General features: G+C 51.8%; 4 protein-coding genes and 1 long non-coding RNA gene across 10 annotated transcripts; 3 read left to right on the forward strand and 2 right to left on the reverse strand.

Moving 5' to 3' along the window:
* Positions 1 to 32,003: 32,003 nt before the first annotated feature.
* MAP2K3 (mitogen-activated protein kinase kinase 3) lies at positions 32,004 to 62,164 on the reverse strand. 4 transcript variants are annotated; one of them, XM_062631049.1, is made up of 13 exons: positions 62,051 to 62,164; positions 44,273 to 44,302; positions 44,042 to 44,111; positions 42,390 to 42,438; positions 39,723 to 39,836; positions 39,165 to 39,284; positions 38,540 to 38,656; positions 38,350 to 38,401; positions 37,411 to 37,538; positions 36,726 to 36,803; positions 34,553 to 34,692; positions 33,852 to 33,897; positions 32,004 to 33,430 (listed from the first exon to the last, which is right to left on the reverse strand). In XM_062631049.1, the coding sequence occupies exons 1-13, from the start codon at positions 62,064 to 62,066 to the stop codon at positions 33,347 to 33,349; spliced, it is 1,044 nt and encodes a 347-aa protein (XP_062487033.1). In that variant the 5' UTR covers positions 62,067 to 62,164; the 3' UTR covers positions 32,004 to 33,346. The 4 variants fall into 4 exon arrangements, with proteins under 4 accessions (XP_062487033.1, XP_062487034.1, XP_062487032.1 ...); XM_062631050.1 differs by lacking the exon at positions 62,051 to 62,164 and adding an exon at positions 60,920 to 61,344; XM_062631048.1 differs by lacking the exon at positions 62,051 to 62,164 and adding an exon at positions 48,769 to 49,154.
* Positions 62,165 to 66,962: 4,798 nt separating this feature from the next.
* On the forward strand, positions 66,963 to 77,114 carry NATD1 (N-acetyltransferase domain containing 1). The gene is made up of 3 exons (XM_062631052.1): positions 66,963 to 67,133; positions 74,400 to 74,518; positions 75,307 to 77,114. Exons 1-3 carry the CDS (start codon positions 67,037 to 67,039, stop codon positions 75,421 to 75,423), a joined length of 333 nt encoding a protein of 110 aa, XP_062487036.1. The 5' UTR covers positions 66,963 to 67,036; the 3' UTR covers positions 75,424 to 77,114.
* A 2,089-nt stretch (positions 77,115 to 79,203) lies between these two features.
* Positions 79,204 to 89,208, forward strand: TMEM11 (transmembrane protein 11). The gene is made up of 4 exons (XM_062631058.1): positions 79,204 to 79,224; positions 80,482 to 80,715; positions 84,192 to 84,316; positions 88,283 to 89,208. Exons 1-4 carry the CDS (start codon positions 79,204 to 79,206, stop codon positions 88,797 to 88,799), a joined length of 897 nt encoding a protein of 298 aa, XP_062487042.1. The 3' UTR covers positions 88,800 to 89,208.
* A 3,659-nt stretch (positions 89,209 to 92,867) lies between these two features.
* DHRS7B (dehydrogenase/reductase 7B) lies at positions 92,868 to 108,048 on the reverse strand. 3 transcript variants are annotated; one of them, XM_062631056.1, is made up of 7 exons: positions 107,914 to 108,048; positions 99,084 to 99,259; positions 97,110 to 97,225; positions 96,258 to 96,468; positions 95,525 to 95,617; positions 93,745 to 93,897; positions 92,868 to 93,433 (listed from the first exon to the last, which is right to left on the reverse strand). In XM_062631056.1, exons 2-7 carry the CDS (start codon positions 99,232 to 99,234, stop codon positions 93,228 to 93,230), a joined length of 930 nt encoding a protein of 309 aa, XP_062487040.1. In that variant the 5' UTR covers positions 99,235 to 99,259; positions 107,914 to 108,048; the 3' UTR covers positions 92,868 to 93,227. The 3 variants fall into 3 exon arrangements, with proteins under 3 accessions (XP_062487040.1, XP_062487037.1, XP_062487038.1); XM_062631053.1 differs by lacking the exon at positions 107,914 to 108,048 and adding an exon at positions 104,271 to 104,359; XM_062631054.1 differs by lacking the exon at positions 107,914 to 108,048 and adding an exon at positions 102,371 to 102,460.
* Positions 108,049 to 108,588: 540 nt separating this feature from the next.
* LOC134170016 (uncharacterized) lies at positions 108,589 to 117,023 on the forward strand. Its single transcript, XR_009967095.1, has 3 exons — positions 108,589 to 110,336; positions 110,957 to 111,618; positions 114,899 to 117,023. It is a non-coding gene; the product is annotated as an uncharacterized LOC134170016 (long non-coding RNA).
* The last annotated feature ends 2,193 nt before the right edge of the window (positions 117,024 to 119,216 follow it).

Raw genomic sequence — 119,216 nt, forward strand, 5'->3', positions numbered from 1 at the left:
GTCCCCATCTCCGTGTGCAGAAGGAGACCTGTGCTGTGCTGTGCTGCATAAGCTGAGTCAGGAAATAAGCTCTCATCATCTATCAAAGTTAAAAATAGCCCTTATCTTTGCCATGACCACACCTCGCCCCTATGCCACTGTCTGCCTGCACACTGAGGCCACTGTGATCCCAGCCCAAAAGTCAGCCATGGGGAAGGGACCATTCGGCTGCTGCCATCTGCTCCAGGCGATGGCACCAGCATGGGATGCTGGCTTTGCCAGGCCAGGTTGTTGGCTGGTGCAGCAGTGCATAGGGCCAAGTCCTGGTGGGTTTTGGGAAGACAATGGACCAGGGGATGTGGCGAATGGATGGCGTGGGTTTGTGGGCATCGCTCTCACTCCCGGAGAGCTCATGGAGCCCAGCAAGAGAGAAAACAGGGGTGCAGAAGATAAGATACTTGTACAATAGGGATAACAGGTTACAGGGGGGAGGGTGACTGAGAACATCAAGGAGCAGTTGGATGATGGAGAAATGGATGGTCAGACCAGGTCTCCATGTCTGGAGCATCTCGAGGGCTATGCCAGCAGCCAGTTAGCAGGGAGTAGGACAGAAATAGCTCAGAGAAGCTGAAGTCAGAACACAAGGAGCTATGAACTGTGGTGCTGCCATGGATTAATCTGAAAACGGGAGCGTGCACATCCCTGTGCACCTTTGGCTGCTGGCTGTGTTTCAGTGCGGACAGGAGAGAGGAAAGGAGGTGGACTGTGGCAGGAGGAGCACTGTCAGTGCTTGCAGTGCTCTTATGAAGCCACACGTGAGGTCCTGGGGACCACAAAGCACTGATGGAGGCAAGAATCACCCCCTTCCATGCGGGGATATAGAGCAGCTCTCTGCAGGCTGGGTGCAAGTGGCACCCTACCCAGCAGTTCTGGCTCTCCAGGCTCAGCACCTTTGCATCCACTTGCCCAGGAAGCAAAAGCAAAGGCAGGATTGGGCCTGAGGAGCCACCAGCCAGAAGCAACAATCCATCCCATGGAATGCCATGGAGCAGGTGAGCCATTTCTCCCCCCCCCAAGAATGGCTAGCACGGGGATAAGGAACGCCATTTGTGTTTCTGCCAGGCGACAAAATGAGACACTGCTCGTAGCCAGTGAAACTCTGCAGATTTTGCTAATAAAGGATTGCTCCGTCCAGCTTCCAGCTGGATTCCAGCCCCAGCCACAACGCGGACCCTGGCAGCATCAGCCGTCGCATCCCAGCGCTGGCATTCCCAAGCGGACCGGCCCCGTGCCACGCCGCGGGTTCAGGCTCGCTGCAGCCTCGAGCGCTGCCCCAAAGCAGGGATGCAGCTCCCACCCTTTCCATCCCTGTGTTAGCGGTGGGGACCTTGCTGCTGGGATCACACTGCGTCCCTTGGGAAACTCGAACACATCTTGGGAAATCTTCCCTTTACTATTCAGCTTAATTGCACCCATTAGAACTTGTTTTAGCAGGGCTCCCAGGGGATATTGCTCCCCAGCATCCTCCTCCTATTCTTCCTCTGCTTCTCTGCTCCTTCATGCGCACACTGCTCACCTCAGGGAGGCTGATCCTTGCTCCATTATGAGCAACACTGGTCCAAGCAGCCTTGTCCTCCATAGAACATGGACCTACATCACACCGATTGATAGCATAAACGTTTTCATAGGGTCACAATACTCTTTTTAGGACCTCAGAGGCGCTGACTCTGCTTCGATGCATGCAGAGAGGCCCAGGCCATGTCTATGGGACAAACACTTGAGGAGTTCTTGGCCGGTGATGGGACCTTGCTCCTTATCTACAGTTGAAGGGCAGAAAAAAGAGGCAGTTTGGGAAAACCGTGTGTCCTCAGCAAGCTGCCATGCTGGGATCCTGTCTGGAAAATACAGGATGAGCAGGAAGCAAGAAGTTTATCTGCCACTGTAGTGACCTGCAGTGCTTCAGGGCAGCAGATGGGATTTCCTAGACCTTGTGCATAAGCCCGGTGCTAGATCTATGTCTCGGGCCAGCTGGGATGAGCACAGCTTTGGCTTCTTACCATGGGATGCTCCAAAAGGAATGGTGAAGAGCAGCTCCTCTGGGATGCCCACAGTGCTTGTAACACCCAAGAGAAACCATCAGTCCCCTTTCTGCTCTCCTCATGCCATCACCAGTGCTCAATCCCCCTGTCCCTTACCCACAGGGTTGGTTATTTTAGGCCATGAAGGAGGAAAGAGCAGCAGGAACCAGCCAATGGATGGCTGCTGATGGCAGAGCTGGACCTCTCAGGGGTCACCCAGGCACCTCATATAACCCAAAAGCTTTCCCAAAGGGCTCTCTGCAGCTAAAGAGCCCAACTGGCTTCTTATATAAACAACCTCAGGGCAGTGCCTCCGGGACCACCAGAGCAAGCAGCAGATGCTCAGAGGCAAAATCCACCCCGTCCTGAGCAGACGTCACCTAATCAGCACGTTGGCTCCTTCCCAAGGCGGTCTTGGGGCACACAGTAAATATCTTACATAAGCATCGGGTCGGATCCAGCTCAGCCCTGTCATACAGCAACGTCCTCCTGGATAGAGGGACAAGAGGTGCAGAAGGGGCATTTCCCTGTTATGTGGTTGTAGAACCCCTTGATGACCCATCGCCTCGGTTTTGCCATGAGAATACCTTGGAGCATGGAGAAGAGCATCTCATCCCCAAGGGCAAAAAAGGACAGAAGAAGGGGTGAAAATGCCTGCCCCTAAACTATTTGTCCTCCAGGACTTGGGTGTGCAGCTAGAGAGACCTTGGATAGCCCTAAGTCTGCCACAGCATGGTGAGTTCTGAGTTCTTCCAACCCAGATACAGCGCTCTGGCTGGATGCTGAGTACCTTCTGTGGTGGAGGCACCAAACCAAGCCAGCACTGGGCCCCCACAGCTTGGGAAGTTTCAGATCCCAGTCTCCTCTGTTGTAGGTTAGCCCCCAAATCCCTCAGCGTGGCCAGGGACACAACAGACATCTTTCCCCTTTCTCCCAAGCAGTGTCCTACGGACCACTGGAGTTGGGATGCTGGAGGGAGCCTATGGACAGGCACAGCCAGACATAAAAGCAGCTGGGCTAGGGCATTAGCAGGCTGCAAGGGGTAACCTATGAGCATCCACAGCACTTAAACTGTCAGTCCTGGCTTTCCCTCCAGGCTGCTCAGTGAGGTGGGGGCTGAACCAGCAGACTGATGCTGATTCCATCCTCCCTCTCCTCCCTTCAGACTCACACCTCCAGGTGATATACCCACATGGCTGCACGGGGTTCAGGTCAAAAGAAACCCCACCAAATAGGCGGGCTCAACCCTCACTATTGCCTTTACCTGACAGCACCAGCCTTGGAGGACTTGCCCATCCACAGGACATCACCTTTGTGCCAAACCAGCTCACACACAAGCACGGTGGGTTCAGACGTCAGCAGGAGGATGCTCAGAGGTGCAGGCAGCAAGCAGCTAAAGGCAGCAGAGAGGACACAACCTGCCTCTCTGCCTGCCCCAGCCTCCCTGCTCCTCTTTAACGGGTCACTTAAACACTGCACCAACAACAACCCATCCTCATCTTTCACAAGAGGCATTTCGCACCAGCCCTCGCTGCTAAATAAAGCAGCCCAAGAATTACTTGCACCGACTGGCCTCCACCGGACGAGGAGCAAGGTTAAACTCATCCGTGCACGGCCAGCAGCTTCTCCATCAGGACAAGCCCTGGGATTGAGCGTAAAATAGAGATGAATGGAGAATTTGGGCCTCTGCTGCTGAAGCTGGCACGTATTTGTGCTCTCCTGCTATTGCAAGGCATCTTTGTCCCATTGATGCCCGCTCACAGGGTTTGGGAAAGGGCAAAGGGGTCTGCCTGGGTCCAGGGCACAGCAGTAAATGTAAAGCCCTAACGAATTGCTCAAGCCCTGTCCCCAAGAGCACAACATTAGGTGACACTGGGTAGCTCCAGGCTACAGAGGTGAGTGCTCAAGCTTGGTAGAGTTGAAGAAAGAGTCAAAACCAGCCCAAACCCCTCAGTTTTCATCCTCTGCTTGAAGCCACGGACAAAACCCACACCAGAAACCTGGGCTGTGTCAGGGGAGCCAGGCCAGCAAGGAGGGCAGTCTGAAAGAGAGAGCTGTATATTTAAGAAGATAACAGGGATCAGTGCTGGGTGGGGGCTCGGAAAACAGGAGCTCGGTAGTGCTCAGAGCCAGGCAGATGAAGGGTTGAGCTATTCTTGGGCTTGTTGAGCAAAAGAAAACCGTACATTCAGATGGAAACCAATTATTTTTAAGTGAAAGACAAAATTACACAGGTTTTTTTCCCTCCCCACAGAAGGCTCAAAACAGTTTGCATTGAGCAAAACGAAGCAGCTCCTCAGCAGGCTATTGCACCCGTTTGCAGAAAATCACAGTTTTCCTCTCGATGAAAGGCGTTTTCCAAGCCAGAAAAGGCAAACCCCCGTTAATTCCCACTCTGCCGAAGCAATCCCTGCACAATTCCAAGGCAGGGGTGAAGCTCCGTGCTCTCCCAGACGTTGCCCTCCCCCATTTTGTGCAATCACACGTATTTCCCAAAGGCTGCGTTGAGTTTGGGATCAGCGCCAGGCTCTGCAGCGCCGGTGCTGAGCACACACAGCTGCCGGCACACGCGGATCCCAGCCGCAGGGACACGGCACCCAGCAGAGCCGAGCTCCTGAAGGGGTGGGAAAAGCCTTTCCCCCCTTTTCCTGGGGTATTCATCCCTCTGGGATGAATCAAGGAATCCCATTCAGGATGTGGGGTTTGTCTGGCAGATCGCACTGGTTAATAGTGAATGAATTCTTTACTATGAGGGTGCTGAGGCGCTGGCACAGGGTGCCCAGAGAAGCTGTGGCTGCCCCATCCCTGGCAGTGTTCAAGGCCAGGTTGGATACAGGGGCTTGGAGCAAGCTGCTCCAGTGGAAAGGGTTGGAGATGGATGAGGTTTAAGGTCCCTTGCAACCCAAACCACTCTGGGGTTCTATGATACCTGCTGCTCCTGGATGCTTCAATGAAATGACTTGCATCTCCACGAGGGATGATTTGCACATGGAAATGTCGTGGAGCTTCCTTTTCAGAGGGGACCTCACCCTCCTGCCACACACACCTCACATGGGGACAACAAGCATACGAAGCCAGAAGCATCACATAGATGAGGTGCAGTACCCAGAGAAGGTGTGATCCAGAAAGGGAAGGTCCTCCCTCTGCTACAGCAGCCTGTGCTTTAGATTCAGCCCCACTGGGCTGGTAATTTGGCTATATATATGCACAAGTATATATGCTCTTCCCTGTGCCAGGCACTCTGCACGTCTCAAAGATGCTTCTTTAGCACTTCCTGATTTCTTTTGCCCCCTCCCTCTTTCCCTCCAGTCTGGATGCTGGATAACAAAAGACAAACCAGCAAAAGGCTTCCCAGAGCTCCATCACCCCCCCCCCCCAAAGTCCTCTCAACCCCTTTAAGTGTAACTCTTTGGGTTGGTTTATCAGGGATCAAACTGTGCCTCTCCCCAGGGGCTCTTCCACCTCTGGTCCATTAAAGAGAAAGAAGAAAACCTTAAAGCCCCCAGTGTTTAACAAGGCAGCCGCAGGGAGGCTACTTGACTGATTGAGTTTTTACGTGGCCCTTAGAGGCAAGCTAAAGTACTTAACATAGAAATGAGGTTTAGTCACAGCAAGGCGTTTGGGATTAGAGTTGGCTGCAGAACCTCAGATGGAGCCACGCTCCTCCGGAATATGCACTGCTGTCAAAACTGAAATGCTTTGTGAGACTGAATAGGTTCAGGCAGAAGTTCATTTTCGAAAGGAAAAACCAGGGAGAGGGTGCAGAGAGAGAGAGACATTGAATGGGAAAATGAGCTTTTCCTTTAGAGCCACACTGGCGCGTGTGGCGTTGGGAAGGGTTTGCTTTTAAGTCATGCATTACTCACCTGAAGAACTGTTTGCTCTCTAATGACAGGTTTACCCCAATTCAGCAATTCCCCGCTCCCTGCTGGCTCCCAGGCTGGTAGCCCTGAAGGCATTTATGGCTCTGCAAGAGATGTTTGCCATTGGACTCAGTAAGAACAAGCTATCAAAACCCACCTACAGTGAGCCTGGGGAGGCAAGGAAAGCCCAGCAGGACCTGAGCAGGCAGTGTGATCGCAAACAGAGCACTGATGACCTGCACTAAAGTGAAGCCATAGCAGTGAGTGGGAATGTCTCACCCCAATCACACATCTTCTGGGGAGCTTCATCCGCCTGGGAAGCAGCAGAAGGGATGGGGGAGCTGCTCAGCATGAAGATGGGTGAGTGACTTGACTTCCATCCAAGATAGCAGAGCCTGGGGGGTTCTGCAAGCCTGTTGCTTTCTATTTCCAAATGGTTCCTCTACCAAAATCCAGCATTGTCACTGTTGGGTAAACCTGCTATTTGAGCCTCAGCAAATGCTGATGGGTTGAACAGGTAGAAAAGGGGCAGTCTTTATCAGGAAGTGAGGATCTCCACTTGGGTCAGGCTTTCACTGCATTCTTGGCCTCCAGTGTGAGCATCACTGTGGAACAACGATGGCCTGGGCTCCTCCTCCATGGCAGCATCCTCGAACACTGGGATTTGGGGATGCTGGAGCCAACAGCAAGCCCTAGAATAATCACATGCATTGTGCGCAGCCCTTCCTCAGGATCACAGTCCATAAAGAGCTTCAATCACCTCCATGCTTAGTTAGCAGATGCCAACAGCCTCCCTTGCTCAGCTCCAGGAGACAGAGACCCCAAACCCCCTGCGATCATGCAGGTACTTCAGCATCCCTGCCCAGGGCAGCTTAGCTCAGAGGAGACACTGTCCAACAACAGGAGCCACAGGCAGAGCTGCTGGACCCAGCCACAGCTACACATCCCACCAACAGGTCAAACAATAGCCCACATAACACCAAAACCCCTTCCCCACGAGGGCCTGCAATCTACACAAGCACTTTTGGGGAGCCACCAACAAACAGCCTGTGGTCCAAGGGAGCAAATCCAGTTATCCTCCAGCACTGCGAGCCATTCATTGCCATTCAAAACCAAGCAGGGTTTGTGGCACATCTCCATGAACCCTCTGACTACCATCCCTGTAGCCCCAGCTGCATGCCTGAGCATCCAGATCAAGCGGTGTTGAAGGGTTTTGTTTCTGTTCCCCCTCCCTCCCCTTGCTTTGGGATGAGAGGACCTTTATAAATGACTTCCTCCTGATCTCATTGCCAAGCAAACATCGCTGCTTTCTACCGTCACATCATGCTCTGAAGACAAGAGTTTTCTGCCTGGGCTTAAAATGAGCATTGTTTGCCCAACAGAGCGAGCAACACGTGAAAAGGAGAAGGGGAAACAACAGGAAAGAGATCTGTGATGTTTGCTGGAAGAAAAACCCTCTCGTTTGTTTGGACGAGGATTCTCAGCACGTACAAACACAGAACAAAAGGAGTCGCTTGTTCTCTGCTGTGTTTGTGGGAAGAGTCCTCTAAATAAGCAAAGATCACCCAACTGCCTGCAGAAATCACTCCCGGCACCCCAAAAATCACTGCTCAGGGGTCCAGCCATCACACAGCCCCACGGGTCCATCGAAGCCCATGGGGTGAGGATACCGATCCCTTCCCTGTATATTCAGTGCAACGCCAGGCTGTTCAAATAAAATAAAGGCTACTCAAATTCCACACTAATAAAACCCCTTTGGGCTGAAGTTTTGGGAAGAAGCACAGCTCCACCTGACCTTGCCGGTACTCAACGAGATGTAGGTTAAATACTTTAATTGCCAAGTCACTAATCCCCCCATGCACTTGTATTGCTGTGGACTTAGTGCCTTCTGAAGCTGCGGGGGGAAAGAAAGGGCTGCCTGGATCAATGGGGTAGTAATCCCTGCTGAAGTATAGTGCTGGATACAACTGCTCAGGATGAATGGTTGTGACTGCAGGGAGAAGTGAGTGGAACAAGGGGGAGATCCATTTCTGGTTGGATTCAGAGCTTTTTGCCACCTTCCCGAAGCAACCGCTCCATCCTCCTGCATCTGACGCCACGATCCCAACCTCCACAGACAGCACCAGCAGCCCAAGTACACCCTCAAAACCTCCCCTTTCCCTTCGCCATCCAGAAACTCAGAGCAAAACAGCAGTTTTACACTTACAAGCCATCAGACAGCAAACCAGCCCCACCAGCGTGAGCTCCTGCAATCATCTCACCGGGGCTTCTCACGCCTGCAATGCAGCCACCTCCAGGCTGCAGCACTCCTTGCGAACCAAGACTCCTTCGGCAGGCAGAGGATTAGCAAATTGCATGGATGCTCCCTGAGGAATTTGAAGAGATGAAGTGTAATTACCCGTGATGGAATTTGACTCACATGGAAACATATGACAGCAGGAGTCACAGCTCCCAGGTCACGCAGGGACAAGCAGGAGGACCCTGAATCATCAACTCCAGCCCCTGCCACCACCAGCAACTCCGTTGCATAATCCAATTTGGAAATCTGTCATGGAAATCTTAGAATTAGCTCCATTTTCTACCCCCCACTGCTGCTGGCATCCTGCTCGGTGACTGCCTCCTTCCAACAGCACCGAGGATGCTCTATTACGGGTATGCTCACCTCGGTGTGGGCTTCCCCACATGGTTGGGCACACGGAGGTCAGCATTAGCTCAGTGACAGCGTTCCTAGAGAGGAATTACAAGAGGGGAAGGTGGGAAGTGTAACACAGAACACGTTTCCAGTCCAGAATTAAAAGGTCAATTACTTTATAATCTCACAGGTACAGGAATGGTCTTGCTCATTCAAACGAGACTTAACAAGACACGGTCCCGGCCCACAATAGGGACATTGCTGCAGACCTGGGAGTGAATAATAAATACTGATGAGACAGAGGTTGTGTCATTAAAATGGAGCAGGCTGGATTCTGCCCTTGTATCTACCCCTGTAAATCCTGGATACGGGATTTGCTAGATGACGTATGCACATTCCATCCCTTGCTGCTTCATTAAATAATGCACGGTGCCCGTTTCATAGCATACGCTGGAGCACTCGCCCCACGCCTGCAACAAGCAGGCAGGCAGTGCTTTGGACCTCAGGGCTACCCAGGGGTGAAGATACACTGGGGAAGGAAGAAGAGTGTGGGTTTTTTTCCTCCTCTTTCCCAATTGGCAGGCAGGATGCACCTTTGCTTTGGTGTGGTGGATGGAAAGCTCAGGTTGTGGCACCAGCTTAGCGCATGGTAAGAGTAGGTGGGCAATTTGCCTTGGCTATTGCAGAGACCTGGGATGTGATGCTGTGTGCTGAGGCATCGCGTGGAGATGCTTCATTTTTAGTCTTGCTTTTGCAAATAAGAAGAAAACTGTTTCTTCCTGTTAGGCCCATTCACACAAAGATGTTGCTTGGGCACCTGACAGCAAGGGATGCCCCAGCTTTGGGATGCAGGAGGATGGAAGAGGCTGTGCCTGCTGCAGTCCAAGGCTTGTACCTGTGCTTAGCTCCATGTCCCTCACATCTGGCCACTGTGTAAGTGCCCAAAGCCCACCCCATGGAGAGCACAGAACAGGTTACAACAGAGGAGGTTGCCCTCTGAACCAGGCTGGTCCTTCGGTGCACAAAATCTCCCTGGTGTCCCACAGGGACAATTATCAAATGGGAGAGTTACTCATCCTGACCCAAAGCCATTAGTTACAAAACAGGGAAGAGGGCTTAAAGCTCTTATGCTCGAACTTGTTAGCTCAGCCCTTTAGGGAACTCCTGATGTGCCAGAGCATCTAATCTCTCCAAATCGCTTTTATTCTGCCTTGCTTTGGGTTTTCGTTTTTTAATCAACTTAATCTTTATTCATGAGGTGTGTTGTTGCATGACAGAACCGCCCAGATCCCGAGCATCAGGCTCAGGGAACGGAAACTGGGGAAGCTTGGTGTTTGTTCCAGCCAGGGCTTAAGGTCTGGAGCAATCCATCTGGACTCATGGCAGGCCCCAGCACTCCTCCATGTCCCGGCAGGGAGGAGAAGGAGGAGGAGGAGGAGGAGGAGGAGGTGGGAAATGGCCCAGGCACGCAGAGGACAAGCGCTACAGCCCGAGGCTGCGATGCTTTGATCAGCACGTCCTATTGCTATATTTAATCAGCGAGGTCCACGCTCACCTTGCCTTGCTGATGGAGCCTTCTTTTAAATAATATAGGGGAAAAAAGTTTCTTTGAAATAAAAATAATAAATTAATAGGATCAAAGAAACAAGAGACCAGTGAGCAACACAGAGCAAAGAATAAAGGAAGCGCTAATGGGATTTCAAGGGGAGAAGTGGGGCAGCAGGGAGGCTTCCCTCCCCGAACTGGGATGCCAGGACACCACGACCTGTTCCACATGGGCTCAGCCTGTCACAGTGATCTATCCCCACCTAAGGCAGAGTTTCACAAGCTGTACCCAAAAAGGGATTGCACAGGACAGAGCAAAGCTTGACACCCAGCACAAACTCCCAAAGAGGGCTAGGAAGCACTGGTGTTAACACTTCTGCTTTAGGAAGATAAGAGCAATTCCCATACACGCTTCCCTGGAAGTGTGTATCATCATTTGGGGTTCTTGAGAGGGGCTGACTGAGCACAACTCCCTCCCTTCAGATCAGCCCCAAAGCATCCTCAGTTTCTCCAATGCAAACAGCGATGCTCAGCAGCCTGCGGTGCCCTCACTCGCATCCTCCAAGGATCAGCTCCCCCCCAGCCATGATCCGAAGGTACTTAGGGGTTTGTAATTCCACTAATGAGCTCTAATTAATTAATTGCCCTGTTAGCACAAGAGTTCTACAGTTTTTGGCAAACACGGAGCCGTTCTGTAGCTGGAGGGATGCTCTTCCCCAGCACCACCAGTCTGATCGTGGCTGCAGGCAAGCCCCATCTCAGCACAGAGCACGCTTGCTTTTCACCCAGGGAACTCATTCCTGTTTGTAGCACAGGGAAAGGACCCTGGAAACAGCCACGCAGCCCACGGGGCCCCCCAGATGACAGACAACCAAGTCACAGGCATTAATTCCGAGGGTTCACAGACATCAGCCCCTTCAGAACATCAATTCCCTCTGGCTAACTTAAAAATAACACACCAGAGACAGACAGTAAGAGATAGCAGGACCCTCTGTGGTCCCTACAGAGCAAGAATGGGCTGAGGGGGATGCCTAAAAGCAGTGAGGATGGAACCAAAGCAGGCTGGGGACCAGCAGCCCTGGGATGCGCAGAGCCGCGCTGCAGCCTCCTGCATGCTGGGGATACAGGAGTGCACCAGTGCATGGCAGCCACCTCTCCTTGCTCCGCTTCTCCATTACCTCCATGCTTAATAATTAAAGCATCAGTGTAAAGGCATTAAAATTTCAGGGAGTGACACGTTCAGAGCAAAAGAGAGCAGGGAGCAGGCAAGGGCTGCTGCTACTTAACCCTGCACAGTGCAGGCAGCCAGGGGCAGGACCCTGCCTGGCTGCCCCTATGGAGAAGCCCTTTCCTCCCCACAGATCCTGCCTTTGCAGCCCTGCTTTCCACGATCATCCACCCCAGACAAGGTGTCTCTAAGCGATCCCAATGGAGTTGGGGGGGGATTCTTCCTAGGGAGCATGGCTGTTTATAGACCACACGGCTTCGCTTGGAGCCAGCAAGGGTTACGAGTTACCTTTGGCTGGCTGCGGAGGATGAACAGGAGGGCAGGAGCAGATGGAGCCGCCGTGCCTGGGAGCCAGCCCAGCCCTGTTGCGGTGACAGACTGTCCCACGCTGCCTCCCCCGACAGCGCTGCGCCGAGACCCCCGTGCGGGAGGCACCCGAGAGGCTGAGCACGGACACAACTCATCCCACCGGGAAGCAGGCAGCTCACCCTGCGCGCCTCCTCCTAGGTATAACCCAGCAGGCTGGAGAGGAGGATGCCTCTTCCCCTCTCGTTAGCCCCAGCTGGGCAGAGTACACCATCTTCCCTCAGATGCTCACAGCAATTAAGCTAATTGCATCCCCCCCTGGGTAGCTGCTGCTGGTGCCCTGATCACGCAGCCCAGGGCACAGGGTTTGGGTCCTTGTGCACTTTGGGGGATACAAGCCCCTTGTGTATAGGATGCAATCTCCCAGATAAAAAGCTTTACACACGCTATTTGCTCTTAGAGCTTCATTAATGCAACCACAGCCCACAGCAGCCTGAATAGGTGCAGGAGCAGAGCCCATCCCTCCATGGAGCAGCAGAGATTTGGGTCTGGGGAAGCTCTGCCCTTGGGGTAGTGGGGCCAGGAGAGGTTTGGGGCTGGGAATGGAGACCACGAGTGCTCAGGCAGCCCCTTCCCTTTGCTTGCTGCACCTCCTCCAAACTGATGTGCTCATTGCATTAGGAAGCACAGAGGAGTGGAGCCATCAGAGCCGGAGTCAGGATTTGGTGTGCCAGGACCAGTGATTAATCCTTCCCCACGACACCGCCTGGGCCCGGGCGCAAGTGAGCATTACCTTGATTAAAAGGGATGGGTTGATGCAGCGCTTGGTCCCAGCAGCCTCCCAGCACTGTCCCTCGTCATCGAGTGCAGCTCCCCACATTGCAGGTCCCCAGGACACCGCTCAGCCACCCGCTGCCTGACGCTCCCAGGGACCGTCCCTCCTTGCCAGGCAGCCAGAGGTTGTTTCCCTCATTAATCCAGCATTTGCTCCTCTGAGGATGCTCCTGCCCTTTCAAGGCATCTCCTGCTTTGTCACCTGCCTTTTCAGGCACTGCAGATACAAAAACACCCTGCTCTCTGTGCAATGCCACCAGCCGGGTGTGCAGCACCCCTGGGTGTAACCCTGGAGCTAAGCTAATGATGCCGCCGGTCACCCTCTTCTTCAACCCCCAGGTCGTTGTCCCAGTTTCCAGCCTTGTTTCACCCCTTTGGTCTTTCAAAGAGAAGTTTCTTTCCTAGAAGTATTATAAGTGTGATGTCTTGTGGGCTTTGAAGGCCCCTTTCTCAGAGCTGGGCAGGTACAGCACTGTCCTGCTGCAGGAGCAGCCCTTAGGCTAGCCCCATTTGGGCTCATCCCTCTCCTTCCATCTCTGGAAGCTGCAACCACCTTCCACAGGGACCCAGCTCCCTTTTCCCCCTTGTGCTGTTCTTGCACCTACTTTACTGTGCTTAATACCAAATATCTCATTACCTCTCTGGAAAGATGCCCTAGAATAGGAAACATTCAGAGCTCTGAGCTGCTCCAGGGGATGCATCAAGCCCAGGGATGGATGCAGCCACGCTCACCCTGCACAGACGAGCTGGGCAGAGCCCAGCCCCAGCCTTGCCCTGGCACCACCGAGGCATTAGGTGTGCTTCGAGTGTGCTTCTTTTATCATCATCCCTTTTAATCTGGGCCTCTGACCAAGCCATGAACTTTACTGGTGGCTGCCAAGATCTCGGTGATCACCCTCCCCATCACCTCCGTCTCTTTGGCAAGGCGATGCTCATCCCTGAGCATGCTGTGGGGCAGCAGGACCCGCCAGAGGACATCCATCATCATGGATGCTTGGAGGGTGGAGAAGAAGAGCTCTCATCAGCAGTAGCTCAGCCCCATGGGCTCCCCACACTGCTCCCGTTCCCCGCACCGGGTGTCAGGATGATAAAGCTGACCTGATCCCGCTGGAGCCAGGCACAGCACCCGGCAGCTCCCACAATTAATGGCACCTCCAGCACTTCCCCGCCGGGCCATGAATAAAACATCCTTTCTGAGGACCCAAAACGTTGAAAAATCTCTTCTTTTCCTGTTAATTATATTTGGTGGGACACTGTGCTGCTCTTCTTCCCTCCTCCTGCTCAATCAGGATGGGGAGAAAGGCGGTTTGGGGCCCCTTCCGTCAGGCTGGTACCCCATTTCCTAGAGGGATGGTGTAACTGCCATGGAGATTTCAGACCCCACATTCCCCTTTGGAAAAGCAGCCACCCCTGCAGCTCCGAACCTGCTGGATCTCAGGATCAGTTACAGCCATTGGAGGTTTTGTCATTTCTGGGTCCTTCAGCATCCAAGAGCCTCTCCTGGAAACCAGCCTCCCCAGACCCTTTGCCACCTTGCAAATGCCTTTGCCACATAACCAGGTTATGAGCATGAAGCTGTTCGGTTCCATTCTGGAGATGGGGCTGCACATTGTCCCTAACCCCTGGAGAAGGAGGGAGAAGAGAGAGGGTGATGGAAGCCAAAGGGCTCCAAGCACTTCAGATGAACTCCTGGCATGAGTTTCAGCACACCCTCCCCATGCCTCAGTTTCCCCATTTCTCTATAGAATCCATTCAATGCAGTGGAGGTTTTTCCCTGCCTGCCTGGTTCCCTACCTTTGGCTGATGCAGTAGATGCTCAGAGAGGGGGAGAGCGGATGGATGCAGGCTGCTCACAGCTTCAGGTCTCACACAAGACCCTTTACATCTGCCCACCCACCCTGCCATGGCTTATCCCTGTATTTCCTCAATCCCAACCAACAATCCATCGTATTCATCCACGGCACGGACACGAGGGTTTGCATTCCCAAGTGCTTTCTGGGAGGCTGAGTCCTGTGTTTGTTCCACAAGCCAGTCCCACCCAGCAGCTTCTGAGTAGCTCCCATTGCCTCTTGGCTTAGGGAATCAGAGCCATGTCCGAGCAGAAGAGAGCTGCTTCCTGCACACATCCAAGTCTCTGAGCATCTCCCCCTGTGGAGAAAGGTGAAATTCCACCCCCAGCTTCCCTGGCTCCAACCCAAGCGCTGCATTAACAGAGCTTTGCCAGGTCAGGATCAGACCCATAGCCAGGTCCTACCATTGCAGAAGCATCTCAGCCACCCCAAGCGCCAGCAAGGGAAGATGCTGCCCTTTGCCTAGAGCCCAGCAGGCATTGAGCTCAGAGCTGTGCCATGCTGGGATGCTCCAGCGTGGTCCCATGACAACAGCCAGGACTTGCATTTCCACACTGGGTTCGAGCTGTGGCTCTGCTGGGCAGCACTGGAGCTGGGTAATGCAGCCCTGCCCATCCTTGGCTAAAGGGAGACCTTTAGCAGAGGCACTAAGCAACAAGCACTTTACTTCTCACCGCATCCTTTGCCAGCCAATTCTCAATCCTTGGGCTGCTTCCAGCTCAGTGGTGCAGCCCCCAGCACAGCACAGGGATCAACACATCCAAGCTGCTCGGGATGGGGGCTAACACCGGCTCAACCCATCCTACAAGGTGCTTTCTCCTCTTCTTTCCTGCCCCGGGGGGGTTGATGGCATCCTCTGTGCGTCCTCCTTTACTTCTGTCTTGCTGAAGGGCTTGGAAAGGTTCATCTCTCAGCAAGATCCGTGCCATAGCTCTCAAAAACTGGAGTGTAAGTGTTTGAAGTGCTCTCAAAGGGAAGAACTGGCACCTTTAACACTAGGAAATACAGTGACATCCACTCACGCAAGCTGAGGATGCTTCAGTTGTGTTTTAAGAGGGAGGCCTGCAGAGGAAAGAGATCTTCTAGCGGCTTTGTCACCACAGTGAGAGTCTGGAGCTAATAAAAGAAATTGACTCTGCCAAGGTGGAGAGGAACAGGAGTGGGTAATCTAACCAGGACCACTAAAAATCTCCCGGTGCTCTTCAATAAAGCACAGATTAGCAGGAGGGGGCTCACATCTGCCACGGAGGTTTTGCACGGGCTTGGGTGAAGCTCTTCATCTCGCCCTGTCCTCCTGTTCCTCCACCTGGGAAGCAGAGATAGATTTCATTCCCCAGTAAAAGCTTCATTGAGTGATGGCTTTGAAGCCCTTTGAGATCTCCCAGGGGGGACAGGAGCCATAGGGACGCAGAGCACGGCACGTCGGGGTGGTGTGGAACAGAGAGCGGGATCTGTCCTCCTTTCTGCAAGTGAACTCTTCCCTCCGATGCCTTCATCAGCCTCAGCTAATTGCCCATTTGATGTCACCAGGGTCCTGGTGCTGCAGATCAGCCCCAGCTCTGGGCTAGCATGGGTACCACAGGGCAGCAAGCTTCCCTCCTTAATACAGATAACACAGGGGGGGGTTTAGCCAACAGAAGATGGAACCAAGGCGATCCCAGCAGGAGCGTATCTTTATAGGCTGGAGCTCTAAGGGAAAGGGCAGGGAACCTGACACAGCACAAATCACTCTCCTGTCACTTGCTGTAATCTAGAAACGCTCTATTAGAAACAAGAGCAGCCCCAGCTGCCGGCAGCGAAGCAGAATCGAGGCCAGGGATGAGGGCAGCTCAGGTTCGGGTCTGGCTGCCAGGTAGATGGGAGTCTCTGAGGCTGGTAAGCGCTGCACTGCTCTGCTGTGATTTATGAATACATAGAGCTGCCCTGCTCAGTGACATCCATCACCCGCAGCCAGCAGATGTAGCCGAGGGGGGGGAATGTCTCCCTCCATCCCAGCTGGCCAGGCTCAGCTCTCTGCTCCGTAAGGACAGAGCCACGTGTTCCCAGTTTGTCCCCAGAAATGCCTTCCCTGGATGAGGAAGGGGCAGGAAACGTGCAGGGCTCATTGAGCAGAGGGCTCCAGCCATAGAGGGCTCAGCACCACTGGGCAGCCCAGCTCAGTGGTCTGGATGGTGCAAAGCATCCATTACGCAAGGATAGCGCATGTTGTCCTCCTCTGGGTGCTTGCTCTTAATGAATTGGACCTGGTGCCAATGAGGTTGGGAAGTTGCCTCCTGCTCCCTCAGCCGTGAGAGCTCTGAGCTCCCATGTCCCACCACTGAAAGCAGAGCCCCAAAAGCCATCAGCTGACAGTGATTTACCTGGAAAAGGAGGTTCTGGGGAAACTGGGGCTCTTTGCCAATGCAGTACCAAGTGGGGCAATACTTGAAGGAGGGCAAAGAAATTCCAGGGTGTCAAAGCACTTCAGGGCTTCCAAAGGAGCAGGTGGATTTGTCTTGTGAAATGCAGATTCCCATTTGCTTTGAGGTTTTCCAGGTGAGACCTTTGGCAGCACTTTAACATCTCCTATTTTCAAACCCGTTTGCTCTGATCACAGAGGACAGGGCAGCTCAACAGGAGGCAAGAAGCATCCCAGAGTGGAGCGGGAGCCTCCTTCTTCCCTCTTTCCCTGGTTCCATCAGGGTTTCCACCACCGCAAGACCTTCTCTAGCTCTCCTATATGGCAGAACCAAGCTCTCTTGACCATCCAAGCTCCAAGCACTTGGATGTGGGGATCCCAAGCATCTCCTGGCCATGGCAAAAGCCCATCTGTATGGATTATTTAGAGGAGAACGTTTGCTCTACTGTAGAAGGTAATTTGATGATGAAAGTTTAAAGGGAGAACCGAGCAGGGTGACCTAGAAATGGATTCAGCCCCATGAGTCCTTCGTGGGGTGACATCCCCTTGACCCTGAACACCACGAGCACATTGGCAGTGACACAGAGGCTGGGATCCGCAGAGAACCACCAGCCCTTGGACAACCTGCCCTGCAGGTTGTAGGAGATATGGAATGACTTGTCCATACATGGAGTAAAAACCCTCTTGGTGACCAGAAGACCATCAGGGGTGTGAACAGCACCCAGGAATAGGCATGGAGAAGCCCCTGGTGAGCTGGGGAAGGGCAGAGCAAGGGGAGCCCTTCACAGAAACAAGGGAAAGCCCCAAAAGCAAACATCTGCTCTCACCTCCTTGCCCAGCTGGGAAGGAATAGCCCTGCTCAGGGGCTGGAGCACATTGCTGCACCCCAAGGTAGACCAGGAAACCACCTTGGGTCCCTACGAGCATCGAGATAATCCCCAGGCCACCACATGCGTTCTTCCTTTCGCCATTGGGGGCAGATGGGGAGCCTGAAGAAAAGCACCTAGATTTCCTCCAGGCCATTCCAGGTCCCATGGGATATGGTTGGTTTGCATCTAGGACACATCCAGCAGGTTCAAAGGGGTGATCCTCCAAATGCCCTTTCCTGGCAGTGAAGGAGCCATGGCAGGAGGTGAAGCGCAACCAAAGCAGCCACACGCCCTCACCCATCCCATCCCATCCCATCCCAAGTCACCCAACACGGACTCACACTCACTCAGCTCCCTCTTTTTCAACACCCTGAAGGTGGCTCCTGGAGCTCTCCTCTTGCTCTGACCTCCAAAACACTGGTGGAGAAAGATCTCACCTCTTCAGAGCCAAGCTTCTCCACCTTCTGCTGCTGCTGGAGCCCAGAGCCGATCACCATGTGTCCACGTCTCCTGTGGGTAAGGCTGAGGAGCATCAGGAGCTCGGAGAAGCTTGCCTATGGATGGATCCAGAGGAGGGAAAGGGCTGGGGAAGTTGCGTTCAAGCCAGCAATGCTTGCTCAACCGCTGGTTAGTGGTTCCACAGGAAACACCTTCCCATGCTCACCTGGAATGACATGTTCCGAGTGTAGTAAGGGAGCAGGGAGTGGACAGGGTGCTTTAGGAGGTACACCCCTTGGCAGATGCAACTTCCTCTTCACCACAGCTGGCAAAGAAGAGGCTTCAGCACTCAGGGTGCTTTTGCTCCCTGCTTTGCAGCACTGGGGTCTGATATGGCTGTTTCTAGAGGTAAAAGAGGTTTCTTATCCAGGCCTAATCCAACCTGGGCTTGCTCCTTGGTAGCTCCGGTATGGCACATAGCTCTGGTATGTGCCATTATAACATTGCAAAGAACAACCCGAACCTGCCTGTTGCAGTCATGGCAGAGCTGATGGTGACAAGGAATAGGTCTGTCCCACCATGGAGCAGCTCCATGGCCACCCTCCCACTGTGAGCTCTTATGGATGGGTACCAGACGTGACTGGGTACACCCCCCATAGCCCCATTGACTTCCCTGGGAGCACAGGATGCAGCAGAAGGCTCCGTTCTCTGTCTGGAGAAGGTTACTCAGGTTAAAAGCATGTGCTCGTGTGTCATGAAACCAAACAGTGCTTCCTCCTCCCATCGCCCTCATCGCGGAGCTGGGCGGTATCTCCAGTGCTCACCGCAGCGCTCCAGCCTCCTCACCTTTCCTGTCACACCCCTCCGAGGTGTGACACCACCCCATCCACTCACAGCACGGGCACGGGCTGGAGGAGACCTGCACGGACATGACAGCAGCAACCACATCCCAAGGGGTCACTGAGCTGGTACCCAGCCTTACCTTGTGACGTGGCACATGTCGTCCTTTCCACTCCTATGCCATGATGGTGCCAGATGCTCACGGCAAAGCAGCATTGCTCCACAACTCACAGCCATCTCCCAAAGGCTGCTCTCACTCCTCCTAGGTATCAGGTACTTGTTGTGCTCAGACCCTTCTTCAGATGCTGCTTCAAACAGCTTCTGGAGGGCTGAATAAGGCCCATATCAGCTGATAAAGAGGCCACACGCCTGTTCTAGTGCAGAGCTGCTCCAGGCTCAGGAAGGCTGGGACATTAAGTGGGAAAACACTGATTTTACAAGGGGTTCTATCAGCACAGGGGAAGCAAAGCCCTACTTGGGATTGCTGCACATCAAACCAAGCCAGGAAGCATTTCTTGCCAGTCACGAGCAAAGGAGCGAGAGGAGGAGAACCAGGTGAAGCTAGGGACAAAACACCATCTGCCATATGTCTTTGCAGGATGCCAGCCAGGTTTTACAGTCCTGGAATGGAGATCTCTTGTTCACAAATACACAATGGTGTCTGGTGCAATCACAGGGCTTGAGGGGTCAGGAAGAAACCCTCCTCCATAGTCATGAGTCAGCCTGTAGCGCTGCTGTAGACAGGAAGCCATGCGAGTCATGGGCTGTAGCTGGGATGGAGATGACCACTAAGAGCATCGCTGTTGTTCATGGCCAAGATCCTGATATGGGCAAAAAGACCCCGAGAGCTGCTCCGTTATCAGCACATCATGTCCTGGAGACCTGCTGCTCCCATCTCCGAGTCTCCATCCTGGGTTCCCAACCTGGAATTGGGTTCCTGCTATGCTGGATGTGCCCCCTTCACCCTCCATCCAACAGCCAGTCTCTATGCTAAAACCAATGTCACTGGTTGTTAAACAGCATTTCCCAAGGCTTTTCCCACATGGATACCACTGTCGGAAAGAAACATGAAAGAACAAACACAGATTTTGCAGAGGGATTTCATACATTATTAATCTCTATTTCATACATTACAATAATCTATTTCATACATTATTAATCTATAACTCAAAAGGTGCCAAGGAGATACAGGAACTCTTCCATGAAGCCTTTCTTCCACCTCAAAGGTTTTACTTCTCCATCTTTGCCGATCTCAGGTGGCTCAGGACTTTCCTCCTCATCTCCCACTCATCCTCAGCCCTCTCTGTACCCTCATTTCGAGGCATTTGGGTTGTTCCTCACCCATGGTGAAGGAGCAGCTGTGAGCACAGCATGCGGAGCAGCGAGGCCAGGATAAATGCTTGCCAAGAGACTTGAAGAAGGGCTGGTTATGAGAAGCTGCCCTTTGCTAGCTGGTTTGCTTCATGCCTCCCTTCAGACTGCGTGCTGCACTCAGCCAAATATCATTAAAGGTTTCTCCACACGCTCATCACCTTATTTGCCTTCAAAACTGGAGCGAGATCTCGCTCTTCAGGGAGAGGTGGTAGCGATTGCACCACGGTCATAGCCAACAAAGGCTGTGCAGACCGGCTCCGAGCTCGCCCGGCTGCGGGAATTGGTCGGGATGCTTCCCAGGGAAGTGGTTAACGCCTTCAAAGTGAATATGGGTTGGTAAGTGGGGAGTGGAAAGAGACATTTAGCCCCTAATGGGTAATTATCACCTGTGAGGAGCTTGCTGACGGGAGGGGAATTATAACCTAGCATAAAACCAATCTCTCCCCAAAATCCAGTCTCTTCAGCGCTCAGGAGTGTTTGGTGTCGTTCCAAGGCTCAGTTTGTGGAGTTTGGAAAGGTCCCTCAACAGACCTCCAGCATCACTGCAAAGCAGAGGCTGCATCCCTCTTGTTCAGAGGTGCCTAGGAGCGGGGTGATGCCTCGGGGCAAGAGGCTGAGGGAGAACAAAGAACCCGTTGTGGTGAGATGAGAAGTGACTTAATTGCAGTAAGTCCCTTTACGGCACATCTGCCAGGTGCTAGAAGACTGTTTAATTTAGCAGGGAAAGGCAGATCAACGCCAAGCATCTGGAAGCTGAACCCAGAGGAAATCCAATTAGAAATCAGGCAATGCTGCGAGTGGAGCAAGCGATGAAGTGATGGATTATTCATCCCGGCATGCCTTGAATGCAAGGGAGGGGGAATCTAATGGATCCTTCTAGCACTGTGTCTGTGGATGACGAGCACTCCTACCCGACTTCTATGAGCATGCTCGCTCCACTGCAAAAGCAAGGCTGGGAGTTAGGCTAAATGCAAAGTTCCCATGCACGTGACGGAGGACGACCCACAAGTCCTACTAGATAAGTTGCTCTGTTTCATGCTTGGAGGCATTAATAACCCAGAACTAGCAGCCAACTCCATGGAAACCAACTGGTAGTCAGTGACAAGTTCTCCTGTTGCTATAGGAACAGGGCCCAAACAAATAAAAATTACCTATAATTTTTCCTCCCCAAAGTTCCCCCACATCACATTTCCATAGCAACCAATTAGCCCATTAGTGATCTGAACCAAACCAGGGGACGGGTGCAAGTGCCCGGCTGCCTTGTCCTGCTCTGTCCTCTCTTGCAGTTAGTTAAGAAGAGCCATGGCGACAGTTTATGCCAGGTTAAGTGCAAAGGCTTGAGCACGAGGAGTTGGGTATCTCAGGGCTGAATTCCTTCGTGCCTTCCTCATGATAGCTCTGCTACAAATATCACTTGGTCCCTTCTATTTCTAGCTGTCACCTTACGCTTCAGTTCCTTGACCTTGATGTTTTCTTTCCAGACTTCTCATGTCTCCTCCAGGATCAGCATAGGTCTGGTTGACAGCTTCATGGCTTGGCAATGTTTTCTCATCCTTCTGGCCATGATATTCAGGTCTCTTGGCTTGTTGCTGCCTTCTGCACCAAGCTAACACACTTCATCTGCAAGGTCCTTTGCAGGAGTCTCTTCTCATTTACACTCCACAAATACATCCCTCCATCCTCCTATGGCAATTTACTATCATGGGTCTCTTCCATCTCTAAGCCATGCTGGAGCATTGTTCAGCCTTTTCCACCTATGTCCCAACAGTCTGAAGCCACTGCTCAACTCTACTGGTCCGAAGAGACCCATCACTGCCTTGTTTAGCAATGGATGCCATTGTCACCTTCATGGCCAAGGGAAGACATAGCTCTGCAGATGTAGAGCTAAAAGGGTGCATTGGATCGTCTTCTCTTGATTTCAAGACATCCTGGATACATCACAATCCTTCCCTGAGGCTGATGGACACATTTGCACCCCATGTGCTGCCTGTTGGGCTGAGTTCTGGCTGAGCAGCCAGGCTGCCTGGCATCAGTGTAGGGTCCTGTGCATCCCACCCGAGCTCAGCAGTCACATTCCAGGAGGTGAGTGGCCACAGAGCAATTGGGTGTAAAAACTCAACTGAGAAACAAGAAAAGATGCTAAAACCCAAGAAGGAATTGCTGTTGACAAGTGGTGGTGTAATTAACACCAACAAGTGCCTCCAAGATTAGATGCATTAAACCACAGTTGCATGCCCACGGAGAGGAGATGCTACCTTCAATTAGAGCCAGAAAACAGGGTTTGGAAAACAGAGCTCAGGTCTGATTTCCTTCGCTGTAGGAGAAATCCACTGAAAATCCCTGGAAATCCCCTGCCTCGCAGCCGCAGGGAAACAGAGCCCAGGTTGTCCTGGGTTTCTTCCCTAGGATTTGATTATTTTGGCACTTCTCCAGGGTTATGTTATGAAAACAAGGTAGAAAGGTGGGGAAAACCAATCAGCAATGTCAAGACAAACAGCTGTGAGTCTTTGAAACCTGCAATCTTGAGTCTCTGGTTCAGGGCCTTAAATACAAAGTGAGAACAAAGACCCCCACAGAAAGCAGCTGAACTCAAGGGACAACAGCTTTTCCTGCCTGGATTTGCCCAGCTTCCCTTTTTTTACCCAGCCTTTTGGATGGACAGACCTAATCCTGACCACCACAGGTCTGTGGTGAGATAGAGGAAGGGAGGAAGTGCCTCAGGGACTCAACTGCAGAAATGCAGTTTCCTTCTCCCATTCCCTTTGGTTTCACCGTTCCGGCGTTCCTGGGATGCTGGAACAGAAGAGCATTCCTGGCTCCTGAGAGCCGTGTCTCCAGCCTTCCCTGGGAATCATGCAACGCTGCTGTGCCTTCACCTTTCCTTCCAGCACGATGATTAGCAAGCTGCTCCCAAGAATAACCTACGTAGGTGTCCTCTGGGACAACCTGAATGCTCAGAACCTGGGGGCTTCAGTTAAGATCCTTTACTGGGACTTGTGCACTGAGTGTTTCTCCTGAGCCCCTCATAGGAATTGTTGATAAGGATGAGTCAGAGTTCTCATTGTTGGTTTCATCAAAGGCAAGAAAGATCACCCTGATTCCTGTGGATTGGATATCACCAGATGGGAGAGAATCTGCTGCAGAGACCACTGATACTCCCTGGAATCCTGCCCACCCTCTGCATCTTCAGCTTTCAACACTTGCTGCTACCACTTCTGCTCCACAGGCTCCTAAATACAGGAAACCCTTTTCCAGAGCATCCTCATTACCAGGCTGCAGGAGGGCATCTCCCATCACAGCACTGGGATGAGCAGCCCTTCCCTCCCACCTCCAACCACTGGCCAGGGCAGGGGTTGCAGCAGGAGCCTGGAGGGGTCATATCCCTATCTCCCAGCACTTACATCCCCTGTTACATGTGTGGTCAGCACCTGGAGCCCTCAGTGGGAGGATATAGGATGCTCATCTTGATGGTTTCTTCTTCCTCACTTTAGGATCCGCTTGGGGTCATTTTTAGGTACTCATTTTTACACCTTGTGTTTTGTGCACTGCTCTGCAGCTCCACATCAAAGCTGAATTTACCATATGCTGTGCCACTTTTGTATGTTAGGTATTATGTCTTTATTCTCCTTATTACCCCTAAAATCAGTTCTGCATGTCCTTCACCGAGTACTGCTAAGTTGTTTATAGCCATGGGGTCTCCATCCCTAGGTCTCATCATCCCATGTCTGTGCTCCTCTACACCACATCCCACATCTCCACTTCTCACATCTCTGCTTTCACACCAGGCCTGTATTTCTCTATCATCTCACATCATGATATTAGAGTGAAAAAAACCCTCATTCCACAAAGAGTAACCGCTTGCTGGTGTCACCCATAGACAGCTAAGGCTGCAGCATACAAACAGAAGTAACATAAATTAATCATAGCTCCTTGCTCAACTAGAAAGTCAGCTGTTACATCTAAACCAAGTAAAACAAAGCTGTGGAAGGGCAAGGAGAGTTCAGACAGAGCAAGTCCACCAAGCTCAGTCCTGAGGCCTTGCACACTCAGCACAAGGCTTGTGGGAATGGCAGCATCACATCAGGGGCTGCATTGTGCAGCCCCATCTTCTCACCTCCATATGCCCTAGGGTAAGCAGCACTGGCACCCTGGGCTGGGGACTGATGTATCCCTCCCATGGCTCATTGAAGATGCTGAGGGCAGGGTGGAGGATTCTTGTTCCAAGCCGAACCCCGGGGGCAAAATGCTCCATGTCTCAGGCAAGGGATGCAGCCCCACTCAGGATCTCCGATGCCTTCACTGCTGTGGCCAAGCCAGTGCTGAGGACCAGGGATGGAGGCCAGGCTGCCGACCCGCTCCTCCCCGCCTGCTTCATTACCTCCACAATTACACACATCATAAATGCCCAATTAAACACTTGCTGACAAAAAGGCATCTGAAGCAGAGGGCAGCGCGGCTCCAGGAGGAATATTCCCCCAATCCCAGGGGCTGTGCTTCCAGTTGAGTTCATGTAAGTCACACATGAATTCCCATCATTAATCACTGCCATCTCTGGCTGCACAAGTGCGAGCAATAGCAGATGGGGGATGGAGAGCTGAGCCCACATCCATGCAGAGATGCAAGACAGGTCAGGGTGAGGCCAGGTTGGGTACCACGTCTGCTGGAGCAGCAGCACTGGGGATGCTGTATGTGCTGCAGTGAGATGGAGCCACCTGAGGGCTTTGCCAAGCAAATTGGCTTTATATTTAACCAGAAACACCACAACCTGTCTGGTCAAGTCCCCACTAGGACATAGAGTAAGTTCACCTCGCCCCAAAACGTGATCTGACCCCAGGGTGGATGAAGCCTGGCTGCCATGTAGCTTCTCGGTGGTCTCATAAGGACCAAGTGGCATCAGCACGAGCACAAAAGCCCCACTCTCACCTCCCTCCTCCTCCACCAGCCCCATCTCCATGTCACCCATGGGAATCTCATTATCATCAAGATCTCTGCCACTGTCAGATGTGATCAAAACCACACTTCAATTAAATCTGATTGGATTAAAAGATGAGGGTTTCGAGGATACAGGCACATACATCCAGGGCAGGATGCCATTCCCGAAGGAATCGGGCTGAGATCCGCAGGACAGTCACCTCTAGGTGAAGGAAAACCCAGGGCACGGCTCTGGCCCCGGGATGAACTCCATCCCTTGAGACCAGTTCACACATCACCCTTCTGGAGCATCCCAGATAGAGTAAGGTGAGCCGAGCCTCCCGAAGATGCTTTTAATTCTTCCTCCTCTTTTGAAACCAAATAACATTCCAAAGGAGAAACTTTGTCATCTGCGGGAATGGGGAGGAGGGAAGGGGGAAAACATGCTTGGAGATGAAAGGGAATTGGAGATGGGTATTTCATCTCTCGCTCTTGGAACGAACGTGAAAGCAACCAAAAGACAGAAACAAACAAAGAATCCCAGACGTGGCTAATGAGCTTTGCATTTAAATGTGGCACCAATGTCACCGCATAGGCTGCTCCTTCAAGGTCCCTCCAACCGCGATGGGTGCGGGATGGCCCCCATAGAGCAAACGTCGCCGGGGATGAGATTCCCCTCGTGTTTACTCCATAAAAGATGCATTTCCAGGGAGCAAGGAAAAGTTTGTTAAATATTTAAGTACATCTGGTCCCCACCCCTCTACAGACTTACAAAATGCTTTGCATATTTATTTTAGCATGCACTAGATTGATGCAAAAATAGCATCACCAGCACTGGAAACAGCCCACTTGCTTTTCATCTCGATCTTTGCATTGAATCAATGAATCCAAAATTAAACAAGGTTGGCTGAACTAAATCTATACAAGGGCCTCTTTGCTGATCGATACAGAATGTGGATGGCTGGGATCTCTGTCCTGGGTGAAATACGAGAGAGAAATTGCTTTTGTTATTGTATTAAAAGAAATCAGATTTAATCTCCCCACATTAAAGATTATTTATCGGAGAGATGCTTTGCCCTAAATAATTCATGCCGGTTGTATAGTACCCAGAAGAGAGAAGACTCCCGACTTCCATTCCTAATGAGAAGGAAAAGGACCTCAAATATATTGGATTCAGCTTCATCGGCACAAGGAGATGGAACTGTTTGGCTTCTAGAGCGTGTCCTCCTCCACCACCATGGGAGAGCAGACACCCCCAAGGCACAGACAGAACCACAACACGCTGCATATGGAGGGAGAGGATCTTCAGACACCTCCAGAGGCCAATCTCAGATCACCATCGGAGGCACATGGCTTTGGCATTGAGGTTCAAGGGGTGATGGTGGTGACCAAGCAGCCAGACCCCATCTGACAAAGGGAAGAAGCCACCTCAATATGGCCTTAATATGAAGCCAGCCTCCGCTGTCTGTGGCTGGAGGTGCTGCTCCAAGACAGGGTGATGGTGAAGCCATCCCAAACTGCACCGAGCATTGCCTAACCCAGCAAAGCAGGGCTGGAAGACCACCGAAAGTCAACCCAGGCCACCCCATATGAAGTACATTGGAGACGTGAGCCACAAAGGTCAGTGGAAACCTCTCCTGGCCCAAACCTGGAACAGGATCAGGGCTGAAGAGCATGGATACAAGGGAACAAAAGAGATGATGGGCCTTTCAGCCCATTGTGGGCACAAATCTGGGGCTGGATCCATGTGCTACCAATGCTCAGCCAGGTCCCTTTCTCCTAAGCGTTCAGCAGGGATTGATCCATTGAGGACTGTACTTGCTCCGCTCCAAATAAATCTGCCGATGGGCTGCTTCCATGAATGAAGAATGCATGTGCCAGTAAAACTGGAGGTGAAAGAATCCATCTGGTGTCAGCACTCCTTTTTCTTCCCCTCTTCTATGAGTTTCATTAACAGCCATATCACTTCTGATAAAGTTAACACCACCAGTTCTCTAATTGCTCCTGACACTTCCCTGTTGCTTTGATGATGGATAGCTGCAGAAACATCAGCCCCAGGCGGGCAGGGAGGGATAAAGTCACCTCTTCAGGCTATTTCTGGAATAAGACATAACAAAGCTACAAAGCCCATGCCCGGGAATGGCCCCAAGCTATGGGGAAGCTGGGGACAGGGGTGTCCCATGAGCCCTGTGAGGTATCAGAGCTGGATGCAGATGCTGCAGTGCTGCAGCCAGCTCCCAGTGTGCTTCCTCTGAACGAGCCAGCGCAGGGATGAAAGGAGGGATGAGGAATAGGTGACCCTGGTCAGACAATCCCAGTCCCAGCTTTCCCCATCATCCAACTGCATCTTTCAGCCCTTCTCCAGACCAGGAGCTGGGGAAACCCGTAATGACAGGGTTTGGGGTCCAGAGCCCTCTCCCTGGCGTGCTGGTACTCAGCCCATTTGCATCCCCACAGGAAGGGACTCCATGGTCCAAAGGATGCAGAGGGACCTGATGCTCAATTCCCACTCACACCTCAGATGATTTCAGCCCCCCCATGGGCAAGGCAAGGGTGGTTCCAGCAGCCAGATCTACTCAGCATCACCTTGGCATGCCTAGAGGAAGCCAGGTGGGGTAGTGACAATGCCAGTGCCCTCCACCTCTGCATGAGCCCCATCCATCCCCATGCTGTCCCCAATGTCCCTTCATGGCCAGCAGTCAGATGCACGGCTTGCAACACACCCAAGCACGCAGCAAAGAGGCAACAGCTGCTTCCCACTGGCTCAGATCAAGGATTTTAATTAAGGAGAAGATTTAGGAGAATAAAGGGCAAGCTCCTTCCAAAAGCTGTAATTAAGGAAAAGAAGGGTGAGGCGGGATGACGAGGAAGGACACATCCTTGCAACCAATGGGGCTCAGCTCAGGAAGGCAGTGCAAGGGGAACAGAGAGCATCACCGTGTCCCCATGGCGGTGGCAGAGCCCTGGGAGCCACCAGCACCTCCTGGCTTATCCCTGGCTCCCTGTATTGCATCCAACAACGCTGCCCGTCGCTCCAGCTGAGTCCATGTCCCTGTGCAGCACCAGCCAGTATCGATCCAGGTGAGGCAGCGCTGGGTTCGCATGGCAGCTGCTGTGTATTTACACAGCAATTATGAGCCCTGCAAGGGGGAGGAGGCAAAAAGCATCCCTGCGGATCCCATTCCTAGGGCTGGGAGCAGCTACACATGAGCTAAACCCCTGCTGCCACCAGTATGGGCTCACCAGGCCTGGTTTCCATTGCACAGTCGGATGATGGGGAACCCTCAAGCTCATTCAACAGCTCCTTCATTGCCAACACTGAGCAGGACCTGTTGCAGGCAGTGATATTCTGCAGGGCCCCTGCAGCGGGTCGAGATGACCTGGGAAGTAATGGATTGCCTTGCTAAGCGGGAGCAGGGATGTCTGGAGGAGCCACGCGCACAACGCACACTCCACGCTTCAGACCCAAACCGGAGGTTTTTGTCTGGAACCTTGGGGTTTGTTCATCAGATTTCAGCTTCCATAAGAAGCAAAGGAGCCTATGGCTCCAGAGCAGACATCAGCAGCCCTAAGCGGGGAATGACGCCAAGGAAAACACAACTGATATCAAGGTAACTGCTTAGGCTCATCAAGGTTCCCTTCTCCTCCACTCCAAGCTGCTCCGAGATGTAAATCGAGTGCAAAAGCCACCGTGGCTCACCAGGCTGCTCCGCATCCCTGTGCCCACGTGCCTGCAGCTCTCTCCGGAGCTGGGAAATAAACAGCTTGTTCCAGCACCACTTGGTATTTCAGGAAAGGTTAACGCAGCGTGTGAGGGGCCGAAGCACCGCTCATGCGGATGGGGAGCCTCCGGGACCAGGGCTCTCTCTATAAGAGGTGACCTCCTCAGCCCCAACCAACCCCCCCCCCAAAAAAGAACCTTTGCTTCAAGCTTTGGTATTTTCAGGCTTTGCATTGCTAAAGCTTCCTTCTGCCACCCCCAGGGTTCCCCAGCAGCATTCCCACCAACAGGAATGTCAAGCTGAGAGGGAAGCCAGGAGGGCTGTGTGCACTGGGTAAAGCCAGGAGGTTCCTCCCTGCTTTGGGGCTCCTGTTGAAGGCAGCAGGAAATCACCCCAGTTTGCCAGCACCCCATCCGTGGGGAGTTGTGGGTGCAAATCCTAAGGGAATGCAGCAGCAAAGCAGCTGCACGTGGACCGGTCCCATCCTTGCTCCATAAATACGCACACACTGGGGATGGCTTCGCAAACCAGGCTGCTGGGAGAGACAGGAAAGATGCTTTATCCATGTCAGTGGTGAAAACTCACATCCAGGGATGAGCAATGAAAAGGGGAGGGCACCAAAGCACCTGGATACCCATGGATAAACCAGAGCTTGAGCTCTCCTCACCCCAGACCAAGCTACTTACCTTTCTGTGTGAAGACATCCCACCTGTGGAGATGCAGCTCACCATAGGCAGCACTCCTCCACCCAAGCGCATCTCACTTAACCCCATCCCCTTCGGATGGGGCTGCCCTAGGTACCATCTGAAATGATTTGTAACGCCTCTGCCTGGGTCTGGAGAGGCTGACTCCGTGTTCCTGAGGTCTCATTGGTATTCTGCAGCTTCAGCTCGTTAGCACTTAGGCGCTACAAGAGCGAGCCCGGTGGAAGTTTCTGGTCCAGACAGCTATTAGGGGAAGGATTGAGCACATCACATCTCCTACGAGCCAATGCCCTGCCTGAACTCGCTGATTTACGCTATCGATCTCACAAGTGCCCTGAACCAGACAAACCAACCCCAAACCCGCCCCAGAGGCGGCCCCCTTCGGAGGAAGGAGAGAAATGAAAGAGGAACCAAACAACCCGCAGCCCCAGAAAGCCGCTTGCATCATCACACCCCCTGCTAACGCTATTAACCAGCCCTCCTCCACAAAGAGCTCTTCAGGAACGGCGGGAGCTCCGGCTCGGCAGCTCCCGCAGAGACACAGCAAAGGGCAGGTAGGACCAGGACGTGCACCCACAGTGTACTGGGGGAGTGCATGGGGCTGGTCCCATTGCGTAGGGAAAGGGGTTTTACATGCAGCCCCGCTGTCCTTTCACACACACTGGATGCTCCGAGTTTCCCCTTCTCTGCAGCGAGAGCCGCGTCCTCTTCATCCAAACCTATGGACACCTCGAGATGGGAAGTAACTGGGAGCAAACCCCCTCTTTTTGCCCGTTTTTGAGACAAATGGAAAGAAAAAAAAACCCCACCGTTTCTCCTAATACGGGAGCTCAAAGTGATGGATTTTGTGCTTCTTCCCCCGGGGGCACTGATGCATCTTTAATGGGGCTCCATGGAGCTGTTAAGCCGCTAATTGAAACACAGACCAACCCCGGCCCGCTCCCAGCGCATCCCCGCACCACACACGGGGAGGGGGGCACGGGAGGTGAGGGGGGGGTCTCCTCGGCACAAACACCGAGCCCCGCTGCTTTGGGGGACCGCTATCCCCGGCGGATGGGGAGCGCTTGGGGCGCTGCTTCCCCCTCGCGGCCGCGCACGGCCCCTGCGGCCCCCGAAGGTGGGGGGGTCCCGCTACCACCGGCCCCGGCAGCGCTGCTCTGGGTTCCCCCAGTTGAGGACCAGTGTTAACCCATGGTACAAGGAGCAAGCAGGGCATCCCCCCAAAGTGGGGTGCTCAAAGCAGCCCCCTGATGCTCAAACAGCAACAAGAGGAGCCAAGAAGTGGGTTTGAGGGTGAATTTTATTGGAAACAGTGTGTGGGGGGGGTGGTTCCAGGGGTACAGATTGCTCTTAGAAATACAAGGGTAGAGGGGCTGCTGAGGGGAGCTGAAATCATTGTCCACCTTAAAGATAAGCTGGGGGCGACCAGGGCTGTTGAGCCTGGGACATGAAAATAGAGACAGAAAAGCCCCATGTAGAGTGAAGCAACACAGGGATTGCCTCTTCAGCAAAGCCTTGCTTCAGCCACAGGGGCCCAAAGCCCACCCCAGAGGCATGGAAAGGGCAGATGCTCCCTTTTCCCATAATACAGGAATGGGGATTTTTCTCCAGCGGGAAAAACACCATGCAAAACCAAATCACCCTTCCCCACAGCACCAAAAAGAGGCAGATAAAGGAAAGGGGATGAAACAAGGAGAGAAAGAAGGGGGAATGCTAAACATCAAAACAAGAAACAATCCGAAGTAACCAACTATGGAATAAAAATACAATTGTCCATCAAAGCTGTCAAACCGAGCGGGTAAGGGTGGTCGCAGAGAGCAAGGGGTGGTTTGCAGAGCAAGACTGAGGAGGGGGACACAGAGAACATCAATCACCTTATTTTACATAGACTGGTGGTGCTGGAGGTCAGGGTCGCACCAAAGCTGAACTGGGTTTGTCCCCCTGAGCCCAGGCTGGGTCTCTCAGGGTTTATATTGACACAGGAAAGGGGATCATACTGATGGAGAGGACAAGCACAAGCACTGGGACATGAAGATCTGAAAACCATGGGTCCTGAAGCATCATCCCCAGGATGAGATGGTTCCAAGCAGCCCCGATCCCAGGCAGAGCATCCCCAGTGCTGCTTCAAGCCCTGTTTGGAGTGGGGAGCAATGAAGCTAACGGGATATCATTCATCCCTTGGCAGGGGGGGACCCTGAATGCTGGAAATGCACCCTGAAATCCACACCTCCAGGGTAGGAATTTCAGGACAAAAGAAGTTAGATTCAGTTAAAAAATAAATGCATTTCTTTGCTATAAAAAGGAGAGAAAAAAAGAAATCTTAGGCCAGGGTGTTCTTTAATGCCCCCTTCCCCACCACCCCAAACGTAGGCAGAAAAACGCTAGCCCTTTCACCAAATCTGCTGGCCACAGAGACAGTCACACATTCATCATCGATTTAAAAATATATAATATTATATATATTGCACACACACAAATATATATTAGAAAAGAGGAGAAAAATCCCTCTGAAAACTCAAATCGCTTAAAAAAAAAAAAGAAGACCCCAACAAACTCCACAGCCGGTGCGTTTGTCCCATGATCCGTGTACAGTAGAAGCCAGACATCCCTTTGGCTCCCGTAGCTCCTCGCAGAGCGTGCTCAGGCTGGGAACGTGGGGAAACACATCAGGTTTTCACAGTGGATTTGTTAGCGGAGAAGGAACTGCTCCTCCCTTCTCCCACGCAGAAGGGCTTTAATTTATAGCAAGTTAGATTAAAACTAGGAAGCACGTTACAAAGTCCATTATATATAGACATCAAATGTACAACCGGCGGCAGCCCCCATGTGAGTCACTGGGCTTTCAGGCTTGGCTGACACCTTGGCGGGCAGCTGGAGGGTTCAAAGGCAGTTTGGGACATGAGGGGTGGAAGGAGAGCCTCCAAACCAAGCTGGTGTCACAGTGCGAGGTCTTACGTGAGCTCCAGGTTGGACAGGAGATGGAGCGAGGTCTTCTCCAGGAGCCAGGGAGGGCAGAAGGTGTTGGATGCCCGCAGTGGGGATGCATCCTCTCAGCCCAGGGCTGGAGGGGAGAGAGGCAGCACCCAGGGACCTGCTTGTCTCCATCTCCTCGTGCCTGTGCAGGGAAGGGAGCGCTGGGTGAAGTCCTGTGGGGAGAGCTTGCAGCGAGGCGGGCTCAAGGAAGGATGCATTATGGTTTTGTCACCCCAAGGGAGCAGGGTATTGATTGATGGAGGGGGATGCCCAGTCTGGTGCTACCTTGAAGGGTTGTGAGGGCGTCAAGCCAGGCATTACAACAGCCTCTGGTGTGAAAGGCATGGCCGAGGAGCCCCCTTTGAGCTGTGTAGGCTCCTGGGGGCAGAGAGCCGGGCATAAAGGGAAGGCGAGCAAGACCAGACTGCAGGGAAGGGGCTCTGGGGAGAAGAGTGGGGCAAGCACAGCAGTGTTTTCTCTCTCTGCCTTCCCCAGGCAGAGAAACATAAAGAAACATAAACCCCCTGTGCTGGGAGGGGAGATGCCCAGGAGGGATACGCTGGTGTCAGCAGGGAACTCCCGAGCCTTCGGTCTCCGTGGCTTAGCTGGCTTCAAAAGGCTCATCCCAGGGGATTTCGTTTACAGGGCAAAGAGAAAAGAGACTGCAAGGCCAGATGGGGCCAGAGATGCCCACGGGCTGGGGAAGTGCGATGTGTGCAAACCACCATTAACTGGAGTCCTCATTTGCTCTTCTACAGGGAAGCCAGGATGGAGGGGACTGCACGAAGCCGTGAGGTTGGAGTTAGGAGTCCTCCCCGAGAATCTCTGTCACGAAGGAGGCCATGTCAGTCTCTTTGGTGTCGTGCAAGGTAAAGAAAGGGTGCTCCTGCCAACGAGACCAAAGACAACATCAGCTGATGCCCAAGGAGAGTCCCTGGGGGATGTCACACAGACGGGAGGTGCTGGGAGAAGCAGGCACCAACTTCCTCCGCAAGCTCCCATAGACACCATCCTTTAGCTTAAAGATGAACTCAAGCATTTCTAGGTTCAACCCCAGCAGCATCCCCTCCACCTTTGCAGCTGTACAACCATCACCTGAGGTCTTAACTCACCAAGAGCAGACAGATCAGAGGAAGAAAACACCTAGAAACCCTAACCTTACCCATGCATTCAACACACCCATCCCGCTCCATGCCTGAAAAATGCCACACCTCCCATGGTCCCAATTCCCCAGGACCTGCTGGACCATTCATTTCATTTTGGAAATGTGTAGGGATAAAGACCAAGAGAAATGGCTCCGCACTTACCATGAGTTCTAAATAGTTCATTCGCTCAGCAGGGTTCTTCCTTAAGCTGAAAGGAAAAGAATGGGAGAGAAAGGCTGTAGGAGCTCTCTTTTGGCTGGATGTGCTCTGTCACAGGGCATCTCCCCTTCCCAACCAGCACGACATTCTTCTCACGGGCAGCACCCGTTCCTCTCCCTCCTTGGCCAACCAGGTTTGTAGCACCAGCAAAGCAGGCAAGCAGGTAATTGGGAAAGGACAACTCACAGTGCTCTGCCACAAATGGGGCGGAGAGGAGATGGGTTCTCACCACCCATAGGGTGAGCCTTGCCTTGGTGGGCTCGCCTCTGCCTGGCAGCAGCGGAACACCCCGAGGGGAGCAGCTACCCACAAAACCACAAATCAGCTTCCCCCAGAGGCACCCAGACCCTGCCAGGGCTTCGTTCTCATTTCATCGCTGCTTTGCCAGAAACCACCAATGCTTCAGCAGCAGCAAAAGGGGAAGAGAAACCTTTGCACCTTCCAACCAGCCCTGGTGAGTCAGGCGAGAGCAAAACCAGTTTGAGCAGCGCTTCCTGCCATGGCCAAAAGCACCAGCCCCAATAGGACAAGGTGATGCTCTGAAAGGACAAACCCAGCCCCAGCGCTTCCGTCCAACCCCTCACGGCTCAGGGCTCCTCTTCAGCCAGGCTGGGAGAAGCCACCAGTCCCTGCCAGAGACTCACCACTGCGCTGTGAAGTCCACAAACTCCTTGGAGAAGCGATCAGCAGGGAGCTGGGGCGAGGGCTCCTCCACCACTTGCTTGAGCTGTTGGAAGGGGGTCCCCCAGGACTCGTATGGGAAGCGAAGAATGGCCAGCTCGATCTGAGGGTGGAGACAGGCTCATGTGAGACACTGGGACCACCCTGCCAACACACACCCCTACCTCCGCCAGCTTAAGTCTGAAACGAAAACCTCCTTTCCTTACAAGCCCTTTTCAATGTGGGTCATGCCATTCTTGCCTTTATTTAAACAAAAAGACCTACAGGCCAAAAATACTTCCTTTTGGGGCCGGCTCAGAATATTGATGCATTTACAGGAAGCCACCAAAGAGATGTAAAATGGGATTATTTCAAAAGGTAACAGTTACAGCACACCATTTCTGCACCGGCTTCCAAAGGGCTTTTGCTCACCGTAAGGCAGCCTCTGGGCTTCAAGCTAGCATTGAATGAGCTAGACACAAAAAACCCCAAGAAAAACCAAGTGCTAGAATATCACTTATAAAGATCTTTGCCAAAATGACCTCCATTACTGGGTCCCTCCTACAAGTCACCTCTGCTCCATCACTCATTCAAGCAGGAAAAAGCCTGTCATGGCTCTTGGGCAGTGTCCTCATGGCAAAGGTCAGCTCCCATCTTGAAATGGGCAACAGAACCTCTAGCCCTGCCTGGCAGGGTGGGACAGGATGGGAGGAAGAAGGAACCTAAAAGGACATGGGGCAGAGCCAGATGTCCCCGCCTGACTCTGGCTTAGGTCAGGGGAGCTCAGCTCCTGCTGTTTGGAAAAGTGAATGAAGCCACCAGCCCAGAAGGGCCTGGATTAGCCCTGCAGCTCAATGGCCTTAAAACCAGCTGGGCTGAAATCAATCAAACCCCTTCAGAAACAAGAAGGAAACAGGAAGGCAGCCCAGGAGGAAAGCATTAGAGGGAGTCAGACAGGTTGGGGCTCCATTCAGCCGCAGGCTGGCTGCCTTTCAGCAAGGTCCCCTCTCCCATCCAGCTTTGGAAAGGTTCAGAGATTTCATCATCCATGCAGCGTCCCATCCCACAGCTTCCTGCATCTCAGGAGGAAAGCTGGAGCTGATGACATTTCCAGTCAGGCAGCCCAGCTCTGCTCTGGCACAGGGACACCAAGGAGAGGAGCCGGGGTTTGGCACCACGGACACGACTGGCTGGGGAGAAGGGAATTTAGCCCAGGCAAACACAGGGATGCAGCACCCAAAACAAAGGCTGCAGCAAACAGGGAGCAGGAAGAGAGGCAGTCTCCTGGAAAGAGAGGCGTGTTCCCGGCGGCATTCCCTCCAGCCAGCAGCTGGGATTTCCTTTGTCCTCTGGCGCCAGAGGATTTCAGCTGCTTTCTGTGAGATCCGTTTCTTGCAGGAGGTAGATAAAACCATCCCGAGCAGCTGCGATCTTGGAACCGAAAGCATTTCCCCTTCCTGTTGGCTGCTCTGAGCTACCCCTGCAGGCAGGACTGGCAGCGAACCATGCACAGCACCCCTCGCTGCAGCAGGACAGGCTACCTCGCCCCAAGGCTTTGCTAACTGAGGGGTATGCATGCAGGAAGGCTGTGACCCAGCTGCAGCAAACCCTGCTCCACTCAATACTCCCTCCAGCCAGCACATGGGGAAGTGCAGGGCAATTAAAAGCCACACTCTTGGATGGCCAAGCTAAGCCCGTTGTCATCCAGATATTGCTCCCTGGGAGTCTGCCATCCACAACATAGTTCAGAGCTAAATGGAGCTATCAGTAGAGCTCTGTGACACCGAGGGGTACAAAGGAACCACATGGGAATAACAGGCCTTTATATATCCCCCTGGATCCAGCAGGAACATACAAGAAGAGAGGAGGAAAGAGAAGGGGCAGAAGATGGATTATCTCCCTGCAAGCTTGCCAGCCACAGCAGTGGTGGCAACACTGGCTGCACACCCCAGCTCCCAGCTACCTGCCCTGTGTGCACAAGGCAGCACCTCCACCACGTACCCTGGGTAATGCATCTCATAACTGAGCAATTGCACTCAGGATTTGATGGGCATCCACCCAGCTGCCATTGCTCAGAGTACAGGCAGAGCCCAGCCAGCACAGACCCCAGCCCAAAACCATGCCTGCAGGGTGCTGGTCCCAGCATAGCCCAGTTACCATTGTGATGCCCAGACTCCAGACATCCGACTTCACGTTGTAGCCCTTCTGGTTCAGCTCAGGGTTTATTCTTTCTGGCTGTAACAGCAAAATGGAAGGTATTACAACTCTATCTCATTAAACCAGTGCAAACCCCACAGACCTGGCTCTAAAACCCAGGTTGGGTTGATGCCCGTGGCTCTTGTCCCCATGGAGGGCAGGGTCTGAGGTTCAATCTAGCACTGATGAAAGCCAAGTTTTCCTCCACAGAGCTCACAAACACTCCTGAGTGAGACTTGCACTATCCCTAGAGCCTGACCCCTGCCCCGGGAGCACAAGCTACCCACACAAATGGCAAAGGGAAATTCATAGACACTTGAGGATGAAATGATCCTGCCAAGAGAAGCCTCAGCATCTTCTAGCCAAGAGGGAGGAGCCCTTCCAGCCACCACAACCAGCACCAGCCACTCTTTCACCCTTCTGCAAATGGAAGGAGGCTGCTGTGGGATTAACACAAACAGCAGGGTTTACAAGGAGGGTAAATCTGTTCTTGGAGTACTTTGCTGAGTCAGGAAGCCCTGAGCCCCATCAAGTGGTTTCTTCAGAACAGAGGTGAACCAAGGCTATTTCTAAGCAGCAGCCTCTTTGAGTCAAGGCTGAAGGCAGCTGGAGGCTGCCAGCTCTGGTCCCACGTGAGCCCACTTACAGCCATGTAAGGTTTGCAGCCAGCATCCATGGTCTTCGCAACAGAGTCCACCAAGTAGCCGCTGATCCCAAAGTCACACATTTTCACGTGTCCTTCCTTGTTGATCAGCACGTTGGAAGGTTTCACGTCTAAGAGAGAACACAAGAGGGCAGATGGAGCCTTTGCAGAGCTATCACTGAGCCTGATACACCATAGACAATTCCCTCCCTACCTGGGAGGGGACAAGGCAGGCCCTGACACAAGGGAAGGGAAAGAAAACCCCACCAGTCTCCTATTTCAACAGAAGCTGTTCACAGCTAAAACCATACCCATGCTCCCCAGGCAGAACGGGCCTCCTCTCTAACCAGGCAAGTCGAAAGGTTGGAATAAAATGAGGAGTTAATGCCCAGCTCCTTAGGAGAGACTAATGTACTCAACACAGCCTTAAAAGCCCAACTCGGTTCTCAGGACAGCTTGTCTTGTGTCCCTTGTGATCTGTCCACAGCTGCACAAGGAACTCTATCAAGATGAAGAGCAGGACCTGGGTGTTACAACTCCCACCTGTGGTTTTATAAGGTCTCCTTCAGCCCTTGCTAGACCACCCAGCCAGGAAGGTGTGGGGATGTTGCCCCCAAGAGCTACCTTCGAGGCACCTCTGTACTCTAAGATACACAGAGATGCCCATAAAACACAGGTAGTAAGGAATTCTGTTATTGTAGTCAACACTTCATCTGGAAAGGAGGAAGAGAACTACATCATGCAAGCAGATGCATGGGGGACACACCTCAGGAACAAACCCTGGGCATCTCAATTAGTCCACCATCATCCTGAGTACCACTAGACCCCACTGTAAGCAACCCATAGGGACACACCACACATCTCCTGGAAAGGAGCCCTCAACATAGCTTATTTCAAGGCTGGATCTGCTGCAACATCATGTTCACCCCATCCAGCACCTACCTCTATGGATCACAGACAGTTTACTGTGCAGATGCTCCAGAGCTCGTACAATCTGGGGACAAACAGCAGCCATTAGTCACATACAGCACCAGCCCTCCACTGCATACAGCTACCCATTTCCACACGCCATGGGCCTCAACAGAGGCCTCAGACAGGCTCAAACCCAGGTAAGAACCCAAGAGGCACTCACAGACACAGCCATTTTCCCCAGAATGTCTTCAGGGATTGTTTTTTTCTTCTCCAAGACTTTCTTGTAGAACTTATCCAGGGAGGTGTCCATGAGCTCCATGCAGATCCACACATCACCCTAAGGAAGGGCAGAAAGCAGTTGAGAATTCCCCGGAAATCCCCAGGAGCTAAAGGGAGCAGTGGGGAAGGATGGGTAAATGGACACTGCCCCTTCCACACAGGGCAAGCCACGGTCGCTGCCGTGTAGCTGCTGTTGCCACTACCAGCACACAGGCTCTGTACTAGATAGCAATGGGCACAGATGCCCTGGTACCACCACAGCTACCTGTAATGGCCTCCCTTTGAGGGTCTACCCCATGGAGGACATTCTTGAGGCATCTCCCTCAAGGCCATGGGGCCATGGACAATATCCTCGAGCATCTGCCACAGAAGTGAGGAATGGGACGTGGTCAATGCTGCCTGAAGGAGGCAAGCCTTTGACCTTTAAGTCATGGCAGCATCTCAGACAGCCCAGCTGGGCTGAAAAGGGAAGGCTGAGGGTGGTTTGGGACAGTTTAGTGCCTTCAGCACAATCACACAGGCCCCGAGTGCTGCACAGCCCCATCAGCCATCCACCAGCTCGGTACCTCGCGGAAGAGGGCTCCATAGAAGGTGACGGTGTAGAAGCAGTCAACTGTCCTCATAGAGATGTCCAAGTCCATCAATAGCCTCTTCTGCTCCTGAGTGTTTACAGTTGCTCGGATCCTCTGAGACAAACAGGAAAGAAGAGGGGATTTATGTTATGGGATAACACCATTATCCCTCAGTCTGACCCAGAGGACCTGAGGTTTTGATGCCAAGGCAAGCATTCTTACGCTTATTTAGCAGCCAGCAGCACCCAGGAGATGCCCAGATTCTTCCAGACAGCACCTCAATGAATGGCAAATCCTTGGCAAGCTCTGCAGTGGATGCAGGACCCAGCAAGTGGCCTGGACAGGCACTCTGACATCCACACTTTGCACTACCTAACTGCAGGCACCAAGCCTGGATTTCAAAGCCCAGACCCTTCAACAGCCAAACCACACCAGGAACGCTGGAAGCTGACAAACAAGCCCATTCCCACTTTGTTGTGACCAATGGAGCTCAGCAGAGCCTCTCCACTCCCTTGGAGCCGCACATCCTGATCTCCAAGCTGCAATCCTCACCTTCACAGCCATGATGGTGCCGCTCTGCGTGTGCCGGACCTTCTCCACCACGCCATAGGCGCCGCGGCCCAGCTCGGAAATTGCCACCAGGTCATCGGCTTCCACCTCGAAGTTCTTTAGGGACAGAGAAAACAGAGTATCAGATAGGAGCACATTTATCAACAAGGGCATCAGCCAAGGTCCACCACTTGCAGAGCATTTCCAAGTGACAGGTCCTACAGGACTATACCACCAGCTCCTATATGCACCAGAGGCATCACACTTAGAGAAGATGGGTCCAAACCCTCCCATCTCATCCTCACTTAATCCGCCCTTTGTAGCTAGAGATCAGGACCTTCCATCCCTTAAGCCAGGGCACGCTGCCACTGGAAAGGGCACTAAAGGTTGGTGCCTCTCTGCCTGCTTGGGATTACCCACACAAGGGCATGTCTGTGGTTGCTGAACTACTTGCAGGGTTTTAACAGCTCCTGTATCAACCTGGGCAGCAGTCAGGATCCTCTGCCACAGCTCAGAATCCCTGTGTACAGACTAGGATCCCCCAGCTTCACCCCCCATCCCAAGAGATCACAGGTCACACACACACACCCGTGTATCTAATACCACTCAGAATGGTGTATGCAGCAACCCAGCGACTCAATTCCTAATCACTGGCGTGTCCAAATGGGTTTTACCACCATCAGGAAGGTAAACCATGAGTTAACACCCACAAAGGAGCTCAGGCAAGTTCAACCATCTTCCTTCCAGCTGGAAGGACCCCATTGCCAGCGCTGACACAAGCAAGTGCCCCCATGCAGCAGGGAGCCAGCGAGCTCCTGAACAAGCTTCCCTAAAGACGTGTGTTACCCTGCCATTGCCTGTCCTGCTGGGCAGGGCACAGGCTGTGTTAGTGAGACACGGGCTATTTTTGGGCGCTGTGTTCATCGCCTCCTAATAAGTCACAGAGCTCCTTTTAGGCTGGTTTTATCCAGCCTCCCGTTTTCCTCCGGTCTCAGGGAAACACAAATAATCCCAGGATGCCAAATTGCCCCAGTAGCCACAAAGGCAGCGAGGGTGGGAAACACACGCAGCACAGAGCCGGATACTGAGCCTGTGAACTACGCCCAGAGCACGGAGGAAACAGCCTTTGGTGTGAAGGAGCCAAGCTGGAGATGGGGCTGTTGGGCTCCTGGTCACCGAGTCCCCTCGGTGCTGGCCACAGTGACCAGCTCCACTGCACCTTCCTGCCGGTCCTGGCTCCAGTTATTCCAGCCAGATGTGGCTGGCAGGCAGCTGAGGCAGGGAGCAAGGGAGGGCTGGGCATGAGCTCAGCACTGAGCTATGTGCTGCCCAGCACAGGAAGGTGCCAGCCCTTTCCTGGGCAGGACAGTGGATCCTGAATTGAGGAGATTAGGGTAAGGGGAACACGTCTGACCCCGCAGGCAGCTGGCAGAGGAGCAGTGCCAGCTCCCAGCTCCTGCAGGGGCCTCCAGGAAGGATCTGGGGGTGCTTTTCAGGACACGTGCTCTGCAGTTGTTCCACGTTATTGTTTTGGGCTTTCTCTTTCCCTGGCATTTTCCCTACGGCTTCCCTAGAAGCTGGCAGTTCCCAGCACACTCCAAGAACTAGCACTGCCCTGCCCAGCAACAAGAGGTGATGCACAGCCAGAGCCAGCGCTCCCCTCCACTGGGAATGGATGCAGGGCATCACCTGCATGGATCTGATGAACCCATCCACCCCACAGCCTACAGCTGGCTTCTGCCCAAGCCCTCTTCCTCCATTATGCCCCTTCAAAACACCCATGCCAGAGCCCTGCACACACTGGAGCAGGGAAGAAAGCTCACCCCAAGCTACATTCCTCTCCCCTTGCACATGCCATGCCCAGCCTGCTACAGACAGCTTATCTCCCCGAGCTATTAATACACACAACACAATGGCAAGAAAATGGCACAGGCAGCAGGACTGCTCCCTGGACACAGCCATAGCTTCCTCTCCTCCCCCTTAACCCTAAAACCTTGCACTGAAGCCGAGGGGCCCAGATCCCATCAGCCTAGAAGCAGCTCGCTGGAGGGTTGATCCAGTGCATGGTATTTTTAGCTCAATTACAAACAGGCTTCTGCAGTCCTAGGAGAGCCCATAACAAGAGCATGAAATAAAAGCGAGGCAGTGGCTATTTCTAGCAGTGTTTTTCACCAGGTCACTAGGAAAGGCTCTGGAGAGAAGCTTTATGCCATACAGCTTATGGGCAGTAGCAGCCCTGGGGGTATGCAGGACACAGGGGACTTTAAGCCGGAGCGTGCAGCGGTGAGGCCACACTGATTTAGGGCAGTTGGGCCCTAATCCATCCAACCACTGTGATCTCCCACTATGGGCAGAACTGCACACCTAGCACTCAGTGTCACCCATCTGCCTTGCACACATCTGCTCAGAGACAAGCCAGCTTGCAGACATGTTCATCCTCCAACCATCACTGCTCTCAATGCACACAGACACCCCATTACTCCACAGGGAAAAGGTCCTGCTGTGGGGTGTCTTATGCCTGCAAAGATGCATCCCACAGGACTGCACCAGGAAGACACTGGGGTGCTCTGAAATCCCAGGATCTGATCTGACAGGTTGCCAGGCAGGATCCATAAAACTCTGCAACCAACACTGGAAGCAAGCAAAAAGAGAAGCCAGGTTGACACGTACTTTATCTCCGATGGTAATGAATGCTCTGGAGTCCAAGTTCCTTGGGGGCCTGTAAGGAAAGAGACAGAGTCAGGAGAAAGCCCAACTTCACCAACCCTCTTGGCTAGAGCCAGGTTTCACGTTCCTTTGAGCACTTTCAGCCACTGCTTCCCACCGTGCTTTGCTGTCCTGGCTTCAACCCAGTACCCTCCAAACACTCACAAACGCTTTAATCATACCAGTAACACCTCAACCCACACCCACAACCGCTTACAAGCGGTCCGAACCCCAAAGCCTCAGCTAGGTGAGACGTGCATCAAACCACCAGGCTACGAAACTACCCCTGCTCAGGAGGCGAACCAAGACCCATGGGATGAGAGGTTCCTGTGGCAGGGCAGCTGGACTGTCATGTTTTGACAGGCAGGTGTTGTAACAAGACAGCCACGTAGCCTCAAACCCACGCCGAGGGAACAACAGGTAATGCCTCACCCCTGAGTCATTTGTGTACACTCGCAGGCCTGCTTCAGACAGCGTCACAAGCAGGGCAGGCAGCACCTCAGGGTCACAGTGAACACCACCCAGGCGAAAGTCTTCCTTTATGGCTGTTTTCCTCATCTCTGCCCACTTCCCATTATGGGCAGCATGGTTCTTTTAGAGCCAACACAAGCGTTTTGTCCTTTGTGCTTCGCTTCTCTGCTCTCCCCATCCCCTGGGACCTTCTAAAAGTGGAGATTGCCCAACTGATTTTGCCTCTCAATTCCCATCAGAGCCACCTCCAGCTTCGAGGAAGTACTTCGGGCTCACAGCAAAAGCCCTGCACTGTGCAAATATTTGCACTGCAGCTTGAAAAGCGCAGAGAAAAGGAGCTGGGGATAACTTACACCAGCCTCTGGGCATGCAAGCACACCACAAACTCCAGCAGGAGGCCTTCTACAGGGGGAATTCAAACATGAATAGGAGCAGACACACACTGCACCCATGGTGGAAGGAGGGGGCTGTTGCATGCTGTGCTGCACAGCGTTAACAGGGGAGTTCCCTTGGCTCACCCCTCCAACAGATCTGCCCTATCTACCTGGGGTTTTCAGTAGTGATATTTCCCCTTTGGGGATTTCACTGCTCTCCTGGTGCTGGGTGAGCCTCTGCTACGGGAGCAAACAAGGCTCAGCAGTGAAGATGCAGCCCAAGGTGCTTTCAAAGAGGAATTGCAGCCACCTGCTCTTTGTCAAACCAAGCACAGCTACCCTAGGCTCTCCCCAAACAACTCAAACTAACCCCGATGCACAGGACAGGGGAAGGAAGCTGTGCCATGTACCCCTGCTGCTGCCGTGGTCCAGCTGCCATCACCTCATGGCACTAAAAGCCTTCCCTTCTCCTTCCCTCAGGCAGATCTGCCCTTTCCAGTACCTTTGCCCTTTGGCATCAGCACCATCAGGAATCAACCCTAGCAGAAAGACTGAAGAGAGTCTCAGCCATTTCGTATCAGGCACCAAGAGACACATGCTGTACATGGATATGCACACATGTGTGTATGTGTGTAACTCCTTCTCATCACCCACTTAAGCTTAAGAGAGGAGAGTTAACTGCTGATCTTGTGAAGACTTCCCAGGCCCCTGCCCTTAAGACAGCGCTGAACTCAGCTCTGGAGACCCACTCTGAGCAGCAGACACACTTACGTTGTGTTGGCAACAGGCTGTTTGATGGGGACACATGTTATCCTCAGTTCCCCTTTCTTCCTGCTTTTCACTGGAAGAGAAAGCACACACGTGAGCAATGGGCTTTTTTCATTTCCTTCCTTCAAGTTTTTTGCTCCTTCCCCTTCATGGCCGTTACAGTCCCCTCTCTTGGGGGATTTTAACTGCTGATGTTCAGAAGATGGGTTAAAACTGATTTCCACTGGCACTTACCCGGTTTGTGTGGCTCCAATCCTTTGGAATCTGAAAGAGAGAGAAGGGAGACACCAGCTCAGCTTCCATGCTCCGGATAAGCCCGGTACTACCTTGGTATCCTTTAGGGCCACATGCATGGCCCAGGGGAGCTCTCCCAGCCACGCTGCAGGCAGAGGGATGCAGGCGGTGCTGGAGCCCAGCCAAGCCTGGCCCGATCCCCGTTTCTCCAGCCACAAGAGGTCCCCATGCCATTAGTGATGCACAGGGCTCCCGAAAACACTCCCTGTCTACCTCCTCCTTGCACTTCAGACCCATTCTGCAGTATGGGCTGGAACCGGCACAGAGGGCGATGTCCATCAGACCTCAAGCTAAACCAAGGAGTTAGTCCCAACAGGAGAGCAAATACCCCCCCCTCCATGCAATGAAGAGAAACCAGGATGAAACCAGTCAGGAGCTGACTGCAAGAACCAGCAGTGAATCAGCCACAAATCAAGCTTGCAGTGGCTGAGATCCCACCAGACAAGGCATGACCCCATCCAAAGCAGGAGGATGCTCTCTTCCTGCTCCTTCCCAAGCCCAAACAGCACTGAGATAACATAACCCATTGTCACAGAGGGAAATGGGGTTCAAGCAGGTCCAGGGCAGGCCAAACACTTGCAGACAAAACTACAGAGACAAGAGGTAAGCAACATGGGAGGCCAGTGAGCAGAGGAGACCTGTGCAGGGCTGAGAATCAGCTCCTTGCAGTGGCACCGACCCCAGGCTGCTCATTGAAGTCCCAGCCATTCCTCCCTCAGCAAACAGCTTACCCACTGACCCCAGCTCACCGGGACCACGAGGGACTGGGATGAGGGATGAAGTGGTAGAGCTGAGAGCATCAAAGTCCTGATCCCCCCAAGACAGACAAGGGGGTGACTGCACTTTGCAGCTAAGGACACTTCTGGCTGCACAGACCTGGAGGGTGCATTAAAAAGCACGAAGAAGGTGTGCTCCAGGCACCAGGCTGGGAGCAGGCACCCCAGCATGGCCTTGGACAGCCCTTTGGAAAGGCTCCTACCTGCCTGGCTCCTGGGAAGAGTCATGAGGACAAAGTCCAGCACTGGAAGGCTGCTGGGAAAGGGAAGGGAGAGGGAGGGAGCTGGGATTTCAGCTGGGATGCAGCAGCAGTTAGGCAGGAGGATGATACGTGTCCAACAGGTTCCTGGTACAGATAGCCTCCATCCCCATCCCTGTTCCCCCCCCCTCCCCCCTAGTTCCAGATGCCTCAGCTAAGATGGGTGCCTAAACCCCACTTTTCCAGTCCTGTCCTTCCCCATATTCAAACCTTGTTGAGGTTGCATGTGAAAGCTGGTCGGCAAGACACTGCGAAGGTCCCAGCTGTGGACCGGCAGCATCCCTCCCTGCTGAAAGAGCCCATATCCCCATCTTATCCACCACCTTTGTGGTATCAGAGCCAGCCCATTAGGTCTGGGACCAATGCAGCTCCCATGAGCTATGGGAGCAATGTGAACTTCCAGCTCAGTGAAACAAGGCAGCAAGCCGCTCCACCCCAAACCTTCCCTGCTTGGCTGGAAACCACCTCTGGATACCTGACCAGCTTCCAATTCATAAGCCTGGAAAGCTTCCCTTCCCCATCTCCCCAACCCAGCAGGGCTGGAAGGGGGACTATCAATGGCCACAGATGACGCTTTGCAAAATACCTGGTTGAGCAACAACGGCAGCAAACGCAAACCAGAGCCAAAGAAAAGATGCCATCCATAGGCTCCGAAATGCCTCCCCTTCCCACACCCAGCTGCTTGCTACTCAGTGAGGGAGGCTGGCCACAGAACCTGAAACCCGGGGTTCTCAGAGGTCTCCTGCACCCAGGCAAGGCGGGGAGCTCACTGTGGGCACCCATCCCATCCTATCCACAAGGACAGATTGAGCTCAGTGGTGACCAGGAGCTTTGCACCGAGTGCTTCTCCCCCACGACCCGCTCTGAAATAGCTTGCGCGCAGCATCCCCAGGCAGTGACCAGCCCCAGCTCTACAAGAAGCCCCGAAATGCTTCATCTGCTTGCTCTCCCTCATCGCTATAGTAAGCCCACACAGCCAGCACAACGCTCCTTCTGTGCCGCCGGCTCGGCTGGCAGCGCTGTGACTCACACAGCAGGACCAGGGTCCACTTGCTCCTCATGCCAGGCATCCTGCAGCGTCAGCCCTGGCTGCAAGAGCAGGGCCTGAGGGAGCTGGGAGCACCCAGCCTGGGGTCGGGAATCAATGGGATACGTTGTTCGGTGGGGGCCAAGCTCCAAATCCAAGGAGGATTTGCAAGCATGGGCTTAGAAGGGCAGCAGAGACATGGGGATTCCCTGTTGCACACCCTCTGCAGTCACTTAATGCCTCTGTGCACTGCTCATCTCTGCTGTCATAGTGACCCTGCACATCATTCCACTTCCCTGCATCCCCAAACTGCTGCCCCTGACTTCCCAGCCGGGGTTAGCAATGATCCCCCCTTCCCACTCCATCCTGCTGAGCCCCCAGAAGCATTTCCTAGCTCCAACCTGGAAAAGCACAGATTAAACAGGAGGCATCCTGTCACCACTCCCAGGCTCTGGCTGGGCCACCCACACCAGTGGAAAATCCAGCTCAGCCCATGCCTGCAGGAATAAAATCACCCACGATGCTGCCCTGCAACAGGGGGGGAACTGATGCAGAGGCTGCTACAGCTCTCCCCAGATTTGCCCCAAGTTTTCCTGCACACTCCAGGCTGCTCCAAATTCCTGCTTCCTGCTGCGAGCTTCTGCTGCCTGCAGGAAGCAGTGGGCTGAGCATGATGAGCCCTTGCAACCCAAGCCCTTCAGTCCCAAGCACATCCCAGGGCAGCATTTGCTTTTAGCCCCCGCAAGCAGCTGCTGTCAGCTCCTTCTCAGCAGCAAGACCTCAGCACCATCTCTCCCACATTTGGGATCCCAGTGGGGTCAGTGCAGAGGGATGGTTTATGTCAGCTGAAAACCCTATAGACACAAAGCAGCAGCAGATAAAGCGATGTGGGGACATATCCCTGTTACCTCCTGCAAGCCCCAGGGCTCTGCTGCCAGCCCTGAGCTCATGGGATAGCTGGGAGCTGCTGGTGCAGCATTCCGGGCAGCGGAAGGAGCTGCTGGCTGTGGGGGCACGAGGCACAGCGCCTTGCACCCGAGCAGGGCAAGATTAGCTGACAGAAGTTCCTGGTGCGGCCGAGATTGTAACCCACGTGATGCTGCAGGCACGTAACGGCATCCTTTATGCTAAGAAAGGAACCATTTCCTCCTAAAGAGAGAAGAAAAAGCCTCACAATTCTTTTTCTTACCTCAAACCAGCCCCCAAACTGACACAGATTTCCTGGAACTGCTTAATTCAATCTGAAACCTCATCTTGGCCACTGCCAACTTCAAGTCCTATGAAGCTGCACCTCTCCCCCATGGGGTTTATCCTTCCCACTCTTCTGGCGTGGGTGGGAGGGAAGAAAGGAAGAGGACAATCTAAAGGACTGCAAATAAAACTATTTGCCTGAGCCGACCTTTGAAATGAAACCTCTCCACTGCCTCCCCAAGGCGCTGGTGCCAGCCCCAGACTGAAGTCCTGCAGCACTGGAGGCTGCTTCCAGAGCTGCGCCGCTTTGTTAATGCTGGGGAGGATGTCTGGGATGCATCCCGGTTCTCCTTGATGCAAGGAAAAGGGTTCAATGCCAGGGATAGGGCAGGAGGGTGGATCCCAGCCCTGCTGCAAAGAAAGAGCTGGAACAAAAAAAAGCATAAAGGAAAAAAAGAGAGGCATTGGAGGCAGGGTGCAAAGCAGGGAAGGGGAATTGGGTTGCTCGGGTCCTAAGAGCCAGCTCCTCACAGGCACACTTTGTGCTGTTTTCCATTGCTGAGAGTGGAAAAAGCTTATCTGGGCAAGTGGAAAACGGGCTCTCAACCTGCCCAGAGCCATCACTCATCGGTCCCACTGCAGGGAGGGGGGTTCCTGCAGGTCACCACCGCCCCGTGCACGGCGCTTCTGCAAAAGGAGTGAGCAAGGAGGAGGAAAAAACCACGCTCCACAAAAAGCCCCTTGCAGCCCCGACCCAACCCGACTCAGCACGCGCTGAATCACGGCCCCCGACTTGCCCCAGCCACCGTGGGCACTCGCCTTCCCCGTGCAACAGGCTTTAAGAGCAAGGGACGACCATGCAAGGGCTGCTTGGAAAGCCCTTGGGTCCCAGGAATGCAATCAAAACGGGAGCCAGGAGCGAGCTTTACCCTCCACATATTTTCCCTGAAGCCATGCTGGATTTTATTGTGTTCACTATTAAGATGCTGATGGTTTACTCCCCACAAAACATGCACGTTTCCAGGGCTTTAAAAATAGATCCCTGGCTGCAAACGCCGACCCCCTGCCCGAGCGAGGAAAAAACAGCTAAAACCACATTAATTGAGCCCAAAAAGTCACAGAGCCCCTTTTAGCAGCCCTTCACTCTCCCTCACCACGTGTTTTGGTAATTGCAACATCTACCTTGCTTCTTGTCCATGGTTTCCCAGAACTGAAGGAAGCGCCGGCACGCCTGGCAAAAGAGAGGGATGAGGGCGGAATGGAGGAGGGAGGGGATAAAGAAATCCCACGGGATCCGGCACAGGGCCCTTCTTGCAAGCACCGATTGTGATTTTCAGTGGGAATGCATGGCCCGAAGCGCTCGGCGGCGTCACGGAGCGCTCCTTGTCCGGTATCCCTGGATCCTGGGGGTCCGGGAGCTGCAGCGAAGGCGAGCGGGGGGGACACAGGGCAGGCAGTGCCGTGCTCCCTATCGGCAGCTGTTGAGCCTGGCCGGGCTCTGGGCTCCGGTTACCCTTGAAAGCTCAACAGTTGTAAAAACTGCAGCAGTGAAATAGCAGCTGACGTCAACAGGAAACTGGGGGGGGAGCCAGCTCCAGCTCCGGGAGCCACCGAAGCGCTGGATTGCTACAGCGCATCCCGGTGGGATGGATGCCTCCTCATCCAATGATCCAATCGTTCAAACCCACTCCTGCCTCCTCCATCCCCTTCCCCGTGCATCCCACTGGAGCGGCCAGTGCTCCGTGATAGCCCTACCACCACCAGCACATGAGGGATCACTGGAGCCATCCCCGCGCTCACTGGGTTTGGACACAGAGGAGGTGGCAGGATAGAAAGAGGTCGCGTTTCTTTGTGCTGCAGGTGGCAGGGTAATTGCCTTGCCACTAACAACTATTACCACAACAAATAGTAGAAATATTGTTCCATGACAATAGGAGCACGGAGCTTTGCAGCTATTCCCGGGCGACACCAGAGACGGCATCTCTGGTGGCAAAGGATAAACTGCTGCATGGATTTGGCTGGGAATAGCAAAGGAGAGAGAGGAGGGCGTGGAAAAGGAAAACCACTCCTTTCTCTGCAAAGATGTGCACGAAAAGCCGTGGCAAAGTATCATTGCTCTTCCCCTTTCCCTCAAAACCAGCCCAGAGCCGACATTCCTGCTCAAAGCCAGGCTCAGCTTTGCCAAGCTGCAGGTTTGGGTTTGATTTCCCTCTCAGCCTGGAAGGGAGATGCGGGACCAGCTTCTTTACCTTCAACTCATTACAGGAAACATGCCTTTGTGTTGCTCCTGAGCCAGTCCCTAACTTGCAGGCTGTACCAGGCCAATAGGCATTTGCAGGCAGAAAAGTCAGAGGTCAAGGTAAACGCACATACCAACATAATGAGGGCCTCTGATTTTAAACAGTGTTTATAGAAGGCCCAGAAGGACTGCGGAAGATATTTTCTCCGGCACATTCCCACTCCCAGGGTATAGTTTCAGGCACAGATCATCAGCACAGAAAGGATGCTGACGCAGGAGCTGCTATCGCAGACAGCACCAAGCACCCATCCCCGGCACGATGCTGCGCTACCCTCCTGGCATTCACTCTCTCATTCCCTAAGCCAGGCATACAGTGCTCCAAGGATCTTTACAGACACCCACCAGTTCAGTGCTCTTTGGAAGCAGAAAGTCCCTAACCCAGCAGGTGGGACGGGAAGCACTATTTCCTTTGAATTAGTCCTGTTGGGTTTCAGCGCCCGAGGAGCAGGGGTGGTGTCCAGCCGAGCTTCCTGACATCTCAAAAGCATCTTAAAAAGCAAAACACAGAACCCAAAACAAAAGGGAAAAGAAACCCAAAACATCCTTTCAAGTCTCGCTATTGGCAGCTCTTTCAAGACGGGGTAGGGATTGCCAATGCCTTGAAAGATGCACGCCGTTTGCCATTAATCATCCAGCCTTTTATGCATTCCAGGTAATCCCACAGGATCAAAAGGCGTCGGGTGTTTCACTGCTGTTAACGAAGCCTCCCCACGCCTCAGTGCGGGGACATCACCCCACGGCAGGCGAGGGAAGCTGGGGGAGCAAATCCTGCCATGGGGAGAAGTCAAGGCAGGTCCAGGTAGAGCAGGGCAAAGGCAGGGATGAGGATGGCTCCCATCACTCCCAGCAAGCTGGCTTGAATAAGTGGAAGATCTCACCCTTAAGAAGAGCACTTTGCCACGAGCAGCAAAAGAGGGATTCTCCATTTAGGATGAGAAAGGAGCTTTTTATAGGTGTGTGCTTGGAATTGAGCAAAAAGTTAATGGCTTCACCTGCTGCAAAAGAAGAGCCCCTGCTTAACCAAGGGAAAGGAGAGGATTTTCCTTTGATCAAAGTCCATGCACTAGCCGGCCATCCCATCCCAGTGCCATGCTGCCCGGTGCTCACTGCACCTCACTGTCCCATTGAGAATTGCAGCCGGATCCCTAGACAAGGCCATAACACATCCACTGCCCCAAGCCCGGGATGTGCTTACCCTTCCACACACAAGGTGCACATCCCATGGGAAAGTTCCACGTGCCTAAGTCAAGCAGCCTGGACACTCCGCAGCAGCTCTGTATTTAAACATGCCCTTTGAACTGAATCCAATCGGAAAGGGAATGGGATCACCCTTCCCATCCCTTGGATGGTGCTTGGGGCTGATCAATCACCGCATAGAGCTCATCTCCACTGCAGCACTGCACTGATGGGGCCACAAGGGCTGGGCGAGGAAGAGACTGATGCAAGGATAAAGGGTGGGACCCAGCAAGGGCACATCAGCCAAAGCTACCGACAAGCAGAGGCCACACCGGGGCTCCATGCACCAGCCAGATAACACCGACAGGGCTGTGCCAGCAGCTCCCAGAGGATGTCACCACCCAGTGACGTTCCAGATGTATTTTTAGGCTACCTGCACAACCCCAAGGGCTGGAAAAATCAATGTCTGATGTTGTGTTTTGTTCCTAGGTGGCAGCTTGCTGTCCTGCAGCCCCGTGCTGATAGAGCACATGGGCTGCCCTCGACAGACTCACTTTAGTAAGCTGAAAAGGAGCGGCGAGCTGGCATTTGTGCTATGCCATTATAGAACACACTCTGTGCATGCCAAGGGTTGTGCTGCTTGTGCAAAACCCTAGCGCATTACGATCACAAAGGCATCTCCTTGGAGCCAGCACAGGGCTAGGGGGTGGGCACAGCATCCTCTGGGAATGGTGCCACAGGGCTTGATGCTGCCTCCGTTGTATCCATTGCTCCAATGGGGTTTTCTCCCTGGCAAAGCAGCAGCAGAGGCCGCACCTCCTCAAAGCTCAGCTGCAGCACGATGCCAATGTGTACCTAAATGCTTGGGATGGATGGGTCATTAATCCAACCCACAGCTCAACAGGAACCATGGAGCTGCCAGCGTGAAACCCACCTTGTGGGACCCACAGGTGGGCTGCAGGCCCTGGTGTGCAGCCACGAGACAAAGGTCTGGAAGCAATCCCAGCCCCAACATCATAGCTGTGAGGAGAAGGCAAAGGAGAGGGTGCTTAGAGAGAAGCAAAGAGGATGCTAAACAAGAACCAAAAGCAAGAGGCAGAACCAGCATCACCTACACCCATTTCCCTGCCGATGGGTATCCAGCACTCCTCAGAGCAACGCTCTTCCCTTTCATTTCTCAGCCCATAGACAAATCCACATCAAAACAGAATACGTTTAGAATTTATATGAGCAGCTGGTGGCAGTTTCCTGATAGGGGCGAAACTTGAACCAGTTTTGGAATAGATCAGCTTAACAAGAGGCACACGGTTATAGTGGGAAAGGAAAAGAGTCATTTGCCTTTTAACTGTTGGTTCTACCTCAATTCCAGAGTAAACAGACCCTTATTTTCTAGCCAAATTGGTGCAATTCAAGTACTTCCAGGTGTCCCCAAAACTCTGTAAACTTCGCAAGAGAGCAAAGTATTCCCTCTGCTCCCAATAGCTTTCTACCATCCACCCTCTCATTTATTTTGGGCAGGGACAGAGTGATTTCATCGCTGCGAATGATGTAAGACAGAGCAGGCACCTGCTCTGAAAATGGGATTTATGGAGTGGGGAAAATAAATCAAGGAAGGCCTCAACGTCTGCAGCTGCCTGCTCTGGGAGAGAGGCAGAAACAAGAGGCAGACCCAAGTGCTTCTCTGGTCCAGAGACTCCAGGCACGAGCAGCATCCGCACTGCACAATGGGACAGGCAGCAGTTCAGATGGTTCACAGTGATGCTACCCTCCGGGACCCGGAGCAATTCCCTGCTCTGGGATGCTCTGGGGATGCTGCCACAGCTCGGACAGACAAACTTGCTCATCCTCAGAGGGAAACCTCTGATCTCCAGCAGTGCAGCATCACGCTGGAGGAGCAGGGAAAACCTTATTCCTTTCAGAGCAGGGTGCCGATCTGGCAGCATACAGAAAGCAGCAGGTAAATACTCTCCTACACCTCCTGCTGTCCCACACCAATTCATTGCTCTTTTTAGTGTGTCTTTAGTGTCTCTTCCCTGCCGTTCTCACCCTGTCCCTGCTCCAGGCAGGAAGACACAAACACAAAGGGCTCATCATGCCAATTGAACAGAGCTAGTTGCATCCTCAGTTTCTCCACTGAGTTTTACTGAGACAAAAACCCACCCCATCACAAGGCAGAGAAGGAGCCAGGATGTCTCCCCAGGCTTGGATGAGGCAAAGGAAAACCGCAGCCAGGGAACACGGAGACTGCCCAATTCCCCTCAGCCTTATCTCCATGTAAAGCCTGTGACTGCACTCAAACCTCAGCACCCAGCTGGAAAGCATCAGTCTTAACCACTAATGATGCACCCAAGTCAAGCAAGAGAGGTGGCAGGTGACCCATATGGTCCCTGTAACCTGCTTGCAGCAGTGCTGGGAATAAGGGCTGATGTAGCAAGGGGAAAGCTGGCTTCTGAAACCCCCAGGAGAGCTCAGGCATAGTAAGCCAGACCTGCAGCCTCTATTGCTGGCACTAACCATCCCTCTGACCTGCACTGCATACCTCCTGCTCTCCTACCACTGCTCCTCTGCCCCAGGGGACAGAGGACATCCATACAAGTCCAGCTGCTCCATGAGATCAGCTCCTGCTGCTCACTGGGTGAGGAAGTTAAAGATAGCTATCTGTCTTATAAAGGTAAATAGATTATAGACAGCTAGATAAGGGAAGCACCACATACTCCCATCATTTTGCAAAAATCCCCTGCAAACATTCCTCCTTTGTTCCTCCAAACTCCCTGCTGCAAAGCTGGAAAATTCCCCCCTGTTCCCAACCAAAGGCTGGGCCACCAGCACACCGAGAGCTCCACCACCCAGCATCACCTTGCACCATCCCCTTCCACCACCCCTCTATGGGCTCTCCTCCAACACTAAAACCACTCCATGTGGGGAAACTCCTATTTTATGGCACATCTGCCCAGCATCCACAGGGCAGCTTTGATTCCAGCCTGGGAAATGCAGGGGCTCCATAAGCAACGTGCCCACAGCTCAGTGGTGTTTCTCCACCACGGTTTGCCAGCAGGAAGGGCACAGCCTCGCTCCGCTGCTCCCTTTGGTTGGGCTTTATATTTTGGCCATACTTTTATCCCCTGCACATCTTCCTCTCTCAAAGCCACCTCTTGCACTGCAGCTTCCCCAGCGTTCAGGGGGAGCTGCAGGCTTTTCCTCGTACAGCCACATTCAAGAGCTGTCACTCCATCCCAGGAAGCCAGAGGTCTCCGCAGACGGGCCGGTCCCAACGCATCCGGTTCATGTCCCGTCTCAAGAGCTCAGGGGCTGTGACTCAGCTCAGCCTGCAGCTCCCCATGGGGCACATTCAGGGCTTCCAAGAACCATTTCCACTTAAATCAGAAATAACCATTTCAGTTTCAACCCCCTTTTACCACCAAAGAACAAGCCGAGATCATGTCCAATGTGGTTTTCTATGGCTTTAGGGAAAGGAGCCGCGGCATGTGGAACAGTGAGGAGCTGGAAGGAGACGTGTGAAACGTCAAACCTGGCTGAGATAAAGGGAAACACACGCTGGCTCCTTTCCCTGCCACGGTTACACACTGAGCTGCCACTGTAAAACCCCACGGGGAAACCCACAGTTACTGAACAAGCAACTCTTTGTGGATCCAAACTCAAGGGTAAACTCTTGCAGCAGCCTGGAATGTACATCAAGAAATCACACGTAAAGGAGAGCTGCTGGAGGAAACACTGAGTGGTTTTCTAGCACCTTGCTAAAGCACGCACGAGGCTGATAAGAGATACATTTAGAATGCACCCACAATTTCTGCTGAGTGATTTCTAGAGGCACCTCCTCCAGCCTCTGCTTTACCCTCATCACTCAGGCATCCTTCAAGAAACCAGGCAGGGGAAGGTGTTATTAATACCTGCAAAAAAGCTTCTTTTGGGCAAGAGAAGAGCATTTCCAGAGCACAAAAGGCAGCTCAGCCACATCACAAGATGTATCCTGGGCTCAGAGGACAACCCCAGCCCTGACCCCAGCATCCTCCAGCTCCCGGTGCTCACCACTGCACCACTGATGCTCAAGGCAAGGATGCTCACAGCAGAGCATCACAGGGATCAACCAAAATCCTGGAGGAAACGGGCTGCAGGTGCAAACAAAGAGTGAACGCTGGGGGCTGCAGAAGCAGCAGGTCCAAAATACCCACCACATCCTCAAGGCAGCGTGCTGCTGCTTCCAGCCCTAAGGAAAACGGGTGCTGCCAAACAGAGATAAAACACAGCATGGAGACTGGTAGGGTCCACACTGATCACCCCAGCAGCATCCCCCCCTCATCCTCCTTTCTGCACCCTTCCATCAGTAAGCCAGGTTGGATTCAGCACAGGGTGGATGGTTTGAGTTGTGGGCAGACGAGGGAAACCTCGGAAGCCAGCTGAGCACAAGAGCACACACGCACCAACTGCCTCGTGCTGCCCTGCCCTGCGCTGCCAGGGATGCTCTGGGTGCAGGCACAGGGTTTTACAACCAGGCACGTGGGGCTGGGGCTGCCACCCACCCCCGAGCACCTTTAGAAGGTGCTTGGAAGATGACAAAGAGCAGCCAAAGCAATGCATCAGCACCAGATCATTTCATCTTTGGCTGAGGTGCAACTTGGCAGCGCGTCAGGAGAGAAACCAAGCAGCAGGGGATTTCAGCTATGCAGAGCAGCTGTGTTACAAAGGCTGGGTGGTGAGCACATCTGGCCCTCAGAAACAAAGCCACGTCACTTTTAGTGACGAGCTGCAAAGATGTCTTTGCATCTTCAGGACAACACGCACCACCCCTGCAGCCGCGCTGAGCCACGGGGCACACGGTCAGGACTGATTCAGAGGGAGCATCCTCAAGGCTGCAGCTCTGCTGCTCCCTTGTCCCCCTCTCAGCTTTCCCATTCCAACACCAAGTAAACCCAGGTCTCCACCTTACAGCAAAAAAAAGACCTTCACCACTAAGTGTATTTGCCCTTTGCTACCTTTAATAGGAAACAGTCTCCTCCAGGGATTGATGCACGCAGCAGAAGACATCTGCTTCAGCTATGGAAAATGCCCTCCAGCAAGCTGGGTCAGGAGGCTGCCATCTCCAAGGGCTGCTGTTAACACAGACTGCTTAAAGACAGCCAAGGGCCACGGCACCTGACCCAGCACAGCAACTCCAGCAGCAGACAAGCTGCTTCGTCAGCCATCCCTGTGAGATTTGGGTTAGGAGAGAACCGATACACGCACACCACAAAGCAGTATCTGGCTGGCCTGCAAGCCCAGACAAGCTGACACTCCCTAGATAGCCCCGTCATCCCCTCCTAAGCCACCCCCAGCCCATCCACGTAACCAGCCCTGCGTGTTTATGATCTGTCAGACACATGACTGTCACCTGCCAAGCCCTGCAGGGAGCTGCTTCCCTCCTCTCCCTCTGCTCTGCATCACCAGCCCCACCGGTGCCCATCACCGTTGATGGGAATGAGGATACAGCTTGGCCCGATCCTATCTCAGATGCAGGGGTTTATGCATTCCTGATTGGAAATCTCCAACATGAGAATGAAATACAACCATTAAAAGTTGCTTTTAAGTTTCTTAAAAGATATAACAGTGACTATCAAGGCACGGTACAAACACCCTGCAACAAAGGACACCTGAAGCCCAACAGGCAGCTTCCAATGAGAAGCTCCAAGCACCAGACAGGTTCATCAGATACAAGCAGTTAGGCTGATGGCAGTGCCAAACCACAGCTCAGGTTAGCAGCCTCTGATGGGAAATTACTTGTCTGGGGCACTCTGGTGGTTTCCTCCTTTCCAAAAGGAGGGTTTTTTCCTTGGTGGTGATGGTGCGAAGGGAGGAAGGGTGGATGCTCTACAAACAACTTCTGGGTGAGTTTTGTCTCCTCCTCATCCTGCCTCTTCTACTCACGTTGCATTTTTAACAGAAACTTAGCTTTAAATAGATAAAAAAATAAGCATTTCAGTTGAAATTATGGAATTAAGGTTCAGAACATGGGAGAGACCTAACCCAGCAAGGACCCTCCTAGAGCACAGTGCAAGCAGAAGGATGGAGGCTTCAGCATCCCAAGGGGTACCAGACCCACCCCAGCCCCTCCTGCACACTGCTGCCAGCTCCCAGGGGAGGAGGCAACAGCCAGGCCACTGTCATCTTCACACTACCCCTTCCCAGCAGTGGAGCCATTGCTCCCAGGGCCAGGAGGGAGCCAAGGGCTGGGCAGACATCCCGCTGCACCACACCCCGGAGCTCCAAACAGCTCCCCAGGGTCACAACACATTTCAGGGGCACCAAACTCCAGCACTGGGTGTCCTTCACAACAAGATCCAGTGTCTGTTTACACAACTTGCCTTAATTTGCCCCCCCAAAAAAGGCTGTTGGACTAACTGCAGTAGTTCCTGGAAGCAACATCCTGACCTCCAGCTGAGCACGATGCTCACCATCATCCCTCCTGACCCTACAGCCTTCAAGCGATTCCTCATTTCCTCCTACATTAGATTCAGCAGCACACAAGAACAATCACATCACATGGAAAAGCTCCTGTCTTGAAAGGGATGTGCTCTTCCAAAGTGCTCCCTGTCTCCTCTTGCAACAGGTCAATAGAGCAGACAGTGCACAAAGGAGCCCTGTGGTATTAAACCACGTGGATTAAGCCATGTGGACTACACAGCATAGGATTAGTGGGGAAAGGATGCTGAAGCAGATCCACCTCACCTTCATCCCAATGCAGGGCCAGAACCTCCCCCAGCAGGAGGCAGTGATTCCCTCTGTCCCCTACCCACTGGGACCACAAGACCCCCAAATCCTGCCCTCCCCCTTAGCCACACCATAACCCACTGCATCCCACACGGGCAGCAGCTCTGCTCCAGCCTTTGATAGAAAGAGAAGTGGCTGCAAGAACAAGGTGCAAACAAAGGCCAGTTGAGGCCACAAAACACTACTATGATATCAGAGATAGCAGCAATAATCATAGTATTCCTTGGGGCGATGAACATTTAGGCTCACAACGCTGCCATGGAATCAGTGCAGCATCATCCCCATGCAGACAAGGCAGATGGGAGATCTCCCAGGCTGAAAAAAGAACAGAAACTTCCCATTTCCACCATTCCTCTTTGCTCCCTCCCCCACCTAAAATCCCTGGCTACCACTCAACCTGCACTACAGGGCTCTGTCAGCACTGTGTCAGGCAGTGAGCACATTTAGCCCTGTACGTACCCACAAGTAGTCCTGAGTCACGCCAGTAAAACCCCAAACTTTTTGTCGCTAGAGTAAATTCACCTCCTCAGCCAACACAAGTTCCTCTCTCAGCAGCTTCCCCAGCAAAGAGCGTGCCCAGGCAGTGCCTTATTGACACCAGGGAAAACCATCTTCCATCCAATAAACCCACAGAGCCCCACGTCCTCAGCGGTGGCTGCTTGGGTCACACATCACCCGGACCAGAAACCCGCACCCATTCCCAGGCCCCCCGAGGGAAGCTCTACAGAGCAAAGATGAGTTTCCTCCTGTAAAGAAACAACTGGGGCAAAGCAAACTCAGCCTGCAGTCCAGAGCTGGGGAATAACAGCAGCAGCCTTCAGGAAGGAGCATTATCCACTGAGGAAAAGGCAGCAGAGCATCCCTCCAGGGAGGGAAACGGATGGCTGAAGCACAGCTAAATATTTATCACATCCAATGTGATGCTTTCCAGGTGCCCACTGTTACACTAGCAGAAGGCAAGATGAGGACCACAGGTACAAAGCACTGTGCTCTCCCTATGACTCTTATAATAAGTTGGATACAAGCTCTATGATGCTTCAACTAGAATGAAAACCTGGCTCCTACCCCTGCCCACAAACACCCAAAGGACATCACACTGGCAACAGGAGCCTGACGCCAAAGCCCTGCCTCTGCAGGTCATGTCTCCATGTGGATTTTCAGCAGAACGGACTCTTTTCGGAGGGATGGCAGCAGGAAAGGTGTGAATGACACACGAGACAGCAGGATTCACACACTGAATGGTGCAATGGTGTGTTCTGATGGAGGGCACGGCCAGGGTACCGGAAGGATGTGTCCCCACCACTTATTTACCTACCCAGAATAGATGTGGCACCAGAACAAGCACCAGTTCATCCCCAGGCTCCGGCAGTTCTTGCCATTGATCTTTCCAAGCCTCAGTGTCAAAGGAGAGCTGCCTCCCTGGAAACACAGAATCCAACTGGATCCTGCCCCCAGCAGCACTCATCTTCCCACAGGATCCCTGCCCTAAAGAGGACTTGCTTTTGAATCACTCAGGCATCAGCACTGGGTGAGCTCAGGAGAGGCCAAGCAGCTTTCTCCCTCCAGACCCCATCCATGCATCCTCCCTTCTGCAGCCACTTTCCCCAGCAAAATCCCTGGATTTGGGAGCATGTTCCTGCCTCTCCCTCCAGAACAGCTTCCCAGCCATCGGGGGCCACAGCCAACAGCCACGGTGACGGGCACACAGGCAGAAAACATGCCTCAAGCCCCTGGAGAAAGGCAGCAGCTTGGATTGGAGTCCAACACCCTCCAACCACGATTCTCCACGCACCCAAAGGCTGTGAACTTCCCAAGGTTTCATCCCCTTCTGCTTTAACCTCTCAGACATAACAAAGCCTCCCTTTCCAGCATCCATTTCACCAGAAAATGGTACATACTTCATTGGAAAATCATGGCCAAGGACCAGCCACTGTTGCAATCTACAACCAGAGGCTGTGTCCCTTGCAAAGCTCTGCAAGGAGGACACAGAGGCAGCTCCAGAGCTCTGCACACAATTCCTTCCCTCAGCACCACCCATTCCACGGAGCACAGCTCAAGGGAGCTTCGGTGACCCGAGACAAGGAAGAGCATTTGCATATCTTGGTATGCATCAGACCCAGCGGTGCAAGATAACACAGAAACCAAGCGCTTTCCCATTACCTGGCCCTGTGAGACAATGTGGATCAGGCAGATGCAAGCAATGGAAAGAGGAAGAAAGCTGAAATCTTTCCTAAGCTTCCTACAATCCCCAGAAGGTGTTTATCTCCCAAACTATGTTTAGCACAGAGCAAAGCTCTCGCCCAGCACCATTCCTATCGCGCGTGTCACGGCCAGCCACGCGCATCCCAAAGAACTCCCGAGGCAGGAGACAGCCCCGTGACTAAGCCAGAATGACGACAAGCGAGTCTTGGTATGCATCTAGCATGGAAACAGCCAACCCAAGAGCTACCACGCAGCGGCCTCCGCTTACAATCCTGATCCATTCAAGCGGGAGAAGGGAAAGCAACCAGCCAAAGGAAACGCGAGGCCGCTCGCTGGATTTCCCTAAGGAAAATTAGGGAAATTTAGCTTAAATTCACGTTGCCCAAAGGCAGAAGGAGCTGCTCTGAGTGCTTCCAGCACTGTCTTCAGTCCCAGAGGTGGGTACACGCACTCAGACCTGCAAGCATCCCTATGCAGCAGCAACAAATCCACCTGGAGCGCTGGCACTGCCGAAGCGACAAGGGTTTGAAGAGGCAGATGCGTTACACACACTCAGGATCAATCCCCATTGTGAACGCTGCTCCAGTGAAGGCAAAGGAGCTCAGGTCAGATGAGGACCAGCTCCAGCGGAAACCAGGCGCACTCAGCACACCTCCAAGCCAAGGATATTAGGAGTAATTGTATGAATGAACCAGTTCACCACAACCAACAGCCCCGTGCAACCAGAAACCCGCAGACACAGAAAGGTTCCAAACTTCCTCCAAGGAAAGCACCACGGGTGCTCCACAAGCATCGCTTTTTGCCATCAGTCAGTCAGCCCACTTCCCCAAAATCCCCCTGGATCCATCTCCAGCCTCATCTCCTATAGGGCACGAATCCCTCAGCCAAGCTCACCTCTTCCCTCCATCCACACATCCACCGGGCGGGCACTGGGAGCTCGCTGTACCTACGAGCGGAGCGAGAGGTCTGGGATGGGGTATCCCGGTGAGAGCCTTTTAAAGAAGCACGGTTGCTGCCGTCCAAGGCGGGCTGGAGGCATGTGCTCCGACCCGTGAGTCAGCAGCTCCGCTCAGCAGCACGGTAAATCGCTGCTGATTCACACCCTGCTTACACAGCAAACAGGAAACTCGGGTCCACATTCCCTCCGGTTAACACACGGATCATTTAAAACAGCAAGGAGGGGGGGGGGGAGGAAAAGTCACGCCGAGGTGCGTTCATCTGCTCACATGGCGCCTGACTTCAAGTTTCCAGCGTATCACTCCAGAACGAGGAAAAACCCTCTAATTCTATTCCAATGATAAGAAAGCGGCAACCGCACTCCGTGCGCTCCCTCCTCTGTCCGGTCCGCGCTCCCAACACTGATGCAAACGGCTCCACGGAGGACCAAGGCACCACCAAAGCCCTTTCTTTCCCCATCTTCCTCAATCCCGGTACACCGGCAGGGTCATCCCGGTCGGTTCTCACCTTGGGACAGGCACCGGGCCACCTTAGTCACGGCGATGCTCTATAAATAACACCCGTGACACACGGTCACGTTCTCCCGGCCGCGATGGGAAACTCCACCACGGCATCCCCAGCGCACGCCGGCAGCGGGGCCCTGCCACCGGGGCACAAGGACCGGGATCCTCATCCCATCCTTCCCGCTTCACCACGCTACGACGAAGGCTCTGCTCATCCTCCCGTGACACCGACGACACTCGCGGGCTCTCGGAACGGGAAAGGCTCCGGCAGCGGGGGATGCAACTCGCGTCCTCCATACCCGCCTCGTTGGCTCCCCCGCCCGCAGCACACACCACACACCCGGGCTCCGCGCCTCTGCCCCCGCCGCAGCGGGCCTCAGGCCGAGGGATGCAGTGTCCCCATAGAGGAAGCCGCGGCCGCCGGGTTGGGCAACAGCCGCGGCCCCGCGGGTTACGCCAGACCCGGTTCAACACGGCTGCAACCGCGCTCCCCCCCCGCACAACACTCGTCCCCGAGCCCCGCGGAGCAACCACCGCCGCCCCCGGCCCCGGTTCCGGTTCCTACCTCTGGGCAGCGACATGGCGGCGGCGGCGCCGAGGCCCCGGGCCCAGCGCGCACCCGGTGAGTGCGGCCCAGCGCGGCGGCCGCCGGAAAACAGCGCCGGGGCGGGGCCACGCTACGGCCTGTAGGCTCCGCCCCTCAGCGTCGCGATTGGTCCGCGGTGGGGAAGGAGGCGTGGTTACCCGGCCTCCGCGGAAAGAGCTTTGCGGTTCTCAGACGTGGTTGTGAGGGTGAAGCGGAGCGGGCGGGTGGGAGAGTGGTGCTGCTCTGTTCCCCCAGACCCCGCAGGGAAGAGGCGGAGTTTGGGGGGCTGCCCTACCGGCAGCACGCCCAAGGGACCCCTGTGTTGGCACAGGGATACGGAGCGTGATGGGGGTGATGCTGTGCAGCTGAGACTGGTCAAGCTCATCACATCTTCCATGGGGCTGGGTGACAACCTGAAGGGGCTTTATTCCTCTACGAGTCAGCCCAGCAGTGTGCCACGGCACAGGATGCTCCCCAAACACCCGAGCTGGTGGACAGAACATGAGTGGTGCAGTTAAGCAAGGAAAAATGAGATTACAAGTGCCATTTTCTGGCTGAAATTCCAAGCGTGAACCGTTCAGACACAAAGGAGGGGTGGGAACTGCAGACAGCCCTGGGGAAATCACAGCAGGTCTGTCACAGCCATTCCCAGCTTCATGTTTTGCAGTGTTCTGGATGAGTTCCAGCACTGGAAAAGCGGAGAACACAAGGGAATCGTGGCAGGAGCTGGGTGAAATGGGATCTGTGCCTCTGTGGACATAGGTGCCTCAAATGGACCTGTAATCCGGCAGCAGATCTGTCAGCTTCAAACTGAACCTAGAAAAGGTCAAATGGGAAGTAAATGACAGGGTTTAATAGGGAGAGCAATTACTTGCCTGAGACAGAGCAGATTCACCCCCTTTCAACACAGGTGAGGAGTCTTTCTCAAAAACCCCACTCCAGTGCAACCGCAGGGTAATTACCCCTGATGCAAGAGCTGCAGACGTTGCTACCTGGGCTGGGCCAGCAGGAGATGGGAGCAGGCTGGGCCCTGCTGGTATTTAGCTGCATAAATCAGAGCCAACAATGAGGGCTGAGCTCCAACTGAGCTGATCCGAATGGGGTTTGGCAGTGTTAGGGTGGGAGGTTTAGGGAGAGCAGAGCATAGTTGGCATCTTTGCTGGATGCAGACCTGCAAGGAGTGGTGGGACCGGCTTGGGCACAGATGCTGGTGGCACCTGGGAGCGCAGGACATGACCCTGCTGTCTCCATCACATACTACAGCATCCCTTCACCTGCACCCCCAGGCACAGCTGGAGATGGCTGCTGGCCCCAGCTGCAATTATAGGGTGGATGAAACACTCACCTGGTGTTTATTGACCCACCTTGAATCACCAGGCACTTCACAAGTGGGGCTTTGTCATCTATTCTGAGGCCTTCCAGGGCTGCAGGAGTCCGAATGGAGAATGGGGTATGCTCAGCATCAAAGTCCAGCAGGGTGGGAAGGGTGAGGATGGAGCACATGGACCCCCACAGGCTGCAAGGAAGGGACCAGAGGCAGCATAGGGTCACCTCCTCGTCCATAGCCGGGCATGGGGAGCACCTCTCTTCTGCAACCTCCAGTGCCTGCCAGCATGGACCCCATAGACTGTGCTGGAGAGATGCATCTGAAAGATGCTGTAACTGCTGGCTTGAGGCAGAGGGAATCGCCACAGGCAAAGGCAGTGCAATGGGGAAATCACAGGGAAAGGTGCATGTGGAAATGCATCCAAAGAAGGTGTCCCCAGCACAGTGGGTACATCACTGAGAACCAGCCAGGAACCCCTTGCCTTTGTCTGTGCAAAACCTGCTTCTCCTTTCCCCTCTCCTCAGCCTTCCCCGTGAAGTGACTTTGTCCTGAGCATCCCTGTGCACTGGAGGGCATCAGGATGCAGGATTCGGCCCCTCTGCCTGCCCCAGGCTTCCGCTTTGTAAAATCAAAGCTGTGCTTGGCCTGGCTGTTTGCAGCCTTGTTTGCCTCCCCCTGCATTCCCTGCTCCGGGTGTTTTCCCATTTTTACCTTCCTGCGCCGCCATATGGTGTGGGAACACAGGCGGAGTGAAGGCAGCCAGGGATGGCATCTCACCACTGGTGTTTTCCAGCCTTTCACAGAGGAGGAAGATGAGGAAGCCTCTCTCCAGACACCCATTTCTGTGGGGGCTCGATGGGAGAAGGAGAGGGGCACAGCACCTGCACTCAGCACCCACTGATGGAGCAGCACAAATGGAGTGCCCTGATGAATTCATCAGCTGATGGGCTCCAACTCGGGCATCAGGAGCCAAAGGGATGAGGAAACAAAGACCAAGCTACATGGGGTGGTATTTAGGTGTGGAGTAGCTGCTGGTGGACTGTTACTGGTTCCAGATTCATTCCAGGTGTTGCTGCTTTCCCTTTTGCACAGGCAGGCGGTGGGCAGACACCTCGGCCAGGCTCAGCTCCCACCTCTGGAGCTGTCAGTTCACGTCCATGGAGGTGTTGGTGCTGCAGGTCCATGGGTATGGAGACAAACACCTCTATTTCCTCTCCCAGTTTGTACATTTTGGCTACACCGCGGTTATCAAGACCCTGAGGTGCATGGTGTGATGTGTGGAAGCACAGAATGGTTTCGGTTGAAGGGACCTAAAACCTCATTCAGTTCCAACCCCTGCCACAGGCAGGGACACCTTCCACTGCAGCAGCTTGCTCCAAGCCCCTGTGTCCAACCTGGCCTTGAACACTGCCAGGGATGGGGCAGCCACAGCTTCTCTGGGCACCCTGTGCCAGCGCCTCAGCATCCTCACAGGGAAGAGCTTCCTTATATCCAGCCTAAATCCCCCCTGAAGGTGCTTAAGTGCTTCTGGTTTTGTGGGTGCACTCAGTGCAACTGCCCCAGAAGCAGTCATTATGGCACCGGCACAGCACCAATCCTGTTCAATACCAGTAGAGCAGGGCAGCAACAGCACATCACCAGTACACTGGGGCCAGGACCAGTGCACCAATCCAGAACAGCACAGCTCCAATGCACTGGGACAGGACCAGTGCACCAATCCAGAACAGCACAGCACCAACACACTGGGACAGGACCAGTGCACCAATCCAGAACAGCACAGCACCAACACACTGGGACAGGACCAGTGCACCAATCCAGAACAGCACAGCACCAATACACTGCGGCAGGGCCAGTGCACCAATCCAGAACAGCACAGCACCAATACACTGGGACAGGACCAGTGCACCAATCCAGAACAGCACAGCACCAACACACTGGGACAGGACCGGAGCACCAATCCAGAACAGCACAGCACCAATACACTGAGAAAAGACCGGTGCACCAATCCAGAACAGCACAGCACCAACACACTGGGACAGGACCAGTGCACCAATCCAGAACAGCACAGCACCAACACACTGGGACAGGACCAGTGCACCAATCCAGAACAGCACAGCACCAATACACTGGGACAGGACCAGAGCACCAATCCAGAACAGCACAGCACCAACACACTGGGACAGGACCAGTGCACCAATCCAGAACAGCACAGCACCAACACACTGGGACAGGACCAGTGCACCAATCCAGAACAGCAGAGCACCAATACACTGCGGCAGGGCCAGTGCACCAATCCAGAACAGCACAGCACCAATACACTGGGACAGGACCGGAGCACCAATCCAGAACAGCACAGCACCAATACACTGAGAAAAGACCGGTGCACCAATCCAGAACAGCACAGCACCAACACACTGGGACAAGACCGGTGCACCAATCCAGAACAGCACAGCTCCAATGCACTGGGACAAGACTGGTGCACCAATCCAGAACAGCACAGCACCAACACACTGGGACAGGACCGGTGCACCAATCCAGAACAGCACAGCACCAATACACTGGGACAGGACCAATACACCAGTCCAGCAGCAGCACAGCACCAATACACTGGTACAGGACCAGTGCACCAATCCAGAACAGCACAGCACCAACACACTGGGACAAGACCGGTGCACCAATCCAGAACAGCACAGCACCAATACACTGGGACAGGACCAGTGCACCAATCCAGAACAGCACAGCTCCAATACACTGGGACAGGGCCAGTGCACCAATCCAGAACAGCACAGCACCAATACACTGAGAAAAGACCGGTGCACCAATCCAGAACAGCACAGCTCCAATACACTGGGACAGGGCCAGTGCACCAATCCAGAACAGCACAGCACCAATACACTGAGAAAAGACCGGTGCACCAATCCAGAACAGCACAGCTCCAATGCACTGGGACAGGAACAGTGCACTAATCCAGAACAGCACAGCACCAACACACTGGGACAGGACTGGAGCACCAATCCAGAACAGCACAGCACCAACACACTGGGACAGGACCAGTGCACCAATCCAGAACAGCACAGCACCAACACACTGGGACAAGACCGGTGCACCAGTCCAGCACCAGTCCACCGGCACAGAACCAGTACACCAGTCCAGCAGCAGCACAGCACCACTCCACCGGCTCAGAGAACCCAGTACAAAGCCAGGGTTCCCCTGGCAGACGGCACAGCGGGGCAATACCTGGTGCTGGGCCACAGTACAGCACCAACAAGCCAGTTCAAAGCACCCATTGCTGTGCAGCGGGGCCACAACGGGGGTGGGGGGGCCACTCCCGTGCCCTCCCGCGGGGGGGCGCCGTGCCCCGCGGGTGCTCTCTTTAAGGGTGCGCTGTCCCTTTAAGAGCCGGACGGCTGTACCAAAACAAAACGGCGGCGCGGCCATTGGCTGGGCCGCGGGCACGTGGCGCACAGCTGGTTTCCTGCGGCCGCGCGCCGGTGCCAGCCCCTCGGCGGCCCGGCCCGGCTTGACCCGACCCCGCTCCTGGTGCTCGCGTTACCGGTACCGGGACCCGGTGCTCCTGTGCCGCGTTCGGCATTAACGGAGCCCCGGCCCGGCCCAACCTAACCCAACCCAACCCGGCCATGGCGCACTCGGCGCCGCTCGGCCTCCTGGAGCAGGGCTGCCCCATCCAGGTGGAGCACGATCGCAAGCGGCGGCAGTTCACCGTGCGGCTCAACGGTAAGGAGCGGGGCTCGCTGGGGGGGTTACCGACCCCGCTCTGACCCGGGTTGTACCCCCTGGGGGTCCTAATCCGCCCTTCTTCCCCCTGTTGGCTCCCCCTTTTCTCTATCCCCCAAACACTCCACCCTGCCACCCGCTCTCCGTCCCTCTGTGTCCCCCTCGCGATGCTCCTCCGTGCCCCCGGTTCCTGATGTCCCCCGCATCGTTCCCAACCCGTGGGGTCTGGGGCTCTCTTGGTTGGTGTGAGGAGCCCCACGTTGGCACAGGTCGGTTTGGGGGGCACCAGCTTGCCCCCGCCAGGAGCAAGGGGCTTTGGTCGGTGTTGGGGATGTGCCTCTGTGTGTGTGAGCTGCTCGGTGGGATCCCTGTAGAGAAGCCCTTGGGGGCTTAGGGGGCCCAGCACTGTGGGTTCAGCAGGACCCACAGCACCATAGCCACAAGCATCAAGCCACAAGTAGGACCAGGGCTGGGGACCCCTAATGATGGGGTGACCCCCCGCAACAGCTCTGCCATGTGTAGGGTGGACTGAGCAAAAGCAGTAGGTAACACAACAGTTTCTCTATGGAACACTGATTCTTTTGTAGCCATCCTCTTAATGGTTAATCCCAAATATTCCACCATCCCAACCTCTTTTCGCTGCCCATCTGTCGTGCTGAGAGCTACACTGGATAAAACAGGCTGCCTCGCTGCCCTGCAGAAATTGCAGGGTAGTTGTCTCCTAAAAAATAGCTGGGTAGCTCAGAATGACACCGGCTGTAGGAGCATTCCCAATGAAACAACAGGAATAGGCTGGGGTTTATTTTAGGCTCTTCCTCCCCCCCCCATTCCATTTTCATTTCAACCACTAATTACAAAGTGCAGGCTGGAGGCTCAGCAGTGGAGGAGCGAGGAAGGAGGAGACGTGTGTGATGGGTGCGGGGAAAACAACCGCTCCAACTGCTTGTTTCAAACAGAAGGAGATCAAACAAGGTCCCCTGTTGCCATTACAAGAGCTGTGACACAGCGTCGTCGCCCTCGGTGAAGTTTGTGTGTGCACAAAGAGAGCGTTTCCTTAGGGAAGCGTGATCTCCTTATCGTGGTTCGCCATAGAAAACCTCATCTGGCCGCACTGTGGGATGAGTTGGGTCTGGAGAAGGGGAACTTTGAGAGGATCCACAGTGGGAGTCATGTGGGAATCGGCACAAACAACTCCAGAAGGGGATGACCGCGGCTTGGGAAGCCTCAGTGTTGTCTGTGGATCCGCCAGATCAGGGTTGTTTCTCTGGGAGTTCAGTGCCGGCCACACAAGGAAGCTGAGCCGCGTCCTGGCGTGACGGTATTCCTGCTACCGGGCTGACTGACATCCACGCGGAGCGGGTGATCCGTCCGTCCTCCTCGTTAGGCATGTGCTGATGACAGGCAAGCCCTGGAAGGTGCTCAGGCGATAACCATCTCTGGGGGAGTGCCTGGCAGGGTGTTTATTTCCTGTGCTGCTCTCTTCATCGCTGCTGGCACGATGAGCATCAGTGGTGCCGAATGTTCCAGCTGGTTTTCCACGCTGCACTCAAGGGAATGACAAGAAACGGGTCAGGTTTTAGTGCCGAGGGGCCCTGCGTGTCCCCCTGAAAGGGAGCGTGGCAGGGATGAACTGCAGCCTCTGGCCTGAACTCGTAGTTCGCTGTGGGCTCCAGGATCAGCTTGTATCTGCTGTCTTGGTCCTTATCTTAGGTAGATGCTGAGTGTGGGTGATGCTCTGGTGCATGAGGCTCGTGGAGCAAGGAGCCAGGCTTCGCTGGTCTCTGTTCTGAGGGGTGGGTGGCTTACGGTACTGTGATGTTGGGTAGTGTATAGTATGCATTATAGTACCTAATGTATAGTATATATCATAGTATATAGTGTTAGTATATATCACACATAATATATATTATATATTAGTATATATAATATAGTATTAGTATATACAATGCAGTATATATAATATACTGTGTATTAGTATATATATAATATAGTATATATTAGAATATCACCACTTTCCATGGTGATCTTCTAATGGAAATCCCTGTACAAGAGGCCTGAGACGCTGTGAAAGCTGTGAAGTGGTTGTGAAAGTGCTGGTTTTCAGCATCATCCTGTGTTTGCCTCTGCACCCCCGGGTAACCTCATGGGAGGGTAACCTCATGTGTCAACTTCCTCCTCGGACACATGAAAGATGAATTGCATTTGGTGTTTTCTGGGTTGCCCTGGCTTTCCCTTCTCTGCTCTTGCTTCCCCTTCTCACCTCACTGCTGCACATGGCTCCTAAAGCTCTGATGGAAGCAGCTGCTTCGCTTTAACACATCCCCTTTCTCCTTGCATCCCAAATGCATTGGGAAGCTGGAAGTAAAGCTGATTACAACCAGACCTCACTGAGCTTGGTTATCCCTCTGAGGGGAGGGTAAGAAGAAGCCCAACTGGATTTGTAATCGCTTGAGATGTGACTAACAGCACGAGCGAGCCAGAAACCTCCCCGTGTTAGCGACTGTGTTGGAAAACATCAGTTTGACAAAGCTGAGAACTTCCATGGGAATCGGACAGGCTGGTTTAGTCAGGAATAGTTGGGGTTTTTTGAGATCCAAGATAGCATTTCTGGTCAAAACAAGAAACCCAAAGAGACCTCGCCCTGAAGGAGTCGGTCATTCCAGCTGCTGGCACAGCTGCCTTGGGGCAGGGGACCTGCCTTGCTACCCATCAAACACATCAGGCTCTCCGGTGGGGAGATGGGCTCACCGCATGCACCAAGCGGCTCCAGATCCAAAGGGATACGTGGGCTCCTTGGATACCCACACTCCTGCTCATCCAACCCGTGGGTGCAGCAAGCCACACTTCCCAAACCTCCTGCTCTTCCCCAGTCGGGTTTGGGCAGGATCCAGTGGCTGGAAGCTCCTGCTTTGCCCGCTGCAGAGCTGAGTCTTCGGAGCTCATTGTCGGGAGTCCAGGCTTGTATTTATAAGGAAAACTGGAGCAGGTTGTGCCTTGGTGCTTTCCTCACTCACCACTGGGGCAACTGCACCTCCTGGAGGGGCAACTGCTGAGTTTGCAGTGGGGATGAAGGGATCCGGTCACTGCATCAAGACGGGCACCCCCTAAAGGGGGCCTACAGGAAACCTGGAGAGGGGCTTTGGACAAGGGTCTGTAGGGACAGGCCAAGGGGAATGGCTTTAACCTGCCAGAGGGGAGACTGAGATGAGCCCTTAGGCAGAAGCTCTTCCCTGTGTGGGTGCTGAGGCGCTGGCACAGGGTGCCCAGAGAAGCTGTGGCTGCCTCATCCCTGGCAGTGTTCAAGGCCAGGTTGGAGCAAGCTGCTCTAGTGGAAGGTGTCCCTGCCCGTGGCAGGGGTTGGAACTGAGTGAGCTTTAAGGTCCCTTCCAAACCACTCTGTTTCTGTGCCATCCCCACTCCTCCTGTGCTGCAGTCACCTCAAGAAAGCTCCTAACCAGGAAACTGCTTCAAACCAGGATCTCCCTCCCCAGCCAGTGCTGCTCCTGCGAGTGAGGCCCCTCCGTGGGCTGCACCATCTCCACTCGGCTCTGTCTGTTGTGCTCTGTTGTGTTTTCTCTCCCTAGTAACGTGCCCCTGGCTCCCTGGGGATCAAGGCCAGCTGACAGTGTGCAGCAAGCTCCAGCCTGGGATGCGCGAGCTCCCTGGGACATCTTGTCCTCTTGGATCGCCTCACGTGCAGCTTTCAGCATCCTCCTTTGGGCTCCGCAGCCAGAGGAGCTGAGCTGCTGCCTGCCTATGGGTTTTCTTAGGTCTGAGAGTGGGAAACGGGGCTGGTGTCTGTTCCCTTCTCCCCATTGTTGTCCAGGAATGGCTTTGCAGCAGTGCTATAAGGAGGCTGGAGATCAGGGGCTGCCTCCAAAGGCTGGCAACCGCTCAACCATGAGCTCCCTGGGCTCGCAATGGTGTATTTGGGGCTGGGGCCAACATAGAGGGACAGGGAGAAGACGGTGGGAGAGGGGTCAGTGAAGGATGTGCTGGAGTGGGATGTCTGTGTCTTTCTGGATGATGCCGTGCCCAGCTGGGGCTGGGCTCACTGCTTGTTCCCCTGAGGCTCATGAGCCACCCAGCCTGGCGACTGGTGTCTGTCAGTGCTGCCCAAAGCCGTCCGCCCTGCTTGGGTGGAAGTTCTGTCCCATGATCCCAATGGAGAGCAAGTTGTCCCTTGCCCCCCTTTAAAGAAAGCTTCCTTTTCCCCATGCAGCCCGTGGTTGAAGGAGGGCAGGCTGAGGACCAGCCCTGCTGCCGCTTCCATCTCTTGCTCCTCTTTCTTGCTGTGCTGATTTGCATTGACTCAGACTTCCTTGCTGAGGGTGGCTTGAAGCTGAGGCGCTGTGCAGGGGAGTGTCTGCGAGTCCAACATCTCACACAGCGCGATGAGGCTCAAGGGTTAAGACCTGAGTCTGTTTTGCCAGGCTCTATCTACCCAGGCTGATAAAATCCCTGCTCCGAGGTCCATGGGATAAGACAGGCAGGTGGGAGGCTGGCTTGTGGCATCTCAGTTATGCTGTGTTTTGGTGTGGTTTCTGTGTGCCCCCTCTTTGGGATTGCAATAAGCTGGGGTTGGGCTGCTCCTGCTTCCAGCTCCCCCAGCTTTGCTGGGAACATTCCCCATGTCCAAGGTGCCACATGGCAGCAAGGCTGGGTTCTTCCAGTGTTGTATTGCAGCAAGGTGCTTCTGCTCCTTCCTCTCTTCCCTCCAGCCCCAGGGAAGTCTGTTAGTGGGAAAACAAGGGTTATGCCTGGCTCATTGGAGAGCTAGAACAGCCCAGATTTGGGGTACAGCCTGCTTCATCCTGCTTCTCCCAGGGGCTCTGGGTCCCAGTGGGAATGGTGCAGAGAACATGTTCAGAGCAGCTGCTCTTGAAGGAAATGGGCTTCCCGTTGGCTGGTCCTTCCCTTCCCTTTGTGAGCCATTGGCAACCTTCAGCCTTACTCAGCAGAGGAAGCGGGATCTCCATCTCCTTTTGGATCCCGGCTTGTGTCTCCTTTGTTATCAGGGCTTTCTCCCACCTCCAGATGTGTGCATCCAGCTGTGCCCAGCGTTCAGGTTTGTTCCTGCCCAGAGAGGGCTTGCAGGGGGTGTTTGCGGTGACCTTTGAGCATAACCACTCGCCTCTGGCTGTCCTCCCCATCAGCTCCTCCTGCAGTTGTGGTTCTGCATCACCCACAGCAGGGAGCTGGAGGTGAGGGACTGGGAGACTTCACAGCCAGCAGCAATCTCCTCCCAAACTGTCAGTGTCACCTGCAGGCTCCTCACCAAACCCTGTGTCCTAAACATCCCTGATTTCATGTTCTGTGTGGCTCAGGGTCCCATCACCAAGGTGAGCACATCCAGATGTGTTTGCGTACTGAACTGGGATGTTCTGCTCTGGGACCAGTTTCCCACAGCATTGGCAGTGCTGGTTTGCTCTGTCAAGCCAGCTGTAAAGTCCTTTGGGCTCTGTGTGTGTGTTCACCTGTACACTGGAGGCATCCTGTTGGCTGGGGGCTTGTGATGCTTCTGTGGTCCAGCAGATAGGAGGGAAGGTCTGTCCAGGGCAAATCCAAGGTCCTCCAAGCACTGCATCATCTTCTGCTTTGAATGCCTTTGTGTGTGTGATCGTTCTAAACAGATCATATATAAAGAAGTGTATGAAGAAGAAGATGCTTTTTGCTCTCTCATCACCCGGAGAATTTAGTTCCAAACTTATCATTGCTTCAGGCAGAGCCTATGGCAACTTCTGCCCCAGGAGCAGCGCAGAGCAGAGTGGAAGGGCTGGAGCATGTGAAAGCCGCCCTTGTCAGAGCATTTTACAGCCTTCAGTGCTGCCAGCTCTGCCAAAACCACCTCTGAGAGGTGCCTCTGAGGGAGCTGCCACTCACCGTGGCACGTCTGACAGGAGGCTTTGCCTGTGCCCCGACCTGGGGCTGTCCCTCCAGTGAGACCGGTCTGTGCTGCTGGGGAAGAGCTGGGCTTGCAGTTGCTCCCTTGGCTCTTCTCGGGTGCCCTGGATCCATATGGAGAAGCGTTTGGTTCTCCCTTTATTCCCCACGCAGATTTGCCGCTGTAAAATGGGGCTATAGGATCTCATCTGCATTGGGCTTAGTAACAGGGAAGAGGCAAGCACCCCTTCAGCCCCTTCCCCACTCTGTTATCTCTGCCCATCCCAGTGCTTTACCCCAAACCCCTCTGTCCTAAGACAGAGTGGGGCATCTGGCATCTATAGGGAGACTAAAGGGGCTTGGCTTTATGGTGATGTAGAGGCTGAGAGGGGCAGGACTGGTGCCTGGAAATACCCAGGGGAACAGCAGGGAGGGGAATTATTTATGTCCATCCCAGAACAATGTTGGCACAAGGAAGAGCGGGTAGAAAGCAGCAGGAATAAACTCGGGCTGGAAATGCAAAGGTTTCCATCCAACGCAGGGGGATTGAATCGCTGCCTAAAAGGAGCAGGAACCAAAAAAACCTGAGCTGCTTCTCTCGAAACACAATTCAAATGGGCTCATTCCTGGTGCCTCGCAAATACAGGGATGGGGTGGAGCTGTCGGCTGAAATGCAATTGAAATACAGAGCATTGAGCTCAGTGAGAGCATATAGTGAGTAAATGCAGGGGAAACTTGTGGCCCTTAGTGGAGGGAAAGGAAAGGTTCCCATTCTTTGAACTGAGCTTGTGTCTTAGATTGGAAACTTGCCTATCTGAAACTGGCTTTTAACCGCAGCTGCCCTCTAGACCTCAAGTGTTTGCTTTTGCATTGAAGGCCAAGCTCAGGCTCTGCAGATGAAGCCAGAGGGTGTTTTTTAGCTCTCCTCTGGTTTACACATGTGCTGAAATGTCTTTTTTTCCTGTAACTGAGCTGCTGTGAGAAAGGTCAGGGTGTTGTAACAGGAAGCCTCTGTGTGTGTGTGCGTGTAAATGTGCGTGCACAAACCCCCTTGCGTGCTTATGGGAGCTTTCTGGTGTGTTTATGGGATTCACCTCTCCCAAAATGTCTCTGTCCGGATGTTGCAGGTCCGGGCTGGGAAGTCTTGTCCTGTTTCATGCCATGACACAAACACTGTGCTGTGGAGAGAAGGGAATTGGATGTCCAAGTGGCACCAAAAGCAAAGTGTCCCCCACAGCACCACAGCCATTCCCTTGGGCACAAGGGCTGTTGTATCAGTCCCAAAGCTGCTCATCCCCTGCTGTGGGCTCCATCCTGGTGGACCAGGAGCCCGGGGCTCCCCAGGGACATCCCAAGCCTCATCCCTCTCTCTCACACCCCCAGGTTGCCACGACAAGGCAGTGCTGCTCTATGAATACGTGGGGAAGCGGATCGTGGACTTGCAGCACACGGAAGTCCCAGATGCCTATCGAGGGAGAGGAATAGCCAAGCACCTTGCCAAGGTACAGCCCCGGCCACCCAAAAGGGCAGAAGCCATGGCTAGAAAGCCTGAAGCCCCATCTCATCCCATTGGAATTGAATGCATGCCCCATGGGAACTGACTCCGATCCAATGGGAGATGGGGCGGCTGGCGGGGCAGATGGGAATCTGTGGTCAGGCATTCCTATTTCTGGTGGTGAGAGGGACTGGGTGGGTGTCAGCATGTCCAGCTGCTCAGCCAGGCTCTGCTTTTCCTCCTTGCAGCAAACAGCCCTCACACCCACTTTGATGCAGCTCCTCTCCTGGAGGCTGGGTCCCCTCATCTCAAAGCTTCAAGGTCCCTGTAAGCCCCTTTCCAGCCCTTGAAGCCTGGAGCCTTGCAGGGAGAGCTGAGGAGCCACAAGCACAGTGGTGGTGGGGACTATGGGGTGATGCTTTGGGGTTACAGCTACTCCCTGGCCCCATAAACCAGGCAAAGGGGTGACAAACGTGGCCTTTATAAGATATGGCTGGGTCACCTGCAGTGCCAGCCGTCCACCAGGCTGGATGCATTAAGGGTTACCCGGGGGTCCCTGCACATCTCTTGTTAAACTGGGGACCTAGTGGTACCACAGAGGCTGTGGCAGGATAACTGTGCTCTGCTCCCATCCTCTCCCTCCATCTCCCTCATACAGGGGATACATGAGGGCAACCTCCTGCTCCCTCAGTCGCATGTGGGGTGCAGGAGTCCGGACCCCTGTGAGCCTTCAGAGGAGAGCATAGAGCTGAGGGTGCTGGTTGTAAACCTTGTGTCCTCTCTGACTGCTTGCAGGCAGCCCTGGACTTCGTGGTGGAGGAGGACCTGAAAGCTCACCTGACGTGCTGGTACATTCAGAAGTACGTCAAGGAGAACCCCCTGCCGCAGTACCTGGAACACTTGCAGCCTTAAGGCAGGACTGCTCCGACACCAGCGCTGTCCCTGACTGTTCAACGCGGCCTTCGCTTCTCTGCCGTCTCAGGAAAACCCCTTCCCACACTCACAATTCCCTCTCTTTTTTAAGTGCATCCATGTGGTGCATGAGTGTGGGCACAACCTCCTCCTCTCTGCCCACGCGCGAGCGCGGCTGCTGGCTCCAGGCACACGCGATGCCTCTCGGTGCTCTCGCCGAGCCAGGCGATGGAAGAGGATGATTCTTCCACCAAACTCCATCACAAGAGCAGGGGATGAGCCGATCTGCCCCTCATCCTGTCCCCTTTGCCTGGTGACAGCTATGAACTTGCTGAGGGATGCTGGTTGGGGTGGTCGTGGGGTACCAGCAACCGTTTCTTCCCAGCAGGTGGGGGAGATGCTATGGATGAGGCCTTGTGGGACAGAGGGAGGTGGCAGGTTCATCCCCTGCAGCATCTGTTGAACACTGAGCATTGCCCAAGCCCATGTGGAGTACAGATGAGAACGTGTGGGCCGTGATGGCACCACTGTGGAGACACTGGGATGGTGACACCTTCAAGTCTAGAGACGGGAGCCACGTAAGGAGTGGGTTTAATCTACAGGGGCTGTGGCAGAGCATATGCAATGTGAGTGTGCAGAGGAAGAAAGGCAGCTGAGTTGCAGATGCTCCTCCCTGGAGATGCCAGCTCCTGCCCAGCCTTCTATACATAGCCCCAGCATGGAATCTCCACAGGGTCATGGCCATTGTTCGTGTCTCTGCTCCCTGCTGTCGGTGTTGACCATGCTGGTGTGGACAAAGCCTGCTCAGGAGAAGAGCACCAGCCTTGGCCTAAGCAATAAGGGGACACCCCCTGCTTTTGCAGGCACCAGAGTGGTTTCCTGCAGCTGAAGAGGAAGGCTCCCCTCCATCTCCCTCAACTCCAGCTCTGCACCCACATCGTAAAAGCCTGACCTGTCATTGTGTCCTGACAGCAACAGGGGTAAGGCCTCTGGGACTTGCTCCTGTCCCATCTCCAGGACCTGATGCTGGAGCCGCCTGCCTCCACTTGGATGCTGATCACTTCTCCTTACAGCCTTTGGAAAGGAGCCCTGGCTCAGGGCATTACCTGCCTGCTCACTGCCCCTCACACAGCTCCAAGCCCAGGGTGCTCAGCCAGCAGCAGGAACACCCTTGTGCTGTTACCTCCACAGATGATGACCCTATAGCACAGCTCAGCATTGCCGCAGTTGGATGTAGAGGTAACACTGTGATGGCACTGCCTGCTTCTGGCTTCCTGCCTCTGCTGCCTTGCCCAGGCTTGCCGGGGCCTGAGTTACACCCCAGAGCATCTCCCCTTGATCCCAGGGCTGGGCTGTGGTGGGGACACCTGCGCTCAGCAGCCTCACACAGAAGCAGATAAGGAGCCTTTCACCTGGAGGTCAAATCCAGCCCCAGCTTATCTCTCAGAAGGGACTAAAGTTTACACTCTGTGCCACACACTGAATGAAGCCCAGGCCAGGAGGCAGCTCAGCCCTCTCCCAGTGCCCAGCACCAAGCCCATGGCAGCAAAGGCAAAAGCTCCTACACCCTGGTTGCGTTGGTCAGAGATGGAAACCCTGTGCCTGATCTCAGCCCTGAGCTGTTCCAGCCCTGTTCCTTCTGGCTTGAGGCTGCCTGCCTCTGCTTTTGGGCTGCCCACCACCAATATAACACAGCCTGTGTCCATCAAGCAGACCCATCTCCAGCTTGAGCTGCTCAGGAAAGGCATTGGGCTCAGCCCTGCCACTGCCTCACGTTTCTGCCCTCTTGCTGCTTATTTTAGCCAGGATGTGACTTTCAGGGTGGCTTAGAGGGACTGGGAAAGGGTTGCAGGTTATGAGTTAAAAGGGCTCAAGAAGAAATCTGGGCTGCTAAATATTCACTCTTTCATATGCAAAAAAACACTTCAACATGCAGTTACAGGAGCAAGGCTGGCTCTGTCACAGCAAGCAATGACAGAGCCATCCCTGCTCTTGATCTCAAGGTGAAGCTGAACCATGTCCTCTCTTGCAAGCCAAGATAAGACACTGTTGTATCGTTATCACAGTGGGGCTGGGCGCTTGGAAGAGATGTGTGCCTGGCTGCCTCATGGGAGCAATAGCGTGAGCCCAGTGCCGCAAGCCTCTGCCCTGGTTTTGTGCTCGCTTCCACTGTGTGACAGTTCCAGAAGTACCATTGCATCAGCTGCATGTGAGCAGAGGGTGTGCTGTGGTTGCTGCAGTATCCCAGCATCCCAGCTTGGCGCTCTGGAGCCCTTCATGCTGCTCTGACAGGAATCTCATGCTTCCCAGCGCTGGATCACAAGCAGCTGCCTTAAATCAGGCTCAGCACACGGTCTCGCTGCTGCTTCCCTTCAAGGTGCTACAATCCCTCCGGTGTGTGACCTGACGGAGACGTGTGCCAGTGTCCGTGCCAACAGTTTCACTGCTGTACCCATCCTCTGCCCTGGTCTTCCCTTCCCTGTGGTCTCTGATGATAAATAGCAATACCCACAGGTCACCAGCGATGCTGCGGTCCATGGTGCTCCTGAGATCTGGCCTTGCCAGGAAGGAGATGGCTCGGGGTCTTGGTGTTGGGCAGCCCTGCCCCTCCAGCTGGCCTCTGCAGGAAGGAGCTATGAGTCCTGTGCTGCCCCTTGGTGCTCACTAAGTCTGGAGGAGTTGGGGATCTTGGACTCTCTCTGGCAACAGGAGTGTGGAAGTGGTTTGGTTGCATAGCGAGGTTCCCCGGACCCATTTGAACTATAGACCTGGGTGGGTGGGGAGGTGCAGATTGCTGTCCAACGTGCTTCCACACCACCCAACTTGAAACACCCTTTCCCTCACCCACTTCCCAGCGTTGTCTTCCTTTGTCCAAGGTCTCCATTCTGTTGAATTTGGTGGTTACGATGTGCCTTTCCTTCTCAGGACCTGTTGCAAACGACCTTTCTGCTTTTCTTTCTGTCTAACATTTATCTTCCTCCCTCCCCTCTGTCATACTATAAAACATGAACATAATGCATGGAATACAATACAATAAAAAGTGTGGCTTAACTGCCCTGCAGTGCTTCCCTCTGCTGCACCGGGGAGGGGGGGGAAGCAGGAGGAAGTGCTGCAGAACCAGGGCACAGTGGGTGTCCCCAGCTCTGTCACCATGGGCTGGGTCACTTGGACACAGAGCCTGTTTGACAGGTCCTGGCACACAACTCTGCTCTCCAGTCCGTGGCCAGGGTATGGTTTTTGCTGCACATGCATTTTCTACATAAAGGTAAATAGTATTTTCCTCATCCCTCCAAAAAAAAAAACATGTATTCTAACAGATCTAACCCTAAATTTCTTGTGAGTAGCTGCCATGCATCTGTCAGGAGAAGGTGAGAGAAAAGACACAAGTTGGCAGATCTGCACATTGATGCACTTACCAGCTCCTTTCCTCCTGCTTACCCTTCTCCTCCAGCAAATGCTATTTCTCTCCCTCATGAGGAGGAGGATCTCGTGCAAGGAGAACCCCATCCCAGAGGTGAGGATGATGGAGGGTCCATAAGACCCTTGCTAGGTTCAGGACAAAGGAGTCGTGGTCCCAGGGCTGGCGTTGGCCACAGCTCCCTGTGGCTGCAGCCGGCCACTTGTATCTTCATCACCTAACCTGGATGCTACCTGCATCAACCCATCTCCCAGCATGGAGCACCTTGGAGCCAGATCCTAGGTGATGTTCCCACTGCAGATAAACAGGGAACCATGTGCTGAAGCAATAGGACTTTATTTCGGGTCATAGGGCTGGCTGCAATGAGTGCAGAGAGCGTAAGAGTGAGTTAGACCACAACTGGTTCCTCTCCTTTACCAGCAGATCCAGCCCTGCTCACACTCCTCAGTCCTGCCTTGAGATTTCAGGCCAGTCCTTGGGTGTTATCCTCTGCTGAGCAGCCACTCAATGCTTGTGTTCATTGGTCTAAGGTGTTTGAAAGCATTAAGGGATGAAAACACCTTAATAAGCAGCCGATGGAGTCATTCCCTGCTGTGCTTGGCCGGAGCAAGAGAACACACGGCGCTTCCCTGCTGGGCCTTGGGAATGCAGTGAGCTCCCATCATAGCGTGTTTCTGTCACTTCCTAAAGCTACAGAGGCTGAGCCTGGAGTTCCAATGGCTAAAAACAGGGCTGGAGTGAGGAGAAAGGCCACAGCTGATTTACAGTCACACTCTCATCCAACCTGACAAGTGACAAGTGTCCCTAGGGCTGCAATGAGAGCAGGCAGGAGTGTGGGGTTTGCTGCTCCCAAGGGACAGCGCGGTAGGTTTGGGTTCTAGCAGCAAGCCGGGCTGTTGCTGGTAACACGCTCTGTTTGCATTCCACATTCCAGACGATCCGAAGCTCCAGCCTGTCCCAGCAATGCCAGGCTGGGCATGCTTCCCAAATGTCTCTTCTTAGTGCAAACGGAGCATCTACCTCCAGCGAAAAGAGCCGGACCCCGAGTTCTGGCTGACAAACCAGGGGTGCTGGAGGGAATCCTTGGGATGCCGGGGACGGTGCGAGCAGCCGTTCCCTTTGTTCTCTTTGGTTACATGACATCGCTTGGGAATGATGTTGGTAAAAAGAGGCTTTCTCTAGGGATGGGAGATGCCGTTCCCTGCTGATGGGTGCTTAGGATAAAGGGAGGGCTGTGCTCTGATGGGTGCTGGGGACAGCTGGTAGCAAGGTTTATCTCCAACAGAGGGGAGGTTATGGATCAGGGAGCTGTTCTTTGCAATGGAAAAATGAATTCCAGAGAAAAAGGCTCCTTTTCTCCAGGGAGGAGCCATAGGGGGCCCTGGAGCAGCACAAGGATACTGGAGATAAGCATCCAAGCACCACTCGGGTGACCCGGCTGTGCTGGGAATGGCCTCAGCGCTGGGACACCCCCAAACCCCTCAGCATCCACTGTTGCTGGATGGATGGGAGCCGGGAAACCTGCACTGCGCTTTCTAATGAGGCATTTGGCTACAAACTGTTACTGCCCCTCACAGGCGCCGCAGCGGAGCCAACCCATTCCCTGCCCCTCTGTCAGGACGGGGCTAAATTCACCCCAGCAAAGCCCAGGCTCTTTCCCGTCGCTGCTCGGAGGAGCTTCTCCACTCCCGCTCCGCCTGCGAGCACAGACCGGGTACCGCTTCCTTCCGAGCCGCAGAACAAGGCCGCGCTCCCTCACACCGCCACCACCCGGCCCGCGGCGCCTCACCCGCGGCGGAGGCCTCACCGCCGGCCGCACCACCCCCGTTCCTGGCGGGGCCGCGGGGCAGGCCGGGACACACCGGGGAGCTCCGGTAGGTGAGCCGCGGCTGGGGCGGAGGCTGCGGCGCTGCCGGGGCTCCTCGGGCGGGCAGGGAGCGGGACGAGGCGGGCTGCAGCCACGCGGGGCTCCCCGCGACCCCGGGGCAAGGGCGGGGGCCTCGCTGAGGGGAGCGTGGCCGGGCAGGGTGCGTGTGAGGGGACGCGGCCCGGCTGCGTGTGGGGCTGAGGCGTGGAGCTTGCTGGGTCCAGCGCTCTCCCGCTGCGGGCGGGGAGAACCGGGAAGCGAAGGGAAGGGAAGCGAAGGGAAGGGAAGGTCAGCGCGGCCCGCGGGGTGGCGGTGGCAGCCCTTCCCGCCGGCGGGGATGCGGCGCTCGGGGCCGGGTGGAGGAGGGCCAGCCCCGGGGAGGCTCCTTCGGCGGCTATTTATAAAGGCCGTAAGGACAGCGAGGAGTCCTCCAGGGTGACCTCCTGCCGCTGCGGTCCCGGCCGCTTGCGGGGTTCAGTGCGGAGCCGCCGAGACCCCCGAGCCGTGGGGAAAGGCGCGGTTGCGGCCTGGGCGTTCGCAGGGCTCGGTAACGCTGTGGTTTTGCCCCTGTCGGGATGGAGAGGAGCGGCTTGGGACGTGCGGGAGCTTCCCATAGAGCAGCTGTGGAAGTTTGGGAGTCGTTAGTTTTAAAACGGGGGGAGGGGGGAGAAGCAGAGGAAAAATCTTGTTGAGCTGCTTTAAAATCGGTGTGCACGGTTCTTTACCTCCTTAAAACGTCTGGTTAAAGCCTGCGTTTCCTTACGTTGGCGTTTTCCCTGTTTTGCCCCAGGGCTGACTGATGTAACAAGCGGCTGCCGTTTTTTAGTGTGAGTTTTCCTTTGTCCTCCCGCCTTACCGAGACACTCTGATCTATCCCTTCATTTCAGCCTTGGCTTTTGCTTCCTTTTGTTCTCTTGCTGTAACTCAACGCTGTTCTATTTGATGGTGTAGCCAAGGAGAGCCACAAGCAGCCCTTAAAACCCTGGCGCTGATGTGAGTTGCGGGAATGCGGGGTGCGTTCAGGGAATTCAAAAGTAATTGAACTGGAAGAGCCAACGGAATTACTGCATCAGCGGAGTTTATATACAACGACTCGGGATGCCACAGGGCTCAGTGGCATCGTGGTGAAGCTGCCTGCACCCAGTGCTGGCTGAAGCCCATGAGGTGTGGAGTTTCCATGTGGGTTTTCCTTGTGGTAGGCCTGACCTCCCAATAGAAGTGAAGGGGGAAAATAGGATGGAAAAGAGCACTTAATAACCTCAATGAGAATCGATGCTGACTTAAGAGTGAGTTGTTACTTTGGAACTTCATCTGTGAATCATATAGTAATCTAAGTGCAGTTGGAGGTGACTCTTTTAAGCTGTGATTACTCTTGATCTTATAATCAAAACCACTTAATCATAAACTTGTATTAGTTTTCCTTTCCCAATCAGTATATAGCGAAGTATGAGAAAGCACAGAAGTGACATGAAACAACACATGCCCCATCGGCCCGTGTGTCACAATCCCCATCAAAAGATGATGGTTCTTGTCGGTGTCATCCTGCATGGATATGATGGAAGATCATAGTTGTAATAGTTGCTGGGTGATATCAGCCTCGTGCTACTTCTTCCTTGCAGCTGCAGAGGTGGAGATGCACATGCCTGGGCCTCTTCCCCTCTCCACCATCCTAAATCACACCTCCTGATCTCATCTGGCTGCTGGCACCTCGAGTTGTGCATCAGTGCTGGCAGGCCTGATGTCAGCCTTTGATGACGTGTTTTTTATATGGTGAATGCAGTTCCCTCACTCTGGGCAGGGTTCTTGTCCAAAGACACACGTTCCTTTGAACTGAATATGCTAATCCAGCTTTCCTCCTAAATGAGCTGCTTCAAGGAGGTTTTAGAGTTGTCAGCCAGCGAGTCTAAAAGGCATCTGTGTATTGGGAGGTGCTCTGAGGAGACTCAGCAGTGAATAAAATCCTGTGTGCTGTTAGAGCGGCCCAGCCTTCGTTTAAAAATACCCCAGCCCAAACAGCGCAGCAGCTCTATCTGTGGAGACGGTATCCCTTCATAAAGGACTTTATTGAGAGAAAGAAGTCAGTGGTTGGTCCAGAAGTTCTTTCCTCAATAGGAGTCAATGTAAGGACATGAATTTCAAAGGATGTTGCTGTGAAGCCCAGCTGCTGCTGAAATAGTACAGTGAAAATAACCCAAAACACTGAAGAGAACCAACTAAATATTTGGTTTTCTTCATTCTGGATAGACTCTTTAATGGAGCCTGACTAAAGGCAGTTGTTCATCTCTAGACCAAAACAACCTTTTCTATACAGAACAGGCACTGAATTGTGTTTAGTGTTTTTTGTATGACATTCAGCACGATGCCCGCCAGGACAGAAGACAGAATGGCATTTGTTCCCCTGGGTGATGTGCTAACGAACTCCAGAAAGAGCAGCTTTAATGTCCTCCCTGCTGCTTGCATTGGCTTCTCTGTGCCCTTAAAGAGGGCTCTGCTGTTGCTACCTGCACTGCTCAGTTTTCTGGTACTCTGTTTGCTTACAGCAATGATTGACCTGTTTCCATTAGTCTGGCTAATCATTAATTGACTTAAAATTGACACCTCCTTTTTGTCTCATGGCTGGAGTGGTTTGCTGTGCTCTGGTGATGTTTTCCTTCGTGTTGTCTTCCCTTACTGAGGCTGCTTGAAGATCTCACCTATGTTCCCCTGTTCTTTCTTTCCCCGTTTGTGTTTAAGGCTCATCTTTTGAACACAAGTCTTGCTTTATTGCTGTGCTTTTCCTGTTCTTCCTCTGCTTTAATGCATGCATTGACAGCCTGTTGAGAACAGCCTCCTAGGCCTGACAGCCGTGGCTAATGGCCTGAGACTGGTAGATTATGTGGACACTGAGCAGAGAAACAATTCTTCATGTGTTTAAGCTTGGATGGGTCAGTATTTTCTGTGCACCATATCCTGGAGCTCTCCTGAGTAGCCAAATACAGTTGAATATAAGGTGGAGTATTTCCACTGAGAATTAAAGCCAGACCACAGCTCATTCCTTATTCTTGGGATGAAATTAAGTTTCAAGAAGGATTTACGTGGGAGGAGGGGAGTTTAGTGTTTGTATTTGTCATGTCTTGACTTTATTGACTTACTCAAGCTTGGCAGAGATGCTAAGAATGGCCCCAGACACTGCTTTGGCCATCTGTAACGTCCTTTTGCTGCAGTTCACTTGCACAGCAACATGAAGTCCCACTGCTGCATTGCTAGATGAGATTGCTTGTGCTGCTTGTGACAGTTGTTATCACACTGCTGCAAGCCTCTCCTTTCTTACTTTTCTAACTACTAATCATTTGCTGTTAATCTCAATGTGTGTTTGGTGCTCTCAGCAGTACTGCTGTCCAGGAACAAAACTTGTCCTGGATATTATGGGAGGGGTTTAGAAAGAACTGCTTATGCCCAGAACCCGTGCTTTGTGCAGCGAGAGATGGCTTCTAATCATGCTTCTCAACACTTTGCAGAACTGAGATAGTTGGACAACAGGAAACCCTCACCAAAAGGCTGTCTGGTGGATTGAGGAACACCATTAGGCTGAGGGCAACAGCTCAGTCCTTCTCCCCTGCAAGTGGACAGTAGAAGGATGAAGGATGTTGTCATCTCAGCACTCTCTTCCTTTCTCTTTTTGCCACTTGGCACCTGGCAAATGCTTTTACACATTGAGCAGCACTGTGGCTCCTCCTTACAAGAATATTTATTTCTTCATCCATAAAACTACCTAATTGAAATTCAGAATTAACAGACAGGCTGCTGTTTGCAGGAAGCAGCTCAGGACACTGCTCCCAAGCTGAAGGCAGAGAAATGGAGCTGCTTTGAGGCCTGCAACTGGGAAACTGCTGGAGTGGCTGTTTGCAGGCAGCTGCAGCACCTCTCTCTTGGTGCTCTGGATATTCCCATGTTAGGAAGCTAATCCACACGTAATTTGAAGCTTGCCCTATAGCTGAACAGACACTTCTGCCCCTCCTGCTGGTGGTAGCTCCGTTAACAACCCATCCCTTATAAATAACTTTGGCAATACCAAATCTGACAGCAGTGATTTTAAATGGTTTTCATCTTGCTTTGCAAGCCTAGAATGCAGGAAGCTGCAACAGAATAAACCATATGGATATAAGGTCTGGAACCGTTCTTACAGAGAAGCTGTACAACTTCTTAACTTGGCCCTCTTTATTTGGGGTGGGGAGACAGGTCCTGGAAAATAATCTGATTGAATAATTAACAACTGCTTTTAGGTTTTGTCGGTGTAGGAAATAGCACATTGGGTACAGCATTTTGTGGCTCCTGGAGCTAGGCCCTCTCTGTCACTGGTTATTTACTATGTAAAATGGAGCTGCTATAAAATCACCACACTTCACAACGGGGGGATGCCAGCCTGGAGTTCCTGCATAGCTCTGCGCTTTTGTTTCCCATCTCTGGGGGTGGGGGACAAGCTCCAAAAGGCAAAAGCCTCCAGCATTCCAGCAAATCCCATTGCTTTCACTGGGTTTGTTCATGTGCAGCTGCTGGCTTCAATTGAAAAGCTGTGTCAGGAGAGATTGCTGCTGGGATTGAAGTCCTGGGTCCTTCTCTGCATGCCAACGAGGTCCAGAACCTTCCCAAGCCCACACATCTCATCTGTGTCTCTTTCTATATTAGTCTCCAGCTTTCCATCCTCTCGGGCAGCCAGTTCTTGCATGGCAATAGTACGTGCTGAACCCCACTTCCCCCTGTTACAGAACTGGAGCTTTTCTGCTTGTGCTGCTGACTCTTCATGTGTCCTATTGTTTGGGCAGCTCGTTTTTCATGCTCTCTCTGTTGGTTTTGGATTGCACATTTGCAGCTTCAGCACTGTGATGGAGATTGGGTTTGATATTAGAGGAGTGATTTGGAGAAGCAGCCTAGTTTGGGGGCCACACTATCATGGCTGAAGCCTTTGTACAGTGCCCAGTGATTTTTTGCTTTCAATAGAGCGTATTTTAAGTTCTGCTTGTTTTGGCTTAGGAGGATTGTGCTTTTCTTGACTTTATTGTTACAAAGCCCCAGAGCCAAAAGATTCCAGAAGAGATGGACAGTACTGCCTCTGGCTAAAGCCTGTTGGATTCCTGCTCTCTTTGACAGGTTGTTGTGGCTTGTGGTCTGGCTCTGCCTGTGCATCCCAGTGAAAGGAAGAAAGGGGTGTTCAGAGGGGAAACCAGGCAAGATGTGAGCAAGGGGAAATGAGGCTGATGGGTTAGTGCCTCCAGTGAGCCTGGAGAAACCTCATGCAATGCAGTTACTTGATTCGTAGAGTTAGAAACCCAGTTCTCCATGGCTCTATACAGGCAGGGATGAAATGGGCTTGCTTCACCCTTGTTTTGCCACTGATAACAGGGAGAAGACCCCAGGGTGATTAGACTGTTGTGCTAAGCCCCTGCAGAGTTCTTAGTTCAATTTGGATGCTGCTTCTCTGCATGTTCCTGTGTGTTACAGAACACTGAAAATCCTCCTTGGTTGGAAATGGGAATTTTATCTGGGGGGTTGTGTTAGCACTGGGTCAGCTTCCAGCTTCAAAATGCTTTTCAGCAATAGCTTTGCCCTGAAGTCATTCATTAGGCCTTAGCAAGTGGTTTCACACAGTCACTGGTGTTGATTTACTGTTACCTGAAGTCTTGGCTGTAATGAAACTGGAGTTTGATTTTGAAGAAGCTGCATTTGGGACAGTTGTCATCAAGGAAAGAAAACCCTTGGCAAAACCCATTTAGCAGTTGTGTTCTTAATGTATCAGTGTAACTTGGTTAAGTAGTTCTTGGTTAACCACCTTTGTGTTAGCTGATGCATTCAGTTCTATTAGACGTGTAGAACTCTATATAGGTGCTTCATTATTCGTCCTTAAAACACTTTCCAATTCACTGCAGAACCTCAGAGCTCCCCAAATCCTGTGCTGAAAGAGTTAATCCTTATTTTCCAACCAATATCTGCCTTAAAGAAGCCCCTGGCGTACACATACACAGCATTCCAGTGGAGTTCTATTCTCCTTTCTACCCATGAACATGCCAAGGGGGAAATGCACTGCAGAGACCTCAATAGCTGGCTTGTCAGTTGAGTTTTCCTTGTGGTTTATATGAATTCCAGGCAGACTGCTAACGAAACTGCTTATTCCTTTGCTTTGAGAGGCTGGTGCAGCTCAGGTCCTGCTGTTTGATGTGTTTGCTGCTCTTCACACAAGCAGCTTCTTCTGACAACAGCTTGTAATTTACTAATAGCCTTGATTACAGTTGCCCACTGCACAACACCCTGTGCAGCGTGAATGGAGCTGCGTATTAAGGGTAACGTCTAACACAGCAGCTTGTGAATGTGGGTTTTCCTCCCTTATTTTCCAGTGCGTGCACACAAGTGCCATTGTACTAATGGAGTAAAAAGTGGTGGTTTCAGTCTCCCTCTCAGCAGAGTCCTGCCTCTTGATATGGAGAGGGTCTCAGTGTGGTTGGGATGAGATGTTTTGTCTGCTGCAGGATTTGTTCTCCTCCTGCTGAAGGAATCTGCTGGATATTTTTATCCTGGAGAGGCCGCATGCTCTGGTTAAGCACAAGTCTGTCAGGAATAATTATTTCCTCTCTTAAAAGGAAGGATTTTGCCTCCTCATGGATGGGGTTTTGTTCTTTCCCAGCGCAGGTAAACAGTCACCAGCCTGTTCCTTAGCAGTCTGTCACATGAATGTAGCTGCAGCAAAGGCGATGTGTGAGGAGGGTGGAGGGAAGGTGGGAACTGATGTGCTTTCAGGTAGCTAAAAGCTGCAGCTCAGATGGGGCCTTGTGAATGCCTTGTCAGTAGGAGCGTGCTCTGAGGTGAAGCGAGCAGCTCTTTGTGCACTGGTAAAGCCTGCCTGGGTTAAAAACATCTTCCTGTCTTGCTTTGTTGTGTCCTGTTTCAGGAGAGGGAATGAACCATTCCGTAACAGGGTGCTCTGCTACCTTTTTCACCTTCACTTCCAGGAATGCTTCTTGGCCACCCTTGTGAAGGTTTACTATGGATTTACTAGGTTGGATTTACTGTGGAGGACTAAATAGCAAGCTGCATCAGTGGCAAGGAGGTAGTTATTGTGATGGGGAAGCAAATGCTCATTGGAAGGTGCTTTCTCTCTTTAATTTGACCTCCTGAGGCACCCATCAAGTGCATCAGTCTTAGTTCCTCCTGCCAGTCTTATTTCCTATGAAAACTCCTCAGGTCTGGGTGGTTGAGTTGTTGATGTGTGTGGTCACTAAGGTGGCACTCCAGCATCTCTGCATCAGAGAAGCCGATGGGGTACCAGTGTAAGGAACCATCTCAGGACTGTTGACAACATCCTATTTTCTCAATGTTCCCCCTCCTCCAAGTTAGGTAAAGGCAAGGAAAAATACCCTGCCTTATGTTGGGGTGACTTCATGTACAGCAGGCATAATCAGCTGATGTGAAATGAGGCGAGTTTAAAAGCCGCTTGTTGTGGAACAGAGGCAGTGCCTGACCCCGAGGGGCTGCCCATCCGCACTTTGGGATGTTTCTCCTGACTTGAAGCCCTGTAGTTTTAATTCCGTGTTTCCTATTAACAGGGTCACCTTGTCCTCCACGGACTGTTACATCGTGCATGAGATCTACAACGGAGAGAACGCTCAGGACCAGTTTGAGTACGAGCTGGAGCAGGCCCTGGAAGCCCAGTACAAATACATAGTGATAGAGCCCACCCGCATCGGGGACGAGACCGCGCGCTGGATCACGGTGGGGAACTGCCTGCACAAGACGGCCGTGCTGGCGGGTACCACTTGCCTCTTCACCCCTCTGGCCCTTCCAGTAGATTATTCTCACTACATCTCCCTGCCTGCTGGTGTGCTGAGCGTGGCTTGCTGCACCCTTTATGGCATCTCTTGGCAATTTGATCCCTGTTGCAAGTACCAAGTAGAGTACGATGCCTATAAACTTTCCCGCCTGCCCCTGCATACGCTCACCTCCTCCACCCCGGTGGTGCTGGTGAGGAAGGACGACCTGCACAGAAAGAGACTGCACAACACGATAGCACTCGCTGCCCTGGTGTACTGTGTAAAGAAGATCTATGAACTCTATGCTGTATGACTCCAGCAGGGAAGAGAGAAACCCACAAAGACAAAGTGTATTAAGACTCCCGCAGTAACATTTTGTTTTTCCTCTTTTTTGAGAAGCAGTTGGAGACTGGGAAAGGATTTGGTTTCATAAGAGATGTTATTTTTCAAATAACACATCACTGGTGCACCGAGGTTTTTCAGTTCTTCTCAGTTACACTTAAGGTGTGGATGTGTGGTGACTTGAGAGCTGTATGTTAGGCGATGGGAGTCCAATCCAGCAGCAGCATGTCGAAAGTGAGCTATAGGAAGAGGGGGTGTGAGAGCTTCTTCTACTTCTTTATTATTTTTTGGGGGGGGGGAACATTTAAGTATCTTGTTTAATTGTATTACACAGAACCAGACAGAAGTTATCATTGACCATTAAAGGATGAGAATTTGAACTGCTTTTTGCTCTCTTGTTACTGGTATCGTAGTTCCTTTTCCTTGCAGGGGATGGAGACTTTGCTGTGAGGATGCCAGTGGTGATGATTGATTATCTGTGCTCACACACAGACCTGATGCTCCCTTTGGCCCCATGGCAGCGGTGTCCATGGACAATCTCTATCTGTTGAAGGAGTAGCTGTTGTAGTGTTGCTTTCCCTCTTGCTTGACTAGTTGTGTTTCTTGGAAGAGGCTAACTTGGTACCCCAGTGCTTACATCCTTTTGGCAATTGCTTAAATACTGATGGCTGGGGCTAAAGGGCTCCAAATCCTCTGCTGCTCTCCTCCAGCTGTTACTGCTCCACACAGTGGAGAGAACACTGAGTTTCCAGCTACAAACTCATCCTGCTCAGCCCTTGTTCACGTTCTTCCTAACGTGGATCCGTCTCTCCTGTGCAGCTGAGCACTGCTAAGGTGGGAGTTGGGCTCTCACCTTTGTGCTTTGTTATGTGCTGACACTTGGGGGCTGCGCCCTTACTTTGCAATTCCACTGCTTCCGCTTGGAACGTGCACTTACGGAGCTGCTGCTGCTGCAATGATCCATGTGCTTGTGTCTTGTAACTCCGTTACTTGGAATATTAGGTTCCACTCTTGTGCATTAATTCATCTTGTAGCTCAGAACTGTCAAAATCTTGTTCTTAGAATTGGAAATACTTACTGGTTTTGCCAGTTCCTTTCAAAAGCTAGGGGCCTGCTGCCTATAACCTCCTCCTCCCACATGGAAACCAGGCGTGCTTTGCACTTCCAAGGCCAGCTTGGCACAGCTTCAAGCGTTACGATGTGAATACAAGAGCAAAGCCCTGTAATAAAACCTGCCTGCACACAGGCGTCCTGCTTGCTTGGAGCCTGACCTCCACCGTGAGGCACTGACCTTGGAAAGGAGTCTCATGAGGTCAAAACCCCACATTCAGTAGCCCTGTCTTTATCTTCCCTATCTGCAGCAGCAGGCACTGAGGCATCCTCCTGGCCTCCAGGCTGCAGCGAGCGTTTCTGGCCATGCTTCCAACTCGTGCTTTGCTGCTGATGTGGCTTTTGTGTCAGCAGGGCACCCGTCCCAGTGTGTGTGCTGGGCAGACTGGGTTTGCTGGGAGTCCTGACCATGTGCTTCTACCCCTGAGGCAGCCAAACCTCAGCAGGCACATGGCTGAGAGGAAACACCAGCGGCATCCAGATGTTCCTAGGTGGCAACAGGCCTTTGCTGGTACAGTGGCTGAGTTGTCTCCCTCCAAGGTTAAAAGAAGTAGGGATCCAGCTCATCTCTATTTATAGCGACAATGTACAGTTGCCTTGGCAGAGAGGAGGGGAAGAAATGCAGCTACTTCATCTTCCTGTGGTTAGGCCAAGTCTGCTGGGCAGGCTGCCCCTTCAGACTGACGTTTGAAGTGCTGTCTACTGGATGGAGTCTAATCGAGTGGCAGAGCTGCCGTAGCTGATATGTGCTTTACCACTGAAATCCCCTTGTGCTGGCCACACCAAAGGCATTCCTGCTCTTTGTTTTAATCCAGGATAACTGTCAGGGTTAGTTCCTTCTCTTCACCAAACCCCTGTGGTCCTGCCACTTTCTTGTGCTAAGCTTTTCCTTGCCTGGAATGATGGCTATGGCAGAAGGACTGACCCTCAGCAGGCTCCTGAACTGCCTGGCTTGCAGCAAAGACTCTGGAGTTAAGAATGGGCAAGTTCCCTGTGGTGTTTTACTGCAGGAGGGAAGGTGAAGTCAGCTCAGCTGTCACAACAGGTAGGTCTGGTTTAAGAACTCGCCCTTTGCTCCATGCTGAGCTACAGAGGACATGGATGGGGTAGGAGGCCTGTTAATGGAGCTAGAGTGCTTGGTGACATCCTGGCTGTTAGCGAATCAGTGCTGGAACCACACAAGGTGAGCTGGGGGAGTATTAAGAGGGGTCTGAGGTTGTGTTTTGGGGCACTGCATGAGGTGGGGGCTGTATTTGCTGACCCCCATTGCTGGTAGCTGTGAATTACAGCTGGGGATGAGCTTTGCAAAAGCCCCCCCATGGTTTGCTGCCCATCCTGGCCGTTGTGGAGGGGCTCTTAAGTGGAGCATGTTAACGTGCCTCTCATCACAGAGAGGGGATTTACTTCCAAAGGGGAATGTGCACACTCTTGGTAACCTCTCAGATGGAGCTGTGGTTCAAACAGTAATTACAATTAACTCCCCATGTGTAATCTTTCTCCTCAGGCCCTGTGTTGTACCCTTCAGCACCCTGGATGATGACACGGAGAACCCCTTGGTCCTTCTTGGGTTGCCATGACCTAGAAGAAGTGAGCAGCTGGACAGGACTGGCAGGAGGACCTGAATGTGCAAAACATGAAAGGAAAGCCCAACTAATGCTTAGAAACCCGTTGTGGAGGAGGAGAGAAGGTAAAGCTTCAACTTGTAATTTCAACCCTAGGCTTTTAGGTAACAAATCTAGAACCTCAGCCACATACTGAATGGTAGAAGGTGTTCTAACTGAGCAGTAGTAGTGTTGTGGTCATTAAGCACATCCTGGGCATCAGCTGGGATGGATTCTCAGAGATCAGTTATAAACCTGTAGTAAAGAAAAGACTTCTTGAAGAAGCTCCTGCTAAGCCTGCACACCTGTATTTGAGTTCCAGTGTGACTGATCCTCTGTGTGGATCTGCACTATGCCTATTGTAAGCTGATGGAAAGAGGGCTGGGATGAAGTATGTTGTCCTGCACCTTGCAGGAATGGGGGAAACCCAAACCTCTCCTGCTTTCCCTTCCTCTAACACTGCCTGCTGTGAGGAGCTGAAGCAGAACAAAGGATTGATTTCATAGCAGTGTAATTTATTTGTCATCGATGTGCACTCACAGGCAGGACATACAAGGCAGGATACATAAAATGCTGGGAAGTGCATGGAGGTGGCCACAGGGGTCTGGACCTTCGTTCCCACTAATAGGCTTTAGCTAAAATACCAGTTAGCAAGGACAGAAATGATCCTTTTTGAACTACCTCTGTGCAGCCACTCCTTTTCCTAGCATCCCTCACATGAAGAGAAGGGGAAGGAATGGAATATGGCATTCCCTAAGGCCATCAGGCTCCCTGAGGCTTATGCTGTGTGATGGGCTGGTATCATTCCCCCCCCGGCTGTGATCCTTATGAGCACCTGATTGCTTTACACCAGATGAGAACTAAGGGTCTGTCTCCTATTCTGTCCACCCTATGCACCCTCTGCTTGCAAGAGACAGTGTGCTGGTCCCTGCAGACTCACACCTACTCCTGCAGGGGGACCAGTACCATCAGCTCGCAGCATGTCCTGCTGTGCTGGTTTCTGTCTGTCCAGTCCTCCCCCTGCTTTAGCTCATGCCGGGGTGAACACTGTGCTGTCTGGTAGTGCAGAGTTAGACTGAACCATGTCAGTAAGGCATGATACACACAAGTAACTGCCAAATAAAGCTTAGATTTTACATCAGTTACTTCAAAAGTGGCACTGGGCTTGACTTCAGCTGAACAGATCAGATGATGTGGCATGCTCTGTGAAGTTCCCCACTTCAAGCAGTGGGTTCTGGATTAGAGTGGAAGGAGTGGGAAGGAGACAGTGAGCTGAGGAGTGTATTTCACAGGAGCCATGGGGTAGGAAAAGACAAGATCTGCTTGCGTGAAGGCAGAACGGGTGGGTTTTATTTGTAGCAGGCCAGTAAAGCTGAGCAAGCCTGGAGTGAGGTGAGTAAGGTGCTGTCTTCCAGCATCCCCTGCTGCGACGTGTTCCCTTGAGCTGCCTCCGCTGCAGCCTCAGCTCTCCCCTTTGTTCAAGCACCCTTTTCCAGGTGAGCTGTAGGTGCTGTCTTCCAGCAAACGGGCCTGTCCTGCCGTGGGGGGAACCCGCTTCCCACTCTCCATGCAATGGTAAACGGCAGCATTCTGAGACAGGATTTTCCTGCAGGAGCACCTCCCGATGTCCCAGCTGAAGCGCAGGGGCTCAGCCTCTCCCTGCAGTCCCTGCTCCAGTGAGCTCAGCTCTAAGAGGCCTTTGCTTTTCTCTCCTTTTTTGCTCTCTCTGCCATTAACCTGAAGAAGAGCCTGGGACAGAGGTTTCGCAGGTAGACAGCCAGGGAGGGCGTCAGCCCAGCCACAAGTACTTCCTTCTTCTTCTGTCCCACTGCATTGAGCACCACCTGAGCCACCTCTGCAGCCGTCTGTCCTTCCGCGGTGTTCTTGTCCATAACTGCCAAAGGAAAGCCTCAGGTAAGCCCATGCTTGAGCACCTTTCCTGGGAATGCTCTAACTGTGCATGGCTGCTTGGATGGTTTTGGTTTTACACCAGCTGTGTGTGGGAGCACAGGCAGGTGTAAGGCATGGCTGGGCTAGAAGTCAGTAGCTGTTGTCTAAGAAGGCTGAATTTTGGGGGTTGCTGTTCCTACCCTGCATCCAGAGATATCTTTTGATGCTTCAGGGCTACCCTGTGTCCCCACCACCTTTGGAGTAACTCAGTGAGGTGGAGATGCATTAGATACAGGGCACAGAATCATATCTCACCTCCATAGCGAGATCCATCTGCTGTTATAGCATTGAGAGAGAGGTTTGTCTGAATGTAGCCAGGGCTTATAACTGTCACATCGATGTCATACTGCTCCACCTCTGCTCGTAGGCAATCAAAGAAGGCCTGGGTGGCGTGCTTGGAGGCAGCATCTGAAAAACAGGGAAAGCACCATGCAATGGGAAGGAGCAGGGCTGAAGGAAGATTCACTCCCCTGAATGGGTTTGTCATTGCAGTGCCCCCACTTCTCAGCAAGAAGCCAGCGGTTCTCCAACTTCTGTGTTGGTTTGTGTGTAGTTTGGTTTTCTTTTAGTGAATGGCAGCAATAGGTAGTGGGGATGAGGAAGGCAGAATGCAAACACTGAAGCTGGAAACTGGCTGGGGTCCTGAGCTTAACACCACAGCCAGGCCAAAGCACTGGAGAGTGAACCCAAGCTGCCTCCTGCTCATGGTAAAGGAGACAGGAAGTCTGGCTTGGGAAGCATCTGACAGGATAGGCTGGGGCTGGGGAATGCAGTGCTGGTACAGGAGAGCAGAGCTGGCACTGGCTGAGCCTACGTGTGCTGAGTACTACAGACTTGCAGAGCAGGTTCAGAGCTCAGCTGCACACAAGTCAAAACCTGATCCCACAAGCAGACAGAAGCGTGGCCTAGGGCAGGATTTCCCCCTTTTAAATGCCTGAGCAGCTCTTCTTCACTCCCTTCCCATGTGGACTTGGTCACTGCCACTGTGCCTGCCATCACCTGAATATGGCTGCAGGGTTGACACCAGCAGCAGGGAGCTCAGCACAGGCTGTGATCCCTGTCTGAGGACATAGGCAGGAGCTGAGCTCCACACTCACAGCCCCGTGTGGCTCTGCAGGCTCCTCAGAACATGCTTCTTGGCACAATCATCCCCACATTATCTGCAAGAGGAGATTATCCAGATGGTCCCCATTCTCCTGCACTCAGCATGCTCTACTACTCTTATCATCACTGGACTTTGCCCTTTTTATGCCTATTTTCAGTGGTTTACAGATGCTTTTACGTCAAATACTCTCCATTTAGTTCCTCCATCTTTTACAAGGCTTTTTCTAGTAATCTCAGCAATATTATTTCTTGTCATAACTGATGTAGCACAAAGTTTGCTGGATCAAGAGAACCGTTTAGGCTTTTGATTTGGCATTGTTTGTACTATGGCACTTTGGAACTTACCAGGACAAAAAGGTTCTGCTTTTTTACAGGACATGAACCAGGCAAACAGCAAGGATAAAATACAGTCAAATACAGTTATTCAGGCTGTTTACAGGGACTCTCAAGTGTTAAGATAGGAAAATAACTGACAGTGGGTAGATTCAGATAGATATAAGGCAGAAGTTCTTCCCTGTGAGGGTGCTGAGGCTGCACCATCCCTGGCAGTGTTCAAGGCCAGGTTGGACACGGGCATGGAGCAACCTGCTCTAGTGGAAGGTGTCCCTGCCCATAGCAGGGGGTTGGAATTGGATGAGCTTTAAGGTCTCTTCCAACCCAAACCAGTCTATGTATATCAAGCTGTTTTCAGGACACTGAAAACACATTCTCCTTCCCCATCCCTTACCAGGGACAGGGCTAAGATTCTGTATTTGAGAGTGCCCTCCTCCACAGCTGTCAGTGCTTTGTGGCAACACTGAGAAGGATGCGCAGCTCTGCTCTCCCTGTATGCAGCCAGCTCTACACAGAGCTAAAAGTGGAAGCAGCAGCCAAGTATTCATTCATTCTAGTGCCCCAAATATGTCTTCCCATCTTCTGTGGAGGTACTTACATGCGGATCTGAAAGGAATGCTTATTTTGCCTTGAACACTGCTGATGGCCACAATGTGGCCTTGTCTCCTCTTGATCATGGAGGGGAGAAGCGCTAGCAAAAGACAGAAAAGACCCATTGAGAATCCCAGTGCTGCCATCACTGCTGTCAAGAATCAATGCTTTCAGAGCGCTCTAAGATGCCCAAGTGAATTACAAGATCCTTGTTCAGTGCAGGGGCTGGGCAAGGGATAGTGTTTAGGATGCCTCAGACTGAAGCTGCAGTCTGGCTGGGATGTTCACCTGTGAGGAGACTCCTTGTGCCACAGAGGCTTGTCACGGTTCCTGTGATCTCCCGCAGGCACCATCAGCAGGACCTGCTGTTTTCTTTTACCACTGCATTTCCTGCTGCTTGACACCCTCCAGGCTGAGCTTTGTGTACCCAAAGAAGCTTCCCATGGAAGCTACAGCTTCACCTAGGAGCCAGTCTGCCTGCTTGAGTGTTTTAGCAGCATAGGCAGGCTAACCATGGCTCTCTTCATAAGACCAGAGTCAGGAAATGCTTTATACAAGATAGTATCTCTGATCAGGTACTTCCCATGCAGCCATGCCCAAGCATCTCTTTTAGAACAAGACTTTCCTCCCCTCTTGTACTGTACCAAATACAAACAGAGGTTAAACTGTGCTTAGCTGTGTTGGCCTGCAGAAGGTATCAGCTAAATCCATTGTCCCCCAGTAATGTGGATCACGGGTACCTTTGGTGAGGGCTACAGGACCAAAATAATTTGTTTCCATCACTTTCTTATCCACATCCAGTCCTGTGTCCACAATTGTGCCTCGGAAACTGATGCCTGCATTGTTGATCAGGATGTCCACGTGCCCCAGGTACTTCAGGATCTCTTCAGCAGCATTTAGCACAGTTTTAGTGTCCGAGAGGTCGAATACCACAGTGTGAGGTTTGTGTGTCTGTGGACAAAGAGAAGTTAGCAAAAGCCTAGTTGAGGCTGTGCTGAATGTGATGTGTGTGCACGTTCATGATGGCATCTCCCAGCTCTGCAAGCACAGAAGTAGGGCAACCCAGACCTTGTGCAGCAGTTCCATTTGGAGGGAACACACAACAGGAGCAGGTTGTGCTCTCATCTTTCTTTGCTCCTGTTCCTTATAGAGCTTAAGAAAGGGGCAAGTGAGATCTCCCTCAAGTACTAAAGCATCATATTATCTTACTACAGAAGATGCATCTGAAAAAGTCAAAACCCCAACCCCTGTGTCTTCTGCATAGCCAGCAATACCCTTCTTAGCCACTGTCAGCAGAACCAAGCATCAGGAATAAAGGCCAACAGAAGGAAAGTCACTTCCCAGATTCAGTCTAGGACATACAGATGCAAAGGCTGAGGGCACTGTGCACTTGCACTTCCATTCCAAGGCAAGGAGTCCTTCAGATGGCTTATTTTTGTAGGGTTTCTACAAGATCTGACTTGTCAGCCCTGTGCACTCCTAGAGCAGGATCTATCCCTAACCACAGAGTTGTATTTTTCCTATTGCTCAACAGAACAACCCACAAGCCATTCTGTACCACCACGAGCAGCAGCTTCTCCTCCCACACTCACCTTCTTGCGGTGGTTGGTCACAGAGGAAAGCTGCTGCACCATGTCTTGGAGCTTCTCCCTGTCTCTACCACAGAGCACCAGCTTGCAGCCAGCTGCATGGAAAACTTTGGCACATTCTTTGGAGGAAGCAAGGAAGAGAGCAAAGTAGATATGTGAATGACAGACAAACAGCAGGTTCACATCATAGTGGGGGATAGGCTAAAAGTTCTTTTAGCTGGCAAGGGTCTAAGGTGGCTTTGGTCCTCCTAATGAGGAATTATAGTGATGTGATTTACAGTGAAGGTGCAAGATGCCATTTTCTGTGGCTGACAGACATGTGACAGCAGTGCAGCAGCTGCTGTGCTCACAGTTAGGGTGCTGGTTATGCAGTTACTGTGCTGGTCACACATTCTCCCCCATCAGCTGGTCAGGTTTGCCTGTGCCTCTTCAGTTTTGACTACATGCCCCTCATAATAGGGACTACAGTTCCTTTGTGTGTCATCTAATGCAGCAGGGCCTGGTTTTAGGAGATTTAGGGTTTAGTGAACACCTCCAAAGGTTCAGGAAGCCCTGAAGCTAATGACTTCATCAGGGTGATCATTAGGGCAAGGCTGAAGAAGGGATGGCTTGTGCTCCTTTCAGTGCTACCAGCTGCTGAGGCATTTGCATGTTCTACCCTACCCCTCTGTGACCCAGTGAGACAAATCACTTGTGCAAGGGATGACAGTGGATGTAAAAAGGGTGTATAAGAACACACAGTAATTAGAGGTGCTCTGGTGTATTAAGAACTGGGAGTGAGGGGAATAGTGGAAGATCTTGCCACTGAGTCAATAAGGGAGGAAACTTCCGTGTATGATGGTGGAAATCCATACAGCCAACACCACACTGCTGCATCTGCCCAGCCTACCACAGCTGAGATACTAGTTCTGTCTCTTCTTGATGTGAAAGACAAATTGCTTTAGCACTCCCCATCTCTTTGGTTGTGACAGGCAAAGGCCCATTGCATCTCCTTTGGTTGTTCAGTTACTGAACCCCCTATCCTTCAGGATAAGCCCACATGCAAAGACAGCATCAATTTAAGCTCTATTTGTTCTATGAATGTACTCATCCTAATGAAAGGCCTTGATAGCAGAGAGCACCTTGTCTTCTCTTCAAGAAGCTTTTAAAGCAATTCTAAAAAGTAGAATTAAAGAATGTATCCACTCAGACAAAGAATCCATTCTATTACTCACTGCTGTTAATGTTGCCAAGAGTTTGAATTTAGAATAGATGGGTTTAAACTAAAACAGGGGAAGTTCAGGTTAGATATAAGGAAGAAGTTCTTTACTGTGAGGGTGGTGAGGCACTGGAACAGGGTGCCCAAAGAAGTGGTAAATGCTCCATCCCTGGCAGTGTTCAAGGCTGGGTTGTACAGAGCCTTGGGTGATGTGGTCTAGGTGCCCTGCCCATGGCAGTGAGGTTGGAACTGGATGATCTTAAGGTCCTTTTCAACCCAAACCATTCTAGGTTCTGTGATTCTATTCACTGGTGTTAATATTGCCAAGAGTTTGAATTTAGAATGGATGGATTTGTACCGCAAGAAACAGGTACCTTCACATGAGGGCGAGAGGGGCAAGGAGGTGAAATGGGAAGTATAGGAGAGTATCTGGAAATACAACAGAGGTGAATACAGACCACCAGTTCTGGGAAGCTTTAGAGAAACAATTTGACTTCCTGGCTACTCCAGGATTTAGAGAAAAGCCCCCTGACAGTGCAGGAATAGCCTAAGTTGTTCCTGGCTTTGATGACCTCCAGTTTATACAGCGTGATGAAAACCATCTTTCAGTTTTGAGACTCTCTTGCACCAAAGCTTGTGCTGGCTGTAGTTCTAACTGTGCAAGGGTTGCCTCAAAATTCCAAGCAATAGGAATTTCTTGCCCTTTCCTGTTCTTCCTCCAGTGCCCCTTCACAAACCTCTGTTTGTCCTGCCCTTGGTGCCCTTCTGTGTGCACTTACCTTTTCCCAGGCCCGAAGTAGCCCCTGTGATCACCACCACTGCCTCCTGGAGGTACGCTCGCATCCGCATCCACTGCAGCAGGCGAAAAAGGGCGAAGATCCCCACACTGCCAAAAAGCAGTGGGATGAGGACTGTGCTTGTGAAATCCATGAGTTTTCCTTTCTGAACCGTCTTCCTAGAGCCACAAGATGGAAGGGAACAGACTGTTTCATCAGCAAGAAAAGGAGCAGAGGCTTGAAAACTAGGGAATTCCTTAGCACTGATGACCAATAAACAGATCCCATACAGAGGTATCTTCCTCATTGCCTCATCCCTTCCTTTCGACTTTCCAAAGTTCACATCAGTGCCCAGTTTGAAGCACTGAAACACTCATCTGCACATCCCAGCAGGACATTTGGAGTTGGACTTCTCACAGAGTTGGCTTCAGAGATGCTGTTCCCCCATTCTGCTCTAGGTTCACTCTCTTGTATTCAGAGTGAAAGCTCCTCTGGGCTGGGATGTGCCTCTGCATCCTCCTGCCTGTAATAAAACCTCTTGGATTTCTCTAGAACAGCCAGTACCGCAGTATCTATATCCCAGAGAGCAGTTACTGCCTATCATCCCAGATGAATATAAACCAATCTGGCTTCTGGTGGCTCAGAGTAAGTTTTCTCTGTAGCCTGTTATTTGCTTGCTACACTGGAATCTGTGCTTCCATCTTCAGCGTCTTTCACCACCTGTTAGCAGAGACAAGTTGTCTGATTTAAATGAATCACATGTCCATTCTAGCAGGGTAAAGCCTAAGATCGTGCTCTTATGCCAACAGTAATCATGCACTTTAATTGTGTTCTAATGTACTGAAACTAAACCTGTGAATGAAACCCAAGCTAAAGGTAGCTATGAGACCTTGAGCTCATCCTGGAACTGGATTCTGATACCAGTGCATAACCCTAATCTCCTTGCTAAGCCACTGCCTTCAAGGGAGTAGTTTATGTTACTGCTTACTCCATGGATAGAAGAGTAAGTGATACTTCAGCTGTAAAAAAGGCCACTCACTTTCCCACTGTATCTAACCCAAAGCTCTTATGCTTGGTGGCACAGTGCAGTCAGTTAAATCCCTTCCTGGGATCTCTACAACTCTGGGGTCACACTTAAGGTAAAACCCAAGTATTAGTGTATCATCTTAGTCCTGTTGTGCAGAGAACAGCACAAGAAGGAGAAAACAAGAGGTAACTGATAATGCCAAGCCAGATTTCAGTGTCACTAAGCAGGACTGAACTTGTAGGGATCTGAGATGACGACAGAGGTGCTGCATGCCATGGAACAGAGCTAATGTGGAAAATACCAGGCTCTTCCAGATTTCCATCAGGGGCTTGGGCAGAATTCCTGATGTAGCTGGTCAGTGAGGAGACCAGCTTGCTGAAGCAGTAGTGAACTGTGTAAAGTAAGTATTTCTGGAGGGATAGCTGGAACACAATAAAACAGCACCTAAAGATAGCTGAGCTGGCTTGAAATAAACTTGACAAGGTCTAAAACTAAACCCCTTAAGTTAGTACACAGCTCTTCTCAAGGAACTATGGAGCTCCCCATTCCTGAGCTAACCCACTGTGTAATACACTGTGCATAATGCAGCAAGACATCCAGGCCATGAGCTCCCCCGGGCAGAGGGAGGGTGCTCAAGGTGGGGAATCAGGAACCCAAATAGGATTAAACTCATTCTGTTGCAAAGCAGTGCATGAGCCCAGCACCCAGCTACGCAGAGCAGCATCTCATCCCTCTTTGTGCTGTACACAGACTATTTTGTATTGATACACAGCAGAGTTCATTTAGCATAAGAGTGTGCAGCACCCCTAAAATACTTCCTGGGAAAGAGCTGTTTTGGTCTCTTTAGGCTGGATGAGCAGAAAGTTTTCCTTTTTGGCCCATGTTCAGTTACAGCAGTTGCCTTCTATGTTGTCCCTTTCTTTCTGCTCTCAAAGGCCTCTTGACATTCAGGAGGTGAGGTGTGGGCAGGGACAGCAGGTGCTGTGGCTCACAGGACATTTTGGGATCAAAAATCTTCAGCTCCCACTTAGGACCTTTCAGTATTTCCAGAGTGGGAGCTGACAGATGCAGTGGAGCTTCCTTTATGAGCCCTGGTCCACACTGAGGTATTTAAAAGATGTGGTCCTGAGCAGCTTTGCTTCTGATTTCAGCAGGTAGTGGAAAGCAGATGAAAAGGTAACTAGAAAGAGGGGGCTTTTTTGACACCTTTTCTAGCTAAAGCACACTAGGAGATGGGAGAGAGTCCCATGCTTGATGCCAGCCTGGTTCTTTCCATGTTCTTAGGCAAAAATAAAGGTTGATTATGCAAGGACTAAACTCTGCCACAGGGGCTGGTGGTAAAGAGCTCCCCCCCTGCCCCAAGCCTAGCAACTAAAAGCTGTGTTTTGGTGCCTCATCAGCATGAACCAGTTATTCCTGAATCACATCAGTTATTATTCATGCACTTTCTATGCAGAGAAGGTCTCTTTGATCCTTTCTCATTTGAAAAACACTTTCCAAGCCTTTTATTGGTTTTCTTTCTCTCCTTCCCCTCCCCTTTTTCTCTGTATTATAGATACAATGTGGACAAATCACCCAGTCTCTCAGTTTGAGACCCCACCGTCACCTTTGGTCAAACATTTGGGTATTCCTGCTGAAAAACACCGATATTAACTCTTAACAGATCATGTTTATGGCACCAGTTTATCACGTGATGCTACTGGTTATAACTGGTTCAAAGAAAGTCCTGTAATTCTCAGTTCCCCATCGCAAAAGGCAGGATTGGGACACACAGGTGATCAGAGAGCAGAAATAAGAACACTGACAATGTACATACCGAGGTGATTGGAAACTCTTTGAAAGGCTTACCTTAAAAGAAATCATATCTATCCAGTTAAAAACCCCAGCTTTCATCTGAAACCAAGACCTGGATGTTATCCCATAAACCCCAGGACAATGATTTCTGAAGGGTCTTAGTTAAAAAGGTCGAGAGTGCACTAAAGGCAGCAAAGAGACGAGACCAAGACCTAGAAGAAACTACCCCCCGGATACACAACAGCTATTCTCCTTTAGCTGCAGCCACCTAAAATCACATTGTCCTTTACGTGACAAATGGCAGCAACTGGGAGGCTATTTTCAGCAATCAAAAGGTGCCATTTCAAAGGGGGGGCTAAAAGGAAGGGAAAAGGATCATTTTTTCCTAAGGAAGCCCTTGTCCTGAAGCAGAGCAGCTCTAAGCTGGAATAGCCAGTGACTTTAGGCTGAAGAAAGCACAATATCCTACCTTTGAAAAGCACTCACTTGCCAGTGCCTCTGAGGTGGTGTCTCCCTCCGGGCTTTTAACAGCACAGCCCTCACTTAAATTTGGAAGTGGCAGCATTCCAAGCAAATGCGCTCTGCCCAATGCCAGCCCAGCCAAGAGCTGCCTCTAAAAACAAACATGAGGAGTAGAGGCTGTGACCTTTCAAATGCAAGGGGGGGAATTTAACCCCCAGGCTGAAGAGAGAGAAGTGAATTCAGAATGGTACAAACCTCCCGATGATCCTCTGGTTACTTCTAGTACTAAACAATTCGTGGTGTTGAATCCAGAGCATCCCCAAAGACCAATACTTCTCTTTTAGATGGAAGAAAATAAAGGCAGCTTGTGAAGCAGTATCAGTGCTCTATTGGTGGGATTAGTTTTGGTGTCATAGAGCACACTCTGCAATGGGTATCGTGCTGCTTAAAACAGACTTTTAACTTCTTCCCTTAGGGTTCTGAAGCCTTTGAGCACAACTGAACTGACAAGTGAGTTTCTCATACGTGTCAGGGAAATGGGCATTCCCTCCAGCAGACCAAATGCACTGAATCCCTTAGAAGTGTTTGACAGGGAGGAAAAAGAGCCTTACTTATGGTTTCTATCAGCTAAACGGTTGTATTGACCCAGCTGCTTTGGAAAGAAGCTGAAATCAAACTTGTAGATATCTAAATCAGAGAGGAAAAGTCACATAGCTGACAATGCAAATTTACTGACAAGTTTTCTGACGTAACCCCCCCCAAAATGGGAAATTCAACCTCAAAAACCTCCTTCAAACCCCAGTGAGATCACATTAATTCAGCTGACTGATTTACCGCGGTGCACTTCCATGTTCACAGCTTTCACTCCGTACTTCATAAGCAGAAAACAGCGCAAAAAACACACTGAGGTCACAAGAAACCAGTAAAATTCCAAAGAAGGCCCATAGGAACTGGACAGAGCTCACTGCAACGCAGCCACGTCAAACACAGAGAAGAAATTCGGGAGAAGGAATACAATAAACTGACCAGAATGGCAAGTGGCATTAAGAGCACCATGCAAGTGCTACACAGGGGTAGGTCTGGTTGTAAGCAGCTGGCAACAACGACCCAGTGTTTGAGGTTTGCTGGGGGTGGGTTAATATTGGTTAGAATACTTTGAATTCACTTTTTCTAGGGTAATTTGACCATGTCAGAAGCATCACTTGAAGCATCACCGACAAAGCCCATCTGAATAACAACCCTATTGTTATTGTTATTCAAAGGCAGCCGGCTTGCATTTTAACATACTATTTATAATATGTATATATATATTACATATATATATATATATACACACACACACGTTTTAGCATTATGCAAAACAACCTCACTTCATGGTACAGGAAGGGAGAGAAAGTACGTTTCCAGCACCCAAACCCACACCTGGACTTGAGAAGTCCTCTTCTCCTAAATCTCCCTTTCACTTCTATTCAGTTACAAGCTTCATTTCCAGCCCCGCACCCGAAAATCCACCACTGCTGTCTGGGGGACAAACAAAGGTAAGTCTTAAAGCTCTTCCCTGTGAGGGTGTTGAGGCGCTGGCACAAGGTGCCCAGAGAAGCTGTGGCTGCCCCATCCCTGGCAGTGCTCAAGGCCAGGTTGGACACAGGGGCTTGGAGCACCCTGCTCCAGTGGAAGGGGTCCCCGCTTGGAGCTGGATGAGCTTTAAGGCCCCTTCCAACCCATCCCACCCCGTGAGTCCCTGATCTGCCCCCTCGCAGCTCCCCGGGAGGTCACCGCCAGGCGGGCGAGCCCCGAGGCCCGCAGCGGGGCCGTGTGGGGGTGCCGCGGGCAGAGGAAGGACCCGAGGCCCGCGGAGGAGCCCGGGCCGGGGGCTGAGGGGAGGCCGCGGGGGTCCCGGGCCCTACCTGGCCGCTGCTGTCACCATGGCCACCACCGGAAGTGGCGGCGGAGTGCGCATGCGCCGGGTGCTCCTCCAATGGTAGGCGGCTCCGCCTCGGTACCACCCGCCGGCGGTCCGTCCGCCTGTGCCGCCCGGCCGGGGAGCGGCGGCCCCGGCCCCCGGTTCCTACAGCGGGACCGGGTTCCCCCCACCCGCCGCAGCGCTGGGGCCGAGGGTCTGCACCGACAGCGCGGGGCTCCGGCCCTTCCTTTGGTCGTCTTTGGGTTGGAAGGGACCTTAAAGCTCATCCAGCTCCAAGCAGGGACACCTCCCACTGGAGCAGCTTGCTCCAAGCCCCTGTGTCCAACCTGGCCTTGAACACTGCCAGGGATGGGGCAGCCACAGCTTCTCTGGGCACCCTGTGCCAGTGCCTCAGCACCCTCACAGGGAAGAGCTTCTGCCTAAGAGCTCATCTCAGTCTCCCCTCTGGCAGGTTAAAGCCATTCCCCTTTTTCTATCCCTACAGGCCCTTGTCCCAAGCCCCTCTCCAGGTTTCCTGCAGCCCCTTTAGGCACTGGAGCTGCTCTCAGGTCTCCCCTTAAGGAGCCTTCTCTTCTCCAGGCTGCCCCAGCCCAGCTCTCTCAGCCTGGCTCCAGAGCAGAGCTGCTCCAGCCCTCGCAGCATCTCCATGGACTCCTCTGGACTCACTCCAACAGCTCCACATCCTTCTGATGCAGGAGCTCCCAACGTCTCTCCACATGGAAGCTGAAGATGGAGAAACTCCTTGCAAAAGGACCGTGGGCAGTGCGTGGCTGTGAGCAACAACAGGAGGAGCAAAAGGCATTTTCAAAGCCATGATCGGGGGAAATCCAGTTTCTCTGTTTTCAGGTGAGTTCTGTGAGTGCTGCAGCAGTGCTATGGGACCACTTCAGTTTGTCTGTGATGAAATGGGGCTTCAATGCACTGCATGTCCTGCAGCTTTACGTCTCATTGAGGTAATGGTGCTGACAAGGGGCAATAGAGTGCCCCAGGCTGTAGCACAAACCTGAGCAGACCTGTGGAAAACCTGAGGTTCCAAAAGCCTCAATGGAATCAGTGGTGTTGGGAGTTTTTGCCTTGAGGAAGGAGAGGATGCACAGCTTCATTCCAGTGCTGGGAGCTTTTCCTCCTCTTCATTATGGTATGTGTGAGCCCAAGAGCCATTAAGAGGGAGCTGGGAATACTTTGGTGGCAAAGGCAGTTAATCCAAGAGGTCTTTCCCTGAGGAAAGCAGTGAGGTAATGGACAGCTTTTTATGACAGTTACTTGAAAGGCATTTTAATCATTATTTGTAATGAATTCACAGCTTCAGTGTAAGTTTGCCATTTGTAAGGGATCAATATTTCAGGCAAAAGGAGAAAAGGATCCAAGATCCTCCTGAAAACTCACATTCCAGAGGGTATGATGGGAATGCACTGCTCTGGCTTCAGGGCCATTGTGAAACGAGAGACTCAGTAATCTTATTTGCACAAATTATGTATTGACCAATAACATCCAGAAGCAGGGGGGGTTATGCCATGGAAGCTGTGGTCCTTTCAGTCTTATGAAAATCAGAGCTACAAAAAGCCATTTCAAACCATCCTTCCCACCAAAGCAGCAGGATGAGCTGTATCCTATAGGATTCTTCTTCTTATAGGCCAGCAGTTGCCTGAGGGCTCCTGTGGGCATTACCTGGTACATGCCAGCCTGTTTTATTCTAACAGGGAATAGTCTGTCACCACACTGGCAGGTGCTGATGGAAACCACGTGCCTGCAGTGATGGTACCAGGAGGGAGTCGCAGAGCAAAGGGTTACACTGGGATCATAATTAGAGAAGGGAATTCATTGAACTAGGGCTTGACTTTGGGGCTTTGACTGGGATCCTATTTTCTTAGGTTAACCCGGTGTAATTAGCAACAAATTCAGCTTAGAGTTAAACCTGCTGAGTGACACATTGCACATTGAACTCACTTACATGGACATGGCTTTGTTCTCAGAAGCATTAGGGGGAATCTATGCCCCTAATGGACTTCTGTTCTGGAGACCATGCAGACCCAACTGGTAAATATTGGTATAGTCTTCTACAGTTAATGGCTGCTTTTGTTAGCACTTAATCTCTCCCCTCTTCTTCCTCACTGTGTCAGGCCAGAACTGCAAAGGGCTGGAATCCTTTTAGCAGTTTAACACTCCCTTGACAAACATCCTGTTCTACTGCTGCCCTCCTGAATTGCAGGAGCTCTTTTGAGGGGGAAAACCTCCTCCAAACTCACACAACTATTTGCACTTGTGCTTGGTGACATCTGCTTTACTGCAAGCATCACAGAGTGCTCATCTACAGCCTTTTAACCCTATTCTCTAGGGCAACAATTTTGTGCTCTAGTTCTTCCAGGCTCTTTTTTTATCACCTTTTCTTCAAGGACGAGATGTAGCTTCTTCCTTAAGAAAAGCTTTGGTTGCTTACCCTAAGAGCAGAAACCTCCACTGGGTAACCAAAACCTTCCCCAGGGAAAGCATCCTTGAACTAGTTTGAACTGAAAGCTTCCAGTTTCACAGTGCCTTTGGCTGGAGAATGTAGATGTTCAAAGGGCTGTGGCTTGCTTAAAGATTCTCTTGTCTCAAAAGTACAAACTCTCCTCCCTGTTTGCATGGATTTGGTTTATAGGAGTGAATGAAAAGAGACCTGTGACAGAAAACAGATAAATAAGAGTTTCTTGGGGCTTTTTGTCTTCTTCTCCTGTGCAGCTCTTTGTGGATAATCATTTGTGTCCCTTCCAAGCAGTGGATTCAAGGAGATGATCATAATCTTTGCTCCACTTATAGTTCTAGTTTGGAACTGGGCTCTGACTCAGGGACATCAGACTCCTCTCGCTGGACCCCTGGTCACTCCTTTGAGCTCCTCTGTCTGCTGTACATTCAGGTCACTGCATTCACAGGGGGTTTTGCATCACCTGAATCGGTTTTGGGGTTTCTTGAGTTAGTTTCTCTAAGGTTTGGTTCCAGCTGGTTGTAAGTAGTGCCTTCTCCAGCCCCTGCACTGCAGCATTTCCAGGCTCAGTATGACACCAGTGTAGACAGACTTAGTGAAACTGCATTTGTGATGTCTGATCGTGCCGCAAATCCCCAGTCATTGCAGCTAACCCAAAAGCAGGGGAAGAGGGAGCAATATCCTCTATATAGATGCTCAAACACACACCACAGCCATTTTAACTGCTGTGACAGGAGATAGTGATGCTTTGTCACACACAGAAATGGAGATGTGGCAAAGCTGAGGTATCGTTTCCATAAAGGTACTAATTGTGGTTGTTTTAATTGCTGAGGGGACAGCTTAAGCTCTGTGTATAGAAGTATCTCCTACCTGCACCTTCACTGATCTCAGGATATCCAGCCCTGTCCTTTCCTGCTGCCTTCCCTCGATGGTTTAGCAGGTAAGGGCTGAGGGCTGGGCCCCTAAGAGCTGTAAAGCAGCAAGAAGTCATGCAGAGAAATGTATACCCTGCCCCTCTTCTGGTATTTGGTGGGTTAGGAAAGAGTTAAATGACAACAGAGGGAGAGGCTGTGCTATTGTTCAGGCATCCCTGGGTTCAGGGTGGCTGATCTCTATTCCCGGATCTGCCTCTGGCTTCCTGCATGACCTTGGACCGGTCCCTTACCTTTTCTTTTCCTTAGCTCTCAGATTATAACATGGAAATCATTCCTCTTCCTGTGGTGCCTCCTTCCTTGTGGCTTTCAGGGTGGCTGAGATTCTCTGGTGGGAGATGATGGGAGGAGGAGAACACGTTTCCACTGCAGATCTACTTACACAGGGGGTAGCAATTTTGGGGTATGTCCTTGTTCATTCAGAGCTCGGGCTGTGCACGTGGGGATATTTGGGGTTATTTTAGTAGGCAAACCTGTGGTGAAAGTCACATTCCATTTGTCGCTGCTGCAGCAGCCCCAGAGAGCAATGCCAGCTGCAGTGAGCCCTTTCTTCACTAGATGGTGCTTTTGACCAAAGGTTTGAACAACCGCAGTTCTTTTCCACACAGAATTCCCTAATTTTCCTTCCCCAGTCTCCATTCCTTCCCCTTCTTCCTTCTGTGCTTTAACACTACTGGGGACACTTCGCGATGCTGGCTATTGAGCAAGGCTAATGTGGTGGTAACACAGGTTCCGAGCCACCCATACCCACCAGCCAAGCTCGTCTTCTGGGCTCTGGGTTTTGAAGCATAGATCAGTGCTGCTGGGCTGTGGCAGGGAATTGAATTCTTTCCGTGTTTTCTATTCCCATAAGGAAAAGGCTTCAAAGAGCAGGTCCCCTCCCCCTCCCTGCTGGTGAAGGGCATTTAGGGAAGCTGGGAAAAGAAAACCCAGCTCTGACAGATGCATTTCTTTAACAAACCGCTGCTTTTCCCTACCTTAGCTGAAGGTTGGTTGTTTCTTTTTAAAGGGAATTGCTGCTTTTAGATCCATCTTTGTATTCAGGAGACAGTTACCTAGCCAAGGTCATTGCTGCTGCATGCCAGCATCCCGCAGCGAGCCAGCCTCCTCTTCCTTGAATGAGCACCGGTTTCACTGAGGTTTCCCTAAGTAAAGAATGGGATAGGCTTGAATCTGCCAGTGCAAGGTCCCAAGTCAGTGTGGGGTAAGGAAAGCCAGAACAGCCTTTTTCTTGTATAAAGACAGCAGAGGAGATGAATGAAATCGTAATCAAACATTTCCTGTGCAGACATGCACAGCAATGGGTTATGAAGATACCCATCCTGAGCTGGGCCTGCCTTGAGGCTCTCCTTGCCCCCCTGCCACTCATCTGTAGGGATGAGTTGTGTGTTCACATCCCTGCAGCCTTTGTGCCTTGCAAGCTATAAAGCTGCATCCAGGCTCCCATTGGGAAGACTTGCGAGGTTACATCCCTTACAGCTTCCCTCCCCATGGAATTTCACCACCATTAATGAATGGGGCTGGATTGCTGCTCTGAGGCCAGTCAGCCATGCACAGATTTATAGTCTGAGGCCAGAAGAGATGATGCTGCTGCCTGTGGCACTGCACCAGTGACAGTGATTTCATGTGTGTGCTGACAAGCCCACAAGGCCAGTGCCTTCACGTGCTGCACGTTATGGCAGTGACATCCCCACAGCAGGGACATGAGCAGCGCTAAACTGGAGCGTGACACAAAACTCCTCTCAGGACTGGGAGCTGACAGTGATTTCTTTGTCATTCCCCTGTTGTCACCATCCCACTGCACATACATTTGTTCATCGTTAGCAAGATATTGCTGATGACTAAAACTTGGGTCTGCATCACAGAGAAACCGTTTGAAGGAGCAGCCCAGAACGGCGGGGTTCAAACTAGGAAGAAGTGGGGACAGTGCTTTTCCTCACATCTATTAGATATGGAGAGCAAACCAGTCTCCCAATCCCTCCAGGCTGAGAGGGAATTGCATCACTGGTGTGTGTAGATAGAAATTCTTTTTCCCTCTGAAATGTGCTTGTTTTATTGTTTTTCCTCATTGGAATTTGCCAGCGTGTCCCAGATGATGTGGCTCTGCAATTGAAAAGCAGCATACCTGTGTGGGGGAGAGAATGAGTAGTTTTCACTTTGCAATCTGGCTCTTCCCTCCTCCCTTTTCCCCACATCCCCATGTGTTATGGAGCCAGCTGCTCCCAGAATAGTTTGGGAATGAAATGTCACCGTTTGAAACTGGTGAGTCACACTCTTTTCTATGTGGGGGGGAAGTTGAATATGAAATCTTGCGGTGTGGCAGAGCATCTCCTGGTGAGTACAGAGAGGTTTTTCAACCACAGACTCCCTCATGATGGAGTTGAGGGGTTGCAATAAAGGCTCCTGGGTGTGTCGGTGCTGCATCTCAAAACCCTCTCTGCAAACTCCAGTTGTCTTCCCTAACGTGCCCACTGCAGCTGGATCCTTGTGTCTCCCCCGGCAGGGCTGGGTTGTATCTGTCTGGCAGCACACCTCCAGTGACTCTGGTAATTAAGTCTCCCCGCACTGCTGTGAGATGTAATTACAGTGAGACCTGACTTCAGCAACCACTCCAGGGACTAAAACATTCTTTACCAGAGCAGGGAGGAGCAGAATGGTACTGAATGCACTTTTGGGATGTCTTAGGGGAAGTTTATTAAAGAAAGGGGGTTATTAACCTGTTTTCTTCTCTGTGTATCCCAATATTAGGATGATGCCTTTAGTATCCTGGGTGTTAATAGAATAAGGGGGTTGGGTTTTTTCCTTCCTACTTGAAATCTTTTGTCTCTTAACAGAGATTGCTATTAAAAAGTGTCAGTTGGTGCAAATGGTGGCAATGGACTTGCAAAATGAGCTATTGTTTATTAGAAGCTGGGTAGTTGTCCCTCCCTGCCCAAATACAATTTGCAGTGAAAAGGCAACATTCAGGATTCCAGCTCTAAAGTATCATAACCATCAATTTCCATGACCCTACTTTGCAGCTCCGCTTAGTAGGTACCAAGAATCATGTATCTTGAAGTAAAGTTAAGGTTTTAACAGGTTGTCAAAAAAGGTGGTAAATGCTCCAGCCCTGGCAGTGTTCAAGGCCTGGTTGGATGGGGCTTGGAGCCACGGGCTCTAGTGGAAGGTGTCCCTGCCCATGGCAGGGGGTTGGAACTGGATGATCTTAAAGTCCTTTCCAACCCAACCCATTTTATGATTCTATGGAAGTACCATAGTAGTAAACTTCTGTTTCAGGTTGCACTATCCCAAGTGGTGGCCACAGAGTTGTGCCACCCATTTTGCAGTCTCTGTTTCAACAGTATTGATTTCCAGCTGAAGGATGGGAAGAAGCTGGCAATGGTAATGTAAATAGCCCCAGTATGGGCTGGCAGCCCTCCTCTTGAGTCCCACCTTCAGTGACATTCTGAATACATGCTGTGAGTAAAACTCCCACATTGCAAGATAACTGGGTGGGGATTTTGCAAGCAGAAGCCCCAGGGGGTTGATGCCATCTCTCTCTGTTTTATTTGGAAGCCTGAGCTAGTAGTGAGGTTTTATGAAGTGAGCATTTCTATCTCAAGTTTTAGATAGCGTTAACTACAAACCCACATGCTTTATTGTCACTGGGATTAACAAAAATAATCTCTGTCTGTTAGAATTCGCTGCAGAGCCTAAGATTTTGTTTAATACAAATAACCTCAGGGACAACCTTGGGAAGCCCAAGTCTAAGGGCCAATCCACATTCCTTTTTCTCTACTTATCTGCCCCTCTCTTTTCTCTGTTGTCTCATTGTTGCCCTTTTTTCTTAACTCTGTTTCTGGGATTTGGTTTGCACTGTGGGTCTGCAAAGAGCTGAACCACAGCACTGCAGGAGCTGGAAGTGGTGACAGCAGTGGAGGAGTCAGCCAAGGAACAAGGTAAGAAAAGGGCACTCCTGTGGGGACCCGTTATGCCATCAAGTTGGAACTTCCAGCCTCTCCAAAGCAGTAAAAAAGGATGTGAATGCCAGTGGATCATCAGTTCTGAAGCTTAATGACAGGCCATTGCTTGATACTGTCTTCTTAGCCTCTGTTCTAGCATAGGTGCCTGCCTGGTCTGTTTACCTCCCCATATCCCACACAGCGATTCCCTTTAGCTTGCAGTTTCCTGCAGATAACTCCCAAGATAACGCTGGGCATGATCAGTACAAATACTCCCTATGGACAAAATAGCTTATTTGATTTTGAATGAGGTTAGTGTGATTTCAAATTGAGTATTCAAAGAGGAATTTACTGAGTATCCAACTCCCTGAAGTACTGAATTCAGTAAGGGTTCAAAGTTTCCAAGCAGGTGATGATTTCTTTAATGGATTTTTGCCCAAATGGAAGGATTTTGCCTCATCACCTTCAATGGGATTTCCCAGGGTGCCAGAGACCACACATCCTCCTAGACCTTGGCAAAACTGATGTATAAGGTGTGGAAGCCTTCCTAACATGAAGAAGCATTTCAGTTCATTCAGGCCAAGATTACTACTGATCTGTCTGGGGGAAAAAAACATAACAAAAGTTAAAAACAAGGGCAACCAAAATGACATTGGACATTCATTAGTGAAGCATTGTCAGAACACAATAGAAGAACAGACAAAAGCCAGGCCACATTCTGTGGTATTTCCTAAAGGGCTCCCTCTGGCACATGGTTATTCCCTGCCAATCCTTTTGTATTGTTTTTGATAATGAAGAGAAGCTGAACAGATGATTGTTGCATTGTCCACTAAGTGATTCATTTACATTAAATAGTGCCTCAAAAGTAGGCTTTGGGTGGACTTTTTTTTTTAGTCACTTCAGTTGTTTATTTGGACAGTTTAATTGCCATCTTTTAACTCTCCACTGTACATAATTATTTCCTGATTGCTTCAGCTAAATTACCCAGGGTGTAACTCCTCAGTGGTCCAACAAGCCCGGACTTAAGCAGCAGCATCTCTGCATTTTCAAAGATGCTTAACTCTGAACGTCCACCTCTAGAACACTGCTCCCGATCTGGGAAGGTGATGAGGTTTTGCATGTCCTCCAGCCCTACCTCTGAAAGTTGGGTTGTGAAGCACAAACTTGGCTGCGCAAGCCCTCACAGTTCCATTGATTTCCTCCTTAGTCTCTCAACTCTGCTGCGTGTCTGCACCAAGGTTTGTGTATTAACCCAGGACTTCCATTACAATGACAGGCTTTTCATCCTCAAAAAGTATGGTTTGGTTTTGCAGGATGTGACACTTGTGGCAGTGTGCCTGAGGGCATACTGACACTACTGCAGTTAGAAGAACTTCAGTGTTAAGAAGCTATTTACCCCCAAATCCACATCCAGAACTGCAGGTCCACTAATATGGATGTACTAATGACTGGGGGAGAATGACACACAGGCTTTTTGATGGTTGACAAATCTAAGGAAATCAACACTCCTTTGGCCTCTCCATTTCCCCTTGTCTGAGAAGATGCATGACTTTGCCTCTGTTGAATAGCTGTAGTTACATCTCAAAAGCCCTGATTTCCTAGTTATACTCTGTTCCCTATTGGATGTACCACAAGGAGAGGTTCAGTGCAGGCTCTTGTTTCTGCCTGTATGAAACAGTAGAGTCTGGGGCAAGGCAGCAAATAGTGAAGCAGAGAGGGGAAGGGAACAGTCCCGATAGTGTTGAGTTGTTCATGTAATATGGCCAAGGTTTAAATCTTCCAATGCCAGAGCAAAGCAGTCTGACATTTTCACAGTCCCTTCTCCTTCCAGTTAGGAAAACCATTACATTTCTGTTACCCTGCTCTGTGATTAAAGCAAACCCTCCAGCCCTTTGGATCAAACTGAGTTTTAGCCTTTTTTGGGGGGTTATATGGCATCTTCATAAAGCCAGCTGCAGCTCAGCAGACACACAAATAAAACCAGCCCTCCCTGTGCATAAAACCACAAAGTCTTGCTAGGATTCCCCCCCCCCTCCCGCCTTCCACTTTAACCCTCCAGCATTGCTCTCCTTGTATTCTTGCTCTCCCAGGAGTCCGCATAGCTCTGTGTTTAGTGGCAGGCGATGAAATCAAGCCGTGCATTAGCAGCTCTGTAATAGCTTTGCTCAGTGGAACCCAACTTCCTTCATTAATCCAGAAAATGAGACTTGTTTTCGTACATTTGAGAAGCTAATTATTTAAGTGCTGGGAATTAAGGCTCATCAGATCCTGGAGCCTGATTTTGGTTCTGCTTCCCAGGGGATGGAAGGAGATGGAGGGAAGCTGGTTTTGCACAGGTGTGTGATATGGTACTTGCAGCAGGGAATGACGGTGTGCAGATCCTCATCTACTTTAGGCATAAAAGCCCCTCTCTTTGTGCACCCCTTTTCATCCAGACATCACCCAGCGGTTCTTGCCATCCAAACAGATCTTTTTAAGTCACCACTAATAAAATTACTTTATAGCTTTCCTATTTTTAGTGCATGAAAAGATGTGCCCCTGGTGTAGTTGTCCCAGCCTGAAGATTTTGCAATAACACAATAATGCCTTGTCTCAGCTGGGTTTTGGAGAGGCAAACGAGCTCTCACCCATTATCCTTCTACAATCAGTTATTCTTCAGCCTTACCTTTGATCACCATATTCAGAGGGAGGTTTAGATAGAACAGCCCTACCTAACCTAGCAAGGGACCTTCCAGTGGGAAGCAGAAGATGAACTGGGTGAAACCCCGCCTCGTCTGTAGGAAACCACAGATGAGGGCAGATCTGTTGTTCTAAACCAAGTTTTTACAACAGAATGCCTTTCAACAGTAGACGGGTGCTTTTGACATTCTTCCCAGAAAATGACAGAGAACCTCCTGATGCTGGTTGCCAATAACTATATGCTAAAGAACAGGCATTTGGTTCCGATAGTGTCACTGGACGGATCCACTCTTAATTACAAGCAGCTTGCCAAGAACAAAGCTTTCATTTTTATTGAGATAGCCAATGTCCTGTGTTCTCTTCAGAGACTGAGGGAGCAAACATTTCTGTGTGTTCGGTTGAAGCCAGATGTTAAAGTATTGTCTGGATGTAATTGACTTGACAAATAGCAGGAGTGACATTTTAGCTCCATTTAAGTCAGTGGCAAAATTCCTGTTGAGTTCAACTGGGGCCAAGATTTGATCCTATGACAGTGCTGATGGGGAGACTTAACAAATGATCTTCACAAAAGTTAAGTGCAGGCATTCTGTTTTTCTAGGACTCTTTTCAACCTATGGAATTCTGCGCGCTACTTTGAAGAGGGCTGCAAAAGATCACAAAGACAAGGAAGCTTATTGTCAGTAGATTTAAATGAGCTATCCAGGGGTCTGTGATTCCAAGGGAAAACTTCAGGAGTTGATTATAAAGTTGTAAGTCAGCTCAATCCATTAAAATCCACCCATCTTTGTAATCCTTGGACTGACAAAACATCCTTCTGGCAGGACCTGTGCAGCTGAACTAACTCTGTCACTGAATATTGTGGATTCAAGATGCTGCTCTGTCCCCTGTGCTGGGAAATCCATGTGGAAACGTCTAACCTGGCACTGGATACCAATGGACTGGGCTGGAAACTAAACCTTTGCTTTAGAGACGCTGGAGTAGCTGCGACCATACAACCCATTCAGTTTTGTAGCAAGGTCATTCCTTTGTCCCCAGGATAAATGAGCAGGTACACAGTGTTCTCCCCAGACTGTGAGGTGTCTGAAGTGTCTCAGATGAGCTTTATTGGGAACTAAAGGCAATCAGCTTCAGGCAGAATCATGCAACAGATTCTACCCATGATATCTCCAGAGGTTTAAGCCCTGCGGTCAGACAGGTCATACAACCTGATGTGCTTTAAAGGCTTTGGGTTAAGTAATGGTACTACTACTTGGATGGAACTTCATAATGCTTAGATGAGAAAAGGCTTGAGCTAGGAAAAAAAGATCACCAAGGATTTAAAAATAGAGTAATTTAAAAATGGTAACAGTGATCTATTTAGGATTTCAAACATTTTTCCATGTAGATTTTGGTAAGCAGAGTCGTTCTGTAACTTCTTGCCATTTACATTGTGGGAGAATTTGTCTTTTTTAGAGTGCCTGAAAATACTAAAAGATGAAATGAGCTCCATACCTGTAGGCCTGGGTCCAGGGGAAGCCAAATAGGAGAGAGTGTTAAAGTCCGGCATCTACCACAGTATATCCAAGCTGTGCTTCTCTCCTGCTTAGGGGCTTACTTTGATTGGTCTGCCAAAAGCAGGATGACACTTAAGTAATACTACTTTATGGCAACATATTCATAGAATCCCAGGCTGGTTTGGGTTGGAAGGGACCTTAAAGCTCATCCAGTTCCAACGCCATGCCACAGGCAGGGACACCTCCCACTAGATGCTCCAAGCCCCTGTGTCCAACCTGGCCTTGAACACTGCCAGGGATGGGGCAGCCACAGCTTCTCTGGACACCCTGTGCCAGCGCCTCAGCACCCTCCCAGGGAAGAGCTTCTGCCTAAGAGCTCATCTCAGTCTCCCCTCTGGCAGGTTAAAGCCATTCCCCTTTTCCTATCCCTACAGGCCCTTGTCCAAAGCCCCTCTCCAGGTTTCTTGTCAGCCCCTTTAGGCACTGGAGCTGCTCCAAGATCTCCCTGGAGCCTTCTCTTCTCCAGGCTGAACAATGTCCAACTCAGCCTGAATTTCAGATCTACCAAGCATGTGCAGAGTTAAGAACTTTTCAAGCTGTTCAATCCTTCATTCCAAACCAGCAAGCAGTGCAAGCTCCTGAAGAGACACCTTCAAATCCACTTTTGGAACCAGGGTCTTCAGCTTCTTGTTCGTTCAAACTTAAGACAGCTCCACTTGTAATCCAAGTTTATGTGAGGAATCCTAGCTGTATCCTTGATCTTGCTCACACCTCTAATCAAAGGGAAAGGTTCACGTTTACCTGAGAACTAAATTGGACATTTTAACACATATTATATGGAAAAGTATGCCCAAGTGATGAAGTAAGAATTGATTCATGGCTGTGCAGCAGAGTCTAGAAGTGCCATTTTGGGATGACATGGATCGAAGATGCGGTTACTTTGCTTTTCCATATGAAGAACACTGCTTCTTCCCAGATGAGCTGTCATGTAACGTAGATGACTCTCTGGAGGAAGAGTTTGCTGCACATTTGCAGTATGTTTTAGCTACTATCAACATTTATATTCCATTGGCATTTGAGCATAAGCACTGATTAGCATAATCATCAATGCTTTAATGTGAAAAATTCCTCCAGGAGACACAGGAGGGATTGAAACTGTTCCCTTCCCCCAGAGGCAAGTCCTTTCCCAAGCTGGCTGCTGCACCAAAAGGTTTCATTCTAGAAACATTCCCAAGAGTAAATGAAACTAGAGCAAAACCTGTAAATTCTTGTGCCTGTGTGTGGAGTAAGCAGGCCCTGATATAACAATTACTAGGTGACAAAATGTTGTCACTATTTCCCAGCCCTGTGTTGTTTTGACTGCTGCTCTGTGCTGTTGTGTCACCTTTACTGTGTGGGCTGGAACAATCCAGGAGTGTTTTAAAGGCCAAAGTTTTATACTTCAGAGGAAAGATTCTGGTGTCTTCACAAGATAGAAAGCAAAGGGTTTCATGGCACTGCCCTCTTCTAGAGCTTGCCTCAAGCTCCCAAGTCAGGAGCTGGTCTCAAAATATCTCCAGAGCCACTTTTCTACATTATTTTAGAGTGGATTTTTACTCTGGTTCTAAAATGATTCACTGACAAGAACTTCAGCTTGGATTCCTGGCTTAAAGAGTCTCCTCATTATGGAAAATAAGGAAAACTTTGAGGGAACTTAAAAGTTTGAAAGGTAACATTCATACGTTGGAAACCTCCTCTTTAGAACTGATCTTTAAATCTCTTACCTTTCTGCTTTTAGGAGGTGAATTTGGGCCTCAGCTCCCATTGACAGATGTGGTCAAGGATGGGTGTCTTGCACATGGGTTGATGAGGTCTCTAAGAATGCTTATCACATCATCATCAGGTCTTCAAGAAGTGGACCACGAAACCTCTAGGGAGCAAGAACAGTTAAATGTTGTAGTTGTTCTTGAAATGGCCAGAGAGAAAAATGAGTATTTTTCCAAATTAAATATTTCTTTGGGAGGGAAACAGTACCAAAAGCAGGTATTTCTGCAACCATTTGGGTTTATAGACTCACAGCTCTTGTTCTTTCTGTGTAAGACACCACACCCTGCACTGAGTAAACGCGGGGACTCTGCAAGACAGAGTAGCATAGAAACCTGTGTGAACATTTGGGGATGTGCAGGGCACTGAACATGCGCATTGGCTTTTTGGTCTCCTGGGTTCTTTTTCAGAGAGATGGACTTAAATTTAATTGGCAGAAATTCTCTCTTTTATCTTTATCTCTTGTTTTGATGTGGTAGCCATGGAGAAAAGCCTGAGATTAGTAACAGTAGGTTGTTGCAGAATAAGAATAACTCTCTACTTGGATTTAGACTGTAGTAATATTGGGGATTGTGTTTAACTGGAAATACTCAGATCCCAGTGAATAAATACCAGATGCTGTTACGACATTATTCGTCCACCTTGTACTAAATCTGGTAATCTTTAGCTTTATTCTGAGGGGTGTTTAAGTGGCTTTCACAGGGCTTTTTCTCAGAGAATCTAGGAAGAGACTGAGTGGCTTTTGGGGTGACATGGGCTTAGAAAGAGAGATAACAGTAGGAACAAAGCCACCAGTCCTTGCTCTTCTTTGCTATGGATGAATCTCTCTGACCACCAGGGTTTAGTTTCCCTAATGAAACCATCTGGTATATTACTTAGTTTGCCTCTCCTCAGCATCCCAGCATGTTTTGCAGTGTTCCTTTATAAAACAAGTTTACATTTTTGAGCCATATACAAACCAGAGCTCTTCCAGTGTATTTAGGAGGAAAGGTATCTCCTCTGCACTTGCTGGGATGACATTCTGGATGGCAGAGACACACGCAGAGATAATATCACGTATTGTTAAGCTCTACCAGTCAGTGTGTTTTTACAACATAGAACTTGTTTCCAAATGATCACAGCTATGTTTCTGGTGGGGAAACCAGGCATGGATGACTAGCTCATTTTAAGGCTACAGCAAAAAGGCTGCTTGTCAGAGACCCCAAACTTGAAGACTGAATGAAAACTTGCTTTGATGCCTCTTTTGTATCTGGATGAGAAAGATCCAAAAAACCCTTTTCATGAATTGTAGCAGGTGATGTCAGAACACAAACATGACTTCCATCTATTTCTTCCAAGAAGATAAAAAATGAGTCATTTAATTAGTAAATGTCAAAGATCTGTATTTTCCTGCTGTTTTTTTCATTGTTGAAGATCTGGTAGATGCGAAGATCAAGGTTATTAAAACCAGTTTATGACATTTCTTAGGTGAGACACTCTTTCAAGTAAGTCTGCTGCAGGTTTGGTGTTGTCAGGGGCCGACAAGGAATCTGGAAAGGGACTTTTGGCAAGGGCCCATAGTGATAGTTCAGAGGGGTGGCTTTAAACTGACAGAGGGGAAATTAAATCATGCAGTGGTAC

Source organism: Pezoporus occidentalis, unplaced genomic scaffold (assembly GCF_034315485.1).
Source record: "Pezoporus occidentalis ecotype Australia unplaced genomic scaffold, CSIRO_AGI_Poc_V1 ctg365, whole genome shotgun sequence".
Lineage (NCBI taxonomy): Eukaryota > Metazoa > Chordata > Aves > Psittaciformes > Psittacidae > Pezoporus > Pezoporus occidentalis.

Coding starts and splice junctions, on each gene's coding strand:
- MAP2K3 (XM_062631049.1), bottom strand. Junction 39,285..39,722: donor GCACCATCATGGCTGTGAAG/GTGAGGATTGCA, acceptor TGTTTGTCTCAG/AGGATCCGAGCAACTGTAAA. Junction 33,431..33,851: donor TGAACTATTTAGAACTCATG/GTAAGTGCGGAG, acceptor TCTCGTTGGCAG/GAGCACCCTTTCTTTACCTT.
- NATD1 (XM_062631052.1), top strand. CDS start 67,037: ATGGCGCACTCGGCGCCGCTCGGCCTCCTGGAGCAGGGCTGCCCCATC. Junction 67,134..74,399: donor GTTCACCGTGCGGCTCAACG/GTAAGGAGCGGG, acceptor TCACACCCCCAG/GTTGCCACGACAAGGCAGTG. Junction 74,519..75,306: donor TAGCCAAGCACCTTGCCAAG/GTACAGCCCCGG, acceptor GACTGCTTGCAG/GCAGCCCTGGACTTCGTGGT.
- TMEM11 (XM_062631058.1), top strand. CDS start 79,204: ATGAGTGCAGAGAGCGTAAGA. Junction 80,716..84,191: donor GGACACACCGGGGAGCTCCG/GTAGGTGAGCCG, acceptor TAATCATGCTTC/TCAACACTTTGCAGAACTGA. Junction 84,317..88,282: donor TTCTCCCCTGCAAGTGGACA/GTAGAAGGATGA, acceptor TCCTATTAACAG/GGTCACCTTGTCCTCCACGG.
- DHRS7B (XM_062631053.1), bottom strand. CDS start 104,323: ATGCGCACTCCGCCGCCACTTCCGGTGGTGGCCATGGTGACAGCAGCG. Junction 99,260..104,270: donor ATGGTGACAGCAGCGGCCAG/GTAGGGCCCGGG, acceptor TTGTGGCTCTAG/GAAGACGGTTCAGAAAGGAA. Junction 96,469..97,109: donor TGACCAACCACCGCAAGAAG/GTGAGTGTGGGA, acceptor CTTTGTCCACAG/ACACACAAACCTCACACTGT.